This window comes from Helianthus annuus, chromosome 1 (assembly GCF_002127325.2).
Source record: "Helianthus annuus cultivar XRQ/B chromosome 1, HanXRQr2.0-SUNRISE, whole genome shotgun sequence".
Classification (NCBI taxonomy): domain Eukaryota; kingdom Viridiplantae; phylum Streptophyta; class Magnoliopsida; order Asterales; family Asteraceae; genus Helianthus; species Helianthus annuus.
This window is the reverse complement of record NC_035433.2, coordinates 73736128-73880306: the sequence shown is the minus strand read 5'-3', so window position 1 is coordinate 73880306 and position 144179 is coordinate 73736128. Positions and strand designations below refer to the sequence as shown.

At 38.3% G+C, this 144179-nt stretch overlaps 8 protein-coding genes, 3 long non-coding RNA genes and 2 other non-coding genes across 14 annotated transcripts; 8 read left to right on the top strand and 5 right to left on the bottom strand.

Annotated features, from left to right (window-relative positions):
- Positions 1-5882: 5882 nt before the first annotated feature.
- On the bottom strand, positions 5883-6323 carry LOC110912080. Its single transcript, XM_022156780.1, has one exon. The coding sequence runs from the start codon at positions 6321-6323 to the stop codon at positions 5883-5885; it is 441 nt and encodes a 146-aa protein (XP_022012472.1).
- Positions 6324-8404: 2081 nt separating this feature from the next.
- LOC110912247 lies at positions 8405-9259 on the bottom strand. The gene has a single exon (XM_022156955.1). The coding sequence runs from the start codon at positions 9257-9259 to the stop codon at positions 8405-8407; it is 855 nt and encodes a 284-aa protein (XP_022012647.1).
- Positions 9260-14824: 5565 nt separating this feature from the next.
- Positions 14825-16488, top strand: LOC110937232 (chloroplastic import inner membrane translocase subunit HP30-2). The gene is made up of 5 exons (XM_022179629.2): positions 14825-14948; positions 15049-15270; positions 15411-15517; positions 16044-16158; positions 16271-16488. Exons 2-5 carry the CDS (start codon positions 15061-15063, stop codon positions 16298-16300), a joined length of 462 nt encoding a protein of 153 aa, XP_022035321.1. The 5' UTR covers positions 14825-14948; positions 15049-15060; the 3' UTR covers positions 16301-16488.
- An 18914-nt stretch (positions 16489-35402) lies between these two features.
- On the top strand, positions 35403-37779 carry LOC110869287 (probable NAD(P)H dehydrogenase (quinone) FQR1-like 1). Its single transcript, XM_022118591.2, has 2 exons — positions 35403-36069; positions 37298-37779. Exons 1-2 carry the CDS (start codon positions 35555-35557, stop codon positions 37530-37532), a joined length of 750 nt encoding a protein of 249 aa, XP_021974283.1. The 5' UTR covers positions 35403-35554; the 3' UTR covers positions 37533-37779.
- Positions 37780-41398: 3619 nt separating this feature from the next.
- On the top strand, positions 41399-44254 carry LOC118481903. Its single transcript, XR_004866321.1, has 4 exons — positions 41399-41815; positions 41897-41950; positions 42985-43445; positions 43624-44254. It is a non-coding gene; the product is annotated as an uncharacterized LOC118481903 (long non-coding RNA).
- A 36258-nt stretch (positions 44255-80512) lies between these two features.
- LOC118482986 lies at positions 80513-80619 on the top strand. The gene has a single exon (XR_004869423.1). It is a non-coding gene; the product is annotated as a small nucleolar RNA R71 (small nucleolar RNA).
- An 11076-nt stretch (positions 80620-91695) lies between these two features.
- LOC110868978 (cytochrome c biogenesis protein CCS1, chloroplastic) lies at positions 91696-96595 on the top strand. Its single transcript, XM_022118266.2, has 8 exons — positions 91696-92178; positions 92752-92971; positions 93806-93917; positions 94001-94273; positions 95022-95287; positions 95932-96088; positions 96177-96260; positions 96350-96595. The coding sequence occupies exons 1-8, from the start codon at positions 91830-91832 to the stop codon at positions 96488-96490; spliced, it is 1602 nt and encodes a 533-aa protein (XP_021973958.1). The 5' UTR covers positions 91696-91829; the 3' UTR covers positions 96491-96595.
- Positions 96596-96604: 9 nt separating this feature from the next.
- TRNAR-CCU lies at positions 96605-96677 on the bottom strand. Its single transcript has one exon. It is a non-coding gene; the product is annotated as a tRNA-Arg (tRNA).
- Positions 96678-100841: 4164 nt separating this feature from the next.
- Positions 100842-102037, top strand: LOC110868988 (uncharacterized protein At5g39865). Its single transcript, XM_022118276.2, has one exon. The coding sequence runs from the start codon at positions 101003-101005 to the stop codon at positions 101807-101809; it is 807 nt and encodes a 268-aa protein (XP_021973968.1). The 5' UTR covers positions 100842-101002; the 3' UTR covers positions 101810-102037.
- A 2309-nt stretch (positions 102038-104346) lies between these two features.
- LOC110937007 (serine/threonine-protein kinase STY13-like) lies at positions 104347-106231 on the bottom strand. 2 transcript variants are annotated; one of them, XR_004866302.1, is made up of 5 exons: positions 106093-106231; positions 105320-106019; positions 104952-105043; positions 104643-104723; positions 104347-104558 (listed from the first exon to the last, which is right to left on the bottom strand). XR_004866302.1 is itself a non-coding variant. In XM_035977224.1 (5 exons), the coding sequence occupies exons 1-5, from the start codon at positions 106150-106152 to the stop codon at positions 104535-104537; spliced, it is 426 nt and encodes a 141-aa protein (XP_035833117.1). In that variant the 5' UTR covers positions 106153-106231; the 3' UTR covers positions 104347-104534. The 2 variants fall into 2 exon arrangements, 1 of the variants encoding a protein (XP_035833117.1); XM_035977224.1 differs by having other exon boundaries at positions 105851-106019.
- An 8621-nt stretch (positions 106232-114852) lies between these two features.
- Positions 114853-115218, bottom strand: LOC110908783 (uncharacterized mitochondrial protein AtMg00810-like). Its single transcript, XM_022153796.1, has one exon. It carries the CDS (start codon positions 115216-115218, stop codon positions 114853-114855), a length of 366 nt encoding a protein of 121 aa, XP_022009488.1.
- Positions 115219-116415: 1197 nt separating this feature from the next.
- Positions 116416-118112, top strand: LOC110937019. The gene is made up of 3 exons (XR_002590500.2): positions 116416-116549; positions 117053-117121; positions 117881-118112. It is a non-coding gene; the product is annotated as an uncharacterized LOC110937019 (long non-coding RNA).
- A 5829-nt stretch (positions 118113-123941) lies between these two features.
- On the top strand, positions 123942-130397 carry LOC118481896. Its single transcript, XR_004866276.1, has 3 exons — positions 123942-124102; positions 129338-129406; positions 130166-130397. It is a non-coding gene; the product is annotated as an uncharacterized LOC118481896 (long non-coding RNA).
- Positions 130398-144179: the final 13782 nt, after the last annotated feature.

Sequence of the window (144179 nt, the reverse complement as noted above, 5' to 3'; positions counted from 1 at the left end):
CTTGGATCCCGAGACGACTCACACACTCTACGATGGACAATGGATGATGGTGGTGGATGACGGTGTTATGGTGGTGGTGGGTGGTGGATGAAGTGTGAGAGAGGTGGTGTGCCAAGGGATGGATTGGAATGAAACCAAGCACTCCTATTTATAGGCTGAACAGAAGGCTGGGCACGGCCCCGTGTCCGCTGGACACGCCCCCGTGCCCGTCTGACACTCTCTCTCTCTTCATTAATTGTAATTCGCAATTACAATTAATGCGCCTGCTGTACTTTCGCCACGCCCCCGTGCTCACTGGACACGGCCCCGTGGTGGGCAATAGAAGCTTCTACAGGTTTGTCTTTTCTGCAGCTTCTTGGGCACGGCCCCGTGCTGGCTGAGCACGGGGCGTGTTCAGGCTTCTGTTTTCTCTTCTTTGCTTGGGAGGATGCCGTTGAGGGTTCGGGCAGTCTACTTTTATTCCTTTTCTTGTATTTATGTTAGAATTAGCTGTCTTTTTGCTTCTTTTGTGAATTTGAGCTCATTTCATCCTGAAAATACAAAAGGAAGACAAAAACACTCTTTTTCCAACATTAGTACTTAAAAAGGGTTAGTTTTATGCCTTATTTGATGTAATTTATATGTTGCATTTTACACACATCACATACCCCCACACTTGAACTTTTGCTTGTCCTCAAGCAAAACTCTTTAAATGTGGCTTACACTCCCAAATGGAATGGGTAGAAGAGAAGGTTTTTGGCTTGTCATAGAGTGTCGGGAATCCAAGATCTTTTTGGGTTTTATTTTTGTTTATTTACAATCCTATTCGTTATGATTTATTTAGAACGTTTCATAGGACAAATTACTTATTTGGGCATAACATGCCTTTTTTTTAAAATTTCATTTATATACAAGTTCACATACCTCACGGGAGAAATCACTCAACACTCGGCCGGAGGTGTAATTTTTTTTTTTTTTTTTGTGAATCACTCGAGAGCGGCATGGAGCTTACGCCTTCCATAGACTTGCCAAGCAATCAATCCTCCTCCTTTTTAACTCTATACCTTTGTAAATATCAAGAGGACTTTTTGGGTGAAGGGTTAGGCTTGGGCTAACGGTGGGTGGTTGGGTTATTGGTTAGTAAAAGGGCGAAAAGCGTAAAAAGCGTCGGTTTTCGTAACACACTTTTGTTTTTAGTGACTTTTTATTTTGAAGTATTTCTCCGAACAAGCTTTTGTTTGTATAGCTTTGTTTGTCTTTAACTTCATCATCAAAAATTTTTTTTTTTAGTCACATAAAAGAACGAGCTTGCGAAAAACCGAGCTTGTTACTAAAATAAAGGGTGAAAAAAAATAAAAGGGTTTTTGGTGGGTAAAAAAAAGTTTAGGGTAAAGAAACGAAAGGTTTAGGCTCAAAGGGGTTAACTAGGGGGATTTTGGGTAGGTGGTAAAAAAAATTGAAAAATAATGGTATAGAAAGAAAAATGATTAGTCCTAATGCCTCCATCATTTACTTACTTGGGTTTAAGTTGGTAAGGACTGGGAATGAATTGTCGTGGCAAGTTCTAGAGTTGTAAGAACCAAGCGGCTATTCACACAAGAAACGAAAAATGAGCATTTAGTCTAAAGATGTAAATTTGTATGCTCAATAAAGGCTCAAAACTCACTTTTGTGGGAATGGGTTTTAATGTGATCAAGCATATATAATCAAATTTTAACTAGACTTGTTATGCCGTTTCATAATTTTCTTATGTTGGTTCTTGTTATCACGACGCTTTCGGTTGTAAATTTTATAAAAATATAACTTTATTAATCTTGGGATTTCCTAACTTAAACTTTAGACAAGTAAAAAAAATGATTTTTTTTTTTGTAAAAAAATTGGGGTGTTTAGCGGTTCCAATAGAGTTTTGTGTAAGGCTTGTTGTTAGGACTTGCAAAATTTCAAAGTGTTAGCTCCCCCCCCCCCCACACTTAAATTACACATTGTCCTCAATGTGTCCCAAAAATAAATTTTTAGGTTGATTGGATGTGTAATGTGGTGTTAAAAAGCAAAGATTTATATTACTGGCATTCTGGACACGGCCCCGTGGGGACCGGACACGGCCCCGTGTTCAGGTGCCAGTAACAGAAATTAAAGAAATGAGACAGAAGCCTGGACACGGGGGCGTGTCTGGTGAACACGGCCCGTGTCCAGTTACCTGAACTGGGCGATTTTTCTGCAGGTGGTTCAGCACGGGGCCGTGTTGGTTGATCACGGCCCGTGTTGAGCCTTCTGTAATGGAGATTTGTGTCGGGTTGCTTCGTTCTTTGTGCATGGGGCCATTTTTCTCGTTCCCTTTTTCATCCCTTACCACCACGAGTGTGTTTTATTCCTGCAAATTAAAACTAAAAGATTAAACTAAACTAAGGATAGTTCCGCGGAATGCCTCCGTGGTGCGCCACGTTTATAAGGGTCCTTGGCTAGACCCAATGTGAGGTTATATTTTCTGAGTGGGATGCTTGGCGTCCCATGTCACAGCGTCGGAGAGCAGCATCCAAGCTTGAATCAATAACCTTCATGTAGTTGACCGGGTCGTCGTCCTCTATTCTCTTCCCAAGCATGTTGGGCTTCGCGGATAAGGGTTTCAAGATGATGCTGGGCGGGAATATTACGAGCGCTATGCAAATAGCTTCGTCGGCTTAAGGCGTCGGCAACGACATTTGCTTCGCCTGGATGATAACGAATCTCACAGTCGTAATGTTGAGAAGTTCTACCCACCAGCGTTGACGCATATTTAGCTCTTTCTGGTCAAAGATATGTTGTAGGCTCCTTGATCGGTGAAGATCGTACACTTGGTACCATGCAGGTAGTGTCGCCAAATCTTTAACGCAAAAACAACTGCGCCTAGCTCGAGGTCGTGGGTTGTATAGTTCTTCTCGTGGATTTTGAGCTGACGAGACGCGTAAGCACTAACCTTGTCCCATTGCATGAGAACACAACCAAGACCAAGGTTCGAGGCATCACAATAGACGATAAAGTCGTCGTTTCCGTCAGGTAAGGTGAGGACGGGAGCATTGCAGAGCATATGCTTGAGGGTGTGGAAAGCAGACTCTTGTTCAGTTCCCCAAACAAAAGGCTTTTCTTTATGCGTGATGGAAGTAAGCGGCACAATGATTTTAGAGAATCCTTCGATAAAAATCGGCGATAATAGCCCGCTAATCCGAGAAAAGAACGGACTTCAGACGGGTTCTTCAGTGTAACCCAACTCTTAACAGCTTCGATCTTCGCGGGGTCGACATGAATACCTTGACTATTGATAATATGACCGAGGAATTGAACCTCCTCCAGCCAAAATTCGCACTTGGAGAACTTGGCATAGAGTCGATTCCCTTGGAGCAGTTCGAGAACCAAACGTAGATGTTGCGCGTGTTCAGTTTTCGACATGGAATAGATCAGGATATCATCGATGAACACGATGACGAAGCGGTCAAGAAATGGTTTACACACGCGATTCATCAGATCCATGAAAACCGCGTGTGCGTTGGTTAAACCAAAAGGCATAACAACGAACTCATAGTGGCCGTATCGAGTGCGAAAGGCGGTTTTGGGTATATCCTCCTCTTAGATGCGTAGTTGGTGATTACCTGAGCGTAGATCGATCTTCGAGAAACACGTAGCACCTTGTAGCTGGTCAAACAAATCATCGATTCGAGGCTGGGGATAGCGATTCTTGATTGTCAGCTTATTCAACTCCCGATAGTCGATGCACATCCGGAACGACCCATCCTTCTTTTTGATGAAAAGGATCGGTGCGCCCCAAGGAGAGGTGCTAGGGCGAATAAAGCCTTTATCAAGTAATTCCTGGAGCTGACTCAATAGTTCGCACATTTCAGATGGAGTGAGTCGATAAGGAGCTCTAGCAACAGGATTTGCTCCAAGAATGAGCTCGATACGAAAGTCGATATCACGACTTGGAGGGAGTCCGGGGAGATCATCAGGGAACACTTGAGGAAATTCACACCCCACGGGGACATCATTCACTCCCGGATTACCTTTCTTTTCCTTCTCTGTTACTACAATGTTAGCCGAGAAAGCTCTGTATTCCTTGCGGAGATACTTGCTAGCTTGGACACAAGACATGAGTTTAAGACCTTTCGAGGGAGTTTCGCCGTACACACACAGTTGGTCTCCATTCGCGAGCGAGAATCGAATCATCTTATCAACGCACACAACTTCAGCATGGTTTTCGCGAAGAAAGTCTATGCCTACTATGATGTCAAAACTACCGAGCTGCATCAGGATAAGGTCGATAGGGAAGATGTGATTGTTGAGTTCAAGAGTACAATCACGAAGAACAGAATTGACAGCGACGGTTCTTCCGGTGGCAACTTCAACATCGAACGTCGAGGGGAGGTGGGAGCGCTTACGATTAAGAAGCTTCTCGAATTCAAACGACACAAAACAGTTATCGGCTCCAGTATCAAACAAACACGAAGCACAAATACCATTCACAAGGAACGTACCATTGACCACGTTGTTGTCAGCTTGGGCCTGGCGTACATTAATGTTGAAAGTTTGGGCGCGAGCTGCTTGCTGTTATTGCTGCTGAGGCTGTTGCTGCTGCTGCTAGGGTTGCTGCTATTGTGACTCTTGCTTCACAACTCGGTTTGGGCACATATTTGCGAAGTGGTTGGGATCACCACACACAAAGCAAACTCTAGCATTGATCGCGGGTGCCTGAGCCGCTTGCTGGCCTTGAGGAGCGGGAAGTAGAGCTTGATGAGCAGTAGCTGGAGCTGGTGCTTGTCGAGAACATGTATGGCAGTTAGCGGTGAAGTAGCCGTACATGTTGCAATGCACATAAAATCAGCAGGCGATTCCCACTAGATGATGATAAGTACATGTCGGGCAAGCAGGGTGAGGACCAGTGTAAGCACGCTTTGTAGGCGGTGCTTGGGTAACTGGTGTTGCAATTGATCGGTGCTGAGGCTGCTGCGGAGCTGGTACAGCTTGAAGTGGGGTTGCTGCTGCGGAGCTGGGTCGAGTGAAAGCTGTCACATCAAGTGATGTGACATATGAGGGGTATTTATAGGGTTTCCATAAAAGGAAAGTGGGGAAAGTGGCTGGTCGATCGGGTGGCAACTCGATCGGGTGGCAACTCGATCGGTCGGCCACTCGATCGGCTGGTCACTCGATTCGAGTGTTCGGCACGACGAGTTTTGCTGTTTCGATTCGTGTGTTGAGCGTTGCGATGCGATAGTGTTCCCTTTTATATTACTTTTAATCCCAACTACTATATCTAACATACAATCATCATAATTAACTTGCGTTTAGTGTCTGCGATTCGATTGCGATAGCGTTGTGATTGCGTTTCGATTGATCACCACAACATAAAAATAAATAAACATGCACAAGTAACACACAAAAGCACACACACCTAAAACCATATCCAGAACGCATAATTTGAGTTGCGAGTGCGATTGCGGTAAGCGATAAAGCGATAATACATGCGATAAATATCGATCAAACCTCGATTATTAACAAGTACTCCACATAATACAACTAACGTAAAAGCACAAATAGACTATCTACAAGTCAAAGAAGTCAAAACAGGAACTGAGCAAGGAGTGACAGATCATAATTAGCAATCTTTTCTCCTTTTGACTTCAATGTTGACTTTGACTTTGACTTTTGAAAACACGGGGTGTTACATTAGGGTCCGTGTAATCATTTATTTGTGTATATGTGTGTGAGTTTCCGAATTGGTTTTAGTTTATAATAAAGAGTTGATCGATTGTTTTGTGAAATATCTTTTTTTTGAACGGCCGACAAAAAATTTATTATTTGTAGCAAGAAGCTACCCGCCAAACTTACATGTGTTTTTGACCACCAAAACAACAAAATATAACTACATACAGAAATTACTATGCACCAATTTCAAACCAACACCAATTCTCCCATGTTAATGCCACCATCTTTGATCGATTCTTAACCCATAAGTATGCCATAGCTTTAATCTCATCCAATATCTTTGTAATATTCGGGATTGCTTGTTTGAAAACCGACTCGTTTCTCATCTTCCCTAGGCTCCAAAAAGTCACTAGTATCACGGCGTGTACCGCTTTCCTTTTCTTTCTTGTATTTGTAGAGACACCGGTTGGGTTCAGTAAGTCGCTAACTCCGAATGCAAATATAGGAGGGATCTTGCACCAAGCCGCTACATTTTGCCAAACAATTTGAGCAACCTGGCAAGTAACAAAAATATGTTCGCATGTTTCCGCAATTTCGCCACAGAAAACACAAAGATCATTCTGAACCGCAATGTTTCGGCGAATCAACGCACACTTCGATGGAAGTCTATCCATTTCTGCCCTCCAAGCAACAATTGCCACCTTTTTCGGGACCCAATTATTCTACTCGAACGCTCTTGCCGGAATTTCTCGGTCATTCGATCCCAAAAGTTTTTTAATATAGGCAACATTAAAAGAACCACTTGATTCATATTTCCATTTCCAACAATCCATACCTGGGCCAATATTCACCCCACATAGTATATTAATAAGTTGTTGTAGCTGGACATATTCACTCCCACTTAGAACTGGGCGAACCCAGGCCCAAGAAAAAACCGGCCCAGATCCATCAAACTCCAACCGATCCGCCACCAAACAGTCCTTGATCCTCTCAACTTTGAACAGGTCCGGAAATTTAATATATAATGGCTCTGAATCAGCCAATAAGTCTAGCCAAAAGTGGGTGTTTTTTCCATTTACCACTGGCGCACAAGCAGCATCCTTCAGGTCTATTCCAGCATTTAACAAGGGCTGCCGAATACTAATAATGCTCTTCCATGGCCCAGAAATAGACACTTTAGCCGGTATGTCGTTCCATGCTCTAGAATTATGGTGTATTGCCCAAATTACCCTCCGCCACAAACTATCCTTTTCCGTTTTAAACCTCCACCACCATTTTGCCAACATAGCTAAATTGGCATCTCTAATAGACCCGAATCCCAACCCCCCGTATTCAACCGGAGCAATTGTTTTATCCCACGCCACCCAATTCATTTTAGCTTTCTCTTCCGACCCTCCCCAAAAAAATACTCTCCTAATCTTATCAAGTGCATCCAATACTTTAACCGGAGCTTTAAAATGCGATAGGAAGTATGTTGGAAGAGCATTTAATACCGACTTGATTAAGGTAATTCTACCACCATACGAAAGGGTTTTAGCTTTCCATAAGGAAAGCCGATTTTTAAATAATTCCACCACCGACTTCCAATTTCGGGCTAGGTTCATATTGGCCCCAACAAGCAAACCTAGATGCATAAAAGGGAACGTACCTTGCTTACATCTCAAGAGGTTCGCCATTTGTGAAACTTCCTGTTCGTTCGGTCCAATCCCATAAATGCTGCACTTTGCCAAATTCACTTTAAGACCAGAAACTAGATAGAAGCATCTCAGCATACGTCTCAGGTTATTAATATTTGATGTAGACCACTCCCCCAAAAACATTACATCATCCGCATACATCAAGTGAGACAGAGCCTTACCACCATCTATGATATCTATACCCCTAAACAGCCCGACAGACACAGCCTTTCTCATAATACATGACAGGGCTTCCATTACTATAACAAACAGAAATGGTGATAGTGGATCACCTTGCCTAAGACCACGAGAACAGTCAAATTCTCGAGTAGGCGAGCCATTAACCAGGACAGAAGCTTTGGCAGAGTACAAGGTAGCCATAATCCAAGATCTCCATTTGCATGGGAACCCCATCTGAGCCATAACCGAGTCCAGGAAAGACCAATTGACATAGTCATATGCTTTATTTATATCAACTTTGAAGAACATCCCTTTCCGCTTATTTTTTCTTAGCCAACTCAATACTTCATTAAGAATCAAAGGACCATCCATAATGTTCCTTCCAGCTAGGAAGGCCGATTGATGCTCCGAAATCAGATTTCCTAACACCTTTTTGAGACGATTAACAAGAACTTTGGAAATAACTTTATTGATAACCCCAATCAAACTAATGGGTCGGAAATTTGCTGGGCTAACAGGATCTTTGACTTTCGGGATTAAGGCAATAAAAGAGGAGGTGCAGCACTTATTAAGGGACCCATCCACATAAAATTTATTGAACAATTTGATAATATCGACCCGAAGACCAGCCCAACATCTCTTAATGAACTTGAAATTAAACCCATCAGGCCCAGGGGCCCGATCACCTTCACATTCCCAAACAGCCGCTTTAATTTCCTCCTTAGTGAATGGGCATTCCAACATTACCGCCTCAGAATCCAATATAGTAGCAATATCAGGGCAAACCATCCCCGGTCTATGGGACATAGGCTCCGAAAATTGGTGCTTAAAAAATTCAAACATGGCCTCTTTAATGGCAAGGGGGTTTGTTATCCACACACCATCTATCATCAAACCATTTAGTCTATTAGTACTAATATTGGAGTTATTACAAAGTGAAAGAAACCTGAATTTTCATCCCCGTCGATGGCCCATTTTGACCTGGATTTTTGGCGAAGATCCAGATTTTTAACCCTGTCAAACTCAGCCAGATAATTCCTACAATCCGCTCTCTCCGCCAACTCCTCTTCCGCAAGACTCCTTTCCTCCGCCAATTCTTCAATGAAAGCCAACCTCGCCTTTTTACCACTATACATCCCCTCCCTTCTCTCCTTCTCAATTTTCAGCCATGCCTTAATGTTATCCTTCAACCACCTCAGTTTTATCGCGAGCGCTAAGTCTTCCGGTCCCGAGAAATAAAAAGCCCCACACTTTTGCAAAACAAAATCCAGGAATCCCGGATATTCAAACCATGAGTTGAAGAAGCGAAAAGGGATATGACCAAAATCCGATTGGGTGGTGGAAAGAACTATGGGCCAATGATCAGAGACCTCCCTAGCCAGCGCAACAACAGTAGCATTTGGCCATCTCTCCCTAAATCCCAAGCACACGAGGAACCGATCAAGTTTACTTAGTTTCCTACCATTGTCTGTTATGTAGGTAAAGTTCCCACCCCCCATGTTATATTCCACCAAACCGGCAGATAGAATGAACTGATTAAAAGCATCCGCATTGGAAGCATTGAACTTAGAATTCATCCGCTCACTGGCATCCCGCACCTCATTAAAATCCCCCATCAAAACCCATAACCCCTGCAATGAATTCCTAAAGCCCAGTAACTCTGACCAAATAGCGCTTCTGCCAAGCGCGTCGTTTGGGGCATACACATTAACCAAGTTTAACCTACACTTTTGTGAAATATCTTGTTTGCCCATTTGTGTTTGACTCGATCTAGGCCATAAGCCATTAGTACCTTGCTGACATAAATGTTACCAAAAGGATACATTATATTTAATAAATTAGATTACTGAAAAAGGTTATGAATATTTTTTTTAATAATGGAACCACCACGATTCGTTTTCAACCGGTTTTGACTCGACCTAGCGCAGGTATTGGAGAAATTCAAGGGCAGGAAGAAGCTGGAGAATTGCTTCTTAACATTGGAATCAACTTTTGTTACTTGTTATTGAAAATGCCTTGTGTTTGGTAGAATTAGGATGAATTGTTGTTGAACCTATGATTCCCAAAACCAAGAGTAATTGCCAAGCTATGAATATTATGCCCCTTAATTACAGCTTATAATCGGTCGTTACTCGTTTTGATAGTAGTTAAGAATGGGTTTTCAGACCGCCCCGTGGCCTCCATCAGGGTTTGTGACAACATAGATTGTGGGTTTCATCCTAATTTTGGGGTAAAATGGTTTAATGGATTGTGTGGAAGATAGAATGTTGAGTCATCAATTAGGCCAGCCTGTTACGGTTATCCATGAGCCTTTGGATAACATGTTATTGAGGCTATTTTAAGATCCAAAAAGAAAACAACCACTTCCCTTTTGGTCATCCGCATAATGGTCACCGATTAAATGGTTTATCAAGAAACATGTAAACAGGAGATGTCGTCCATCGTCTGATAAAGTATTAAAGTATCTATCATAGTGCGAGCAACAAAGCGTGTGGACTTTCGAGAAACATTGCATATTTTTATGTTTCTTTTAACGGCGTATGGTTAAGATGTCGCTAACCAGGTTAATAGTTAGTATGTTAGTATCACTAAATTTGTATTAAAATTCTTCCTTAGCTGGATTTGAACCCAGGATCTCTAAGAGAAATAAAATTTTTATGTTGTCCAAATATTTTCTTAATATTCCTTTGGGAAAATAATATAACAAAGTATTATTTAAACCCAAATTGATGTCCCTCTCTCAGAAACATTATTCAATTCATTTGTACCAAGTTGATTTGTACAGTTGTACCCTCTCCTTCACTAATGATACCGTATCTTTTAACTTTTATTTTCTTCCCCTAGACAGTTCTAGAATCTAGCTTTTCATTTTCTTCCCCTAAAGTATAATAAATTTTATTATTTTCCCTTAAAAGTATTACAAAAAATATAATATAATGGTTTAGTTTAAATTTTAATATACTCTATATTTGTTAAGTTAATTTAACTATTATTATAAGTATTAATTACCAAAATTTGTTGTACTCACATGTTTACTATTAGAGTATTGATAAAAGTAAAAAATAGCCCTTGTGTTTACTTTTAGTTTTCATTAAACTCTATAGTTAATAAATTTATTCAATTATTATTACTATAATGTTAATTAAAACCCGTTTTAATGATGTATATTAACGTTTCGACTTAGTTTTTTTTTCTGCGATAATGTTTTACATTTTTGTTTAAATTTTCCGAGCTAACAACCTAACACGCCGCAACGCACGTGTGCAGTTAAATGTTTTTAAGTCTATTTTTTTTTTTGTTCAGTTTAACGATCCTGTTACAAAGCGTCATTCTAAAAGTTAGTTTATATATGTTTACAAGCTACAGTAACAAGATAAAGAAAATAAGGTAATTACTTCTCTTGTATTATGATTTATGTGTGATAACTTTTTAATAAGAAGATTAAAAATGTTATCTAATTAATCATTAACATTGAATCACTCTAGAAATTTAACAAACATACTATCTTATATTTTGATATTTTATAGAATCTTTTAAAGAATCATCTCAATTTAAATCAAACTGAATGTGGTAATTAACATACCAAATTTTAAAGAGTTAATAGCCAAAATGGTCCCTGAGGTTTACTCACTTTTGTCACTTTAGTCCAAAATCCAAAATTTTTAAATCTGGGTCCTTGAGGTTTGCATTTTGTTACCATTTTAGTCCAAATTTCAAAAACCCCCCTTTTTGACTGTTGCAACCAGCCTATTTTGTTCTTTTCGCAAGGGTATTCTGGGTTCTTGATCTGAGTTTGTTATAATAACTCATAAAAATGACCAAAATACTCCTGCACAAAAGGACAAAATAGGCTGGTTGCAACAGTCAAAAAAGGAAGTTTTTGAAATTTGGACTAAAATGGCAACAAAATGCAAACCTCAGGGACCCAGATTTAAAAATTTTGGATTTTGGACTAAAGTGGCAAAAGTGAGCAAACCTCAGGGACCATTTTGGCTATTAACTCAATTTTAAATTCTATGCTATAGGAAGGGGAACGAAAAAGAATTCTCCTATATATTAAAAATTAATTAAAATTAAAATTAAAATTAAAATTAAAAATTAAAAATTGTATAAAAATTGTATGTTTTGAACAGTAGTCCTATATATTAAAAATTCAATGTTTTGATAGAAAAGTAGAAAAAGTTATAATAATATATATGGTTTTTTAATAGTTTTATTATCTTCTTTACTTTTAAGTTAGATAAGTTTTTGTCAACCGGTACTGGTATCGAAAATATCAGTACGGTTATCGGTACATAAAAATAAAAATCGACACCAGCCTGGTATAGAAAACACCAAAAGTCGGCATCGAATTGATTTTGAAAATCTTTTAGTTCGGGAGATTCGGTACTGCCACCCGGTACCATTTGCTCATCCCTGATCACGAGTGTCGTATGAACAACAACGGTATCGTGCAACTTTTTTTGTTGATTTCTTCAACTTTAATGATTTCTTTTTTTAGTTTCAGGGTAGGGATGAGCTCCGTGTCAACCAATACCGAATCGGCACTGATACCGAAAATACCAATTTAAGGTACCTGTATATGAAGGTAAAAAACGGTAGCGAACCGGTACCAGGAACACCAAAAGTCGTACTGAATTGGCACTTAAGATCTTTCGGCTCGGGAAATTCGGTACCGGTACCCAGTATCATTTACTCAAATCTGACTACAGGTTTCATACGAACAACATTATTACCATACAACTTTTTTTGTTAATTTTCTTTTGGTTATCTTTTAGTGTTTTATTATATATTTTCTTTTTATTTTTGTCAGCGGTTTCCGTGCGCAACGCGCTCGTAGGGATTTCAAAACACATGTAAACACACACTAAACAACAAAAGACGTCCGCCGCAACACGACGATAGTAAAAACCTAGTTGAATTAAAATCTAGTAAAATGTTTATGGTCAAATAGAAAGACAAGCAACAAAAAGTAATAAAATACATAATTGTGTTAGAAGTGTCGTCTTGTCATCTCTTGTTAGATTTTCTTATGATTTAAAAAGATGTATAAACTTGTTATTTAAGATACTGAAGATATGTTATAACAATGGAGAAACAATATTTATAAATATAACTTAATGTATCCATGCATGTAACGTTAAGCTTACTTACAAACGAAGTAAAAATATATTAGAGAGTAATTAAACAGGTTGCAGGCAAAAGACGTTCTATCAAAACGGGGCGTCCTTATGTAGTCTCTGTGATGCTTGGGGCTGTAAACGAATCAAACGTTTAGCAAACAGTTCGTGAATTGTTCGGCGGGAAGTTCGTTTATGTTCGTTCGATTAGATTAACGAACGAACGCGAACAAAAAATTTCATTCGGTTAGCTTAGCGAACGAACACGAACACAGGTCTCGTTCGTTCGACTACGTTCGTGAACGTTGGTAATATGTTCGGTTACGTTCGTTCATATTCGTTCTTTACGTTCGTTCGTGTTCGTTAGATTATATTTAAACATATTGAAAACTTGAAATCCTATTTTTTCTAAGTTAGCTAAAATTTGGACATTCGAAGACATTTTTTGGGATAATGATGTCTATGTTAGTTAAACTTGATTCATCGTTTGGTGGTATAGTTGACTTCTTGTGTTTTGATTTATTATTTGATGATTGTATTTAACTACTTATATCCAATGTTTAAGGATAACAATGTTTTTATTTTTTATTTTCAAGTTAAATGTTTGGTTGCGTTCGTTTTTATTTGCTTGTGTTTGTTTGTATTTGAGACCAGTGTTCACAAACTGTTCTTGAACAACTAAATTTCCTTAACGAACGAACACGAATATAAACTTATGTTCGATATGCGTTCGTGAACAGTTCGCGAACATGTTAATTTCCTTAACGAACGAACACGAACATAGCCTTGTTCGTGTTCGTTCGGTTCGTTTACAGCCCTAGATGTTTGTTATGAGTGGGTGGATCATATTTTCACCAAACCGAACCAACCTAAGTCATGTTCATGTTCATTTGTTTAGCATTGAACTTATTTGCGAACAATTCACAAACATTAACCGGACGGAATTTCATGTTCATGTTTGTACAATAAGAAAATAGATATTTGTTTGTATTCGTTTGCATTCGATTGCTAACTTTCTAAACAAAAACAAACAAGTAATCGTGGGCACAAATACAAATTAACACAAACAAATAGAAATGAACGTAAATAAACATAAATGAAACTCGTGAAAATAAAAAACAACATGGTTAACCACAAATGAACCGTAATAAAGTAATTGTGGAATGGAAATATGGAAGGTTGTAGTTATGGAGGTCGACTGTCGAGCAGTCAATGTGAATAATAAGGAAGAACTGGAAACAATGGTAAAACAAGGTGAGAATAATTTAATTTTTAGAAAAGTATAAAAAAAAAATAAGAAAACCCGAACTAAGAACATAAATGAATAAACATAAACATACGTAAACGAATGAACGCTCATGAACACAATTGAATGAATGGGAGCTCTGTGCATGCTCATTCATTTAAGTAATTATTTAATTAACCGAACAATTTTTTTTTGTGTTTGTTCATTTTATTATACGAAAGAACGTAAATGAACTCCCCACTAGATAATTTACCGACTGTTTGCTAGACATTGGATTCTTTTACGGTCCTGTCGTTTTTTAGTACAAACTTACAAATTAGATACTGTTTGACCACAAAAATAAAGAATTTTACAAATTCATATAAAACTAGTAGCAAAGTTACTAACTAAAAGAACAAACTAAGGCCAGAGGGTGTGGCTTGGTAACCCCCGCCTCCGTTAAAGGGGGCGCCATCACTGGCTTCCGCCAAAGGAGAAGCGCGCACGAGAGATGAAATCAAGGGGCCCCACCTAATGTAAATCAATCAGAATTTTTTATTTATCTTTTTTCTTTTAAAATAGTTAAAAAGGGGCTTTATAAGGGGTGTTATTCCCTACTGTATAAGTTAGCGATAAAACTCCCTACTTATGTGTCGTTTATGTGGCGTAATAAAGCCTCTAGGACTTTAAATCACACCCTTTAGCCTAATTTGTGTTGCTGGCCATACCTCTTTGGCTAGTGTCGTGAAATAGTTAAGACATAAACATATAAACGATACTTTTTTTTTTTTACAAAAGTCGTGATTTACTAAAACAACCACACTTATTTTTATTATTAGCTCATTTGTATACTTCATCTATTTTCTACGGTCTTGATTCTCGAATCATGAATTTATATTTCTTTTAATAAACGATTGTTTAAAGAATAATTCCAAAATGAAACATTCGAGTCCGTACGTAGAGTCATAAACCCTAAATAGCAGGTTTTTGTCGTTTACGTAACGGCAATATCACTGACGGCGTTATTCGTCTTGTCTATAAATCTTTTCATCGTTGATTGAATGAAGTTTTGCTTTTCAAAAAAAATCATAACAATAGGTGAACATTTGAAAGAATTCGAATATAAATCTTTTCATCTTAATGTTCATCGTTTATTGATAACGACTTTGTTTGACTTCATCTCTTCATATTATTGCAGAAAAAAGAACTCATGACTAACGGCAAGAAAAATGGGTTTTCAACGGCGGTTAAAGAACTGGAAACACTCTGCAAGAACTGGGTTGAACAACCGCCGTTAGTGGTTGAGGCAGCCGTCGTCACCATCGTTAACGGCGTCCAAGGAGCCCTCATTAGAAAGATTTTCGATACCATTGGTTTTCGCATCGCCTCAGCTTACTCCGTTACTCCATCACAACTCAAGGTTTGTTTAATTAATGTTTACCATAACCCATTTCATTTATCATTTATTATACCAGAAGCCTGTTCATTTATGATTTTTTATTACTAGCTCAATAAATGACATGATTTTGAAAATAATTCTGTTGTGTCTAAACTCTAAAGCCACCACATTGGATCAATGCACGTAACACGGGTGTTTTAATTGGAGCTAAAATGGGTATAAAATGTGTGATGAAAAAAGTACGAGGAAAAGAAGATTCTCAAACTAGGTAATGGTGATATATATGTTTTTAACTTTTTGAGTAAAGTGCAAAAATGGTCCCTGATTTTTCAGTTTTGTCAAAAATTCAAAACTTTTAATCTAGGTCTTATGGTTTTAATTTTGTTGCTATTTTCTTCAAAATTAAAATCTGATCAGATTTTTCAGTTAATATCCAATTTTTTTTTGTCTTTTTCTTCCTTTTTAATGAATTCCTTTTTAATGAAGTGCAAAATGATCAGATTTTTTTAATTTGTTATAATAAAACGTTAAAAACCTTTTTGTCATTTGTTAAAAGGGAGAAAAAAGACAAAAAAAAAAGCTGAATGTTAGCTGAAAAATCTGACTAAAATTTGATTTTGGATGAAAATGACAACAAAATTGAAACCATAGGGACTCAGATTCAAAAGGCTTGAGTTTTGGAATAAATTGACAAAAGTAACGAAACATCAGGGACCATTTTGGCAGTTTACTCTAACTTTTTATATATATATTTTTGAGTTTGATTTGGTAATTGTGTGTGTGTATTTTTGCAGGATGATTGCGGGGTTTGGTGCCGGGGTGTTGTTCTCGTTGGTTTGTGGTGATCCACCGGCTGTTGTGATCATGTCTGGTGTTATGTTTGCGCTTGTGGGAGAGGGATATTTTAAGGTGATCATGTTGTTTATTGATAGTACAGTTTTTTTTATATAATTATATTTAACATATTTATAAAAAAGAAAGTTATGGTAAATTGATAATTAAATTCTGTTTTGAGTTGCAGGTGAAGGAGAAATTGACAGCAAGAAATTGAAGGAGGTGAAGAAAGGAAAGATAAGGATGGAGATGTGGTTTTTGTCATCTGGAAAAAAAAAGTTTTATTGATTTCTGATTTAGTATGTTTTAAGGTTAAGTAAGTATTTCATTTTGGATTGTTATGAATCTTTATGCAATTGGTATGGTTATATGATTTTGAGACAAAATCTAAATTTGTGGGTTTCATTCCTAATTTTGAAAAAAATGGTATTGTGAAGTAATGGATTCTGTGGATAAAATATTCTATGTTGAGTCATTGACCCATTATTTGGGCTGGCCTGTTAAAATTATTCACCTTTGATTGATCAGTTTTTGGATCTCTTGTTGTTGGGCCTATCGCAAGACCCTAATTCGTGGGTCCAAAATCCAAATGGTTTCAGTTAGTTGACCCATTCTATCAACGGTATGATGTTTTGTATGTTCTTAAGAAAGCAATGTATTATCAACATATACATTATCAAGTTTGGCTTACGTCACGTAATAGTTTTGCTAGGTGATTGGTCACTTTGGGCGGCTTGACTTTTGGTTTTTTTTTTTTTTTTTTTTCATATAATAGTTATTTATAGGTGATGTCAAATTACAATTTTATCTCAGGTATAAAATTACGATTTCGCCCTCGATTTAAAATAAATAAAATTTTGCTTTTACCCCTTCCGTAAATTTACGAGTTTACCCTCAGTTAAAAAATACAATTTTGCCCTCAGTGCAAAATAAAAATATGGTTTTACCCTCAACTAGAGTCCTGCCAAATTACGATTTTGTTCCCAGTTTAATATTACGATTTTGCCCCTAGCTAAAAATTACGGTTTTGCCCGCAGCTAAAATATTACGATTTTGCCCCCATTTCAAAATAAAAAAATGGTTTTGCCCTCAGTTCAAAATATTATTTTACCTCAATTTTAAAATTACGATTTTACCTCAGCTAAAAATTGCAATCTTGTCATCGTTATTTTTCCTTTGGCAAAACCATGGTAGTGTTTTATTCTACTTTGTTGACTTAATTTTGTTTTTATTCATGCCAAACAGCTTTCTAGCATTCGCTAATTGGTCCTGAGAAATTATTGTTTTGCCCCCAACTCTAAGTTACACGCTTGTCATCGTTTTAGTTAATTTTTTTATCATAACTATGGTACTGTTTTTCTTTAATTGGTTAACTTGATGTGACTTTTTTTGATATCGTGTTATACGTAGCATGTATAACTAAACGACATAAAGGCGTACATGTTATTACCCTAAGAAATACTCTGTTTAGCGCCCCGCAACGCGGGCGACGCATAACTCTAGCTGCCTAACACTGGCTCATTAGTGCTGAAAAATTACAGTTTTGCCCTGAGCCCAAAATTACGGTCTTATCATCGTTTTTTTTTTCATAGCAAAGTTATAGTAGTCTTTTTTTTAATTGATTGAGAATTATTCAGCCATTGCCCCGCAACGCGGGCGGGGCATCTTGTCACACCCCCAATTTCCACGTGTCACCGGTGGGCCCGGTGTGGGGTACAGTGACGTAGTTGGCATCGTCATAGACAATCAACACAATATAATAATGCACAGCGGAAGCAGAATAGAAACATTTCAACTTTTAAATAAAGTGTAATAATAAATATCACAGTAGTTGAAATGGATCCACAGGCGGATCAATAAAAATAGAAATAAATAGTTCAACAGATAAATGTCGTCCGAGTTTGCGAGACTATTGTGGACGCTCTCTAGGAAACAGCCAGCCTATTTCCGTATAGTACCTGCACTTAATCTTTTGGGAAAAATACGTCAGTTTACACTGGTAAATACAAATCGACTGACTCATTTTGAAAATGATTGAAAATTGATTTAAATGCACAAGGCATAAATATTTTTATTAACTTGGGATATTTATATAATATAAACTTGTGAACGAATTACATGCACTTATATCTCTGGTGGCCCGGGATCTACTGTCCGGGCTAGAGATTTAATTGACACACCACATCAAAGAGTTATACACGACGGGTGTACGCCTACACCCCGTGCTCTGGTCGTGGCCATCTCGTAAGAAAATGCCAAGGATATCCGGGACACGGTCAAAAACCCCCCAAAGCCTTTAAGTAAGACAAAACTGTTTAAACGAAGTCGCACAAGCTATTCAAGACTGAACACCTATAAGGAGCAGGACTTGTGCGCCCGATCAAGCGGTATTTTAAATACCGTACCCCAAGCCCGTATAGGGAAAATAAGTCAAAATGTATTTACCTGAGCAAGTATAAGTCACAAACGACAAGTGTTGGTAGCTTTTACCGGGCTTCCTAATCTGGAACAAAGGTTTATAATTAACCTATTAGATTCCTAACGGCCTTTTATTTTAAGCCTAAGCTTTGACCGGTTAGTTTTAGGAGTGATACGGTTTACGCACGATTAAGCGAAAGACCGGATAGAATGTGATTTAGACCCGACAAGTTTGAATACTTGTATAATATGGGTATACTAAATACATTCTGGATTTTGAAGTAAAAACGATATCGTTTGACCCGTTTCGGTCAATTTACGCAAACTAGTTACGTAAACCGAACCGAACGCGATAAGGGCGATACGGGTAGCCAAAAGATTCAAATGCAAGTTCCCTGAGATAATATGCTTAAAATATGATTTTATATCAGTAAGTTATGTTCTATATTGCCCGGGATAATTTTAAACCCAATTTATGCCTTAGAAGGGCATTTTGGTCATTTAAAAGATAATAAAAGGGTAAAATTAGAAATCTGAGTTTCGGGTCTGGTTCATACAGTAAATATACTTAATATAACATATTATATCAGTAGGGTATGACCCATATACCAAATATATCATTTAAAACCAAACTATGCACCGTAGGGGTAATTTAGTAATTTCACAAGGGCTAAAAATGCCAAAATTGGAAATCTGAGTTCATATACTTATACTTACTGTTTTTATATGAAAATATGCTAAACACATCAGTGGGTATAGGTCTTATATATTTAAAACAAGTATAACGCTTTACTATGCGTTAAAACGCTAAAAATACGATTTAAGGGCGTTTTCGGGTTTTCACAGTAAATCTGAGATTTTTATATTTCCAGAATACTTAAAATAATTTATTCATCATATAAAATCAGTAGAAAAAGGTTTCGGGTCAAAAGGATGTGTAAAACTCATTTTATGGCTAAAACGGTCAAAACCGACATAAGCCGAAATGACTAGGTGATCTAGGATCCGTTCAGCCAAAAATTACTTAAAAATCATCAAAATTCCCAGAATATTATATATAATCAGTTGGTAAAAAGTTTTGTACCAAAACGTGGCCAGAAACGGGTTCTACGCGAAAAGGACCGTTTATGTAAATTTATAATATAGTTTTACGCTAATGGCCATAACTCACAATCTGGACCACCAACTGATCCGAAACTTTCGGTGCAAGTTTATATAATAAAAATAAAGATCTCTACTCTTTTACTTTTCCAAAAATCCCGTTTTAAATCAAAAAGGGCAAAATAGTCAACTTTATGCATAAACCGGAAACAAGCATTCGAATAGGCTAAGCATAGACTCAATCAAAGAAAATTCCAGAAAGTTTAACTAAAATAAAAATAGTCAAAAATATTTTCCAATACAGATCTTGATCATGCATGTACGAATCCGAATCGATAGTCTACGAAATAATCGTTTTACAAGACTTTCGGTTCCGGTCCGTGGCTATACTATAGATTGTCGAGTTGATGATGATTAAAACACATTCTTATATGTATTACAAGTTATTTTCAATGATCAACCAGGTTGCATGTCATCTATATCATTAATCATGTCATTTTTCACAAAAATCACTTCTGTTGACTTTTTAGAAATAGGTTTGACTCGACATTAAGCATGCATGTAGTGGGAATCAGTTAGTAACCTTTAGAGGGTTTGTTTCCCACATAAATACCAATCTATAACAAGTTTCAATTCGAGAAATTACTGAAAGAAATCCGTTTAATCAGAAAGTCAAAGGTTATGAACACCCAGTTTGACTTTTACTAATAATCAAAGCAAAAACGGATTAAAGAACGAATTGAAGGCTTACAATGGTCCTAAAGATGTTTAGTGAACACTAGGAGTCAGCCTTGTTGCTCAGATTTCCTCCAGAAAGCTTGCTTGAAGTTCTTGAATATTGAGAGCACTTGGTTACAATGAAAAATGATCAAGAAATGATCAATAATCTGATTTAAACCAGAATTTTCGAGGCCACTGTAGTTGTAGGCATGCATGGCATGTTATTGGGTGATTTGGAGGCAAGTTACAACTGTATCCAACTCAAATTCGGACTCAAATAGACCCAAAAACGATTTCTGGTCGCTGGCAGTCCCACGCGGCCCGCCTGGGCATGTCCAGGCGGGTCGCCTGACCCTCCTGATCAGCCAACAACTTTCATATATTGACAGAAATGGTCCCTGAGCTTGTACGTGATGTTTCGGCCACTTTTCTCGACCCGTAAACCCCCAAACTTGGTTTTTAAGAACCTTAGGACTTTAACCAACATGGTAATGTCCTCGGATAACTTTGCGCTCAACCGAAAAGCCCTGAATTCGACGTTGACGCTTTTAGTCCCTTAAATACGGTTTTGGCCATAACTTTCTCATACGTTGACGAAACTTCATGAAATTTTTACCACATATTCTAGTGAGTATATTTTAGCTATACAAAGCTTCGGGTCTGCCAAAAGTTCACTCAGAGGTATAAATTAAACATGTTGACACTTTTGGCCCCTATAGTTTACAATACTTCACTTTTGTGCAATTTCCGCGTCGTATGATCCACGAACCATCCGTTAAAGGTTATAAACATTATGTGGGGTTATCATAGAGTCTATTTATCCATTGTTGACACTTTGGACCCTTACGTTCCATAGTTTTCACTGTTTGTCACTTTTAGTCCCTCTAAAGTATGTTTTCACATAACGGAACCTTATGACACGTGTCAAGACATTATTGGACGAAATTTTTCGAGGTGTTACATCCTCACCCCCTTAAAAGAAATCTCGACCCCGAGATTTATTCAAACAAATGGGGATATTTATCTTTCATCGTGGATTCCACTTCCCACGTGTATTCGGGACCTCTACGGGCATCCCATTTGACCTTTACAATAGGCACTTGCTTCCTTCGAAGCTTCTTTACCTGTCGATCCTCAATCGACAAAGGTTTTTCAACAAATTTTAGACTTTCGTCTATGTGTATATCTGTATGCGGTATAACCAGTGAATCGTCAGCGAAACACTTCTTCAAATTACAGATGTGGAACACGTTATGAATGGCACTAAGCTCTTCAGGCAAGTTTAACTTGTAAGCGACTGCCCCGACACGTTCGATTATCTCGAAAGGTCCTATATATCTCGGGCTTAGCTTGCCTTTCTTTCCAAATCGCATTACACCTTTCCAAGGTGATACCTTAAGCAACACTTTTTCACCCACATCGAAGTGAAAATCCTTGCGCTTAGGATCCGCATAACTTTTCTGCCTATCCCTGGCAGCTTTCAAACGATCACGGATCTGAACGATCTTGTCTGTCGTCTCAAAGACGATATCTGGTCCAGACAACTGGACATCTCCAACTTCTGCCCAACAAATGGGCGATCTACACTTTCTACCGTATAGGGCCTCAAAAGGCGCAGCCTTTATGCTGGAATGGTAGCTATTGTTGTAGGAGAATTCAATCAGTGGTAGGTGCTTATCCCAACTACCACCTAAGTCGATCGCACATGCACGAAGCATGTCTTCCAAAGTTTGGATAGTACGCTCACTCTGACCATCAGTCTGAGGATGATAGGCCGTACTAAAATTCAAACGAGTGCCCAACGACTGTTGGAAACTTTTCCAAAAATGCGACGTATATCTAGTATCTCTATCCGAGATAATAGATATAGGTATACCATGTAGCGCTACTATCTTATCGACGTATAATTGAGCTAACATATCTGAGCTATACGTCTCTTTGATGGGTAGAAAATGAGCTGACTTAGTCAGTCTGTCAACTATGACCCATATGGTATCATTTCCCTTTTTCGTCTTCGGCAACTTGGTGATGAAATCCATTGTCACCATTTCCCATTTCCACTTGGGAATTTCAGGTTGCTGAAGCAAACCTGACGGCTTCTGATGCTCAGCCTTGACTTGCGCACAAGTCAAACATTTGGCCACATACTCGGCCACGGACTTTTTCAAACCAATCCACCAGTAGTTTGATTTCAAATTCTGGTACATCTTATCAGCTCCAGGATGAACGGAATATTTAGAGCTGTGGGCTTCCTGGAGGATAACATCCCGAAGTCCTCCATATACTGGAACCCATATTCGTCCGTTTAGGCGTAGCATTCCATCTTTGCCGTGGGATAACTGCTCCTCAGTTACTCCCAACTCTTCTGCAGGATAGTTAGCTTCCAGCACAGCTTCCTTCTGTGCAGCTAACACCCTTTCATTCAAACTATTCCTTATCTCAATGCGCTTGGCATTGATTCTGATTGGCTTCACCCTTTCCTTTCTACTTAAGGCGTCGGCAACCACATTTGCCTTGCCTGGATGGTATCTTATCTCACAGTCATAATCATTTAGAGTTTCCATCCATCGCCTTTGACGCATGTTCAATTCCTTCTGATTGAACAGATGCTGAAGACTCTTGTGATCCGAATAAATGATACACTTGGTTCCATACAAGTAATGTCTCCATAGCTTCAGTGCAAATACAACCGCACCCAATTCCAAATCGTGGGTGGTGTAGTTCTTCTCGTGCACCTTTAGCTGGCGAGAAGCGTAGGCAATGACTTTGCCTTTCTGCATGAGTACACAACCCATGCCCGTATGCGATGCATCACAATACACCACAAATTCATCTATACCATCGGGCAATGTCAACACTGGCGCATTGCTCAGCTTCTGCTTCAGAATGTCAAAGGATTCCTGCTGCTTAGGGCCCCAATCAAACTTAATCTTCTTACGGGTCAATGAGGTTAGGGGCGCAGCAATCCTTGAGAAGTTCTCGATGAATCTCCTATAATATCCTGCCAATCCGAGGAAACTGCGAATCTCGGTAGGAGTCTTCGGCTCCTGCCAATTCATGACTGCTTCTACTTTAGCGGGATCCACTTGGATACCACGCTCGCTTACAACATGTCCAAGGAATTGGACTTCTCGAAGCCAGAATTCACACTTCGAAAATTTGGCATAAAGCTTCTCTTGATACAAGAGTTTGAGAATACAACGAAGGTGTTTCTCATGATCAGCTTGGCTCTTCGAGTAGATAAGAATGTCATCAATGAAGACAATGACGAACTTATCTAAATAAGGTTTGCAGACGCGATTCATGAGATCCATGAATGCGGCTGGTGCGTTAGTGAGTCCAAACGGCATCACTAGGAACTCGTAATGTCCATAACGAGTCCTAAACGCGGTCTTGTGTACGTCTTCCTCCTTGACCTTCAACTGATGATAACCTGACCTCAGGTCAATCTTGGAGAAATAACTTGCTCCTTGCAACTGATCGAATAGATCGTCGATCCTGGGTAACGGATACCGATTCTTGATAGTGACCTTGTTAAGCTCACGATAATCGATGCACAGGCGCATCGAACCATCCTTCTTTTTAACGAACAAGATTGGCGCTCCCCAAGGAGATGAGCTAGGTCTGATAAAACCCTTAGCTAATAGATCATCCAACTGCGTCCTCAACTCCTTCATCTCCGTTGGTGCCAATCTGTATGGTGCTCTTGCTACAGGCGCAGTGCCTGGAATGATATCTATCCGAAACTCTACTTGTCTATTCGGTGGCAATCCGGGTAGTTCTTCAGGAAACACTTCAGGATATTCCGAGATAACAGGAATATCTTCAATCTTCGGCTTCGGCTCATCTATGGTAACTTGTGCCATATAAATGACACATCCCTTCTGCATGCACCTGGATGCCTTGAGCATGGACACTTGCTCCGGCAATCCATGCTGGGTATCTCCTTGAATAGTAAGTGACTCGCCAGACGGAGTCTTAACTATTACTTGCTTTCTATTGCACAGAATCTGGGCTTGGTTACTCGACAACCAATCCATGCCTATCACTATGTCGAATCCAGCTAACTTAAAGGGAAGCAAGGATAACGGGAAGGAATGATTCCTAATGGATATAACACATCCATCTAGAACAGTTGAGGCGGTTTCTATGGTTCCATCGGCTAATTCCACCTCATATTTCACACTTAAGGTTTTAACAGGAAGGTTCAACAGTTTACAAAACTTATTATCTACAAACGACTTATCAGCCCCCGAATCAAACAAAACTCTAGCAAAAATATCGTTTACAAGAAACGTACCGGTAATGATGTTATCGTCAAGGACTGCTTCCTTTACATCCATTTTGAAGACTCTCGCATTAGTCTTCTTCCCTTCCTCGGCCTTCTTTGCAAACTTTGGGCAGTTGGGCCGAATGTGACCTTTTTCGTTGCAACCAAAACACGTTGCATCCTTCATTTTCTTGCAATCCACAGCCTTATGATCTGTGGACTTGCAGATTCCACATCTTTTCTCCGAAGACTGGGATTTTGTTTCAAACCGACACCTCCCAAAGTGGTGTCTCCTACAAATCTTGCATCTGGGTTTCTCACCCGACTGATGATCACTTTTCCTAGACCCCGACCCTTTCCTGTGGTCGTTGTTCCCTCTATGTCGCTTTTCAGATCTTCGTGAGGTGTCATCCTCACGTTTTCGTTTGTTCTCCTCAGAGCTCTTCATGGCTCTCAATCTAACCACGTCTTGAGTGAGGGAGAGGGATAGATCCGCTACGGATCGAAATGTTGTAGGTCTTGAAGCTTTAACGCTCGCCTTTATTTCCGGTGCCAGACCCCCGATAAATCGAGCAATCCTACGCGGCTCCGGGGTCACCAAGTAAGGCACTAGACGAGACAGCGTGTTGAACGTAGTAAGATACGCTTGACAGTCGAGGTTCTTCATGACTAAGGATACAAAATCCGATTCAATTCGCTCGACCTCGTGCTGCGGACAGAAGTTTTCTTTAATCAGGGCCACAAACTGTTCCCATGACAAACCGTACAGTGTGGCCTTACCGGCAGCTTGTAGGAGTGACTTCCACCATGCTAACGCATCTCCTTTGAATGACTGGGACACGTACTTCACGACGTCCCTATCAGCACACCCGCTGATATCAACTACAGTGTCCATCTCGTCGATCCACGTCATACAATCGACGGCTCCCTTTTCCCCAGTGAAATCTCTGGGCTTGCAGGATACAAAATACTTGTACGTACAGGACCTGCTGTACGTGTCATGCTTCAGCTCAATCTCCTGCTTTGGGACGCTACTGTGGTTGGAGGAATGATTATCATCCTCAGCTTTCTTCGGCTCACTCTTTTTAGACGGCGGCTTACTATGAGCCCCAGAATGAGTCTTAGCCTTGACATGCGTCACTGAGCGGGTTCTACTCTGAGTACCACTAGATTCTTTGAACTGCCTATCCATAGCCTTGGCGACAGCATTATCAATCAGTGCTTGCAATTCTGCACCGGTAACGTGAATCTTTGCATTATCTGAGTGTTCCCCAGAATGACTGTTGGTTTCTTCCGATTTGGCCATCGTAGCTTTAAGCTACAATAAAGGACAAGGTCTAATTTAGAACCTAACAGTATTATCGTCCTAGACGATTTATTAACCATGGTATCAAAAACCTTAGCAGTTAATTTAATAAATTTCATTCAGGCTCTTATTAGCAATCAAGGAATGAAAATATATATATTGGCACCATAGGCCTAGTCACAAGGACAATCACTAAATTATAAATTTAGATTTTTATAGGACTATAAATTGTATAATTAAACAAATAATCCTTTACTAGACAGAGAGTCATAAACCACAACTGTCATTATATAACATAGTTATAACCCGTAGGTATCAAGCCATTAATAGACTTGTGTACAGATAAAATCTGTAGATATTTCTTTACTAGGCAGGGAGTCATAAACCACAACTGCCACTATATGACATAGTCACAACCCGTAGGTATCAAGTCATTAATAGACTTGTATACAGATAAAATCTGTAGATATTTCTTTACTAGGCAGGGAGTCATAAACCACAACTGCCACTATATGACCTAGTCATAACCCGTAGGTATCAAGCCATTAATAGACTTGTATACAGATAAAATCTGTAGATAACCTTTTACTAGGCAGGGAGTCATAGACCACAACTGCCACTATATGACATAGTCATAACCCGTAGGTATCAAGTCATTAATAGACTTGTATACAGATATAATCTGTAGATAATTTATAAAAAAAAGTGGGTCGTGTGATTCTACAGATCACGCTTAGCCCAGAATGTTAACATGTTCTCAGATGTTAACAGGGAGTTGAATCTTTTCAACCAGGTTTTACCATCAGGGCCAGGCCTGTTAATAAGGCATTCAGGCTAGGTTATACCTTACTAAGATTCTTATAAAATGGCAAATCAAATAAAAACTGATATTTTCCATTATTTTAATATTATTCATGCATACAAATAAAATGATAAATTCAAATTAACCATTTAAATTTCCAACAGAATACCAGTACATAATTGCCCTAAACGGGACTTTGAAATAACATAACTAGCATGAATAACATGCCCGCGCAGGGGCTAAACAAGTACAACAATAACAAAATAAAATAAAACAAACCCACGCAGGGGTTAACAGGACAACATACCCACACAGGGGTAGAGAAAGATAGATATACCCACGCAGGGGTAGAGTACTGGAATAAATGTCCACGCAGGGACATGAGTACATGAAATGATAATCGAAGGATTCAACGATCCTTCTTGCTCTTACCCTTGAGCAAATCAAATACCTTCTTAAACATGCCACTGGTGCGTCGGCGATCCTCTCGCATATTGTGCTGAAACTCGCGTCGCATGCTATCAATCCCCAGCAGGATCTCCTGAACCTGCGGCGGCGACATCATAGGCGCCGGTGGTGGTGGCTGGAAGTACTGCGGCTGCGGCGGCTGGTAAGGCTGCGGCTGCGGTGGCTGCTGGTAACCCGGAGGGTAACCAAAGGTAGACTGCCCAGCAGTCCAAGTGTCTCCCAATGGACCACTAGGAGGGAGTGAGCTGTAGTTCACAGCTTGCCAATAAGGGTCTCCCGTGTAATCATAACCCTGAGGGAATACCTGCTCGAACGGGTTGAACTGAGCGGCACTAGCATAAGCCGGAATCGCCTCTCCAAAATTCTGCGGCGGCAGAGGCGGGATTGGAACAGAAGTAACCTCCGATACGGGATGCTGAGACTCCCCTGTCTCGGACTCCCCGGGTAGAGACGTGTAGCGGCTGCTACTAACACGTGGAGGGGTGCCTATGCGAATCCCTCCGCGCGTAGACATGCGCGCATTCCTCCTCGGCCTCTGAGGTGGAGGAGGTAAAACTGGCGGCGGCGGTGGTGACGGAGTGATCACGTCACGCCACAGGGCCTCAGATAGGTCCTGCGGTAGAGGCGGCTGCTGCTGGAGCTGCTGCTGCTGCAAGTGGTGCTGTGAGTGCACCGGCGAACCATGGAGCGATTGGAGCATCGGAGTACCATGGAGTGATTGAAGCATCGGAGAGTTGTGGCTAGGGGTGAAGTACCAATCATGCTGCTTAAACCTCTCCTGGAAGCTGTCCCCACCATTATAGGGTGATCCCCTAAATGGCGACCCATCCGATATCTCAATCGGATGGTTAGGCGTACCTGATGGAGGTAACGAGGGGTCCGTATCCTCGTCGACGTCCATCTCATGACCACCAGAAAAGTGGTCCTCCGGTCCAAGTGGGTTATGGCCCACTGGCTCCTCCACATAAGCATTATGGTTATACAAACCCTGGTAGGCTGGCGCTGGATGCTGGTGCGGTGACTGGTGCAACGGTATGTATGATCCAAGCGAATCATGGGGCCCGTTCTCCGAATGGGGCCCAAACGAGTGGGGTAATGACGGAGAAGTGCTCGCGGAAACCGAATGCCTAGCAGGCTCGGCAAAAGACCTCCAAAGGTCGTTGGCGGCTGTGTTGTGTGTAGCGGATGGAGCCCGCCTATGCGAGGGGCCAGCCTCATGATCGTGCGATGTAGGAAATCCTCCACGACCTCTCATCCTTGGCGGCATCCTGATCCTGTCAAAAATCAAACAAGTTGCACAACAATATATGTAAGACAATGCAATAATAAAAATTAAACGAAATGTTGAACATTTCCTAAGTTCTTTGTCTAGACTCGAAAATCGAGGAATGTGCAATTGTGTAACTGAGATTAAACACATTAGGATAGTGTTTAATTCACTCAGCGTTGGCTCTGATACCAACCTGTCACACCCCCAATTTCCACGTGTCACCGGTGGGCCCGGTGTGGGGTACAGTGACGTAGTTGGCATCGTCATAGACAATCAACACAATATAATAATGCACAGCGGAAGCAGAATAGAAACATTTCAACTTTTAAATAAAGTGTAATAATAAATATCACAGTAGTTGAAATGGATCCACAGGCGGATCAATAAAAATAGAAATAAATAGTTCAACAGATAAATGTCGTCCGAGTTTGCGAGACTATTGTGGACGCTCTCTAGGAAACAGCCAGCCTATTTCCGTATAGTACCTGCACTTAATCTTTTGGGAAAAATACGTCAGTTTACACTGGTAAATACAAATCGACTGACTCATTTTGAAAATGATTGAAAATTGATTTAAATGCACAAGGCATAAATATTTTTATTAACTTGGGATATTTATATAATATAAACTTGTGAACGAATTACATGCACTTATATCTCTGGTGGCCCGGGATCTACTGTCCGGGCTAGAGATTTAATTGACACACCACATCAAAGAGTTATACACGACGGGTGTACGCCTACACCCCGTGCTCTGGTCGTGGCCATCTCGTAAGAAAATGCCAAGGATATCCGGGACACGGTCAAAAACCCCCCAAAGCCTTTAAGTAAGACAAAACTGTTTAAACGAAGTCGCACAAGCTATTCAAGACTGAACACCTATAAGGAGCAGGACTTGTGCGCCCGATCAAGCGGTATTTTAAATACCGTACCCCAAGCCCGTATAGGGAAAATAAGTCAAAATGTATTTACCTGAGCAAGTATAAGTCACAAACGACAAGTGTTGGTAGCTTTTACCGGGCTTCCTAATCTGGAACAAAGGTTTACAATTAACCTATTAGATTCCTAACGGCCTTTTATTTTAAGCCTAAGCTTTGACCGGTTAGTTTTAGGAGTGATACGGTTTACGCACGATTAAGCGAAAGACCGGATAGAATGTGATTTAGACCCGACAAGTTTGAATACTTGTATAATATGGGTATACTAAATACATTCTGGATTTTGAAGTAAAAACGATATCGTTTGACCCGTTTCGGTCAATTTACGCAAACTAGTTACGTAAACCGAACCGAACGCGATAAGGGCGATACGGGTAGCCAAAAGATTCAAATGCAAGTTCCCTGAGATAATATGCTTAAAATATGATTTTATATCAGTAAGTTATGTTCTATATTGCCCGGGATAATTTTAAACCCAATTTATGCCTTAGAAGGGCATTTTGGTCATTTAAAAGATAATAAAAGGGTAAAATTAGAAATCTGAGTTTCGGGTCTGGTTCATACAGTAAATATACTTAATATAACATATTATATCAGTAGGGTATGACCCATATACCAAATATATCATTTAAAACCAAACTATGCACCGTAGGGGTAATTTAGTAATTTCACAAGGGCTAAAAATGCCAAAATTGGAAATCTGAGTTCATATACTTATACTTACTGTTTTTATATGAAAATATGCTAAACACATCAGTGGGTATAGGTCTTATATATTTAAAACAAGTATAACGCTTTACTATGCGTTAAAACGCTAAAAATACGATTTAAGGGCGTTTTCGGGTTTTCACAGTAAATCTGAGATTTTTATATTTCCAGAATACTTAAAATAATTTATTCATCATATAAAATCAGTAGAAAAAGGTTTCGGGTCAAAAGGATGTGTAAAACTCATTTTATGGCTAAAACGGTCAAAACCGACATAAGCCGAAATGACTAGGTGATCTAGGATCCGTTCAGCCAAAAATTACTTAAAAATCATCAAAATTCCCAGAATATTATATATAATCAGTTGGTAAAAAGTTTTGTACCAAAACGTGGCCAGAAACGGGTTCTACGCGAAAAGGACCGTTTATGTAAATTTATAATATAGTTTTACGCTAATGGCCATAACTCACAATCTGGACCACCAACTGATCCGAAACTTTCGGTGCAAGTTTATATAATAAAAATAAAGATCTCTACTCTTTTACTTTTCCAAAAATCCCGTTTTAAATCAAAAAGGGCAAAATAGTCAACTTTATGCATAAACCGGAAACAAGCATTCGAATAGGCTAAGCATAGACTCAATCAAAGAAAATTCCAGAAAGTTTAACTAAAATAAAAATAGTCAAAAATATTTTCCAATACAGATCTTGATCATGCATGTACGAATCCGAATCGATAGTCTACGAAATAATCGTTTTACAAGACTTTCGGTTCCGGTCCGTGGCTATACTATAGATTGTCGAGTTGATGATGATTAAAACACATTCTTATATGTATTACAAGTTATTTTCAATGATCAACCAGGTTGCATGTCATCTATATCATTAATCATGTCATTTTTCACAAAAATCACTTCTGTTGACTTTTTAGAAATAGGTTTGACTCGACATTAAGCATGCATGTAGTGGGAATCAGTTAGTAACCTTTAGAGGGTTTGTTTCCCACATAAATACCAATCTATAACAAGTTTCAATTCGAGAAATTACTGAAAGAAATCCGTTTAATCAGAAAGTCAAAGGTTATGAACACCCAGTTTGACTTTTACTAATAATCAAAGCAAAAACGGATTAAAGAACGAATTGAAGGCTTACAATGGTCCTAAAGATGTTTAGTGAACACTAGGAGTCAGCCTTGTTGCTCAGATTTCCTCCAGAAAGCTTGCTTGAAGTTCTTGAATATTGAGAGCACTTGGTTACAATGAAAAATGATCAAGAAATGATCAATAATCTGATTTAAACCAGAATTTTCGAGGCCACTGTAGTTGTAGGCATGCATGGCATGTTATTGGGTGATTTGGAGGCAAGTTACAACTGTATCCAACTCAAATTCGGACTCAAATAGACCCAAAAACGATTTCTGGTCGCTGGCAGTCCCACGCGGCCCGCCTGGGCATGTCCAGGCGGGTCGCCTGACCCTCCTGATCAGCCAACAACTTTCATATATTGACAGAAATGGTCCCTGAGCTTGTACGTGATGTTTCGGCCACTTTTCTCGACCCGTAAACCCCCAAACTTGGTTTTTAAGAACCTTAGGACTTTTACCAACATGGTAATGTCCTCGGATAACTTTGCGCTCAACCGAAAAGCCCTGAATTCGACGTTGACGCTTTTAGTCCCTTAAATACGGTTTTGGCCATAACTTTCTCATACGTTGACGAAACTTCATGAAATTTTTACCACATATTCTAGTGAGTATATTTTAGCTATACAAAGCTTCGGGTCTGCCAAAAGTTCACTCAGAGGTATAAATTAAACATGTTGACACTTTTGGCCCCTATAGTTTACAATACTTCACTTTTGTGCAATTTCCGCGTCGTATGATCCACGAACCATCCGTTAAAGGTTATAAACATTATGTGGGGTTATCATAGAGTCTATTTATCCATTGTTGACACTTTGGACCCTTACGTTCCATAGTTTTCACTGTTTGTCACTTTTAGTCCCTCTAAAGTATGTTTTCACATAACGGAACCTTATGACACGTGTCAAGACATTATTGGACGAAATTTTTCGAGGTGTTACACATCTACTAGTTAACAAACAATGGTGAGTTTCTAATTCGGAAGAGTGGCGGATCTAGAAATTATTTTCTGGGGTGCGAATGAGGGCTTTAACTAAACTTTCAAGGGGTGTGAGCGGGATTTTTGCCTATAAAATACGCTAAAAAATTTTGTTCAAGGGGTGGCCTCACCTACCCACCCACCACAACACCTAAGTCCACCCTTGATTCGGAATTAATTACTCACAGATGGTTCCTAAGACCGTGGGGTATGGTGGGGCGGGGGTTGGGGTTTGGGTTGGACATTTGGTGACACGTGTCCGCGGAGCCAGGCCACTGCCGGGTTACGTGTCCGCGTGGTATGGCGGGGCGTGGGTTGGGCTTGGGTTGGGTGCACCGCGTGGCATAAATGTTTTTTTAAAAAAAATTACAAAAAAATTATAAAAAATCACACAACATTTATAAAAAAACCTACAACTTCATTAAAATTTTAAAAATTACATAATTCTAAAAATTACATAATTTCTAAAAATTACAAAATAAAAAAACCTAGAGCATTAAAAAAATTTCAAAAAGGTCGATCTTGTCGAACGCCTTGTTTTCCTTGCCTCGAAACTCTATGTTCGCCACCGCCACCCGGTCCTCGTGGCTTAACTCCCCACCGGGAACCGCATCGTAGTAAGCCTTGCAACGCTCGAGCTTGGGCCGTAGCTCGCGCCATTTATGTTGGCACGCGTTGAGGTTGTGGCGGTCGTTACCGACGTTTTGTCGGTAGGCCGCGAATGCTTCCGCCCAATATTTTGTTTGGCTCGGTGGCCGCCCCTTCATAGCGTCCACGACGCTAGTGACGAGTGCCATTTCTTCTTGACGGGTCCAGGATGCCATTTCTTCTTGGGTTCGTGGGATGGGGGGGACCAGCGGAGTAGCGGGTTCAAGACAGTTGGTGTAGCCGGTGGGGTTTTTGGTTCGTGGGATGGGGGACCGGTGGGGTTGGGGTTGCAATATATAGGGCCTTTGGGTGACCCGGGTGGCGGTTATAGAAGATGGGGGGATGAGGGGACCAGTTTGAATTTTAAATTTCAAAATTTAAAACACCCGCCTGACGTGGCGGCCTGACGTGGCGGGTGACCCAATGAGAAATGGCCAGCTCGCTTCGCCATACCGCCCCACGCCCGGCTTGAAAGCCAAGCCCCAAGGGGCCACGCCACAACCCAAGCCCACCCGGGGTGGTGACTTGGGCGTTTTCCCCCAACCCACGCCCAAACTCCCGACCCATACCCACGGCCTAATATCTTAACCTCTTACCACATAATGGAGTGAATGTATTTAAGGCTTAGGGTTTTCTTTAGTTTTAACCGGGTTTAGCATATGGTTGTTTGAAGATGATTGCGCATGTTTGAATCAATTGTTAAGGGTGAAGGGTTAGATGGCTCACAATGCTTGGTTGTAACAACGGCGTACATGGCCGTTTGTGGTAATGATGAGGTGTTGGTGACCGGCGGTTACATGAAAATTTTTACTGAGGTCATAACTTTTCGATCTAAAATTTTACAGATCTCCAAGTTTTGTCTACTGTGTCAACCAACTTAATTAAAGGAATGCAAGGTCATTGTTTAACCATTTCACTAATTGTTACCTTTAATTTGTTTACTATCAAATATTTATATTTGGTCATTGTTTAGAAAGTATAGAGAATCAAATATTAACTTGTACATAACATATAAATTTTTAAAATTGTATGGATTTGACCCAAGGTGTGCCTTAGTGGGTCTGTCCCTAGATGCTGCTACGGGTAGTGCAAATTATTATGGTAGAAGTTGGTTAGATGGTGATTTACAATTGACAGTTAATTTTATGTTTTCACATCTTTAATAATTGATTTTCAGTAACAAAACATAAAGGATAGAATATTCATTTTCATACAAGTAACCTATATAACAAAACATAAGGGAAACACGCTTGTGTAGATCTAACTGGAGTCTCCCCCCTTGTCGGACTCAAGGACAAGGGCTTTGTCGTAGGGCAAGCGGTGCTCAAGGCAGAGGCGAGCAAAGTGGCAAAACATGACAAAGTTTGCCGGGAGAATCAACATGTGTTTGTCCCGTTTGCGTTTGATACCTTTGGTGGTCTCGCTCCTGACGCTGTACGACTCTTGAATCGGGTTCAAAAAGTCGTTAATAGTAATTCTTCGTCGCTAAAGATTTCAAACTTTGTATTTAGTAGAATTGGTTTTTCTATTCAAAAGGGGGTGGCGGCGCAACTTGTTGCCCGACTACCTGCCATTGCTTTGTAATTGCCCTTTTTCATGTGGAATGATATAAAAGAAGTCTACTTAAAAAAAAAAAAAAAAAAAAAAAAAGAAGATCAACTATAATTTTTATTGCTTTTTTTAAAGGATAGAATATACCTATATAATATTATATATCGACTATAATTTTTATTGCTTCTTTTTGTAATTTGTGGACGGATGCTATCTCACTTGTTCAACGTATGATCATTGTGAGTTGTCATACACTTTAAACAAGTATAAAATCCCAAATATGTAAATGGATATAAAATATCATTATAACGTGTCTATAATTGACCGACATAACTAAATAATATATGATCATTTTTTTTGTAATACTATTAGTTGTACATTTTAACCTAACATTACAAATTATGCACATATATTTTCAAAATAAACATGAATGATTCAATACCACAAATTATCTTTGGGATAAAGATTTGCTTTAAATAGACCATTTATTAACAATCTAATATATTTCACTTCAACTCAATTCCATTTTATCAAAACCCGTTTTTATCCTAATCGAATTCACTTTTTTAAACATCCCATTTCAAGTTTTGACACAAACTCATTTAACTCCGAACCTGACCCAAACCCATATTACCCCATTAGGCCATTACCGACAGACCCGTCTAATTTACTCAACTTAGCAATTGGATAACTTCAAAGCAAGTATGCAAACCAAATAACCATTTTCTATTTATACCAAAAGTTTTAAATACCCAACTAAATTTAGAACTTTTCGTTTTACAAAAAAACTTATCAACAACATTATTTATTGGATTGGATTCCTACATGGGGTTTTTCTCATATTTATTGGGTTTCCTTCTGAATTGGTGTATATGTATTATTATGCGTAGTTGAGATATATATGATCTGGTGGTTCCGCTAGTGACACGATTATACTCCAGTGACCCGTCAGTAATCCAAATTTGTCGTTAAAAAAAAACATTATTTTATTTATTTTGGCCAGCGAAGTCTCCACGATAACATTATTCCAATTAACTCATCAATTCCATCCTCACCACCATCACAAAACCCTCCCTCCAGTCAAACTCCCAAAACACAACTTCAATCCCAATTGTTGTATATGATAATCCTCCATTCGATCAACAATTCATAATGGGCAAAGGAGCCGGGTGTTGCCCGAGCAAAAACAGAGCACCCTCTGTTATTCAATCAGAACCTGATCCAATTCAAACTCCAGAAACCCATTCCGATCACTCAATTCCAATCGAACCGGTTGTCGAACCCCGAAAACTGAGAATATTCATAGTGTTTTATTCAATGTACGGGCATGTTGAGAGTCTAGCAAGGAATATAAAGACAGGAGTTGAGGAAATTGATGGGGTTGAAGGGGTGTTATTTCGGGTGCCGGAAACGTTGTCGTTTGAGACTTTGACGGCGATGAAGGTTCCGGTGAAAGGTGATGATGTGCCGGAGATATTGCCGGAGGAATTGGTGGAGGCTGATGGGTTGTTGTTTGGGTTTCCGACGAGGTTCGGGTGTATGTCGAGTCAAATGAAGGCGTTTTTCGATTCGACTGGTGGGTTGTGGCGGGAGCAGAAGCTTGCCGGAGTTCCGGCCGGTTTTTTTGTTAGTACCGGGACGCAAGGAGGTGGTCAAGAAACTACGGCGTAAGTTAGCTTCTTTTTTGGACCTTTGGTTGATTCACAAGTTTCATGTTTTCATGATTAAAAAGTGGTGTGTAGGGATGAACATAGTATCGACACCAATAGTATTGAACCGAGACTGATATTGAAAATACTGTTATTGAAAATCATTAAAATTGGATATCGATACTAAAAATGTTCAGTACAGTATAGTACCGGTATTTGAAAATAAAAATCGATATTTTACCGGTATCGAAAAAATTCGGTACGAGAATTTCGTTACCGGTATTCAGTACCAAATGCTCATCCCTAATGGGGTGAGTTTGTTTTTACAAATTATTTCGTTTTTTTTTTTTTTTTTTTTTTTTTTTTTGCATATTTGTAGTCACTTTGAAGGTAAAAATCGGTATTTTACCTGTACCAAAAAAATTTAATATCGGTATCCAGTACCAAATGTTCATCCCTAATGGTGTGTGTGTGTTTTTACAAATTAATTCGTTTTTTTTTTTTTTTTTCATGTTTGTATAGTCGTTTAATGTTTCTTTGCTTCTGAAGTAACTATTAGAGTTTTAATAGGTTATAAGTAATGTAGTTTTGATTAAATATTATGCTCTTATTTAGAGGTGAAAACTTATAAAATCACATTGTTCTAGTTGTCTAACATTTATTATGTCATTTTTGTAAAAACTTCGAAAATTAATTTTCCCAATATGGGAAATATTGTGATAGAAAGAAATTTTGACGTGAAGAGGAAAACTAGGAAAATTATGTATTTAACGAGAATGACGTAGTTTTGATGTAAATTAAACAATTTGAAGAGGTTTTACATGTGTGACAATACATATTCATTATCCTTGATTGTTGGTTAATGTGTAAATAATAATAAAAATGGACAACTATTTTAGGATATATTAAGACACAAAATAACAATTAGTTTCAAATTTTTTTTCTAAAAAAAAATAGGGAAGCACATTGTTATATTTCTTAAATAATGAGCATATTATTACTTTGAGCTATTGATTGCTTAAAGTAAAGAAGATAAAACAAAAATGTTGTCTTGGGGAAAAATAGATATGGGAGTCAGGAAAATAAGTGGTTACATGTCTTTTTCTTTATTAATTGTGTAACCTAGTTTTTTTAAGTTCTGTCTTATAAAAAAACATTCTTCTCATATCTAATCATTGTTTGATGATTCTTATTAAACCATTTATAATACTGTTTTTAAATCGGATACCGGTTGATTTGGTTGCAGATGGACGGCGATTACACAATTAGCGCACCACGGGATGCTATATGTTCCAATCGGGTATACATTTGGGGCCGGAATGTTCAAAATGGACTCGATCCGAGGTGGTTCCCCGTACGGCGCTGGAGTATATTCGGGGGACGGGACTAGAGAGCCGAGTCAAAGAGAACTTGAACTTGCGCAACACCAGGGTAAATATATGGCCATGATCGTCAAAAGATTTGGGTCTCACCCAACATAATGAAGAAAAGACTAATATGGAAAATGTACATCTTTTAGTACACAAGATATAAGTTTTACTACAAATATTTAATTATTGTTTTGGAAAACGGGTTAGTGATGTAAAAGTAAAACCCTTTCCAATTGCCATTTATTTGTCACCCAATTTGTTGATTTTGTGTGTGTGTTGATAAGAACATTCCATAAAATAGAAGAGTCGTATCATGTATTTTTTATTTTTTTTCTTTTATTATACTTGTAATTTTTTATATTGTTTTGCAATAAATACTAATTAAAATTACGTAATAGAAAACTTAACATTCAATGGCAAATTTACTACGATTACTATAATAGGTGGGTAAAATAAATAGAAAAACTAGTTAAGAAATTTAAACAAAACAATATTTTTATCTTATATAATTAGTATAGTTATTACTTATTAGTTCGACACATCAAATGCTAATATATGCTATATTGACGAAATAATGCATGTTTAAAAGAATATGGCCAACATGCCACATGCTGCTAAAATCATTATAAAATTGAAGATTGATAACAAACAAGCGTAATGTTGAAAATAACTTCTGCTTTTTTAAAATTATGCTTAAACAATTAAAAAAAATGAAATACTAAATCGTAATACTTCAAGAAGTAGTAAGGTGGTTATCAAATCATTACTTAGATAAAATTTACTTTTTAACCACTAGTCACCTATGAAAAAAAGTAAGTTAAAAAAAACTTTGTTTTTTCAATTGTAATAATTTCATGGTTGTTAGATGGAAGATTGGAAGGTATGGAATGTCACATGGGTTTAGGTTGTGTAACAAGTTTAAATAATCGGTTTCTAAAAGAAAGTCAAATAGAATGGGTCATAGCGGGTCCATTTGCTATATATATCTTAATCATAACCTAGACAGCGATAAGTGACGAAAGTGGTGAGACGACAACACTGATGGTCATGGTTGTGGTGGCAATGGAGGTGATGACAAGAAAGACGGTGGTGGCATTGACAATGACTAGGATGTGGTGATAGCATATGTACACTTTGGTCGTGAGAAAAATATGTTCGACCCTATTTTGTTTAAAAATCATGGAAGACTTCAACGGTTCAGTTAGACTAACCAAACTTCTAGATTGTGGGGGTGTGCAAAAAAAACGAAAACCAACCGTATCTGTAACTGAAAAAACCAAGCTGAAGTGCGAATTCGGTTTTTGGTTTGGTTCCTAACTGTATCTGAATTATGACTTTGTTTTTGGTTTCACAAATCTTGCTTATTCGAATAGTTGAACTGCAACCGAATTATTCGGTTCTCAACAAACTGAATAACAAATAGTTTAACTGGATAACTTAACCAAATAAAATGGTTAAGTTCAATTCGGTTAGACATATTTCTAATTCGTAATCGATTCGGTTAGGCTAAAAAACTTAAAACCGAATAAAACCATATTCAAACTGATGAACACCCCTACCAGATTGTTTCATTGAAGTAACAAAGTTTTTTTATTGTTCTAAAGTAACTCAAGTTATCCTATATATTGTTTTTTATAAATATTTAAGCTTTTCAAAATTTAAGTGAGACAAATGTTCGAATAAGTGATAGTTTTTTATGTAATAGTGTAAAAAAAACTTACTAAATAATAGCTGATTTTTTTTTTGTCATTGTTGAATTTAAGTCAAATTAAAAAGAAAAAAAATCACTAAATAGTAATCAAAACTCACATATAGTTCATTTGTCTCATGCAATTTTTTTTAATCAATCTAATATTACCATATCATAAATTAGGAAGATATTTGTGCTTTGTGGAATGTACTCCAAGCTTAGGGAGTATTTCAAAAAAAATTCTTGATTTTTCACTTCTAACTTAAAGGTTTTCATTTTTTTGCATTTTAACCTTTTTGACTTTTTTTTACTTTTAACCCAAAACTATTCATCTTTGGCGATTTAACCCCAACACATTTTTTATTTTCAACTTTGATCCACGTATCTTTCACCTTTTTCAATTTTTTCGTCTTACGTTTCGTTCTAATTTTGCGAGTAAACACGTCGTAACGTACGTGTGGGATTCAAAGTTTTTTTACTATTTTTTCCCGTTTGAAAGGACCGTCACAACGCGTCTATTTTCCATGTTTGAGAGGTTCGTTGAAACGCGCGTGGTCTTAGATCGACTTAGTTATTCTTTTCTATTTTTGCATTTCATTCTAATTTCTTCGCATTAACATGTCGCAACTGGCATACGTGGTTCAACGATTTTACGTATCCTTTTCGTTCGGTGTTATTTTTCATTTTTATTTATTTTGTTTTTACGAGCTTTTCCGGTATTATTGGTCGATGGTAGCATTAGTGTTACTTGGCACAGTCTATGACCCCGCCACAACACGGGGGCCCTCAATACTAGTTTATAAAAAAGTTACATAGAATCATAATATGTATTACTATATAAAACATCTCTTTATGACATAAACTAGATATAACACCCGCGCGCGTTGCGGCGCGGCGCGGTACATCGCAAATATCGAATGGATTAGTCCAAACGTTATGTGATGCGTTAACCATATGAAAACACACGTTTCGACGTATCTGATTGAACTCAATGTAACATATATATGCATTGCAATTGGATCAAATATAAAGTAAATCAAATTTATACCGTACAATCGTAACGTATTATATATGACCCGAGTCATACATAGAAAATATAACGCGTATAATGGAAAAGCTGACACGTATAATCAAAAGAGATGAATTAGAGCTTTTGAAAAAATGGAAAAAAGAAACCACAATTTGACTCCACTCGGTTTGAAACAAAATTTACAAAATGTCACCTGACTCGTTTCCTAAAAAAGTTTACGTCGAAACATACACCAACTCATAACCGAAACGTACATAAAAATATGCACGTAAAAAATGTTTTTTTTAAACGAAAAGTATTATATTTGACCTAACTCGTTTCCAGAAAAATTGTATGTCGACATATAGAGCAAATCAAATTTATACTGGTACGTACATAAAAATAAATATATATGAAAAAATTGTTTTTCTTAAGTAAAGCAGGTATAACGGTAAACTCGAAACAAATTATTAGTAACAAACTTAATAGGTTAAATACGTTCGTAAAATTGTGCCAAGTGGCACTAATGCCAAACCACTGCCAGCGAATACCAACATCAGAAGAGCTTGTAAAAATAAATTAACTAAAAAAGTAAAACATAACACCGAACAAAAAACATACGTAAAATCGTTGAACCACGCACGTCCGTTGTGGCGTGTTAATGCGAAACAATTAGACAAAAACGTAAAACGTAGAAAAGAATAACTAAGTCAATCTAGGATCCGCGCGTTGCGACGAACTTGTCAAACAGAGAAAAATAGTTGTGTTGCGACTTGCCTATGAAACGGGAAAAAATAGGCAAAAAAATGTTGAACCTCACACGCATGTTGCTGCATGTTGACTCGCAAAATTTAGAACGAAACGTAAAACAAAAACTTGCGAAAGATGAAAAGTATGGGGAGACCAAAGTTGAAAATAAAAAAGTAGGGTTAAATTGAAAAGTTGAAAAGTTTTGGGTTAAATTTAAAAAAGCTAAAGGGGTTAAACTACAAAACAATTGGATTGAAAGTGAAAAATAGAATTTTTTTTTTTGAAAGACTCCCAATGCACATGTTACAAGTATATAATGCAAAAACATGTTTCTAATTTATAGTTTGGAAATATTAAAAGAAATTTATTAAATAAATATAAATAAAATTTATGAGGTTGAAGGAGAGAATGTCATGTGATATTATTTGGAGTCTTTTATTATAAGTTAGATTAGATGTAATTTTGTCCTACTTTTAAGATGCTCATTTGAAATGTTATCGCTATTTTCCCAGACTTTTACCCCTTGCTTCCAAATATGTCCTCTCTTCAATTAGGTTTCAAAGATTTCTTACATTTCTTGGAGTTCAATGTGGTAAATTGAATCATGAAATCAATTGTTTCATCTGTTATGGCAATGAAACCTCGTGGGAGCATTTAATGATTGAAAGCGAAGATTGAATGCTGGCAGCAAATTGAAGACGCAAATGAAACCTGGTAGGGGCAATTAATTGTGAAATCATTTGAATTATGATTTCGTCGTTGATGATTGATGATCAAATGAAACATGGTAAGAGCAATTAATGAACGAAACTAAAGATTGAATGTTGGCAGCAAATTGAAGACACGAATTAAATTTTCCCCGTCGTTTCTAGACCCACAATTCTTTAAGAGGGAACCGATGATTGAATTGTGGGGTCATTTGCGAGTTCAATTCCCTATTATTAGGTTTGGATTATCAATTATTATTCAACAAATCCTTCCTGTCATTCGACTACAAACATTCTAACTTTGTCAATTGTGAACCAGGTCCACACGGCTGCTTAATTACACACATCTGCGACCGGAATCCGCGTTTCTAAGGTGCCAATTATGTACTCCTCTTTTGGTAGTCTATGAGTTTGTGACTTAATTTTGGTATTTGATGAGTTTGGTATCCTATAGGTTGGTGACTTAAATTATTACTCATACTTGGATGCCTTCTTGTTAGTTTATATTAAATTCTCATAGGTTTTGGATTGTTTACTACACAACATAAGTGTTATCCTGAAGAGCCACAATAATAGACTTTGGTAGATTTTAGTGATTGTTTACTGCACAACATAAGTGTGGTTTTAATGATTGTTTACTACACAACATGAGTGTTATTAAGAAGAACCACAATATGGATTTAGGGGTATCTTTAGAATTGCTGATAAATAGCTATGGTCTCTTGAGTGTGTGTGATACACATAATGTGTCAGTTGATTAATTGTGTTGATGATATGTCTTATTTGTATTTATTCATATTGAAGAAAAGTTCTTGTACAATAAAGAAGCAATAGTGACACATCTTGCTAGTGGAAAAAAAATCTAAACTGACTGAATACTTGAGCTGGAGAATCATACTTTAAAGATGGAAAGCAAGGAATAATTTAAAAATAAAGCTGAAAAAAAAGCAATTTACATGAAATGAAATTGATTACTTGTAGGTGGCTTAACGATTCTGTTAACTTTCTTTGCTTCTTGAATATCGCCAATGTAAATGATAAGTATCTTCTCTAGGTTTTCCACAGTCTTCAAAAATGTATTAAGTTGTTCTGTCATATTTTTATTACATATTTGACTGCATCTTTCACCTTAGTTACAAACTCATCATTCCTCAATAGAGTTTTCGATATCAATCTGCAGCCTGTTTACAAGAAACTAGATCCTACATGTACCCTTGATTGTTGAATAACTCACCACTTGCATGAAACTGATCACTTCATTTTGCCCTTCTGTACCATTATTCATGTAGTACTTTGATTTAATTAAAAAAATATTTGTTTCTGGGTATAGTTTGTATAATAATTTGAGTCGTTTTATGTCATTTTACCATTAGTTTTGTATATTACTGTGTCTTATGTGCTTTGTAGGGTTGCGGAAGAAAAAACGAGCTGAAACATTAAAGAAATGAGCACACAGGAGGAGGTTTAGGCTTAGTCTTAGTGAAGGATTCTCATGAAATGGAAATGGATATTTAAGGATGTGAGAAGATAGAGAATTGAATTGAATTACAAATCCATAGACGAAAGCGGTGAAGAAAACAGAGTTGAAACAAAGAAGTTATGGACGAAACGGTTTTCTCAATTCGCATGTCGGACACGTCACGCGGCCAGAGAGAATCAGCTGCCCGCGCGACGCGGAGTGTGCCCTGATTAGCGCGTAAAACTTCACTACAAGTCCTATTGAAGCCCATGTTTAAGCCTAATCATAACCAGAAAACCCTAGACGAATTGGGAACCCCACAATATGAATTAAGAAGCTGAAAATGAAGATTTTGAAGATCAAAAGAGCTCGGGAGTGAAGAATTGAAGCGTGGGATCAAATCTGTCAGGTGTTAATCATCTTATTACTCAGTTCTTTCGTATATATTCTTTCGTTTAAATATGTAGAAGATCATGATGAAGAACAATACTAGTTAATTCATCTGATATACGTTAAATTATACATGTTTTTATATACCCCAAAACACTTCCGTTTTAAGCGTTTTTAACCGAAAACACGACGGTTAGGTACCAAAATTGGTACTTTTGTATTTTCAGGTCTTAAACAGAGCATAAAGGAAAATTATGATGAAAACGGACAAATTCTGATGCATTTCTGATAAAACGGACAAAAATCTGATGACTGCCAAGTGTCGCACGGCCGTGCATCCAACCGCACTACCGTGCGAGACCTCCGACCTCGGAAGCACTGCCAGTGCGACTCATGGTGCCGCTGATTTCTCGAACCGCACCCCCTGCGAGTCAACCGCACCCCCTGCAAGCCAACCGCACCCCCTGCGAGCCAACCGCACCCCTATGCACCACCTGGACCATACTTTCTGATCACGATTATGATGGCGTCGCACTACCATGCGACCAGTCGCATGACCGTGCCAATCTGATGACCTAGACAAGTTGTCCACTAGTCCACTTGGCTGACCCGGGATCGCTGAAACTAACGTCACCCGACAAGGCCTGACCGCACGGCCGTGCGACCAGTCGCATGCCCGTGCGAAACTGAAAATTGCCTATAAATAGCGGCATTCGCTACTGATCAAAATGTTGGGTTTTTCTCCATGTTTCTGGGCGATTTCTGGGTTTCGAAGCAGTCCTGATCAGACCCATTTGAAGCTTAAAGATCGAGTGGAAGCATAACCGATCCAACCCATCAATTCCTTGCTTGTTTATGGTTCGATTCCTTGTTCTTGAACATGTATTCTGATCATTTTGCAAGTTATGAACTGATGTTAGTTTATGTTTAATGTAGTTTATGTAATAGTAGTTATAAACTTGTTTCTTGAATAATCGTTACATTGTAATCTTATTTGTATGAAGCTTTAGTACTTTTTCTTGTTGAATCTTCATGATTATATAATGAACGTTTCATTGATGTTGAGTTCCTGATTATGTTTGATTATCTTGGATAATGAATCTGTGGTTAGTGGGATGGTAACTATTTCTTGATTAATCACTTATTTGTAGACCTTGTTTACACCATGAAACCAGACCAGGGTATTGGTTTTATACAAGATATATCTTATTGTGATTAGGAATACCTTCTTGCACGTAAGGGTTCTAACGAATTATATGGTGTTGATTACATGTTCTTGCATTCGGTTTATGATCCTTGTTTAGTAGTTTTGGTCTGAAATTGCTGACATGGTAGATTTGTGTTCAAGACTTGTAAAGATGAAATTGTTTGTTATATGATCTACATAATTGCTTATCCTCGTGGCTGTATTGTGACCATCGGTATTGCTTTCTTTGATAAGTGAGGTTAGGAATCCAGACCCGGTAAATAACCTATCTTTAAGATTCGCATGAATAAATATCAATATCTCGCTAATGAATGATTTTAGGTGGTTAACGTGTGACCATCGCGTTAACTTTCCGAAGAATCATAATGCTAGAAATCCAGACCCGGTAACTAGCTGTCTCGAAATTGGAAAATTGATTAAGTGCTTTTGTGACATATCTGATAGATAACATGTTTAGGTTGTTTATGAAACAAGATAATAGTATATTTATGTGTTAGTTGTAATTTAGATAACTTAGTTAAACAACCATTCACTTATCTTTTGATCTGGTAATCTAATGACAAAGATTTAGTACATTATAACGCCCGTGTTCCATGGATCGATATCTGGCTCTTACCAATACTTTGCTGCATATATGACGGGATACACTTGTCCTTTGTTGTGTGTGTTTTAATGTTAAGGTATAAACCATTTTTATAAATATAAAACGCATTTCATCGCATGTGAACATACCGTAAATAAATATGTGTGTTCGCTGGGCGCGTGAAGATACTGTAAATAAATGTATATAACCGCCCACGTCAAGTTTTTGGCGCCGTTGCCGGGGACCACGGTGAATTTTCGGAACAATCCGAGTCATTATTTTACCGGTGTATAAACTGTGAATACTTGTGATACTTGTACATTTTTGTATTTATTTATTTTCTTTTATTATTTTTTTTTCTAACATGTGAATACCTAGCCTGGTACGCCCACTAGGACTAACTTTTGACTAACTTTTCTTTTCTGTTTTACTAACCAATTAAGTACTAACTTTACTAACTTACTAACCGCTAACTCACTAACATATTAACTTTTTATTTTATTGTTCGACTAACTTTTTTTTATTTATTTATTTAATTCAGTTAAATGTTCGGGATCGAACCATTCATTCATTTATTTCATTTATTTATTCCATTTCAGTATTTCTAATTCAGTATTTCAGTTATTTTAATTCAGTCATTTCATTTCTGTACATCATTCATTTATATATTTATTTCATTCCAGTACAGTTATTTCAGTATTTTATTTATTTCAATTCAGTTATTTCATTCCTGTTTATTTTTATACTTATGCCCGTGTTCGGAATCGAACTGCTTATATGTTTATTTATTTATTTCATTTATTCTTTTATTTCAGTTACATTTATTCATTTATTCTTTTCTATCAATTTACTTATTTAATTAACTACTTTTTATTCACTTATTTGTACTCAATTGTTTATTTATTTACTCCACGAAAATAAAAGTTTCTGATAAAATCATCAGATTTTCTGGTAAATTCTGATGAATTTATCAGATTTTCTGATGGATTCTGATAAACCCATTTGATTTTCTGAGACAAAAATTTTCACTTCTGATGAATTTACCGGATTTTCTGGTAAATTCAGATGGATTTATCAGAAATTCTGATGGAAAGAAAATTTTCATCAGATTTTTATCAGATCTTATCAGATTTTCTAATATATAAAAAAAGAGAAAAGACTTTCTAATTAAATCATCAGATTTCTGATGAAGTTATCAGAATTTCAAGTAAAATATAAACATTTCAAGATTTTCAATGAGATAACCAGATTTCATCAGATTTTTATCAGATCTCATCAAATTTTCTGAAACAAAAAAAAAGTTTTCGGATGTAAATAAGTAAGTAAATAGTTATATAGTTATGTATAATAAATTGTATATATATGTATATAATATAATAGTATTATTACTTATAGTTATATTACTTATATTATTATTATGTTATTTTTTTTCCGTATAATGCATTCCTTTATACTTGCAGGTTAATGTCCACAACCCCTGTACTCGCTATTGCCGAGCTAGCCAACGAACCTGAAAATAATCTAAGAAGAAGTAGGCGGCTTCGCGAAAGATCACTCGTTGTAGCACAAAGGATTGCGGCCGCAATCGACGAACCAGTGATACTTTCTGACAGCGAGAGTTCAGAGGACGATACAGGAAGCATTATGGAAGAAGACGACCAGCCTCTGAATGAGACCGGTCGTCCAGGAGGAGAGGGCTTGCTACCGAGCATCGCCCGACCTACGATAGCAGCACCGAGTTTTGAAATTAAATCTAGTATAATTAACATGTTACAAAATTCTGTCCAGTTCGATGGGAAGGATCACGAAGATCCAGGTCGGCACATCGCTTCATTTCTCGAGGTGTGTTCGACTTTCAAAATACGAGACGTTTTTGAAGACGCAATCCGTTTGCGGCTATTTCCATTTTCTTTGCGAGATAAAGCCCGATCTTGGCTTTTGTCACTTCCAGCAGGGTCCATCACGACTTGGAACGAGATGGCAGATCTTTTATGCAAAAATACTTCCCTCTGGAAAAGACAGCTAAGCTAAAGAACCGTATCATGACATTCAAACAGGATGAAGGAGAATCTCTACACGCAGCTTGGGAAAGGTTCAAAGATCTTCTGATCGATGTTCCACATCATGGGTTGTCCAAAAGACAACTTGTGTTGAACTTTTACCAAGGACTCAACTACGACTCACAAGAACGCATATACGTATATGCAGGAGGCGATCTTGGAACTAAAACACCAACGGAAGCCTACGCAATTATAGAAAAAGCTACCTTGAAGTCGAGTTCGCGCCACAGTGGAGTGCGAAATAAAGCACCATCTATTCCTGGAGTTCATCAAGTGGATACATATACGGCTCTTGCAGCACAGATCGGAGCTTTGGCAGCAAGGTTTGATCAAGCTCAGAACGTTTCGAAGGTACAATCATCATGTGAGCAGTGTGGAGTGTCACACGAGCCAGGTACTTGTGAGAAGGGCGTTATGTTTACTGGCCACGAAGAAGTGGACTATCTGGGCAATCAAACCAGGCCCCAAAATAACCCCTACAGCAACACGTACAATCCGGGGTGGAAGAATCATCCAAACTTTTGGTGAAAATCCGGTTCTGGAAACCAAAACCCACTCGGATACGCTCAGCGTGCTCCCGCGCCACAGCAGCCCCAGGTACAGCCTTACCAGTCTCAAGGTCAGTCCTTCCAGCCACAATACCATCATCAAAGCTCCGGGAATAGTTCCCAGCCTCATGCCTCTCAGAGTAACTCTAAACTAGAGGAGATGATGACACAGCTGTTAGGAAACTTCAATTGTGCTAATCAGATAGCTGAGAACCGCTACCAACAACACAAGGAACGATTCATGTCCCAAGAAGGGGAGATGCGGAGTCAGAAAGCTTCTATACAAACCATTGAGAATCAGGTTAGACAGTTGGCTAAAATGTTGTCTGAGAGACCCCCGGGTGGTCTTCCAGGTAACACAGAGCCAAATCAGAGAGGGCATGTCAATGCCCCACACACGTAACAAGTGTGGGGGAGAAGGAGTCTAGCTATCGACTCGCTGACAAATTTAGCGAGCGTGTTTTCACAGGCTAAGGGTATTTTCTGTAAATATTAAATTTATTGCATTTATTTCCTTATTCGTTAACTTTTCCTGTTTTCAGTAGGATTGAACAAGATTGATTCATGTCTTCGGAAGTTTTGAAGTTAGTTTTAAAGTTAAAACATGTAAAACCTTGCAAAAAATGGTAAAATCTATTGAGAAAAAGTAGTTGAAGAGCATTCTGTTGCTTCTGTCTACAGAATGTACAGATGACACACGGTCATGCACCTGATCCACACGACTGTGCACTTGATAATCACATCTGAGCAAGAACAACGTGCATAAGGTGGTCGTCGGACACGCAATACCGTGTGAACCGATTACACTACCGTGCACAGCGGCACAACGTTGGGAACCACTGTACACAGGTTGATGCGCACGTCAGTGTACGACTTTTTAGCAACAATAATTTTTCAGGGTATAAAAACGACTTTTCTTCAAAAAAAAATAATAATAATAATAAAACCCTTCAAAATTACTAACCCTGGCCGCACACCCGTTCTTGGCTCTCCCACTCCTAAAAACAACCAATTTTTGCAAGGATTTAACTCAAATCTTCAATCAAGGTATGATTCCTTACTTGTTTTTAGTGTGTGTTTAATTTTGTTTGAATAATGGATTTGGTTTTACTCATCTAACGGTTTGATCAATAGTAGTGTTTGTTGTTTTAGTTAAGTGACATACTTGGCAGGTTTGTAAGGAATGCACACAGAGTTGAGATGACTTATATTCAAAGTCTATTCATACAAGTCTACTCCAACTCTGAGGGAGTATCTTTATCCTTTTTCACATTATTAGTTTAGCTCTTCATAATCGCTTAACTAATACGTGTTTCACATTGGGGACAATGTGAAGTTCAAGTGTGGGGAGGGGTTAAGGTTAACTTTGTTTGTCCTTTCGTTAAAAAAAAAAAAAAACTGTAAAAAGATACAAAAACGGTCAGTTGTGTTCTTTAGAAACCATCAGATTTGATCAAAACCGACAAGCCAAATCGATTTTTGAAAAAGATAACTAAAAGTGTGACGAAACAGAAGAAAGACTAGCATGTTTACTTTTATATTTATACCCATTCTTTCTGTTTACGTGAGCATATTTTTGAGCCTTTACTGCTTTCTTCAATGCTTCTTTGTTTTTGCGGAAAATGAGTGAGCCGGATGTTTCATGTAATTTAGAACTTGTCATTTGTATACTTTTCAAGATCACGAATATGTGAAATTGCATGAAAATGACGGAGGCAGTTAGGATACCCTTTTGTGTTAGCCTTTTTCTTTGTTTATATCCCACACCCAACATTATCCATTAGTCCGCCATGTTGAGCCTATTTTCCATATTTTTCCAATTATACCCAACTACTTAGCCTACTTAACTAAATTTAGCCTTTTTATTTTTAAACCTTTGTGTTAAAACTCGGTCAAAGTTATTATCTAAATAGCTTGTTCGTAATTATTTAGTTTGAAAAAAAAAAGAAAAAAAATAAAAAAAATAAAAGAAGAAAATAGAGATCGAAAAAAAAAAGATTAAAGACGATCAGATTAGAGCAATTTTAAGCACTGAATAGTACAAATATGTTGTTTAGCTCGAAAAGGGTAAAAATCGTCTTTAAATGCGCTACTTATGTATAGTTGTTGATTCATTTACGCTTGTTAGAAATAACCACCGAGTTTTAACCGTTTAGCCACTTTTAAATATCCATTCCACACCCTTAACCTTAGCCTATCATTACAACCCATCAAAGACCTCTTGATTTATGTTTTTCACATATTAATTGGTGGAGATTAGATCTTTTGACAAGCTTATGATATTGCATGATTCATTAACTAGGCATCGAGTGTTTAACATACACATTATATGTATGATTCAGAAATTTAACTGAGTGTGTGTGAACATTGTGAGAAATATAGAGATTTGCATGCTAAGTCAATCGAACGTTGAATCATTGCTTTATAATTATCCTTTCATACATCTAACAAAGCTTGTTTGTTTTAAATCTTTGATGATGACTTTTTGAAAACCAATTTGACCACCAAACAAATTAGTAACTTTGTAAATATTCAGAATTGATTCTGTATTTTATTTTAAGTTTGCTTGAGGACAAGCAAAGTTCAAGTGTGGGGATGTTTGATATACGTTAAATTATACATGTTTTTATATACCCCAAAACACTTCCGTTTTAAGCGTTTTTAACCGAAAACACGACGGTTAGGTACCAAAATTGGTACTTTTGTATTTTCAGGTCTTAAACAGAGCATAAAGGAAAATTATGATGAAAACGGACAAATTCTGATGCATTTCTGATAAAACGGACAAAAATCTGATGACTGCCAAGTGTCGCACGGCCGTGCATCCAACCGCACTACCGTGCGAGACCTCCGACCTCGGAAGCACTGCCAGTGCGACTCATGGTGCCGCTGATTTCTCGAACCGCACCCCCTGCGAGTCAACCGCACCCCCTGCAAGCCAACCGCACCCCCTGCGAGCCAACCGCACCCCCATGCACCACCTGGACCATACTTTCTGATCACGATTCTGATGGCGTCGCACTACCATGCGACCAGTCGCATGACCGTGCCAATCTGATGACCTAGACAAGTTGTCCACTAGTCCACTTGGCTGACCCGGGATCGCTGAAACTAACGTCACCCGACAAGGCCTGACCGCACGGCCGTGCGACCAGTCGCCTGCCCGTGCGAAACTGAAAATTGCCTATAAATAGCGGCATTCGCTACTGATAAAAATGTTGGGTTTTTCTCCATGTTTCTGGGCGATTTCTGGGTTTCGAAGCAGTCCTGATCAGACCCATTTGAAGCTTAAAGATCGAGTGGAAGCATAACCGATCCAACCCATCAATTCCTTGCTTGTTTATGGTTCGATTCCTTGTTCTTGAACATGTATTCTGATCATTTTGCAAGTTATGAACTGATGTTAGTTTATGTTTAATGTAGTTTATGTAATAGTAGTTATAAACTTGTTTCTTGAATAATCGTTACATTGTAATCTTATTTGTATGAAGCTTTAGTACTTTTTCTTGTTGAATCTTCATGATTATATAATGAACGTTTCATTGATGTTGAGTTCCTGATTATGTTTGATTATCTTGGATAATGAATCTGTGGTTAGTGGGATGGTAACTATTTCTTGATTAATCACTTATTTGTAGACCTTGTTTACACCATGAAACCAGACCAGGGTATTGGTTTTATACAAGATATATCTTATTGTGATTAGGAATACCTTCTTGCACGTAAGGGTTCTAACGAATTATATGGTGTTGATTACATGTTCTTGCATTCGGTTTATGATCCTTGTTTAGTAGTTTTGGTCTGAAATTGCTGACATGGTAGATTTGTGTTCAAGACTTGTAAAGATGAAATTGTTTGTTATATGATCTACATAATTGCTTATCCTCGTGGCTGTATTGTGACCATCGGTATTGCTTTCTTTGATAAGTGAGGTTAGGAATCCAGACCCGGTAAATAACCTATCTTTAAGATTCGCATGAATAAATATCAATATCTCGCTAATGAATGATTTTAGGTGGTTAACGTGTGACCATCGCGTTAACTTTCCGAAGAATCATAATGCTAGAAATCCAGACCCGGTAACTAGCTGTCTCGAAATTGGAAAATTGATTAAGTGCTTTTGTGACATATCTGATAGATAACATGTTTAGGTTGTTTATGAAACAAGATAATAGTATATTTATGTGTTAGTTGTAATTTAGATAACTTAGTTAAACAACCATTCACTTATCTTTTGATCTGGTAATCTAATGACAAAGATTTAGTACATTATAACGCCCGTGTTCCATGGATCGATATCTGGCTCTTACCAATACTTTGCTGCATATATGACGGGATACACTTGTCCTTTGTTGTGTGTGTTTTAATGTTAAGGTATAAACCATTTTTATAAATATAAAACGCATTTCATCGCATGTGAACATACTGTAAATAAATATGTGTGTTCGCTGGGCGCGTGAAGATACTGTAAATAAATGTATATAACCGCCCACGTCAAGTTTTTGGCGCCGTTGCCGGGGACCACGGTGAATTTTCGAAACAATCCGAGTCATTATTTTACCGGTGTATAAACTGTGAATACTTGTGATACTTGTACATTTTTGTATTTATTTATTTTCTTTTATTATTTTTTTTCTAACATGTGAATACCTAGCCTGGTACGCCCACTAGGACTAACTTTTGACTAACTTTTCTTTTCTGTTTTACTAACCAATTAAGTACTAACTTTACTAACTTACTAACCGCTAACTCACTAACATATTAACTTTTTATTTTATTGTTCGACTAACTTTTTTTTATTTATTTATTTAATTCAGTTAAATGTTCGGGATCGAACCATTCATTCATTTATTTCATTTATTTATTCCATTTCAGTATTTCTAATTCAGTATTTCAGTTATTTTAATTCAGTCATTTCATTTCTGTACATCATTCATTTATATATTTATTTCATTCCAGTACAGTTATTTCAGTATTTTATTTATTTCAATTCAGTTATTTCATTCCTGTTTATTTTTATACTTATGCCCGTGTTCGGAATCGAACTGCTTATATGTTTATTTATTTATTTCATTTATTCTTTTATTTCAGTTACATTTATTCATTTATTCTTTTCTATCAATTTACTTATTTAATTAACTACTTTTTATTCACTTATTTGTACTCAATTGTTTATTTATTTACTCCACGAAAATAAAAGTTTCTGATAAAATCATCAGATTTTCTGGTAAATTCTGATGAATTTATCAGATTTTCTGATGGATTCTGATAAACCCATTTGATTTTCTGAGACAAAAATTTTCACTTCTGATGAATTTACCGGATTTTCTGGTAAATTCAGATGGATTTATCAGAAATTCTGATGGAAAGAAAATTTTCATCAGATTTTTATCAGATCTTATCAGATTTTCTAATATATAAAAAAAAGAGAAAAGACTTTCTAATTAAATCATCAGATTTCTGATGAAGTTATCAGAATTTCAAGTAAAATATAAACATTTCAAGATTTTCAATGAGATAACCAGATTTCATCAGATTTTTATCAGATCTCATCAAATTTTCTGAAACAAAAAAAAAAGTTTTCGGATGTAAATAAGTAAGTAAATAGTTATAAGTAAGTAAATAGTTATAACCGAAAACATGACGGTTAGGTACCAAAATCGGTACTTTTGTATTTTCAGGTCTTAAATAGAGCATAAAGGAAAATTCTGATGAAAACGGACAAATTCTGATGCATTTATGATAAAACGGACAAAAATCTGATGACTGCCAGGTGTCGCACGGCCGTGCATCCAACGGCACTACCGTGTGAGACCTCCGACCTCGGAAGCACTGCCAGTGCGACTCATGGTGCCGCTGATTTCTCGAACCGCACCCCCTGCGAGCCAACCGCACCCCTTGCGAGCCAACCGCACCCCCATGCACCACCTGGACCATACTTTCTGATCACGATTCTGATGGCGTCGCACTACAATGCGACCAGTCGCATGACAGTGCCAATCTGGTGACCTAGGCAAGTTGTCTACTAGTCCACTTGGCTGACCCGGGATCGCTGAAACTGACGTCACCCAACAAGGCCTGACCGCACGGCCGTGCGACCAGTCGCATGCCCGTGCGAAACTGAAAATTGCCTATAAATAGCAGCATTCGCTACTGATCAAAATGTTGGGTTTTTCTCCATGTTTCTGGGCGATTTCTGGGTTCCGAAGCAGTCCTGATCAGACCCATTTGAAGCTTAAAGATCGAGTGGAAGCATAACCGATCCAACCCATCAATTCCTTGCTTGTTTATGGTTCGATTCCTTGTTCTTGAACATGTATTCTGATCATTTTGCAAGTTATGAACTGATGTTAGTTTATGTTTAATGTAGTTTATGTAATAGTAGTTATAAACTTGTTTCTTGAATAATCGTTACATTGTAATCTTATTTGTATGAAGCTTTAGTACTTTTTCTTGTTGAATCTTCATGATTATATAATGAACGTTTCATTGATGTTGAGTTCCTGATTATGTTTGATTATCTTGGATAATGAATCTGTGGTTAGTGGGATGGTAACTATTTCTTGATTAATCACTTATTTGTAGACCTTGTTTACACCATGAAACCAGACCAGGGTATTGGTTTTATACAAGATATATCTTATTGTGATTAGGAATACCTTCTTGCACGTAAGGGTTCTAACGAATTATATGGTGTTGATTACATGTTCTTGCATTCGGTTTATGATCCTTGTTTAGTAGTTTTGGTCTGAAATTGCTGACATGGTAGATTTGTGTTCAAGACTTGTAAAGATGAAATTGTTTGTTATATGATCTACATAATTGCTTATCCTCGTGGCTGTATTGTGACCATCGGTATTGCTTTCTTTGATAAGTGAGGTTAGGAATCCAGACCCGGTAAATAACCTATCTTTAAGATTCGCATGAATAAATATCAATATCTCGCTAATGGATGATTTTAGGTGGTTAACGTGTGACCATCGCGTTAACTTTCCGAAGAATCATAATGCTAGAAATCCAGACCCGGTAACTAGCTGTCTCGAAATTGGAAAATTGATTAAGTGCTTTTGTGACATATCTGATAGATAACATGTTTAGGTTGTTTATGAAACAAGATAATAGTATATTTATGTGTTAGTTGTAATTTAGATAACTTAGTTAAACAACCATTCACTTATCTTTTGATCTGGTAATCTAATGACAAAGATTTAGTACATTATAACGCCCGTGTTTCATGGATCGATAATTGGCTCTTACCAATACTTTGCTGCATATATGACGGGATACACTTGTCCTTTGTTGTGTGTGTTTTAATGTTAAGGTATAAACCATTTTTATAAATATAAAACGCATTTCGTCGCATGTGAACATACTGTAAATAAATACGTGTGTTCGTTGGGCGCGTGAAGATATTGTAAATAAATGTATATAACCGCCCACGGCATCATCCATGGCCAAACGACAATCAATAGAAGCAGTCGACCACAACTTGTAGGACATCACGGGAATCTGGATCCCATTCGAGGGAAAGATAGTGGTAATTGGAGGAGACTTCAGACAAGTACTACCAGTTGTCAAATGTGTGACAGTAGCATCGCACCTTGTAGGACATCATGGGAATCTGGCTCCTATTCAAGGGAAAGATAGTGGTAATGGGAGGAGACTTCAGACAAGTACTACCAGTTGTCAAATGTGCGACATGAGCATATATTGTCTACACTAGCCTCCACATGTCGCTCCTTTGGTCAGTCACTAAGCAGATGCGTTTATCCATAAACATGAGGGTGTTAAACGATCAACGGTTCTCAGAGTTCTTATTATGAGTATGTGACAGAGCTCAAACATCTATGGACGGAACATTCATATGCACCCCACAAGACATGACAATCCCATTTACCACCAACGATAACTCCATCAAAGAACTAATTAATGCTATCTACCCATCCCTACCTACAAACACCGAATATGCTGAATACATTACCTCGCACGCAATCTTAACTACTAAAAATGAGAGTGTGGACGAGATTAATAATCACATGATCGATGTCTTCCAAGGCAAGGAAATAACACACTACAATTTTGATACGACAGAGGATGACTAATGGAATCTATATCCAACAGAGTTCCTAAACTCACTAACAGTTAGCGGGTTGTCACCCCACAAACTTCGTCTCAAAACTGGATGCCCCATTATATTGCTACAAAACATCAACTCGTCAAACGGCCTACGCAATAGAACAAGACTCATCTGTAAATCATTCCAATGTAACGACATCAATGCGGAAACAACAAGTAGTGAACATCAAGGGAAGATAGTATTCCTACCAAGAATCCCATTTTGCCTCTCTAAAGAGGACATGTTCCCCTTCAAGCTAACAAAAGTAATTCCCGATTCAACTTAACTTCTCATTGACAATTAATAAATCACAGGGTCAAATAATACCCTACGTTGATATTTACCTCCCATGATCCGTCTTCTCGCATGGCCAACTATACGTGGCATTGTCAATAGACACATCACATGAAAACATAAAATCCTGATTCACCTGGCAAAGATGTTTTTTTTTTTTTTTTTTTTTTTTTGCAGAACCCAGGGTTTACACCTTGAATGTCGTATATCGCGAAGTTTTACAAGCCTATTTCCCCAAACCTATGAAACCAAAAAATGTAAGGTACATAAATAGGTCCACTATTTACACATCCAAACACGTTTAGACGAACGATGTCACATGCGTTTAGAGTCACTATTCAACCATAAAAACAGGAAAACCTAACTTAACCCATAACACACTATATCACCGACACCACTAACATAGTACTAAAACTAAAATACTGTATTTCAGGGGCTACAGATCAATAAAGGAGAGAACAACAAAACAACCAAAGCCAACAAATATTGGTACGTGAACAACACCCACTATGCTTCAAAACAAATATGTACACAAATCATTTGTATTGTTGGATTTAACGTTGGTAATACGCAAGTGCCGATGAAACAACAACTCCACCACCAATCAAGCATCATAAAAAAGGAAAAGTATTGCTTCCACAAAACCCTCCTTCAGTGATTGTGACCCACCAAAGGATTCACCAACGAAACGAAATAAAAACACCCCACTTAGTACACCCACAACAACTTTCACTATTCATATCATTTACCTATACATTGTCCACATCCTTTTTATTAACAAAAAAACATGGTTCTCAGCAACGTCCACGCCCACAGGCAATGCAATGAAAGAAATAGAGAAGATCCATAAAAGTATCGTACGAAGTCCACAATAGTAAACACCCCAGTTGACCGACAAACTAACAAAGACGGTCGGGACGATGAATGGTGGTCGGCCATTATAAAAGACATCAACGGGGCATGCAAACCTTATGACACCAACTGATCATGGTCTACACTGATTATAGCCCAGTACTATATCACTATCTAACTCGACATGGTTATTGTGATAGCCCAGTTTAAAAAGATTTGTCAGTTACTTTAATGCGACCGTTTGTTTTTTACTTTCAGACTATTGGTGCATTTTTTAGGTAGAATTCGAAGGATGACTTCTTATAAAAATAATCGAAAAGTTCACATTAAAAATATAAAACAAGGCCTACGGCTAAATTAGTTAAAACAAATTAATAACTATAGGAACAAAAACATGATATGCAATTTTGTAATGATTTTCAGTTGCATAATCTCGCTTACCATCTGTTACATCCCAGTTTTTATGCCAATTATATAGTTTATACTCAATTGTTCTTCCTAAATTAATATACTACAGTAATAATAATAAGATTAAATTACAAGTTTTGTCCTTTATGTTTACATCAAATTTCAGGCGCTGTCCTTTAGCGCAAAAGTTGACAGGCGGTGTCCTTTATCTTTCAAAATCTTGCACGTTTTGTCCTTTAGGCCAAACCCAGTTAGATTTTTTGGTTAAATCTGGTCATGTGCCTTGCACATGAGGGCACTCTTGTCATTTTACATCCTCGGGGACTATTGTATAAAAACTTATAGCAAGGGACTGTTGTGTAAAAAAGGAAAAAGATTTACAAATAAACAAAAACCCTGCACACATCTCTCTCTCTCTAAATTTCATCTCTCTCTAAATTTCCTCTCTCTCTCCACCCTCAAGTTGACGGCAGAGGTGGTGGTTTCAGAATTGAACTAGCTGAGACAAGTTGCTAAAAGAATAAGCCCTCTTTTCACCTACTTCATCTCCCCAGATCCCTATTTGCAATCCCCATCTGCAATATTCACTTCACCCACAAATTATGTCAAATTCAGAAGATTCAAACCCTCTTTTATCAAATTAACCTCAAATCAACAACGATACAACCACCACCGACCAACAAATTCATCACCAAAAACCTGTCGACCAACGAAGCAATCTCCACCTCTGATTTAGTAATATATTATAGGTTAAATACTTTGTTTTCTTCAAAAAAACATGGTAACTTCAATAAAGCTGTTTTTATTTTTGCACAATTTGAAAATGAAAGTTGCCTGTTGATGTCACGATCTTTGAATATCTGGAGTTGATTAAACCTTGAAGAAGGCTACTCAGAGAGATTTAGCAAGATAAACCATTGGGTGGTGTGGTAGAATTGGTGGTGTTCAGTAGGTGGGGCTGGTGGCGGTGAAGGTTGTGGGGTGGTGGGAGGTGGTGGTGGTGGGTAAAGTCTGAGAGAGAGAGAGAGAGTGAACGGTGGGGATATGTTGGTGGTGTGTCGGTGTAGCGATGGTGTGTGGAGGCTGATGGTGGCGATGGGAAAAAGGGAGAGAGGGGTGGTGTTGGTGGTCTATGGTGGATGATGGCCAACCAGTTGTTAGAGAGAGAAAAGAGAGAGGGAGGGACTCAGATCAAGAGAGAAAGAGAGAGAGAGAGAGAGAGAGTTTTTATATATTTTTTATTTTTAAGTTTAATATAGAATAGCCCCTTGATATAATTTATCTTACAAAATAGTCCTTGGAAGGTGAAATTATAATAGTACCCTCATGTGCCTTGCACATGACTAGATTTAACTAAAAAGTCTAACAGTGTTTGGCCTAAAGGACAAAACGTGCAATATTTTGAAAGATAAAGGACACCGCCTGTCAACTTTTGCGCTAAAGGACAGCGCCTGAAATTTGATGTAAACATAAAGGACAAAACTTGTAATTTACTCTAATAATAATCATCATCAGTATCATACTCAGTAAATCCTATCAATATCAAAGCTAAGATTGAGTCTGATGAGGGTAAGATGTAGACAACCTTACCTCTACCCTGTAAGAATAGAGAGGTTGCTTCCAGTAAAACCCCCGGCTCGGTAAATACCTGCGATAATGCACGAACATTCCAACTAGTCTCAAACAAAATAAAGTTGAGTCACTTTAGAAAGAAAACAAATAACTTTAAGGGTGGAGATACAATAGGAAGTTTATTTGGCTAAGAAGGCTAGGAAGTGATCTTGACCATCCAGTTAGTTAATCAAGGGCTAAGATTAAATGATGGAAATTGAAGGGAAGAAAAGAGGCGCGTGATTTTGTTTAGGGGGTATTCTAGTCAATGCAAGGCAATAGTTTCTCTCTCCTCCAATTCCCCCCCCCCCTTTTTAAACGTTAATATGTAGGATCGTGTACGGACCCGAAACGAGTCGATCAAAGGCGTTCTATACAATATGAAAGGTGGAAACAGACATATTGTGTGTGATTCAGCAAGATATTCACATATAACTGTCTTGTTTATTGATCTGGTAACAATTTACAGCACGGAGACACTTCGACAGAGCTTCGCTGTCAGAAAACACGTAGATAATTCCGTTCCAAATGAAACGGACTAACTCCTATTTATAGACATGGTAATTCCGCTTGAACAAAACTCATGCGGAATTACCTGTTCACACGGAATTATAATACAAACGAGATTACAAGTTCAAACGAAAATTCATTGTAATTCCGTGCGGAATTACTTGATGACATCTTCAAGCGGAATTAACCATTTGACATGATTTCTCGATCTTCGTGCCATGTCAATTCAAGACTCGATACAAGACGAAGTCGACAGACGTATGCACCAACAGACTCCCCCTCGGATGTTGGCGAGTCTTAAGTGTCGAGTCTTCAATGTCTTCAGTCTTTATCAGTCTGACTGCTCTTTTCGATGTATCTAACAGTGTAAAACTTCCATCTTTTCTCCTCTCTTTTCATCAGCACCAACACACTCCCCCTCGAATGAATCCTTTTCTCGGATGTCTTCAGACTCCCCCTTTCGATGTGCTGGGATCGTAGCCTGGCTTTCACAGGATCAGAATCACGACCTGGTTCTATACTCAGACACAGAATACAGGTTATCCTGCACATCCTCTACCTCACAATAAATTTCACAAATTTAACATTTGACAGATTTATATATCAAGACTTCCTCTCAAAATTATCCAGAATGATTTATCATTTAAAAACTTCTGAACACCACTTGTAAGCAAAAACACAAACTCCCCATCATAAAATAATCATCATGTTTAGCACTTGGAATTTTGAAAATCAGCTCTTCAATCAACAGTTGTCGAAAATCTTTTTGAATTTTATTATAAAGAAATGCAGTAAAGAAATATTTTCAGACAATATTTTTGTGAGTTTGTGTAAGAGGATCATATCAGTTAATAAGACAAATCACTAACACCATTAAGCTTTAAACATTTTAAGTTCTAAACAATTCACCTAGATTGTCAGTATACTGATCCACTTAAATTTTCACACAAAGTTCAACTGTTTCGAGATACGAATTAGTGTCTTAAGCACTTAAACTTACTCGCGTATCCCACCACTTGAATATACTCCCATATCCAGATCCCAATATTCAGTCTTACAGGTGAATATACCTAGATGATATCTGTAAAGGGTTAAATGCGAAACCGTGAGAGCTCAGGTCAGAACTTCCGTTCAGCAGAGAGATGACGGCTCGTCTTTTGGTATGTTCCCTTTAGAGAATCTTTTCTTCAACAGCACATGATTAGCATTTTGCAATGTTTCATCATTTTTTGTACTGAGGGCAGTGCTATATTTCAAGCAAATGCAAAGTATTATACGGGGACTAGGCCATTGCTTCCGCAAAATCAGAAGTCTCGGAATAATACCCCAGATATCACTGAGTATAAAGACCTAGTATCTCAGAAAGAGGGACCTTTTAAACAAGATTTCGGGGATTACCCATATATCCAAGAAATGTTCCCCACGAGATAAGCAAGTTTGCAATTTATGTTTATATCTCGAAAACACTCTACTAAATGTGTAAAAACCTACTGGCACATCCACAGTGAGATTGTTTATCACATTTGACTTTTCAATTCTTTAGCATGTTATGATGGTCCACTGATGTACTATCATTTCCTCTTATCTCAACAAAACTCGTTTTTGTTTTATCATCTTTTTGGCTTTTCAAATTTTCTAATGTTTTTGGATTTTCTAAAATTTTTACTCCCCCTAAAATTCAAAAACATTTAAAGAAATTGAAAACAAACTGTACAAGTAACATGACATCTGTTGTGAATCGCTTCAATTCGCCATCCACTTGGGATAAACAATCAGAACTCCCCCTTACAACAAACTATTTTCCCATTATGATTTCAAAACACTTAAGTTTGTTTTAATCAAAATGGTTTTTCCGGAAAATAAGTTTTGTTGATTTTACCATTTGTAGGTTGGGGATTCATTTATCACTTTGCTCTTTCAACCACTATTAAAGTTTAACGGTTTTAAAAACTATCAACAAATATCACTTGTAGGAAATCAAGTACAATTTAATGTCCCTGATTTACCACTTGTAAAACAAACTAATCAAACCTGATACAAAGAATAATGCCGATTCCTGCTCCACTCTTACCAACCTGGGAGCTCCGGCAAGTCAGGATTTTACTTGTGAAAAACTGCCATCCAAGCCTGACCAAACTTGGATGTTTCCTCCTCAACTTCACTTGGGTAATAAGTTGTTTCTTTGTTTCATAAAAGTCCTTTACCCCTTTAGCCTTTCCCTCAACCATTTTCTCAAAAATCTTTTTAACATTTCCATTAAATGCTTTTTCAACATCAAATTCTTTCTTTTCAGAATATAATTGATTTGAGATTTCAACCTTCCCAACATTTTGTTTAAAATTTTCAGCTCGCAATGGTGGAAAGTTCTCATCATCCATTGGCGGAACTGAGTTTTCTTCTTTAACCACAACCTGTGGCTCTTCTGACTTTGTGGAATCAGATTCATCGCCAAATTTCACATCAAACTTCTTAACAACCCACATTTGGTTGTCATTCTTAGCTCTCTTTTTATAAAATCTTGTCTTTGAACACTCACCAACTTCATATGTTGAATTTTCAAAAAATTTGAATTTCTTAGTTGGTGGTTCATTTTTCTCAACAACTTTTTCTTTGAATTTTTTAGAGACTTCCCGTTATGTTTTTGTTGCTTGAGAACAATTCCATGCAATGTGACCAACTTCATTGCATTTGAAACATGTTCTTGTCTCCTTTCTTTGATAAACTTCATTCTTCACTTTCTCTTGCTTCTTGGCAAGGAATTCTCTGTTTGACTGCTTCCAGAAAGAGCTTTTTGATTCCTCTTCACAGCTTGTACCTGGAACAAATTTTGTATTTGTTTTAGAAGTTTTTTCATGTTTATAATTTTCAGGTGGAATAAAACCTAATCCTTTCTTTTTGAAATTACCGTTATGGTTTGGTTTCTTTTGAAAACCAGAACCAGAACTGTAATCTTTTTTCTTGTTTAATCTTTGTTGAACTCTTGAGGTGTAAGGTCTTGGTTTTTCATTAAGATTTACATCTTTTATTTCAGAAATATTAATTTCTGTTAGTTTAAAAACCTTTTTGATCATTTCAGGTTTAACACCTCTTATTGGAAATTCCTCATCAGAATATAACTTGTCAGAATCATTCAAAGTATATGTCACTTTAAATGTTTCATCACTCAAATTAGATTTTGATAACAGGAATTCTTTATTGTAAACTCGTTTAACCGACGACTTTTGACAGCCAACTGATGATAATCCTGGACTTTCACACTCAGACTTTGACTCCAACTCCTCATCTGTTTTCAACACTTGATCGACCACCTTTTTTATAACTCAGACTCATGATCAGTGTCAGATGATGTGAACGTGACGTCAATGTTTTCTGGTAACTCATCAGTTGTTTCTGATTTTAACTTTATATTGACAGCATTATTGACTTGCTCCTCATTTGGTTTTCTAGGAGAATACCCTTCCCAAATCGGAGGCGGACACTTGTTATAACTAAGGGGCTGTTTGGTAGCCTCTTAGTGACCATTCAGATGCTACCTCTTAATGGTTTAAAACCTCTGAATGAATAAGAGGTAACCTCAAGTCTGAATGGTTAAGAGGTAACCTCTGAATGATAAATCATCACATGTCAAATTCTTCTACGTTCTCATTGGTAAAATTTTTAATGGTTCCATTAAGATGTAGCCTCTTAATGACCATTTAGAGGCTACCAAACAGCCCCTAACACTCTATTTCTTACCAGTATCCTTCTTCTTTGGCTTTTCATCTTGAAATGCTTCAAGATCTGCAACAGTTGGATAAATTCGGTCAATAAGATAATCAGAACTAGAATAACTTTGTAATAATCATCTGATTCTCTCATTCTCTATCTTTTCAGTTTCCAACTCTTGTTTCCACTTTGCACTTTCTTCAATGTAGAAATTAATGGCTTTCTACTTCGACATCAACACAACATTCAACATTGTCAGCGCATCTTCTCTTTCAGAATTTATCTTTTGTAGACCTGTTACTGTTCTGTTTAACACATCGTATGATTCTTTCACATAGTTGAGATCAAACAATAACTTCTCTTTCATCTTTTCTTGCTCACTCAGTTTCTCATCCTTTTCTGCACACTGCTTGCAAGATTCTAAGCATTTTAAGCAAGGCTTGATGACTTCCACAATCTTTTCTATTTCAATAACTTTCTCAGCTTCAACCATCTTTTCAGCGATTTTAACTTCTTCACATTTTTCATTATTCTTTGTCTCTGTAACATCTTCAACTTTCACCTTTTTCAACTCTTTTGCTGCTCGTTTCTTCCTCAACTTCTCCAAGCGATCTGCAAAATAAAATTGAAAACTTTCAGGAGATAAAGAAGTTTTTGCAATATTAATATGCCTTTCTTCCTCATCATCACTACTGTCATCAGTTGGTGATTGATCAAAATCTATTGTCTTTTCTGAACTATCATCTGAAGAACCAGAATCAGATGGTGTTTGATCAAATACAGTTACTCTTTCTGAACTCTCATCGGATGAAACAGACTCCTCTTCTTGACTTGAATCATTACTATCAAATATTTTCATCCATTCTGTAAACAAATCAGGCTTTTGAACTATTTCTGCAATCATAGCTACAACTTTTGAATCAGGTGGAATATACTTATCCCAGCTGAAACCTTCGGCCACTTTTTCATCATCTTGATCGATGATACCATAATAAGCTTTTATATTTGCATCTTCGATCATTCTGGCATGTGCAGTTTGTGGTTCCTTTTGTTGATGCGGTTGATGAGCAACCTGTTGATATATGGCTTTTCGATAGTAATCATCTTTTCCAAAAGGATTCTTTGCTCCACTAGCTTCCTGATTTTTACATTCTCTTTTGAAATAACCTTTCTCCCTGCATAGAAAACAAGTAACTTTAGATTTATCAAAACCCAAAGTAGAAACATGTGCATCCAAAAAATCATTTCTTCCTGTATTCATTTTGAACTTTTCAGCTCTTCTCAAGACACTAGCTAGACACCATTTGATGTCCATGAGCTCCATTTCTTCAGCATCGATCTGATCGTAATCCTCTTTCGTCAGTATAGGATTTCCGATCCTTCCTGCAACCAATCCCTCATAGGATTCCAGAACTGTAGCAAGTAATGTCATGTGATCTTTGGCAACTTCTTCAGAAAAACTTTGACCATTCGGGAGATTCAAAGCAATGTTGCACTGTATCACACAAGCATTTCCACTTTTTGAACTTTGAAAATGAAAGCTTGAAGTTGAACCCTTTGGATTAACACTCGGATTTGAAGAAACTCCACTGCTACTGTTTGAACTTTGATCAATATTTCCAGATGAGTTCCCAGCACTAAACGCAGTTTGGATCTTTTTAACATCTTGTTGACTACTCGGATTATTCATCCTTGCAATCTTTTGCTGTTCAAGATCTTGACCTTCAATCTTTTCAATGAACTGAGAAATCGTTAGGCCATCATATTCTCCGGTGTTCTTTAAGATCATAAAAAATGTACCCCACTCTTTCTGAGGTAATGCATCAGCTAACTTGTCGATCCATTCATCTTGAGGTTTTTCAATTCCTAGCAAAGACATAGATCGCACCAAGTGATAATATCTTTCAATCAACTTCATTGACAATTCTCCTGCTAAACTTGAAAACAGATCAAACTCTTTCTTAAGTGTAACACCTCTAAATTTTGCGTCGAATAATGTATTGACACGTGTCATAGGTTTACACGTGGTAATAAATACTAAAGAAGGACTAAAGTTGACAAGCATTGAAAGTATGTGAATCCGAGGGTTCAAAATGTCAACGAGGGATAATTATGCTGTACAGTAACCCTAAATAATGCTCGTACCTTCAAACGAATAAATCATGGATCGTACGGAATGAAATGTGGAAGAAAGTGAGAGATTACAAACTACAGGGGTTAAATGTGCCAACATGTTTAAGTTATACCTCTGAGTGACCCTTTAACAAACCCAGACTTTGTAACAGTAAATTACGCTCACTAGAATATACGGTATAAGTTTCGCAAGGTTCCGTTTTAAAACGAGAAAGTTATGATCAAATTCGTATGCGAGGGGTTAAAAGCGTCAACCTTGAAAGTTAGGACTTTTCGGGTAATAATAAGTTAACCGAGGATTTAACGGCGAGGGTAAAAGTCACGAGGCCCTTATACGTAAATTAACGAGGCCCAAAACGCAAAGTTACCCCTTCGAATCGCCAAATGCCAACAGTAATAATTGAAAAGATTTGAAAAATCTTACTTCTAGGTCTCAGGCGGGCCGCGTAAAGGTTACAAAGGACCTTACGCGGGCCGCATTGACAGTAGAAGATATGAGCTTGTCAGAAGGATTCTGGCGGGCCGCGTAAAGGTTGAGTGATCCTTTACGCGGGCCGCGTCAATGCCCCGGATGCAGAAAAGTCGGACAGAAGCACTGTTGAGTGTTTTAACCGACTTATTGAGCAATAATGAGAGCATGGGCGCCCCCTAAACGTCCCCTAGCACTCAGGGACAGTTGTTGATCATCCAAGAACACTTGTAGGCATTGTTGTCAAAGATCTAAGGTGCCTAAACTAGTATAAAAGGACCTTATGTAGCAACATTGTTCTTCACACCTTCAAACTGCTTTCTTGATCACTTCTGGAGCTCAAGAACTCTCACTACTCATCCCTGGTCGTGCGTAGGACTCTTGTAAGTGTGCTCCACCCTTCTTGGTTAAGTTTTTGCTTAGATTTAGCTTAAAAGTCAATCCGTCGTAACTAACGATTGACTTAACGATAAATCACAAATGGTCCAGTGATTTGTCGAATCAAAGGTAGTTATATGTTGGTAATTATGTGGGCTTTAAACCCCTAAAAGGGCACCCTCTGATTCCCACTCTAACTAGTCCAAATGTCGGGTCAAAGTTGCTTAGAAAATGTCAACAGAATGCTAACTTTCGATTTTATGCATAATCAGTAATGTAAAAGGCGTGTAACCTTTTTTGACACTCATACAACATGATAATAAGTATTATAAGTGGTCTAAGCTTGTTTGATCCGACCATTTACTATTTTGACCCGGTTCGGAACCGAAAGTCGCAAAACTTTGACTTTTGCTTTGACTTCAGTTCTGACCCGTTATGGTATGATTTAGATATGCCTTAGGACTCTCCTAGGACCAGGTTACATGATGGGATGAACCTCTGTGACCGGTTCGTTGTTTGTCCGAGTCGTTTGCACATTTCCGTTATATGCTTAAATATTGACCATAACGCCCTTTTAACTTTAAAACGAGAATTTTGGACATATGAAAGGACAATAAACTTAGTTACTGATTTCTAAGCATGTCCCTAAAATTTCATGTCAAACCGAGGTCTAGAATAGGAGTTATGCTAAATAGCGCAATTACGGAAACTTTAGTAATTAAACGGCGCATTTAGCGTAAAGCCTATCTAAACCCAAGTTTCGACACCAAACCTTTTACACACTGATGTAAGATAATATTTTGGGATTTTTAAAGATTTTTAATTATTTTTAACATGCTCATAACCTGCGGTTATGGCATCGATTCGATAAATACCGAATATACCCTTTTCGGACATAACTTGAGTTCTACATGGTATTTTGACCCGATTCCAGTTGCTACTGATTTTAAATAATAAATAAGGTATTTTGAACTTTATAAACTGTTCGGAAAACTCAGATTTCCTGTAGAACTCGGAAACCTCTTTTATAACCTTTAAAATGACCAAAATACCCCTACGGGGCGTATATTGGGGTTAAACTCGTTATGGGAATAATGGAAGGTATTCTACTGATACCACAACCTCTTTAGAGCATATTAACTTAGGAAACCTGTGTAGGACTCTTACGGTTACCCGTTACGCCTTTTGCGTGTACGGGTGGGTTTTTGTAACTAGTTTACATAAACTAGCCGAAACGGGTCAAACCTTATCATTTTCACTTCGAACTCCAGAGTGTGGTTATATTACCCATATAAAACCAATCTTCAAACTTGTTGGGTCCAAACCACATTCCATTCCCGGTTTTCGCCTTTCACGCGATTAAACCGTAATTATCCTTTGAAACTGACCGGTCTAAGCTAAGGCTAAATTAAAGACCCGTTAGGATTCTAATAGGTTGTTATAAACCTTCGTTCCAGAATAGGAGACCAGTAAAAGATACTTGCATTTGTTTGATTGAGGTTGTTACTTGCTCAGGTAAATACTTTTAACTTATTTTCCGTTATACGGGCTTGGGTTACGCTATATAAAAATACCGCTTGGTCGGGCAATTGACCCCAACTCATTAGTAGTTGGGTATTATCAATGTGACCCGTTTAAAAATTTGTTTTGTTGGCTTTACGCCTTTGGGAGCTTAATGACCATGTCCCGGATATCTTTGGCATCGTTTTACGAAATGGCCACGACCTCGACACGCGGGTGTAGGCGTACACCCGACAATGTGTCTATAATTATAAAGGTATAACCGTTGGTTTTCCCGCCACGGCTTTATGATTTGTGGCGTGTCTATTAACCTTAAACCCGGCACGACCCGGGCGACTGAACGCATAGTGAACATGTAATTCTTTTACAAGATTCAATCGATTAATTATCCCAAGTTATAAAGAGTTTGTGCCTTGTGCATTCAAATTAATTTTATTAAACCATTTACAAAAGTGTCGGTTGAATGTATTTACCAGTGTAAACTGACGTATTTTCCCCAAAAAGATTAAATGCAGGTTCTACGCGAAATAGGCTGGCCACTCCTTAGCATCGTTAGAGTCTCGCAAGCTTGGGATGCCCTTATCTGTTGAACAATATTACTATTTTATTTTGATCCCCTGTGGATTTATTTCGACTACTTGTGATACTTGGATATTACATTCGATTGTTGAAATATATCTATCTTTATGCTTCCGCTGTGCATTTAAATATTGTGTGGTTTGACTATATTTTTGCCAACTATGTCACGGTAATCCCCCACCGGGCCCACCGGTGAAACGTGTGGAAATCGGGGTGTGACAGGTTGGTATCAGAGCCAACATTGAGTGAATTAAACACTATCCTTATGTGTTTAATCTCATTGACACAATTGCACGTACTCAAGTCTAGACAAGAACATAGGACAAATTCGAATTGTTGTTCTAGTTTGTCTTTTATTGTTTGTTGTTGGTTTAAAAATTTGTTTATGCAGGAAATATGCCACCAGCAATTAGAAGAGGAGGAAGAGGCAAAGGGCCGATCACTACTCATAGTGATCACGAGGCCGGACCTTCACATATGCGAGCTCCTTCCAGCACAACAAGTGAAGAACCTCAGAGGCGTAGGAGGAACCTCTTTGAGCCCGCAAGACGGTTTACCTCACACAGTTCGACACCTTCATACCGTCACTCTTTCGGACCAAATTCGGAGAACGAGCCCAGTAACCCTCAACCTTCGTTTATACCTCTCCAGCGTTCTGTTTCGCACCGTTCCTATGGCGATCCCACTCCTTTCTTCCAAGGCCAGTTCAACCCGGCTGATTATGTCCAAGAACCAATGGGTTATAACCCTTTAGGACCCGAAGACCATTTCTCCGAAGATAATGCGGTAGATATGGACGAAGACACGGATCCCATCGAACCTGCAAGAGGTACTCCCAACCATCCTATCGAGATCTCTGATGGGTCATCCTTTCATGGAACACCCTATCAGGGTCCAGACAGTTACCAGGCGAGGTTTAACCAGTGCGAGTGGTACGTTACACCCTCCCACCATTCATCACCTCACCAGCAGCAACAGTAGCAGGATCCTTCCGAGGATTCGCGTTTCGTGGCAGTTACGCCACTGCCTCCACCGCCACCAGTTCATCAAGCACCTCCAGATCCACCAAGGAGTAGGAGATCAGGCGCGCGGATGTCCACCCGAGGAGGGGAATTTCACTTTAGCACCCCTCGCCACTCGAGTGCAAGTCATTTTCCGCCATTGCCTGAAGAACCACAAATGGGTGAACCTTCGAGCCACCCTGCAGAGGTGAATTCTGCACCAGTTGCACCACCTCCGCCACCATTCGGCTATGATAACCCGATACCAGCATACGCCGGATCCACAGCATATAACCCGTTTGAGTTGCCGACTCACACTCACTATAATTATGCTGACGCCGACCCATATTTGGTAGCGGCCAATTACAACGTCCTCCATCCCGAAGGACCTTATGGAAATCCTTGGGGATTAGGATACGCAGCTCATGGGTATCCAGCACCTACTAGACCTCCGGTTCAACAACCGTCGCAGCAGCCACGTTTTTCCCCACCGGAGCAGGAAGAAATCCTTCACTGTTTAAATAGGGTAGAACGAGACTTTGAGCAAGAACGTAAGAACAATCGTGGATTCCTTAAAGGCCTAGCAAACCTGTTAAAAGGGAAGAAGAAGCGAGATCATTAGTCTCTAGATGTACTATTGTATTTCCTATTTTAATCAAGTCCCTGTGTGGACATTTATTTGTTTTAGTCCCTGTGTGGACCATTGCCTTTCAGTCCCTGTGTGGACTTATCTTTTTGTCCCTGTGCGGACATCTATCCTTGTATCTGGTCCCTGTGTGGACTTGTTTTCTGTAAACCTCTGCGTGGGTATTTGTCTATTGAAAGTCCCGTTTAGGGCAGTGTGAAATCATTATTATGATTAATGGAATGTTAAGTTTATAAATTTCATTTTTGTTATTTTAGTACATTATTATATGAAATAAATTAAAAATCATTCCTTTTAAATAAGTCTGCCTAAATAAAGAATCTTAAATGGTGAGACCTAGCCTGGTGTCATAATAAGACCCGGCCAAGATGGTGAGACCTGAGTAAAAGATTCAGATTCCTGTTAACCTCTGTAAACATGTTAACATTCTTGGCAGATGTGATTCGTTAAAATCACACGCGTCATTCTTATAAGAATCTTTCGAAGGATTCCAAGACCTAAATTAATGATTTAAGAATCATGGGTTAAATCATCAATTAAGATGATCACTTATCAGACATCCATTAGTGATGTAGTGCCTACGGGCCATACTTATTGTCATATAAGGCAAAAGACAGTTGTAGTCTATGACTCCCTGTCAGGAAAAGGGTAAAAGAACTATGGTTCAAACCTTCATGCCTTGATTCTCTGAAATCCTGGCTAATAATATATAAAACGTCCCTGTGACTAGGCTTTTGTGCCACTAGCAATATTGTTTGTAATTAGGATAAGTTATATTCAAATTCTAAATAAAAGTGAGTAACAAATTAACCAAATATGGTCTATGTTTACCATGGTTAATGAATTGCCATAAAAGACAATTCCATAATAAACTCCTAAATAAAATTCTGTCATATTCCTTGTAGCAGATCAAGATCTCAATGGCTGACCCAAATGGAGTTAATAGTCAATCAAAGGAGGATGACAATGATAACGCCCAAATTAGTATAACGGGCGCGGAATTAAAAGCTTTAGTAGACGACGCTGTCAAGACGGCCTTAGATCGGCAGTACGAAGAGTATAGCGAGTCTCGAAGCCGGACCCGATCTGCACCACACTCAAAACCAAGAACCCATTCTGAACATCACAGCAAACCACCCTCGACCCAGTCTTAGCCTAAGAAGGACGACGATCGGCACTCATCGAACGAGAATAGTGTCCGTCCTAAGAATAAAGTGTTCGATAATGCACCTCGCGCCAAGGGTTGCACATATAAGTATTTCGTTTCTTGCAAGCCCCGAGATTTTACTGGGGAAATGGGCGCTGTGGATTGCATGACCTGGCTGGACGAAATGGACACAGTGGTGGACATTAGTGGTTGTGCTGTGAGGGATGTGGTGAAGTTTGTATCGCAATCATTTAAGGGTGAAGCCCTAGCGTGGTGGAGATCATTGGTTCAAGCCTCTGGGAAGGTTGCTTTGTATAGCATGTCATGGGAGGAATTTATTGCTCTCATCAAAGAAAACTACTTCCCTCAGCACGAGGTTGAAAAGATAGAATCTGATTTCATATCATTGGTCATGAAGAACCTGGATTGCCAGGCATACCTCACAAGTTTCAATACCTTGTCAAGATTGGTTCCGTACCTTGTGACCCCGGAACCTAAACGGATCGCGCGTTTCATTAGGGGTTTGGCCCCAGAGATAAAGGCTAGCGTGAAGGCTTCTAGGCCTGCTACCTTTAGATCCGTGGCAGATATATCCCTGTCTCTTACGCTGGATGCAGTAAGACAGAGATCTCTGAGAAATGCTGACGGTGAGAAGAGGAAACGTGAAGATGATGATTCACGTAGGTCAAGTAAGAAGCATCGGGGAATCGTGACCACAAGAAGGGATCAGAGACCAAGAAGAATGACCGACAGTCGGGTGATAGGCCCAAGTGCAATGTTTGCAAGAAGCACCACTTCGGAAAGTGCAGATATGAACAGAAATCCCAGCCGAAAGCATGTGGGATTTGCAAGTCCTCTGAACATAGGACTCTTGAATGCAAGAAACTCAAGGATGCAACTTGTTATAGTTGCAACGAAAAAGGGCACATCAAGACTAACTGCCCGAAGATAGTGAAGAAGGCTGAAGAAGGGAAAAAGACCAATGCCAGGGTCTTTCAGATGAATGTTCAAGAGGCTATCCAGAACGACAACGTTATAACCGGTACGTTTCTTATCAATGATGTATTCGCAAGAGTATTATTTGATTCTGGAGCAGATAAATCCTTTGTGGATGATAAGTTTTGTGAGTTGTTAAAATTGCCTGTTAAAACCTTGAATGTGAAATATGAATTAGAACTAGCTGATGGGACTATGGGAACAGTCTCCATTGTTTTAGATGGATGTGTCATATCCATTAGGAACCACTCATTTCCTTTATCCATGTTACCCTTTAAACTAGCTGGTTTCGACGTAGTATTGGGTATGGATTGGTTATCGCATAACCAAGCCCAAATTGTGTGCAACAAGAAGCAAGTGGTAATCAAGACTCCGTCTGGAGAACCACTTACCATTCAGGGAGATACTCGACATGGATTGCCTGCGCAAGTGTCTATGCTAAAGGCATCCAGATGTTTGAAGAAAGGATGTGTCATTTATATGGCACAGGTGACTATTGGTGAGGAGAAACCCAAGATTGAAGATATCCCAGTCATCTCTGACTATCCTGAAGTTTTCCCGGAAGAACTGCCTGGTTTGCCACCAGACAGGTAAGTGGAATTCAGTATCGACATCATTCCAGGAGCAGCGCCTATTGCAAGAGCACCTTATAGGTTCGCACCCACGGAAATGAAAGAATTGAGAACGCAGCTAGATGATCTGCTAGCCAAAGGTTTTGTTAGACCCAGTTCGTCTCCGTGGGGAGCACCAATCTTGTTCGTCAAGAAGAAAGATGGTTTGATGCGTCTATGCATCGATTACCGTGAGCTGAATAAGGTTACAATCAAGAATAGGTATCCTTTGCCCAGGATCGACGATCTGTTCGATCAGTTGCAAGGAGCAAGCTACTTTTCCAAGATTGATCTAAGGTCAGGCTACCATCAATTGAAGGTTAAAGACGAAGATGTGCACAAGACTGCATTCAGGACTCGTTATGGTCATTTCGAGTTCCTAGTGATGCCTTTTGGGCTCACTAATGCACCTGCCGCATTCATGGATCTCATGAATCGCATCTGCAAGCCGTATTTGGATAAATTTGTCATTGTCTTCATCGATGACATCCTCATCTATTCAAAAAGTCAAACTGACCACGAGAAGCATCTTCAATGTATTCTTAAACTGCTTCATCAAGAAAAGCTTTACGCCAAATTCTCTAAATGTGAATTTTGGCTACGAGAAGTCCAATTCCTTGGACATGTAGTCAGTGAGCGTGGTATCCAAGTGGATCCCGCCAAGGTTGAAGTCGTCATGAATTGGCAGGAGCCGAAGACGCCTACGGAGATTCGCAGTTTCCTAGGTCTAGCAGGATACTACAGACGCTTCATCGAAAATTTCTCAAGGAGTGCTGCACCCCTAACTTCTTTAACTAGAAAGAATATAAAGTTTAATTGGGGCCCTAAGCAGCAAGAAGCTTTTGATATCCTCAAACAAAAGCTAAGCAATGCTCCTGTGTTAACATTACCGGAAGGAATGGAAGAATTTGTAGTGTATTGTGACGCATCGCACACCGGGATGGGTTGTGTGCTTATGCAGAAGGGCAAGGTGATTGCCTATGCTTCGCGACAATTGAAAGTGCATGAAAAGAATTACACCACCCATGACTTGGAGTTGGGTGCCGTTGTATTTGCACTAAAGCTTTGGAGGCATTACTTATATGGCATTAAATTTGTGATCTATTCTGATCACAAAAGCCTTCAGCATCTGTTCAATCAGAAAGATTTGAATATGAGGCAGCGACGTTGGATGGAAACTCTGAACGACTATGACTGTGAAATAAGATACCATCCAGGCAAGGCCAACGTAGTCGCAGATGCCTTGAGCAGAAAAGAAAGAATGAAACCAATTAGGATCAATGCCAAGAGCATTGAAATCAAGAACAGTCTGAATGAAAGATTGTTAGCTGCACAGAAAGAAGCTGTGTCAGAAGCTAACTATCCTAACGAAAAGCTAGGAGTAACTGAAGAGCAGTTATCCTATGGCAAAGACGGAATTCTGAGATTGAATGGAAGGATATGGGTTCCTGTTTATGGAGGTCTTCGTGACGTTATCCTTCAGGAAGCCCACAGTTCCCGATATTCCGTTCATCCTGGAGCTGATAAAATGTACCAGGACTTGAAGGCAAACTTTTGGTGGATAGGCTTGAAAAAGTCTATAGCCACCTACGCAGCAAAGTGTTTGACTTGTGCGCAAGTAAAAGCTGAACATCAAAAGCCGTCAGGCTTGCTACAACAGCCTGAACTTCCCGAGTGGAAATGGGAAATGGTGACGATGGATTTCATCACCAAGTTGCCAAAGACAAAGAAGGGAAACGATACAATATGGGTAATAGTTGATAGACTGACCAAGTCAGCACATTTCCTACCCATAAAGGAGACTCATAGCTCCGATATGTTAGCCCAGTTGTTTGTAGATAAGATTGTAGCCCTTCATGGCGTGCCTGTGTCTATTATCTCAGACAGAGATACCAGATACACGTCACACTTTTGGAAAAGTTTCCAACAATCTTTGGGCTCACGTTTGAACTTTAGTACGGCTTACCACCCTCAGACGGATGGACAGAGTGAGCGTACAATCCAAACATTGGAAGACATGCTTCGTGCATGTGCAATCGACTTAGGTGGCAGTTGGGATAACCACCTACCATTAGTCGAATTCTCCTATAACAACAGCTACCATACAAGCATTAAGGCTGCACCTTTTGAAGCGTTATATGGTAGAAAGTGTAGAACGCCCGTTTGTTGGGCAGAAGTTGGAGATGTCCATATGACAGGACCAGATATAATATTTGAAACAACGGACAAGATTGTCCAAATTCGTGATCGATTGAAAGCTGCCCGAGACAGGCAGAAAAGCTACGCAGATTTGAAGCGTAAGCCTTTCAATTTTGAAGTAGGCGACAAGGTATTGCTTAAGGTATCACCCTGGAAGGGGGTGATGCGATTCGGTAAGAAAGGCAAGTTAAGCCCGAGATATATTGGACCCTTCGAGGTAATCGAACTTGTCGGGTCGGTTGCCTACAAATTAAACTTACCGGAAGAGCTCAGTGGTATCCACAATGTGTTCCACATCTGTAACCTGAAGAAGTGTTTCGCTGATGAATCACTAGTTATACCGCATACAGATGTACACATCGATGAGAGCTTAAAGTTTGTTGAAAAACCTGTGTCAATCGAGGATCGACAGGTGATGCGTGTCAGTGTGTAAATAATTTTGATGAGTATTTAAGCCCCTTTTTACACTTTTAGCCAAGTTTTAAATTTATAAAACACGATATTCACTAACACTAAACACACATATGGGCAAGTGCACCCATCGTGGACGTAGTATAGTGTTGGTAAGATACCGAGGTCGTCCAAGGACACAAGAGCTTTTAATACCGGTTTATCCTCAACGTCTAATCAAATCAAAAAGTGAGAAAAATGTTTTAAACTAAGAAAAATAAAAACTAACTAAATGCTGAAAAATAAAATAAAATAAAAACAGATAGACAAGATGAATCACTTGGATCCGACACGTGTGTTAGTATAACCTTTGATTATTTTCGCACTTTTGCACTTGTTTAAGAGATTATCTTAGTTATTGTAGTAGGCCCCTCTTTTGAAGGCGACGTTACCCTCAACCCAGTAGTTTGAGTCAGCAAGGATACAATCCTAAAGGGTCGGATTATTGAAAGATAATGAATTAAGTTATTAATGCAAATTGTGGTAGGCCCCGATTTTGGCGGTGACGTTACCCTCGGCTAAGTAGTCTGAGTCAGCAGGGATACAGTCCTAAATAGCCGGGTTATAGTATTAATAGTAGTTAACTTATGAGGGGGTCCAAGAGTTTGGATCCCCGCCATCCAATACCTATGGGCATTGAAGGAGATCCTACTAAATTTGACCCAGGTCCCAAGCAGGACCTCTAAACGCTGAACAAGGGCAAGACCCTTACCAAACCGTTCCCTTAACCCCCGACCAGGTAGCCAACATACCTCCATATAGACCGTGGAGATATGAATGGTGAAAATCTTTTATTTTATATAGACAGTAAAATAATGCCAAGACACCACGGACAAACGATAAGGAAAGATCACCTTCAACATAAGTAACTAGTTATTAAAGTCATTAATACAAAACCAAATAAAAAGTGCAAAAGATTAAAAATAAAAAGTATTATACTAAACACTTGTCTTCACCAAGTGATGTAAGAGACTTAGGCAAACATGGCCTTGATTGTCAAGAACTCTTTCGATCAATCTTGGATCCCGAGACGACTCACACACTCTATGATGGACAATGGATGATGGTGGTGGATGATGGTGTTATGGTGGTGGTGGGTGGTGGATGAAGTGTGAGAGAGGTGGTGTGCCAAGGGATGAGATGGAATGAAACCAAGCACCCCTATTTATAGGCTGAACAGAAGGCTGGGCACGGCCCCGTGTCCGCTGGACACGGCCCCGTGCCCGTCTGACATTCTCTCTCTTCATTAATTGTAATTCGCAATTACAATTAATGCGCCTGCTGTACTTTCACCACGCCCCGTGTCCGCTGGACACGGCCCGGTGGTGGGCAATGGAAGCTTCTACTGGTTTTTCTTTTCTGCTGCTTCCTGGGCACGGCCCCGTGTTCGCTGGACACGGGGCGTGTTCAGTCTTCTGTTTTCTCTTCTTTGCCTTGGGAGGTGCCGTTGAGGGTTTGGGTAGTCTACTTTTATTCCTTTTCTTGTATTTATGCTAGAATTAGTTGTCTTTTTTGCTTCTTTTGTGATTTTGAGCTCATTTCATCCTGAAAATACAAAAGGAAGACAAAAACACTTTTTTTCCAACATTAGTACTTAAAAAGGGTTAGTTTTATGCCTTAATTGATGTGATTTATATGTTGCATTTTACACACATCAAATACCCCCACACTTGAACTTTTGCTTGTCCTCAAGCAAAACTCTTTAAATGTTGCTTACACTCCCAAATGGAATAGGTAGAAGAGAAAGTTTTTTAGCTTGTCCTAGAGTGTCGGGAATCCAAGGTCTTTGTAAGTTTTATTTTTATTTATTTACAATCCTATTCGTTATGATTTATTTTGAACGTTTCATAAGATAAATTACTTATTTGGGCATAGCATGCCTTATTAAAATTCCATTTATATACAAGTTCACATACCTCGCGGGGGATCACTCAACACTCGGCCGAAGGTCTAATTTTTAGTGAATCACTCGAGAGCGGCATGGAACTTACGCCTTCCATAGGCTTGCCAAGCAATCAATCCTCCTCCTTTTTAACTTTTTACCTTTGTAAATATCAAGAGGACTTTTTGGGTGAAGGGTTAGGCTTGGGTTAAAGGTGGATGGTTTGGGTTAGTTGTTAGTAAAAAGGGCGAAAATCGTAAAAAGCGTCGGGTTTCGTGACATACCTTGTTTTTAGTGATTTTTTTTTTATTTTGAAGTATTTCTCCAAACAAGCTTTTATATAGCTTTTGTTTGTTTTTGACTTCATCATTGTTTTTTTTTTTCATCACATAAAAAGGCGAGTTTACGAAAAACCGAGCTTGTTACTAAAATAAAAGGGTGAAAAATAAAAAGGGTTTTTGGTGGGTAAAAAGGGTTTTGGGGTAATGAAATGAAAGGTTTAGGCTCAAAGGGGCTATCTAGGGGGATTTTGGGTAGGTGGTAAAAAAAATGAAAAATAATGGTTTAAAAAGAAAAAATACGGTTAGTCCTAATGCCTCCATCACTTACTTACTTGGGTTTAAGTTGGTAAGGACCGGGAATGTATCGTCGTGGCAAGTTCTAGAGTTGTAAGAACCAAGCGGCTATTCACACAAGAAACGAAAAATGAGCATTTAGTCTAAATATGTATATCTTTATGCTCAATAAAGGCTCAAAACTCACTTTTGTGGGAATGGGTTTTTAATGTGATCAAGTATATATAATCGAACCGTTTCATAATTTTCTTATGTTGGTTCTTTGTTATCACGACGCTATCGGTTGTAAATTTATAAAAATATAACCTTTTTAGAACTTGTTATTCCCAACTTAAACTAAGACAAGTAAATGATAAAAAAAATGAAAAAGTTTTTGAAAAAATTTGGGGTGTTTAGCGGTTCCAAAAGAGTTTTGTGTAAGGCTTGTATTTAGGATTTGCAAAATTCAAGGTTTTAGCATCCCCCCACACTTAAATTACACATTGTCCTCAATGTGTCCAAAAATAAGGTTTTTGGTTGATTAGGATGTGTAAAAGTAAGTTAAAAAGCAAAGATTTATGTTACTGGCATCCTGGACACGGCCCCGTGGTGACCGGGCACGGCCCCGTGGTCAAGTGCCAGTAACAAAAATTAAAGAATTGAAACAGAAGCCTGGACACGGGGCGTGTCCGCTGAACACGGCCCGTGTCCAGTTACCTGAACTGGGTGTTTTTCTGCAGGTGGCTCAGCACGGGGGCGTGTTGGTTGGGCACGGCCCGTGTTGAGCCTTCTGTGATGGAGATTTGTGTCGGGTTGCTCTGTTCTTCGTGCATGGGTCCATTTTTCTCGTTCCCTTTTTCATCCATTACCACCATGAGTGTGTTTTATTCTGCAAAATAAAACTAAAAGATTAAACTAAACTAAGGATAGTTCCGCGGAATGCCTCCGTGGTGCGCCACGTTTATAAGGGTCCTTGGCTAGACCCGATTCGAGGTTATATATTTTCTGAGTGGGATGCTTGACGTCCCATGTTACACCGTCGGGGAGCAGCATCCAAGCTCGAATCAATAACCTTCATGTAATTGACCGGGTCGTCATCTTCTATTCTCTTCCCAACTCCGAATTTCACTTCATCATCCCCATACCTCAAGGTGAGTGTCCCGTCATTCATATCCACCACTGCTTGGGCTGTGGCAAGGAAGGGTCTCCCTAGTATAAGGGGGACCTCGGTGTCTTCCTCCATATCGAGTATGACAAAGTCAGCTGGATAAACGAATCTGCTTACCTTTACCAAGACATTCTCGATGACACCTTGTGGGAATTTGACGGATCGATCAGCGAGTTGTATGCTCATTTTTGTAGGGCTCGTGGTTCCCAAGCCGAGCCTTTTGAACATTGACGAGGGCATGAGGTTAATGCTAGCCCCTAGGTCGGCTAAGGCATTGCGAACGGGCGATTCCCCTATTGAGCATGGAATCGTGAAGCTTCCGGGATCGATTTTCTTTTGGGGAAGTTTATTGAGCACGAGGGCAGAGCATTCTTCGCCTAAATTAACTAATTGCAAATTTTCAATTTTCCTCTTATGCGTAAGGAAGTCCCTCATGAATTTAGAGTATTTGGGCATTTGGGTTAGGACTTCGATAAAAGGAATATTGACGTGCAATTGTTTTAACAGACTTTCGAATTTTGTGAATTGCTCATTTGTCTTTTGACGAATTAACCTACCGGGGTACGGAACTCGAGGAGCCTTGGTTGGCTCTGGTGATGGAGGAGAGTTCTTCTCCTGCAGAGGTGTCGGTACTGTTTCTTCCGTTGGCGGTGGCACTTCTGCAGGTCCTACGGTGCGGTTTCGTTGTGTGATGAGGTGAACTTGCGCCTTTGGGTTTGTTTCGGATTGCTAGGTAATGCGCCTTGCGGTCTCTCGGAAAAATTTTGAGCTATTTGATTTAATTGTTTTTCTATGTTTTGAATGCTAGCTTGTTGATTTCTAAAATTAGATTCTAATTGTAGAAATCTTTCCGAGTTTTTCTTATCAGTGTCAGAGACGAGGCGAGATATAGTATCTTCGAGCCTTTCTCGTCCACCTTGTTGTTGAGTGAAATTTTGTGACTCATTTCTTGGTTGCTGAAAGTTTGTTCGTTGGGTTTGTTGGTTACTACTATTGCCGGGTTCCCTCCAACCAAGGTTTGGGTGGTTTCGCCATCCTTGGTTGTAAGTTCCCGTTGGGGGACCCGACGGCCTAGGTCTATTATCAATGTAGTTTACCATTTCTTGTTGATCGTCTATTTCTTTCATGCAACTCCAATTTTCATGTGACCTACCACACCCTTCACAAGCCATAACCGAGACTGTTTTTGTCATTTCCAATTTTTTTATCTTTGAAGAAAGGGCCTCGATTTGGGCTTGTAAAGAAGTGCTTTCATCGACCTTATGGGCGCCCGGGGCGATAGACTTATTTCCCCGGGGGGTGTGCCATTGAAAATTGGTTTGAGAAATTTCCTCAATTTGATTATATATTTCGTGTGGGCGTCGATTACCTAAAAGTCCCCCGGAGCTAGAATCAAGTGTCTGCCTAGTGTGTGGCAACAATCCATTATAGAAAGTGGATACTTGTTGCCATGTTGCGAGGCCGTGATGGGGACACTTGCGTAATAGCTCCTTGAACCTTTCCCAAGTTTCATATAAGGATTCCCCGTCCTCTTGTGAATATGTATTAATTTCAGCCATTAACTTAGCAGTTTTAGCAGGAGGGAAATACTTATATAGAAATTTTTGGGCTAGTTCATCCCAGGTGTTTACCGATCCAGCTGGGAGGGCGTTGAGCCAAGCTTTCGCTCGGTCTTTTAGTGAGAAGGGAAACATACGGAGGCGGATGGCGTCGTTTGATGCTCCATTGATCCGAAAGGTATCACATATTTCCAAGAAATTAGTTATATGTAGATGGGGATCCTCGTCCGCAAGCCCGTGGAAGGTCGCGGAGTTTTGGAGCATTTGTATCAAATGCGGCCGAAGTTCGAAGTTATTGGCTTCGACATTCGGAGCATTGATAGCGGCGCCTAGATTACCTACGGTGGGTCGTAGATAATCCATAAGGGTACGTTGGTCCGCCATTGGAGGTGGATCACCCGAAACCTTCTCTTGGTTTTTGGCTTTTAACCTTTTTCTGAGAAAGCGTTCGGGTTCTTCTAGTGGTTCTTTTATGTCTTTATTGGAACTGGAGCTCATACACTACGTGAGGTTGGCGTCGGGTTCCAAGTCCTGCAATAAAAACAGAAAAGAATGTTGGTCAGAAGGTTCACCACGGCCCCGTGTTGAGCGAACACGGCCCGTGGTCGGAATTTCAGTGATTGTTTTCCAGATCCCAGTTACTGGAAGTTGGACACGGCCCCGTGTTGCACCGGCACGGCCCCGTGGTCAGCCTTCTGTAACTTGGAAAACAAAAAACTGCCAGTGACGATGCTGAGCACGGCCCGTGTCCGACCAGGCACGGCCCCGTGCTGAGCTCTGCAGAAGCTGAAAATCTACGAAAAATCCTAAAAATAAAAGAAAAATAAAAATATGATTAGGCCGTTGATTCCTAACTTTCTTAAAATCCTTGTGTCCCCGGCAACGGCGCCAAAAACTTGGTGCGTGTCAGTGTGTATATAATTTTGATGAGTATTTAAGCCCCTTTTTACACTTTTAGCCAAGTTTTAAATTTATAAAACACGATATTCACTAACACTAAACACACATATGGGCAAGTGCACCCATCGTGGACGTAGTATAGTGTTGGTAAGATACCGAGGTCGTCCAAGGACACAAGAGCTTTTAATACCGGTTTATCCTCAACGTCTAATCAAATCAAAAAGTGAGAAAAATGTTTTAAACTAAGAAAAATAAAAACTAACTAAATGCTGAAAAATAAAATAAAATAAAAACAGATAGACAAGATGAATCACTTGGATCCGACACGTGTGTTAGTATAACCTTTGATTATTTTCGCACTTTTGCACTTGTTTAAGAGATTATCTTAGTTATTGTAGTAGGCCCCTCTTTTGAAGGCGACGTTACCCTCAACCCAGTAGTTTGAGTCAGCAAGGATACAATCCTAAAGGGTCGGATTATTGAAAGATAATGAATTAAGTTATTAATGCAAATTGTGGTAGGCCCCGCTTTTGGCGGTGACGTTACCCTCGGCTAAGTAGTCTGAGTCAGCAGGGATACAGTCCTAAATAGCCGGGTTATAGTATTAATAGTAGTTAACTTATGAGGGGGGTCAAAGAGTTTGGATCCCCGCCATCCAATACCTATGGGCATTGAAGGAGATCCTACTAAATTTGACCCAGGTCCCAAGCAGGACCTCTAAACGCTGAACAAGAGCAAGACCCTTACCAAACCGTTCCCTTAACCCCCGACCAGGTAGCCAACATACCTCCATATAGACCGTGGAGATATGAATGGTGAAAATCTTTTATTTTATATAGACAGTAAAATAATGCCAAGACACCACGGACAAACGATAAGGAAAGATCACCTTCAACATAAGTAACTAGTTATTAAAGTCATTAATACAAAACCAAATAAAAAGTGCAAAAGATTAAAAATAAAAAGTATTATACTAAACACTTGTCTTCACCAAGTGATGTAAGAGACTTAGGCAAACATGGCCTTGATTGTCAAGAACTCTTACGATCAATCTTGGATCCCGAGACGACTCACACACTCTATGATGGACAATGGATGATGGTGGTGGATGATGGTGTTATGGTGGTGGTGGGTGGTGGATGAAGTGTGAGAGAGGTGGTGTGCCAAGGGATGAGATGGAATGAAACCAAGCACCCCTATTTATAGGCTGAACAGAAGGCTGGGCACGGCCCCGTGTCCACTGGACACGGCCCCGTGCCCGTCTGACATTCTCTCTATTCATTAATTGTAATTCGCAATTACAATTAATGCGCCTGCTGTACTTTCACCACGCCCCCGTGTCCGCTGGACACGGCCCCGTGGTGGGCAATGGAAGCTTCTACTGGTTTGTCTTTTCTGCTGCTTCCTGGGCACAGCCCCGTGTTCGTTGGACACGGGGCGTGTTCAGTCTTCTGTTTTCTCTTCTTTGCCTTGGGAGGTGCCGTTGAGGGTTTGGGCAGTCTACTTTTATTCCTTTTCTTGTATTTATGCTAGAATTAGTTGTCTTTTTGCTTCTTTTGTGATTTTGAGCTCATTTCATCCTGAAAATACAAAAGGAAGACAAAAACACTCTTTTTCCAACATTAGTACTTAAAAAGGGTTAGTTTTATGCCTTAATTGATGTGATTTATATGTTGCATTTTACACACATCAACAGGTTAAGAAGCTTCGCAGGAAGTATATACCGATTGTGAAGGTAAAATGGGATGCCCGTAGAGGTCCCGAGTACACGTGGGAGGTAGAGTCCACGATGAAAGAAAAGTACCCTCATTTATTTCAATAAATCTCGAGGTCGAGATTTCTTTTAAGGGGGTGAGGATGTAACACCTCGAAATTTTGCGTCCAATAATGTATTGACACGTGTCATAGGTTTACACGTGGTAATAAATACTAAAGAAGGACTAAAGTTGACAAGCATTGAAAGTATGTGAATCCGAGGGTTCAAAATGTCAACGAGGGATAATTATGCTGTACAGTAACCCTAAATAATGCTCGTACCTTCAAACGAATAAATCATGGATCGTACGGAATGAAATGTGGAAGAAAGTGAGAGATTACAAACTACAAGGGTTAAATGTGCCAACATGTTTAAGTTATACCTCTGAGTGACCCTTTAACAAACCCGAGACTTTGTAACAGTAAATTACGCTCACAAGAATATACGATATAAGTTTCGCAAGGTTCCGCTTTAAAACGAGAAAGTTATGATCAAATTCGTATGCGAGGGGTTAAAAGCGTCAACCTTGAAAGTTAGGACTTTTCGGGTAATAATAAGTTAACCGAGGATTTAACGGCGAGGGTAAAAGTCACGAGGCCCTTATACATAAATTAACGAGGCCCAAAACGCAAAGTTACCCCTTCGAATCGCCAAAGGCCAACAGTAATAATTGAAAAGATTTGAAAAATCTTACTTTTAGGTCTCAGGCGGGTCGCGTAAAGGTTACAAAGGACCTTACGCGGGCCGCATTGACAGTAGAAGATATGGGCTTGTCAGAAGGATTCTGGCAGGCTGCGTAAAGGTTGAGTGATCCTTTACGCGGGTCGCGTCAATGCCCCAGATGCAGAAAAGTCGGACAGAAGCACTGTTGAGTGTTTTAACCGACTTATTGAGCAATAATGAGAGCATGGGCGCCCCCTAAACGTCCCCTAGCACTCAGGGACAGTTGTTGATCATCCAAGAACACTTGTAGGCATTGTTGTCAAAGATCTAAGGTGCCTAAACTAGTATAAAAGGACCTTATGTAGCAACATTGTTCTTCACACCTTCAAACTGCTTTCTTGATCACTTCTGGAGCTCAAGAACTCTCACTACTCATCCCTGGTCGTGCATAGGACTCTTGTAAGTGTGCTCCACCCTTCTTGGTTAAGTTTTTGCTTAGATTTAGCTTAAAAGTCAATCTGTCGTAACTAACGATTGACTTAACGATAAATCACAAATAGTCCAGTGATTTGTCGAATCAAAGGTTATATGTTGGTAATTATGTGGGCTTTAAACCCCTAAAAGGGCACCCTCTGATTCCCACTCTAACTAGTCCAAATGTCGGGTCAAAGTTGCTTAGAAAAAGTCAACAGAATGCTAACTTTCGATTTTATGCATAATCAGTAATGTAAATGGCGTGTAACCTATTTTGACACTCATACAACATGATAATAAGTATTATAAGTGGTCTAAGCTTGTTTGATCCGACCATTTACTATTTTGACCCGGTTCGGAACCGAAAGTCGCAAAACTTTGACTTTTGCTTTGACTTCAGTTCTGACCCGTTATGGTATGATTTAGATATGCCTTAGGACTCTCCTAGGACCAGGTTACATGATGGGATGAATCTCTGTGACCGGTTCGTTGTTTGTCCGAGTCGTTTGCACATTTCCGTTATATGCTTAAATATTGACCATAACGCCCTTTTAACTTTAAAACGAGAATTTTGGACATATGAAAGGACAATAACCTTAGTTACTGATTTCTAAGCATGTCCCTAAAATTTCATGTCAAACCGAGGTCTAGAATAGGAGTTATGCTAAATAGCGCAATTACGGAAACTTTAGTAATTAAACGGCGCATTTAGCGTAAAACCTATCTAAACCCAAGTTTCGACACCAAACCTTTTACACACTGATGTAAGATAATATTTTGGGATTTTTAAAGATTTTTAATTATTTTTAACCTGCTCATAACCTGCGGTTATAGCATCGATTCGGTAAATACCGAATATACCCTTTTCGGACATAACTTGAGTTCTACATGGTATTTTGACCCGATTCCAGTTGCTACTGATTTTAAATAATAAATAAGGTATTTTGAACTTTATAAACTGTTCGGAAAACTCAGATTTCCTGTAGAACTCGGAAACCTCTTTTATAACCTTTAAAATGACCAAAATACCCCTACGGAGCGTATATTGGGGTTAAACTCGTTATGGGCATAATGGAAGGTATCCTACTGATACCACAACCTCTATAGAGAGTATTAACTTAGGAAACCTGTGTAGGACTCTTACGGTTACCCGTTACGCCTTTTGCGCGCACGGTTGGGTTTATGTAACTAGTTTACATAAACTAGCCGAAACGGGTCAAACCTTATCATTTTCACTTCGAACTCCAGAGTGTGGTTATATTACCCATATAAAACCAGTCTTCAAACTTGTTGGGTCCAAACCACATTCCATTCCCGGTTTTCGCCTTTCACGCGATTAAACCGTAATTATCCTTTGAAACTGACCGGTCTAAGCTAAGGCTAAATTAAAGACCCGTTAGGATTCTAATAGGTTGTTATAAACCTTCGTTCCAGAATAGGAGACCAGTAAAAGATACTTGCATTTGTTTGATTGAGGTTATTACTTGCTCAGGTAAATACTTTTAACTTATTTTCCGTTATACGGGCTTGGGTTACGCTATATAAAAATACCGCTTGGTCGGGCAATTGACCCCAACTCATTAGTAGTTAGGTATTATCAATGTGACCCGTTTAAAAATTTGTTTTGTTGGCTTTACGCCTTTGGGAGCTTAATGACCATGTCCCGGATATCCTTGGCATCGTTTTACGAAATGGCCACGACCTCGACACGCGGGTGTAGGCGTACACCCGACAATGTGTCTATAATTATAAAGGTATAACCGTTGGTTTTCCCGCCACGGCTTTATGCTTTGTGGCGTGTCTATTAACCTTAAACCCAGCACGACCCGGGCGACTGAACGCATAGTGAACATGTAATTCTTTTACAAGATTCAATCGATTAATTATCCCAAGTTATAAAGAGTTTGTGCCTTGTGCATTCAAATCAATTTTATTAAACCTTTTACAAAAGTGTCGGTTGAATGTATTTACCAGTGTAAACTGACGTATTTTCCCCAAAAAGATTAAATGCAGGTTCTACGCAAAATAGGCTGGCCACTCCTTAGCATCGTTAGAGTCTCGCAAGCTTGGGATGCCCTTATCTGTTGAACAATATTACTATTTTATTTTGATCCCCTGTGGATTTATTTCGACTACTTGTGATACTTGGATATTACATTCGATGGTTGAAATATATCTATCTTCATGCTTCCGCTGTGCATTTAAATATTGTGTGGTTTGACTATATTGTTGCCAACTACGTCACGGTAATCCCCCACCGGGCCCACCGGTGAAACGTGTGGAAATCGGGGTGTGACATTAAGTAATGCTTTCTTGCTTCTGGTCATTTTCTCACTACCTTCAAACTTCACCTTAAGTGCATCCCATATCGATCGTGATGTACCATCATGTTGAAGCAGAATGAAAATGTCTTCTTTTATCCCTTGCTGAAGTAGAGTAATCATCATCTTTTCAGCTGTGTACATATCTCTCTCTTTATCATTTAGTTCAGATATCGTTTTGATAACTTGCAAATCAGTACGTGGTTTAATATATTTTTTCTCGATGCATTCCCAAGATCTCAAATGATTGGCTTGGACCCAGTTTTCGAAACGGTCTTTCCACCCATAAAACTCCTCTATTCCCATGAGTTTTGGTGGTTTTTGCAAAGTTCCAGTTTCGTTTTCCATGTTCATGTTTTGAGCAATGGAAGCTGGACTAGTCGGAGATGTAGCAAATGCATTGTAGAACTCTTCTTCCATGATTCGGTAAAACGATTATCAAGACAAACACTTTTCAAGCGAAATTAATTTCTTCAAATGAAATCACCCAAGCGAAATTAGCCTTCAAAACGAGATTAACCTGAAACAACAACTTTAAATGGAATTAAAAATTCAAGCGAAATTACACTCTTCAAACGAGATTACCTAATTTCGTTTGAATTGATCAAACGAAATTTAATTTCGCGTGGAATAAGGAACCAGTTTCAAGCGAAATTATAATTTTCAACGGAACTATGATTTCGTTCGAAAACTTTCAAGCGGAATTACTAATTCCGTGCGGAATTAGCTGAACTTTCAAATGAGATTACTCAAATGAGATAATTTCGTGCGGAATTAAAGTGCAATCAAATGAAATTAAGATGATGTCAGCATATTCGATCTTATGTTCAAGCGACATTATCAATTTTATCAGAAATAATTCGAATTAAGGTCCAGTTTTCTCAAGGATTTGTTAATACACTATTTCGCTTATGATATGAGAAGTTCAGATCATTTTGACCGTTAAAACTTGTTCAATTGATAAAAGAAAGTGTAGAAGATAGAAAACGAGATGAAATCAAGCTGAAATCTGCAAAACTCCTCCTCCTGAGCTCTGATACCACTTGTAGGATCGTGTACGGACCCAAAACGAGTCGATCAGAGGCGTTCTATACAATATGAAAGGCGGAAACAGACATATTGTGTGTGATTCAGCAAGATATTCACATATAACTGTCTTGTTTATTGATCTGGTAACAATTTACAGCACGGAGACACTTCGACAGAGCTTCGCCGTTGGAAAACACCTAGATAATTCCGTTCCAAATGAAAAGGACTAACTCCTATTTATAGACATGGTAATTCCGCTTGAACAAAACTTATGCGGAATTACCTTTTCACACGGAATTATAATACAAACGGGATTACAAGTTCAAACGAAAATACATTGTAATTCCGTGCGGAATTACTTGATGACATCTTCAAGCGGAATTAACCATTTGACTTGATTTCTCGATCTTCGTGCCATGTCAATTCAAGACTCGATACAAGACGAAGTCGACAGACGTATGCACCAACATAATAACTCTTTCATACGACATTATTTTTTTTATAAAAATTGCACCAAAAAACGAGCGTTTTTTATCTTTAAAACGAGTATACTATTGCTATATTTAAAAAAAGAAAATTTAAAAACCCAGTTGCGTAAAACGCAATAGAAAAACCCCCAGTTACGTAAAACGCAATGAAAAAAACCTAAAAAATGACATTTTTCTAAAACGCAATGCACCAAAAACACAAAGAAATTGTCTTATTTGTAAAACGCAATGGCCAGAAAACACAAAGAAATGTCTTATTTCTAAAACGCAATAGCCTAAAAACTCAAAAGAAAATGTACTTTCTAAAACGCAATGGACTAAAAACACATAAAAATGTGTTTTACCTAAAACGCAATGCACCAAAAACACATACAAATGTCTAATTTCTAAAACGCAATGGCTAGAAAACACTTAAAATGTCTGTTTTCTAAAACGCAATGGACTGAAAACACATAAAAAAGTGTTTTACCTAAAACGCAATACACCAAAAACACAAAAAAATGTCTTATTTGTAAAACGCAAAGGCCATAAAACACTTAAAAATGACTCTTCTAAAACGCAATTGACTAAAAAACAAAAGAAAGTGTTCTCTGTAAAACGCAATGGACTGAAAACACCTAAAAAAGTGTTTTACCTAAAATGCAATGCACCAAAAACACTTCAAGAATGTGTTTTTCTAAAACGCAATGGCCAGAAAACACATAAAAATGTTTTAGTTCTAAAACGCAATTGCCTAAAAACACCAAAAAAGTGTTCTCTCTAAAACGCATTGAACCATGATAATAGTTTTGTCTGTGCTGTGAATTGTCTGTGCTGTGAACTGTCTGAACCAATGCAGTTTACGAATGCAGTTTCCAGAGGCAATTTACAGAAAATTAATTGTTCTGATGCATTTTTATTACAGCAATTTAATCGAAAAAAAATTTTTCGAGCTGACCTGGGATCCCCTACCTGGGGCGCTGCCCCGGGACCCCCGCCAAGATCGTAAAACGCAATGACTAAATCAAAAACCCAGATCGTAAAAATGAAATTAAAGAATTTCTTATATGGATCGAAGTGATTTCTTGCCGCCCCTGGGACCCCGCTACCAGGGGCGCTGCCCCCGGACCCCCGCCAATATCGTAAAACGCAATGACTAAATCAAAAACCCAGATCGTAAAAATGAAATTAAAGAATTTCTTACATGGATCGAAGTGATTTCTTCAACAATTGACGAATTTTGAATGATTGAAACACTTATCAGCGCTCAAATCGAACGGATCGAGTGATTATCTTCAAAATCACCGGAAAAAACGAGATTTTGTATGAAATTAAACTGCATTTTCTTCAAAAAAGCTGAAGAACATGTTGATCGGGTGTTTGAATCATTGATTGGTGATTAAAATCGCACTATAATGTAGTGATTATTGAGATAGAAAGTGAAGAAATGGTTGAAGATGGTGGGTTTTGAAAATGGTGGGTTTTGAAGTTACTCGGCTTTGAAAAGGAAGAAGAAAGGGTTGGATTGACTAAAATACCCTTTTTCTTTATTTTAAATGTGAGAAAAGATCAAATAGGAAGTTTATTTTGGCTAGGAAGGATAGGAAGCAATAGGATTATGACATGTGGCAAATTTTAAAATAAAGTTAAAGGGTATTTTAGTCAATCCCATCCTTTCTTCTTCCTTCTTCTCCCCAGTTACTTCAAAACCCACCATTTTCAAAACCCACCATCTCCAACCTTTTCTTCACTTACTATCTCAATAATCACTACATTATAGTGCGATTTTCGTCATCAATCAATGATTCAAAACCTGATCAACGTGTTCTTCAGCTTTTTTTTTTTGAAGAAAACCCTGTTTAATTTCATTCAAAATCTCGTTCCCCGTGATTTTGAAGATAATTACTTGATCCGGTCGATTCAATCGCTGATAAATGTTTCTATCATTCAAAAATCGTCAATCGATGAAGGAATCGGCTTCGATCCATGTAAGAAATTCTTTAATTTCATTTTCACGATCTGGGTTTATGATTTAGTCATTGTGTTTTATGATCTTGGCGGGGGTCCGGGGGCGGCAGCCCCTGGCGGGGTCCAAGGGGCAAAGCCCCTGGCTGGGGTTGAGAAATTTTTTTTTCGATTAAATTGATTTAATAAAAATGCATGAGAAAAAATAATTTTCTATAAATTTGTCTCTGGAAAACTGCATTCGTAGACAGTTTTATGCCATTGCGTTTTAGAACTGCATTCTTGGTTCAGACAATTCACAGACAACTATTGTCCTGGTTCAATGCGTTTTAGAGAGAACACTTTCTTTGGTGTTTTTATGTCATTGCGTTTTAAAACTAAGACATTTTTATGCGTTTTCTGGTCATTGCGTTTTAGAAAAACACATTTTTGAAGTGTTTTTAGTAATTGCGTTTTAGGTAAAACACATTTTTAGGTGTTTTCAGTCAATTGCGTTTTACAGAGAACACTTTCTTTTGTTTTTTTAGGCCATTGCGTTTTAGAAATGAGACATTTTAAGTGTTTTCTGGCCATTGCGTTTTATAAATAAGACATTTCTTTGTGTTTTTGGTGCATTGCGTTTTAGGTAAAATACATTTTTATGTGTTTTCAGTCCATTGTGTTTTAGAAAACAGACATTTTATGTGTTTTCTGGCCATTGCGTTTTAGAAATAAGACATGTGTTTGTGTTTTTTGTGCATTGCGTTTTAGGTAAAACACATTTTTATGTGTTTTCAGTCCATTGCGTTTTAGAAACTACACTTTCTTTTGAGTTTTTAGGCTATTGCGTTTTAGAAATAACACATTTCTTTGTGTTTTCTAGCCATTGCGTTTTACAAATAAGACATTTATTTGTGTTTTTGGTGCATTGCGTTTTAGAAAAATGTCATCTTTTAGGTTTTTTTTCCATTGCGTTTTATGCAACTGGGTTTTTTCCATTGCGTTTTATGCAACTGGTTTTTTTTTCGAAAATATAGCAATAGTATACTCGTTTTAAAGATAAAAAAACGCTCGTTTTTTTGGTGCAATTTTTATAAAAAAGTAATGTCGTATGAAAGAGTTATTAACGTTTAAAAAATGGAGGGGAATTGGAGGAGAGAGAAACTATTGCATTGGATTGACTAGAATGCCTCTAAACAAACTCACGCGCCTCTTTTCTTTCGTTCAATTTCCATCATTTAATCTTAGCTTGATTAACTAAATGGATGGTTAAGATCACTTTCTAGCTTTCTTAGCCAAATAAACTTTCTATTGTATTTCCACCCTTTAAATGTTGCCACATATCTTAAATCTATTGTTTCTTACACTTCTTAGCCAAAATAAACTTTCTATTTGATCCTTCCACTTTGAGCTTTATTAAGATATTTTTGAAATTTGGTTTAAAACTATAAAGTACGGTTAAAAAAAACATTTTTTTTTAAATTTAGTTTAAAACTATAAAGTATGGTTAAAGTGTATGGGTTTTACCGGAATTAAAAACATCGAACATTCGTGTGGCCACCATCTCCCCGCGAAAAGTAATCGACATAACAGAAAAAATCTCCATTTTGGATAATAAAAACTAACCCTTTATGCATATAGAAATTTCTCCATTCATCAACAATGGAGACTCTTCTTCTAACCCTCAACCCACTAAAACCCCAACCCTATCTCTTCAAATTCCCCAATTCTCGAACTCCATTCACCAACAACTGCAGAGGTTTCTTCTCCCCGATTTCTTGCAAGCTCTCATCACAGCCGTCTAAAGACACGACAAAGAACAAGGTTGTGGTCCCTGGTGCAGCTCCGTCGTTGTCGGAGGAGAATGAACCTCCGGCAAAGGTGGATTCCCGGCCGAAGAAGTCCGGTGGGGCGGTTGTGAAAAGGTTGACCAAAAGGGGTTTGTCAGTTCTTGCTAATTTGCCTCTGGCTATTGGTGAAATGTTCACCATTGCTGGTTTGATGGCTTTGGGTATGTGCTCTTTTTAACTAAATTATATTTTGTGGATTTATTATGGATAAATAATGATGCAATTTGACCTTGCTAAGTCAAACAAAAGACTGTTTGACTTTGTATCTAACAATGCAATGTATGTGTATTTGAATTAGTATGAAGTTTTCATTAGAAACATATAATGATTGACGCCATACAAGTGAAAATGTGAACTTGATAAAAAAAAAAAAGATAGCTATAGAGGGAACGGAACGTTATGGGTTTAAACGTGTTGTAAGTCGCACAAAGCCTATTTTTTAAACGGACTGAAAGTTGTGCAAAGTCTATTTTTAGTGCACACAACCTCCTAATCAATTTATTCAACTATTTGGATAGTTAATATACTTAAAAACACTTTTGTAATCACAATTACACATAAGTTACTTGTAGAAGTTCTCTGAACTGTTTGCGGGTCGACCCATTTCGCCTATACTAAAATGCGACTCATTTCAACCTGAATCTGTTTTGACATTTTACCCAACGATCTCGGCCGTCCATTTTTATCACCTCTTTTGAGTTAGCCTTATAACCTTTATGCAATTGTTTATGCAGGTACTGCAATAGATCAAGGTGAGAATCCGGAATACTATTTCCAAAAATATCCGGAGGATAATCCAATTCTAGGATTCTTCACATGGAGATGGATACTTACCCTAGGGTTTGATCATATGTTTTCATCCCCGGTTTTTCTTGGAACTTTAGTTCTACTAGCAGCATCTCTTATGGCTTGCACATACACCACACAAATCCCCATGGTCAAAGTAGCAAGAAGGTAAATGTTATGTTTTGATGCTATTAATTATACAAACTTACTTCCATTTGGTTTTACAATATATTCCTACTATCAAAATATCAATATCAATCTCAAATCTAGATATAGTGGGATTGTTTCTATGATACTATTTTATGTAATTGCTAAATTGTTGACACGTGACCGAAACACATAATTTGATAGGAAAAAAAAATACTTTTACAATACTTCTTAGGCTGGAGGGTGTGGGAGGGGCTTTATCAACGCCACGTCACATAGGGGCTTTAAGGCCTCTCCCCTTAACTTGAAGGGTGTGGGATAAAGCCCCTTCAAGCTATAACGCCCCCCATTTAACCCTTCAAACTGGCGCTACCATGTTGAAGCCACAACAATGGCGCCCCCTTCTTGAATCGCAGGGTGTGGAGGTATGGCGCCGGGTGGCGCTATAGAGGGTGAGGTGGCCTTAGTGGCGCCTCCATACCCTCCGGCCTTATAGGCATACATTAAGGTCCTTTATGGTATATATAATATTTTCTTTAGAATATAAGAGTAAAATGCCATTTTCATCCCTGAGGTTTGGCCAATTTTGCGACTTTCGTCCAAAGGTTTGTTTTTCTGCATCTGGATCCAAAAGATTTGAAATCTTGCCATTTTCATCCAGCTCGTTAAATCCATCCATTTTTCTCCGTTAAGTCAGGGGTATTTCCGTCTTTTTTTGCAAAAATCTCATTACTCTTAAGAAAAAGTCGAATTCGTTGGCCCAAAAGTTGGGCCACTTTAACGAAATGTTTTTGTGATTTGGCTTAAATCCACAGGCTCTTTTTTACTGGTTGTTTAACATGAACAATTTTACAGATGGTCTTTCTTAAATTCGGCTAACACAATTCGAAAGCTGGAATTCTCAGATTCTCTACCCAAAGCCTCAATTCAGGATTTAGGTGTTATTTTATCCGGAGCGGGATATGAGGTATACAAAGGGATGTTTAAATTTGCATTTTGTAACTACTTTATTTCATAAAAATCAATATTTAATTAGACATTTCTTGTTAGGTTTTTCTGAAAGGACCATCTTTATACGCCTTCAAAGGGCTAGCGGGCCGGTTCGCCCCAATCGGTGTGCACATAGCTTTACTCTTGATAATGAGCGGTGGGACCTATAGCGCTGTTGGAAGTTTCAAAGGTTCCGTAACAGTCCCACAGGGCTTGAATTTTGTTATGGGAGATGTATTAGGCCCAAACGGGTTCCTTTCTACACCTACCGAAGCTTTTAACACCGAGGTTCATGTTAACCGGTTCTACATGGATTACTATGATAGTGGAGAGGTAAGAAGCATTGTTTTTACTGATGGAAAATTGGGTCGGCGGGGTAATAGATCAAAACGGGTTGTGTCCAAACTTGTAATACGAGTTAAACTGTTTTTGTTCAACTGTAATGGGTCAAACGGGTAAAAGAGAGAAAAACATGGTTAGCTTAAAAGGAAACGGGTCAAATGAGTTGGAAGTAGTCCAAAGTGTATTTCTAATGCATCGCATTTTCTAAATAGTCTTCTTATAGAAGTTAGATTTTTTATTGCATAAATATAATTTTGAGTAAAATGCCATTTTTGTCCCTGAGGTTTGGCCAGTTTTGTAATTTTCACACACATCCAAAAAGTTTGAAATATTGCCATTTTCATCAAAAATACCCCTGACTGAACGGAGAAAAATGGATGGAGTTAACGACCGAATGAAAATGGCAAGATTTCAACCTTTTGGATCCAGATGTGGAAAAATAAACCTTTGGAGGAAAGTCGCAAAACTGGCCAAACCTCAGGGACGAAAATGGCATTCTACTCTATAATTTTTAATAATCATATTTGAAACATTACTTATTAATAGAATAAAGATAAATATGTTTTGGGCCAAGCCAAACCATACCAAAAATTACATCTTTGACCGGGCTTCATTTTGACTCGTTAACCGATCTGCCAGACCCACCAAGATTGCCACCTCTTCTCTTAGTTTTCAGACTTAAAGCACGTTAACAATCAAATGGAGCGTTAACATGTCATGTTTCGTTATTATGGTATAGGTTTCACAATTTCACACGGATCTTTCTTTATTTGATATCGATGGGAAGGAAGTAATGAGGAAAACAATAAGTGTAAATGATCCGTTAAGATATGAAGGAGTTACGATATATCAAACCGATTGGAGCATTTCTGCCCTGCAAATAGTGAAAGATGAAGAAGGCCCGTATAACCTAGCTGTTGCACCTTTGACCGTTAATGGAGATAAGAAGCTTTATGGAAGCTTTTTGCCTGTTGGAAATGCCGATTCTACAAATGTCAAAGGAATGTAAGACTTATCCTTTCTTCTTCTTCTTCTTTTTCTTTAAATGAATTAAAGCTTATTCTTTATAGTAGGTGTCACAAAATGGGCAGGTTGGGTAACGGGCCAAAACAGATTCAAATCAAAACAGGTGTATTTAATGGATGCGAGTACTAGGGATGTGAACAAAGAGCAGTTCGTGAACCATTCGTCAGGAAGTTTGTTTGTGTTCGTTCGTTTAATAAATGAACGAATACGAACAAGAAATTCCGTTCGTTTAGTTAAATGAACAAAGGCCGTGTTCGTTCATTTATGTTCGATAGTTCATTAGTGTTTTTAATTTTTATATTTTATTTAAATACATCAAAATTCCGACAAATAAAATATTTAATAAGTATTAGTGTATTATATACTATGTTCATGAACACTAGTTTGTGTTCATTACCTAAATTAACAAACGAACACGAACACGTTCATTTCCTTGACAAACGAACACGAACATAAAATCTCGTTCGGTAAGCGTTCGTGAACACATATATTTCTTAACAAACGTACACGAACACTCATTACCATTTTGATGAAACAATAGAACTTTTGACCTTTTAACCTGTTTGCGCATTCGACCTGTTTAAGATTTAGCTAATATTACACCTTTGACTTTGTTGAACCAGATCAATGCTTCTTCGTGATCTTCAGTCGGTTGTGTTATATGATCAAGATGGGAAATTTGCTGGGGTCCGCAGGCCTAACTCTAAACTTCCGATTGAAATTAATGGTACAAAGATCGAAATTGTGGATGCAATTGGCAGTAGTGGACTTGATATGAAGGTAATAATGCTGTTTTAGTTTTGACCCGTTTGACCCATTTCTTCTAGAGCTTTGACCCGTTTAGTGAGACTAAATTGCATCTGTGCAGACTGATCCTGGAGTGCCGATTGTATATGCGGGATTTGGTGCATTAATGCTTACAACTTGCGTTAGTTATCTATCACACACACAGGTATGAAATCAGAAAGCGGGTCAAACAAAGTACAAAATACATTTCATATTTTACTTCTGAAAGTCAAACTAAACATTTTGTTTTGACAGATATGGGCTTTACAAGATGGAACAACTGTAGTAGTTGGAGGGAAAACTAACCGAGCCAAGGTTGAGTTCCCTGATGAGATGAACCGCGTGCTAGATCGGGTCCCCGAGATAAACGAGCCATCTGATGTTATTTTGGGCTAAGAAACAAGAAAATGAGGATTCTTTTGTAGAGATTTTATTTATCCAAATACAGAAGTGTATATATATACATATTAAATCTATAACAGTTTTGATCCAAAAGATTTAGGAAAAATACGCGCCAGGTAGGGGTCGAACCTACGACTTTCTGCTTAGGAAACAGACGCTCTATCCACTGAGCTACAGGCGCTTGCTTGTTTACTTACAGTCGACGAGACTTAAAACTTAGACATAAACAATTGTCATTTAAACCCTATTAAATAAACTAATTATTCTTAAATATATGTTCACTAACCAATATTTAGAAACGCTATTATATAAATGTACATTGTAGTCTTGATATTAATTTTCTTCTATTATATATATTTAGATATAATTTAAAAATCACTATAGAAACTAATATTAACAAGAAATTGTTTGGTGTAGGTTCGCATTGTTAGAGTACCGACACTCGCAATAACAACTAAAAGAGTACCTAAAAACTAAAGTCGTAATGCGCTCAAAAAAATATCGACACGTATTTCCGTTAACCGAAAACCACATAAACGAATATGGGTTCCAATAATACCAATACTGTTACTAATACTCTTTCAAAACAGGTTCGATTCAACATAATAAAATCTTATTTAACAAAACTATTACCGGAATTAATAAAACAAAAAAAAAGCAGTTATATTTTAAAACTCCCATCTCTCGGTACCCAATCAAAATGAGTAGGTGTGAAAGAAATACGAGAACACAAACCAAGTCTTGAGAACACAAACTAAGTCTGGGCTAAAATGAAGAAATGTGAAAAGTTTGGTATCCAAATCAAGAAATAAATAATATCACTATTTTTCAATGTGTTATGAATTAATATATGTATATAAACTAGTAGATGCCCCGCCCGTGTTGCGGGGTAATGACCGAATAATTCTCAATCAATTAAAAAAAGATTACTATAATTTTGCTATGAAAAAAAAAACGATGATAAGACTGTAATTTTGGGCTCAGGGCAAAACTGTAATTTTTCAGGACTAATGAGCCAGTGTTAGGCAGCTAGAGTTATGCGCCGCCCGCGTTGCGGGGCGCTAAACCGAGTATTTCTTATGTTAATAACATCTACGCCTTTATGTCGGTTAGTTATACATGCTACCTATAACACGATATAAAAAAAGATACATCAAGTTAACCAACTAAAGAAAAACAGTACCATAGTTATGATAAAAAAAAATTAATTAAAACGATGACAAGCGTGTAATTTAGAGTTGGGGGCAAAACAATAATTTGTCAGGACCAATTAGCGAGTGCTAGGCAGCTGTTTGGCATGAATAAAAACAAAATTAAGTCAACAAAGTAAAATAAAACACTACCATGGTTTTGTCAAAGAAAAAAACGATGGCAAGATTACGATTTTTAGCGGAGGTAGAATCGTAATTTTAAAATGGAGGTAAAATAATATATTGAACTGAGGGCAAAACCATTTTTTTATTTTGAAATAGGGGCAAAATCATAATATTTTAGCTGCCGGTAAAATCGTAATTTTTAGCTGGGGCAAAATCGTAATTTTAAACTGGGAACCAAATCATAATTTGGCAGGACTCTAGCTGAGGGCAAAACCATAATTTTATTTTGAACTGGGACAAAATTGTATTTTTTTACTGAGGGCAAAATCGTAAATTTAAGCAAGGGACAAAAGCAATTTTTTATTTTGAATCGAGGGCGAAATCGTAATTTTACACCTGGGATAAAATTGTAATTTGACATCACCTATAAATAACTAGAGTAAATTACGTTTTTGGCCCATGTGATTATATAAAAAAAACAAAAGTCAAAAGTGGCCGCCAAAAGTGGCCAACCACTTAACAAAACTATTCCCCCATGACGTCATCAACTTATAAATGTATATGTTGAAAATTTAACAAAAGTCACACGCGTAATAACATACGCTATCCTTAGCCATCCAAAGCGATGCGGTTCGAGTTCATCACACACAATAGGAAAAAACACTTGTATAAAATATTTGAAATGTATATAAAACCCAACAAAATCAACCTTGGTGATTTTAATCTTCTAAAATGATAACGATTTAATGAGTACCTCTACTTTTTGTTTGATTGAGCATTGACACTTGATTTGAATTTGGAAAAACCACCCAATCTATTGTAAAGTAGGGATAGATACACATAGAAGCTTTTCAGAAACCACCACCACCAACTATTGTCTAAATTCCATAAGTAGTTTGCTTTTGGCTTGTTGAACGGTCCCCCATTTACATAATTATTTGCCTATTTGGAATCTTGGTACTATAATTGCTATCTCACTAATAATGTTGTTATTGTGTTGCCTATTTTTATTGGGGGGAGTTGAGAATTATGTAATTCTGTGTAAACGGTTGAAAGGCTTGTTAAAATCATAGTATAACATTTCTAGTGAAGTTATAAAATGGATTTTCACGCACAATGGGGTATAGATAACATTTATACGCAATCTGATAGACAGAAGGTAAAGGTAGCATGTACCAACTTACAAGTTTCAAATTCAAAATCTAACCACTATCTCGTTCACATGTAGGGCTAGCAAACAACCTCCGTCTCATCAGCTATCACGTCTCAAAATGGGTATGGTAAACCCTATGAGTCTGTGACAAACCTGATGCTCACCTCGCAACAACATGAAAGGTTGGGAGATTGACCTACAGTCTGTATTGACTATCAGGAAAGTAAATAAGAGAAAATGTCAAGTCTAACAAAATATTCACAAACTTGCACCACATTGGACTTCGAGGGACATGATGAGGTAACTATCACCCAACATTTATAGGTTCAAACTTATACGAAATGTATTGACAGAACTCATATATCATCAACTTCTACTCATCACTTTTCTGGTAACCAGCATGATCAACTTTAGGAAGTCAGCGTTAGAAAGAAATAAAATCCACGTCTGGAATGTCAGTACTATCTGAAAGACGACAAAATGGCCTAGAAACGCCAACCACCGTGCCAAGGCGTACAACAATATGCTATTCATACATTACAATAAACAATGGTAAAGATATCAAAACAATGAAGATATCCATTGCCTATAAATTCTCTACTTCGAAAGGAAGATAAATTCACTTGCCACAACATGCCAAGTTCTTTGTATTGCAACATGATATATGTTATGCAAGAATTATTAAATATGATACATGTTATGTAAGAATTATTACAATGGAAGGTGTAAATAATAAGTTTTATACCACTTGTCGGAATAACTACACTTCTAGAACCATACAATAAGGTATAAAAAATGTCGTTAACTTTAGTAAATATGCCCGCTTGCGGACGGTTATCATGCATCATGTGGTTGCGTTGATAGCCGAAACACAAATGTATACATGCACTAATCGGCATTTTTCCCAATTGTTGAGTGTTATGTGCCTTATGTTCAAGGCTTGATGCAAAACTATTATCGAGTCGGGGGTCTCACTGGAAGCTAGCAGCCTCTCTATTCCTATGGGGGTAGATGTAATGTTGTCTACATCTTATACACAAAGATCCTATCTTAACTTTGTTTTGCCATTGATGGAATTAGGGGTGCAAACGAGCTGAGCCGAGCCCGAGCTCGGCCAGGCTCAAGCTCGATTAACTTATGAGAGCTCGAGCTCGATTAACTTATGAGAGCTCGGGCTCGAGCTCGGCTCGATTCAAGCTGTGTTTTCAAAGCTCGAGCTCGGCTCGTTTGTATTTTATCAAGCTCGAGCTCGGCTCGGGCTTGACTCGTTTATTATCTATTAATTAGTATATTAAATAAAAATAATATAAATAATAGACTTTTTAGGCTTGCGAGCTCGATAAGTAAAGCTCGGGCTCGGGCTCGTTTACTAAATATGCTTATTTTTAGGTTCGAGGTCGGCTTGTAAATAAGTTTAAATAAGCTCGGCTCGTTTACATTAAGGCTCGATAAGGCTCGACGAGCCTAACGAGCTTCACTTGTGAGGCTCGAGCTCGGGCTCGATAAACAAACGAGCGGCTCAAGCTCGGCTCGGGCTCGATAAGGCTCGGCTTGTTTCGAGCTTTTTCTCGAGCCGATCTCGAGTAGCTCGCGAGCCGCTCGGCTCGTTTGCACCCTTAGATGGAATTATTAAGTATGATAATGATGATGAATATTGGCTCTCGTCAATCGTCATTAATTTAAGCCCATCAAAAATACTTTTAAGTAAATACAACATTGCCTCTCGTTAACTTTACATAAATGTTCTTTTAACCATAACGACCTACCAAAACATTTCAAATCACCCCCTCAAAAACTTTCAATCTCCTTTTCAACCCCCTCCTTTCTTTTATATCCTTAAAACCAATCAATCAAAAATCAAAACACAAAAAAAGCTTCCTCTTCCTCTGCATCTTCCCCAATTCTCTCCATCATTTCAATCATAATATTTCAAATAAACACAAATAAATAAATTAACAACCCCTCTATTTCCCCAATCTCCACAATCGTTCTTCAATACTTAATTTTTCCGGTTAATTCCTCACGTCAAAAACTGAAATGTGGTCATACCGACGAAAAAACGACAACGACAACAACAACGACAACAACGATTACAGCCCAAAATCACGTAGACCACCTTCCAGCCCCAATTTCAAACGCCGAACCTTCAAAGACATCGAAACCTTAACTCATGACAACGACATGATCGAACAACAACAACAACAACAAACCTCTTCCTCCACACAAAACACCTCCACCAATGCCACCACCACCCGACCCACCGTCTTCCACCGCGTCCACCTCGCCAACCGCTTCACCCGCGCTTTTGCCGCCAAACCCAAACCCGAACCCGGTTCAGTCAAACCAAAAAAACTAGAAAAACTCGTACCCGGGTCGGATAAACGGGTAGTAGTCTACCTAACAAGTCTGAGAGCCGTGAGATCAACGTTCGAAGCATGCCGGACCGTCCGATCAATCCTGCACGGGTTCCGGGTGCCAATCGACGAGCGAGATCTGTTAATGGACTCGTCGTTTTTCGACGAAATACGGAAGATTATGGCGCAAATTGGGCAGGGTAGGAGTGACGATAAAAGGGTGTCATTGCCGAAAGTTTTTATTGGCGGGAGATATATTGGTGGGGCTGATGAGATTGTGGAGCTGCATGAGATCGGAGAGTTGAAGAAGTTTATGTCCGGTTTACCGGCGGTGGCTCCCGGTGTATGTGAGATTTGTGGTGGGTTCCGGTTTACTTTGTGTGAAGAATGTAATGGGAGCCATAAGTGTCCGTTGGAAGATGGTGGGTTTACGACTTGTGTTGAGTGTAATGAAAATGGTCTCATTAGGTGCACATCTTGTTTGAGCTGATAATAAAAGTTTAAAATTGAGCCACACGTTATTATCGATTATCAGAGTGGGTCTTTGAGCGGTGAGTTTTGTTTGAAATGGTGGCAGGCCGGATAACGAACGTTGTCTGCTTTCGCAAGCGTTGATGGCCTGGGTAATCGAGCTTTTGTTGTAAAAGAATTTATTTAGAGGAGGTATTGGGTATTTATGTATTTATCACAAGTTTTGATATATATATTTTTTGTTATATATGTAGTTTGTTTTGTTGGTAAAATTGGAATAGAAATTTAACCATAGTTTATACCAAATAAGGACATTCGGGGTGGAGACCTTTTTGTGCGTGATGAAACTTGTTCACGCGTGAACAATTGCAAAACACCACCGCCACCCCCTTGCCATCACGCGTCAACCTTAAGTCCCGTTATATTTTTGACGCGTTATGTTTTGATTGATGTGAGAGAAATTGTTGGTTGGAGGGAAACTGTTGGGTGTGCTTGTGAGTGATGAGCATTTCCACTAAAAAAAGTTGTGAGTGATGGAATTTGTACAAGTGATGACCACCCCTACCGTAGGGGTGATCATCACTTGTTCAAGTTCCGCCATGTCATCAACTATTATTCCATCACTCACAACTTTTTTAGTGGAAATGTCCATCACTCACCACCACACCCAACAATTTCCTCCCAACCAACAATTTCCCTCACAACAATCAAAACATCACGCGTTAAAAATAACACGCGTTATAAATTTTACGCGTGATAAAGTGATATGGCGGTGGTGTTTTGTTGTTTTCTACGCGTGATAAAATTTCATAACGGGGATATTCCCCTCCACCCCGGGTCCCCTAAGAATGAGATATTTATTCTTTCATGTTGAATGTGACTTTAAGAAATTGTACAAATCATTTGTTATAGCCTTCACATGTCTCTATTCATGCGATGAGGATGTTTATGTAAAAGTTTTTTTTTTTTTTTTTTTTTTTTTTTTTTTTTTTTTTTTAAACAAATCACAAACTATTATATATTGTTCTTCTTTGTTTTGTGTTAGCTCTTGAATGAAGAATATGAGATTTGTATCTATGTAATTTAATGTTAAAATTGTCTTCTTTGTTTTGTGTTAGCTCTTGAATGAAGAATATGAGATTTGTATCTATGTAATTTAATGTTGGTCTATTGATTTTACAGTTTGTTCTAGCAGAGACAAATGTTATAATGAAACGAATACGAATATAAAAGCATGCATGCATGTGACTTTTAACTTGTCTAATTGTAAGTCGTAACGGCTGTATTTACAAATAAAATATTAAACCACTCTATCAAAAGTCACTAATTTGATTGATGATATTGTAATCATCTCAAATAATCATGTTGTTATCACTAATCGTTTGCTAAAGTTGATTTTGGTGATAAATTTTAACCAACTTCACGTGGTTAGTGGGAAATAAACCAACTACCAAACACGATTTCACTATGATGCAAGGGGAGGGGGTGGTCACTAGTGATATAATTCTATCACTCACAAACACCAATCAAGTTCCGCTATGTCATCAACCATTTTTCCATCACTCACAACCTTTTTTAGTTGGGGTGGTTATCACTCACCACCACACCCAACAATTCCCCCCCCCCCCAACCAACAACTACCCTCACAAAATAATATCATCACGGCGTTGAAAAAATCACGGAAACGTGTTTTCGTTAATGTATCACGCGTTGATGTTTATAGTGGCGGTGGGAAATAACGCGTTGAACATTGTTTCCGTGATGGTATAACGCACGGCCCCCTCCCCCTAAGACGTTTTTAGTCATTCATGGCTGTTTAAGGCCTTTAAACGACACCTCTATTTCTAGTCTTAATTTAAGACTTACTTTGTTTGTTTCCTTCAAAATCATAATTATCTATTGGATGAAATTTGTCTTCGTTTAGAGGATATCGTCTAACGTTAGGTTAAATTAAATCATATTAAATAGTTCCATGTATAGGTACTCAATAGTTTTTGGTTCAGAGTTTAGGGTTCGGGTTCAGAGTTATCATTCTTGTCAATACGTTTTCGTTAGGGAATTCGTTTTCACCTTTAACTCTGCCTAGTTTTTATTTTGTTTTGTGGGAGCTAGAGTTCTATGCTAATGGGAAATTAAGTGTCATTTTCCTTTAGGTTATCTACTTATCTTCATAGGTTGTGATATTAAAGAGGAAGCAATCACTACTACAAAACATAGCTTTAGACGGGGTGATATGGAACACCGTCTTAATGTACACCGGTTTAAAATCAAGTCTTTTTAGACGGTGTTCAATTTGAACACCGGCTTAAACTTGATGAACACCGTCTTTTGGTGTTCAATTTGAACACCGGCTTAAACTTGATGAACACCGTCTTTTGATATTATGTTATAAATCGTCGCTGTTATCCTGTCGTCGCAATCGTCACTATTTCCCTGACGTCGTTGATGCTTAAAAAACGTTTTTTTTTGTTTTTCTTGTTTTTTCAATACAAACCTGCCAATTTCCGGTTCACGACACACAAAAACAAAATAAACATAAACTAATAAGCATAAATGGTTGCCTTTAAAAAAAAACATAAGCATAAACGTTACAATCCGGGTTTGTTTTAAGTCACAATTCACAAACACGTCATAAAACTACCTAACATATAAAATGTAATAATTGTACATCATATCCGTGTCACCATCCGCTTCTTCATCAGATACTTAGTCAAATACTTTCCAAACAGCTGCCTGGAGGGGGGTTAAGTACTCATATGCAATGCAAGCTGGACAAAAAAAATATATTTATCAACTTTAACATAAATAATAATAACCCAAACAAATGATCCATTGCAAAAATATATATATACCTTCCCAGTTAGTAACTCCCATAACACAACCCCAAAACTGAAAACATCAGCCTTATGATCATAGGGTTTGTGTTCAATAATCTTCAAAAAAAAAAGTAAATTATTAAAATAAAATCAAAGGCAAAAGACAAACATTGATTTAAAAAATGGAACTTCATAATACAATCAGTTTTGTTAAACGGTTTGTCGGCGGCAATTTGATCCAATTACTCTCTTGTAGGTAAACTGGGTCAAACAGGCATACATGCCCGTATCATAATTTTAGTACAACTATTACTTTTTTCTGGATTTTTTATATAAAAGACGTACCTCAGGAGCCATCCATCGATATGTCCCCGTTTCGGCTGTCATGACACCAGTCTGGGCCTTTACTCTCGCAACACCAAAATCTACCTTAACAACTTGAAACCAAAGTGCCATGTAAGATTTTGGGATTAGAATCATGGTAAAGAACTAAAAAATATCTTAAAAATCACATCGATCGATATATGTACTGATGTCAATAACAAAGTTATCCACGCGCATTGAAGGGGAGACTTGTAAATATAGATAACAAAAGGTTTTATGTACACTATTTAAATACATTTACATAGTTGACAATGATTTACACATTGGTATCATACAAAATTTAGAGCAAGTAAGGTCATATTATTGACGGAAAAGAATTCTAAAATTACCATGGAGGTAGCGCATAACAATAAAAAGTAGCTTCCTTAACGACAGTAGTTGATGAGTATAATGGTAGACAGTTTAATTCTTTAAATTTTACCATGGAGGTAGCGCATAACAATAAAAAGTTGCTTCCTTAACGGAATGTGCGCCGGAACCATCACCTAGAGAATTAAAGCGCAATTGCCTCACCTCGCCTGAAAAAATGTGCCTAAGCGCAAGAAGCGATGACTTTTAATTTAACAACTATGTATGAGAAGCAGAACAAGGTCTTGATATGTAATATGATTAAAGAAACAAAGATGGCTCCGGGGATCATATTCAACACTTCCAAGCTCTACTTTTTGCCTTATCCAAAGAAGTTCTTGCAAGTTGTTGCAAGAGGCTAAATTGTCTCCCTCAGTCCTCAACCAGATTCTTTGTAGAAGATTCATAACCACCCAATTAACATAAACAGATGGTGTCCGTCAAAAGCTACACAGATTTCTAGAACTGTAATAAAAATTGTCAGCTCTATCCAATCTGAATTAAGAACATACCAGTAAGAGACTGAAAGCAATGGAGATCAAATGTATCTGTTTCAAGAAGTTCAATACCAGAGCATCCCTGAATGGGGGAGATTTGCTGAGAGATTGCGTGCATTGAATGCCACAAACTGGCCAATCTCAAGCTATCATTCGTGTCCATTCTTCCTTGCAATCCATAATCCTATTCCAATTTCTGATTTGATTATTATTCAAGATCCTAATAATAAATCTAATCAGGAATTATTGGGAATTACCTTGTAGAAGATGAGACCCCCTGATTTGTTGATGATGTACAGGCTGTAAATTGCTGCCATAGACCAAATAAAGGACCATTCATATAACTTATTTCCATAGTTTACCCTTTTACTAGAACAAGCAAAAAGCTATTTTTATAGGGAGACTTGTCAACTTTTCATGAAGAGAGTGGGAAAGTAAGTTGACCATTATACTCATCAACTGTTAAAAATCACTATTTTTAAAGTTCATTTAGACCGTGGGGTATGGTGGGGCGTGGGTTGGGGGCATGGTGCGACACGTGGAGTATGGGGCACGCAAGACCAAAAGTCAATTTAGTGTAGCATAGTGATTGATCATAGTGCATCTTTTGTCCATTTTTCTTGATCACTTTTTCAACAATTTAATAGTTTTGGACATTCATGATAATGATTGGTGAATATAAAATATGGACATAAGAATAAATATATTTTTACTGTAGCACTGCAAACGAACTGAACGAACATGAACAAAATCTTGTTCGTGTCCGTTTGTTAAGAAATATATTTGTTCACGAATGGTTCATGAACACTTGCCGAACGAGATTTTATGTTTGTATTCTTTGTTAAGGAAATGAACTTGTTCGTGTTCGTTTGTGTTTGTTTGATAATTTCAAGCAACGAACGTTGATGAACACAAACTAAAGTTAATGAACGCAAATGAAAACAAACGAACACTGATGTGTGTAAAATGCAACATATAAAACACATCAATTAAGGCATAAAACTAACCCTTTTTAAGTACTAATGTTGGAAAAAGAGTGTTTTTGTCTTCCTTTTGTATTTTCAGGATGAAATGAGCTCAAAATCACAAAAGAAGCAAAAAGACTACTAAATCTACCATAAATACAAGAAAAGGAACAAAAGTGAACTGCCCGGACCCTCAACGGCACCTCCCAAGACAAAGAGAAGAGAAACAGAGCCTGAACACGCCCCGTGTCCAGTGAACACGGGGGCGTGCCCAGGAAGCAGCAGAAAAGACAAACCAGTAGAAGCTTCCATTGCTCACCACGGGGCCGTGCCCAGCGGACACGGGGGCGTGTTGAAAGTACAGCAGGCGCATTAATTGTAATTCGCAATTACAATTAATGAAGAGAGAGAATGTCAGACGGGCACGGGGCCGTGTTCAGCGAACACGGGGCCGTGTCCAGCGTTCTGTTCAGCCTATAAATAGAGGAGCTTGGCTTCATTCTCTCTCATCCCTTGGCACACCACCTCTCTCACACTTCATCCACCACCCACCACCACCATAACACCATCATCCACCACCATCATCCATTGTCCATCATAGAGTGTGTGAGTCGTCTCGGGATCCAAGATTGATCGTAAGAGTTCTTGACAATCAAGGCCATGTTTGCCTAAGTCTCTTACATCACTTGGTGAAGACAAGTGTTTAGTATAATACTTTTTATTTTTAATCTTTTGCACTTTTTATTTGGTTTTGTATTAATGACTTTAATAACTAGTTACTTATGTTGAAGGTGATCTTTCCTTATCGTTTGTCCGTGGTGTCTTGGCATTATTTTACTGTCTATATAAAATAAAAGATTTTCACCATTCATATCTCCACGGTCTATATGGAGGTATGTTGGCTACCTGGTCGGGGGTTAAGGGAACGGTTTGGTAAAGGTCTTGCCCTTGTTCAGCGTTTAGAGGTCCTGCTTGGGACCTGGGTCAAATTTAGTAGGATCTCCTTCAATGCCCATAGGTATTGGATGGCGGGGATCCAAACTCTTTGACCCCCTCATAAGCTAACTACTATTAATACTATAACCCGGCTATTTAGGACTGTATCCCTGCTGACTCAGACTACTTAGCCGAGGGTAACGTCACCGCCAAAAGCGGGGCCTACCATAATTTGCATTAATAACTTAATTCATTATCTTTCAATAATCCAACCCTTTAGGATTGTATCCTTGCTGACTCAAACTACTGGGTTGAGGGTAACGTCACCTCCGAAAAAGGGGCCTACTACAATAACTAAGATAATCTCTTAAACAAGTGCAAAAGTGCAAAAATAATCAAAGGTTATACTAATACACGTGTCGGATCCAAGTGATTCATCTTGTCTATCTGTTTTTATTTTATTTTCTTTTTCAGCATTTAGTTAGTTTTTATTTTTCTTAGTTTAAAACATTTTTCTAACTTTTTGATTTGATTAGACGTTGAGGATAAACCGGTATTAAAAGCTCTTGTGTCCTTGGACGACCTCGGTATCTTACCAACACTATACTACGTCCACGATGGGTGCACTTGCCCATATGTGTGTTTAGTGTTAGTAAATATCGTGTTTTATAAATTTAAAACTTGGCTAAAAGTGTAAAAAGGGCTTAAATATATATCAAAAAATATATACACACCGACACACATCAAGTTTTTGGCGCCGCTGCCGGGGACACAAGGATTTTAAGAAAGTTAGGAATCAACGGCCTAATCATCTTTTTATTTTTCTTTAATTTGTTAGGATTTTTTTTAGATTTTTCAGCTTCTGCAGAGCTCAGCACGGGGCCGTGCCCGCTGAACACGCCCCCGTGCCCAATCATTGGAACTGGCAATCCTGTTTTATATCAGACAGTAGGCTGAACACGGGGCCGTGTCCACTCAACACGCCCCCGTGCCCAAGATTCAGTTGCTGAAAACAGAACCGTTTGATCCCGGCGGTTGGTAACTTCTGATACAAACATGAGTAATAGTGATTCTTTTTACTTTCGGCACTCTTATGGTTTGTGGTGTCAAATATGTGGAGGCGAACACGAGGAATTAAAATGTTTCTTCCTCACTTATAGGCCACACTATATAGACCCACCAATTCCTTGTAGCCTTAAGAGGGGCGAAAGTAAAAATAAACACTATTTCTCCCTCGAATGCGCCCAACCGGATATTCTAGGAGATATGCTCCTTGACGAGCTATTTCAACTAGAAGAACTACTTCTAAATTGGTCAAAAGAACTTAGGAAGGATTTCTTAGATCCATCCCAAGACGATGACCATGAGGAAATGTTGGAACCGCATTCTGACAACCTCGTTGCTCCCGAAAATACCTTTCTTCCTAGACAAGACGTGGACGATAGTCGTCCCTGTGCCGATTGTGCCGTGAAGGACTCCCCATCGACCTCGTTCGGTGCATACATAGACCTGAGCGATTCGGCATACACCTTCTTTAACGAGAGCCCGGGAAAGGGTTGGACTTGTCCACCTAGAATGAAAATAGGAATTACCCTCACCGACAACCTCTTGCGTTCTCGCCTTAGTATAGGACAATTAAGGTATCTTAGGCACTTTGGGGTTGTTCCAACAAGTCAGGAGCCACCCGATATAAGTAAGCGCCTTAGAAAAGACAAAACTCCACGAGACAGCCCTCCGACACGGGGCCGTGTCCGGTCACCACGACCCCGTGTTCGCTCAGAAGATTTTCTGCTGATTCTGTCAGAATACGGACAAAATGTGTCAGGATTTTCTCTGCACACGGGGCCGTGTCCGGCGGACACGGGGCCGTGTTCAGTGTGCTGTCGTTTTCTTTAAATGCAGCCTGAATCCTGCTCATTTTTGACCACTCCACCAAGCAGAGATCCCTGGAATCTTCACATATACCATCCTAGGTAAGTACCAAAAGAAGGTTCCTAAGGACCATCTTATCTTTTCCACTTTTGTTCATTTCCTCTTCTTCCAAAAATTTTTCAAACCCTACCTCCATGGAAGCTTGGAAACCCATGATTCCAACCTTCTATGCAAGGTTTGTAGGAATTTTCGCTATGGATTCTTGTCTAAAGTTAGTTCCATAACTGTGTTTTTAAATTATCTAAGCTCATAACACGACAAAAGTATATGGAAATAATTTAAAAACCTAGAACCATTAGACAAAAAATTCCTGCAGACAGTGAACACGGGGCCGTGCTCACTGAGCACGGGGCCGTGTTCAAGGTACTGTTTTGCAAAAATTTAGCTCCTCGGCTTATTTCGCAGAAAATGGCCAGCCGGAACAGCGGAGCATCTTCAAGGAATAACCGAAATGGAAGGAGATCGTCCACCGCAGAGGATTCCCTAGTAAACTACGTTTACGCTTTAAGGGAAGCCGTGGACGAATTGACAAGTGTAGAAGAAGCTTTGGTGGATCGCGTTAATCATCTAACGATAAGTTTGGAGGGCTGCCTGCAAGAAGTAAACCTTCTGCACCAAAGGATAAACCTTCTTGCTTCCCCGCCTTTGGTTCCGGTGATTACACACAGGGCGTGGAATGTGGTACCCGAGGTTATCATCCCAGCAGAATGGCACGCCTTGCACCAAGTATCGCAACCAAGGGTAGTGCAAGGAGTCCCGGTAAGCGCTCCTCCTCAAGATACCGACGAGAATGAAGCTACCTTCTACCTCCCAAGGGAGATAGAAGAATGGCTTTGAGTGAGAACCTAGGAGCCATGGGCTGAAGAATGTTTCTACATCGGGAAGCTATTCCCGAAATTTTCCTAAATAAGTAGAACCTTTATGATAACCTTACGTACCCCTTAGTTAATTAACTATATTTATGTAATCTCTCTATTAGCAATGTTATGATGGTTTTTATGATTTATGGACTCATGGTGGTAATGGATGAAAAAGGGAACGAGAAAAAATGGAACCATGCAGAAGAACAGAACAAACCGACAAAAATCTCCATAACAGAAGGCTCCACACGGGCCGTGCCCAACCAACACGGCCCCGTGCTGAGCCCCCTGCAGGAAATCACCCAGTTCAGGTAACTGGACACGGGCCGTGTTCAGCGAACACGCCCCCGTGTCCAGGCTTCTGTTTCAATTTTATAATTTTTGTTACTGGCACTTGACCACGGGGCCGTGCCCGGTCAACACGGGGCCGTGTCCAGAGTGCCAGTAACACAAATCTTTGTTTTTAAACACACTTTTACATATTCTAATCAACCAAAAACTCTATTTTTGGACACATTGAGGACAATGTGTAATTTAAGTGTGGGGGGGATGCTAAAACCTTGGAATTTTGCAAAATCCTAAAACAAGCCTTACACAAAACTCTATTGGAACCGCTAAACACCCCAAATTTTTTCAAAAACTTTTTCAATTTTTTTTATTTACTTGTCTTAGTTTAAGTTGGGAATAACAAGTTATAAAAGGGTTATATTTTTACAAACTTACAACCGATAGCGTCGTGATAAAAAGAACTAACATAAGAAAATTATGAAACGGTATAACAAGTCTAGCTAAAATTCGATTATATATGCTTGGTCACATAAAAAACCCATTCCCACAAAAAGTGAGTTTTGAGCCTTTATTGAGCATAAAAATACACATATTTAGATTAAATGCTCATTTTTCGTTTCTTGTGTGAATAGCCGCTCGGTCTTTACAAATCTAGAACTTGCCACGACGATACATTCCCGGTCCTTACCAACTTAAACCCAAGTAAGTAAATGATGGAGGCATTAGGACTAACTATTTTTCTTTCAAAACCATTATTTTTCATTTTTTTTTTTACCCAAAATCCCCCTAGAAAACCCCTTTGAGCCTAAACCTTTCATTTCATTACCCCCAAAACAATTTTCTACCCACCAAAAACCTTTTTCATTTTTTTCACCTTTATTTTAGTGACAAACTCGGTTTTTCATAAACATACCTTTACGTGATCAAAAAAAAAAAAAAAAAAAAAAAAAAAAAATGATGAAGTCAAAAACAAACGTAAGCTACAAAAAGCTTGTTTGGAGAAATACTTCAAAAATAAATGTCACCAAAAATAAGGTATTTTACGAAAACCGACACTTGTTACGATTTTCGCCCTTTTTACTAACCACTAACCAACCACCCACCTTTAAACCCAAGCCTTCACCCCAAAAGACCTCTTGATATTTACAAAGGTAAAAGTTAAAAAGGAGGAGGATTGATCGCTTGGCAAGCATATGGAAAATGTAAATCCGTGCAGCTCTCGAGCGATTCACTTAAATATACACCTTCGGCCGAGTGATTGAGTGATCTCCCGTGAGGTATGTGAACTTGTATATAAATGGAATTTTAATAAGGCATGCTATGCCAAATTAAGTAGTTTATCTTATGAAAAAGTTCAAAATAAACCATGACGAATAAGATTGTAAATAAAATAAAAAATAGAACCTATACAAACCTTGGATTCCCGACACTCTAGGACAAGTTGAAAAACTTCTCTTCTACCTATTCCATTTGGGAGTGTAAGCCACATTAAAAGAGTTTTGCTTGAGGACAAGCAAAAGTTCAAGTGTGGGGGTATTTGATGTGTGTAAAATGCAACATATAAAACACATCAATTAAGGCATAAAACTAACCCTTTTTAAGTACTAATGTTGGAAAAAGAGTGTTTTTGTCTTCCTTTTGTATTTTCAGGATGAAATGAGCTCAAAATCACAAAAGAAGCAAAAAGACTACTAAATCTACCATAAATACAAGAAAAGGAACAAAAGTGAACTGCCCGGACCCTCAACGGCACCTCCCAAGACAAAGAGAAGAGAAACAGAGCCTGAACACGCCCCGTGTCCAGTGAACACGGGGGCGTGCCCAGGAAGCAGCAGAAAAGACAAACCAGTAGAAGCTTCCATTGCTCACCACGGGGCCGTGCCCAGCGGACACGGGGGCGTGTTGAAAGTACAGCAGGCGCATTAATTGTAATTCGCAATTACAATTAATGAAGAGAGAGAATGTCAGACGGGCACGGGGCCGTGTTCAGCGAACACGGGGCCGTGTCCAGCGTTCTGTTCAGCCTATAAATAGAGGAGCTTGGCTTCATTCTCTCTCATCCCTTGGCACACCACCTCTCTCACACTTCATCCACCACCCACCACCACCATAACACCATCATCCACCACCATCATCCATTGTCCATCATAGAGTGTGTGAGTCGTCTCGGGATCCAAGATTGATCGTAAGAGTTCTTGACAATCAAGGCCATGTTTGCCTAAGTCTCTTACATCACTTGGTGAAGACAAGTGTTTAGTATAATACTTTTTATTTTTAATCTTTTGCACTTTTTATTTGGTTTTGTATTAATGACTTTAATAACTAGTTACTTATGTTGAAGGTGATCTTTCCTTATCGTTTGTCCGTGGTGTCTTGGCATTATTTTACTGTCTATATAAAATAAAAGATTTTCACCATTCATATCTCCACGGTCTATATGGAGGTATGTTGGCTACCTGGTCGGGGGTTAAGGGAACGGTTTGGTAAAGGTCTTGCCCTTGTTCAGCGTTTAGAGGTCCTGCTTGGGACCTGGGTCAAATTTAGTAGGATCTCCTTCAATGCCCATAGGTATTGGATGGCGGGGATCCAAACTCTTTGACCCCCTCATAAGCTAACTACTATTAATACTATAACCCGGCTATTTAGGACTGTATCCCTGCTGACTCAGACTACTTAGCCGAGGGTAACGTCACCGCCAAAAGCGGGGCCTACCATAATTTGCATTAATAACTTAATTCATTATCTTTCAATAATCCAACCCTTTAGGATTGTATCCTTGCTGACTCAAACTACTGGGTTGAGGGTAACGTCACCTCCGAAAAAGGGGCCTACTACAATAACTAAGATAATCTCTTAAACAAGTGCAAAAGTGCAAAAATAATCAAAGGTTATACTAATACACGTGTCGGATCCAAGTGATTCATCTTGTCTATCTGTTTTTATTTTATTTTCTTTTTCAGCATTTAGTTAGTTTTTATTTTTCTTAGTTTAAAACATTTTTCTAACTTTTTGATTTGATTAGACGTTGAGGATAAACCGGTATTAAAAGCTCTTGTGTCCTTGGACGACCTCGGTATCTTACCAACACTATACTACGTCCACGATGGGTGCACTTGCCCATATGTGTGTTTAGTGTTAGTAAATATCGTGTTTTATAAATTTAAAACTTGGCTAAAAGTGTAAAAAGGGCTTAAATATATATCAAAAAATATATACACACCGACACACATCAAACACAAACAAGCGTTCATGAACAGAATATTTTATTTGTCGTAATTTTGAAGTATTTAAATAAGATATAAAAACTAAAAACACTAATGAACTATCGAATACAAACGAACACGTTCACAAACATAAATACCGAACACATCCTCTGTTCATGCTCGTTCATTCAACTAAACAAACGAAATTTCTTGTTTGTGTTCGTTTGTTTAATAAACAAACGAACTTCCCACCGAACTGTTCACGAACTGTTCGTCGAACGTTTGATACATTTGCAGCCCTACCTTGTTGTCTAGTAAGAGAACAAACACAGTAATTGGGGGTTGAATTGTATTGAGATTGTATTGTACTAAAAATTAGGGTTATACAAAGATGGTGTTTATATAGTCCACCATATTACACACTAGCCCCTATACTATTTGTTTCCTTCTTTCTGACACTCCCCCTCAAGTTGAGTAGTGGGATCTCCAATATTTAACTTGCTCAAACAGCTACTAAACGCATTTCCGTTGACTGCTTTTGTGAGAATATCTGCGAGTTGATCTTTTGATGATATATACGGAAGCTCTATGATCCTTTCCTCCAGTTTCTCCTTGATGAAATGTCGATCTACCTCCACGTGTTTTGTTCGATCATGCTGAACTGGATTTTCTGAGATTTGTATTGCAGCTGTATTGACGCACATAATTTTATTCGGTGCTGCCCTTTAAGAGAAACAAATGTCTTATAGAAGTTTCCTGATCCAAAGAACTTCGCTTAACCCTCGAGCAATGCCTCTGAACTCTGCTTCTGCACTCGACAGAGCGACCACCTTCTATTTCTTACTCCTCCAGGTAACAAGGTTTCCACCAACCAAGGAAAAGTACCCTGATGTAGACCTTCGATTTCCCTTATCTCCTGCCCAGTCGGCGTCAGTGTAAAGCTCAACATTTAAATGTCCATTTGCTTTGAACAACACTCCATGGCATGCAGTTCCCTTTAGATACCTTAGAATTCTTTGAGCAGCTTCCATGTGAGCCACTTGCGGTTGGTGCATAAACTGACTCACCACTCCAACAGCATAAGCTATATCCGGGCGAGTGTGGGAGAGATAAATTAACTTGCCCACGAGTCGTTGATACCTCTCTTTGTCTGCAAGCTCCCCATTAAGTTCCATGTGAAGGTTGTGGTTCACCACCATTGGCGTTTCTGCTGGTTTACAATCAATCAAACCAGTTTCCACTCGGAGATCAAGGACATACTTCTTTTGGCAGATGAAAATCCCTCAAGGTCTTTGATTTCAAACTTTGAAAACAAATTCTTTTCCAGCCATGCTATCTCTTCCACATCATTTCCGGTGATAATCATGTCGTCTACATATATGATCAGGCAAGTTACAAGGCTGTTTCTTCTTTTGAGGAACAGGGTATGATCAGCGTTACTTTAGTAATACCTGTATTCTTTCATGGCCAAGGTGAACTTTCCAAACCAGGCCCGAGGTGACTGTTTTAGCCCGTATAGAGACTTTTTCAATCGACAAACCTCCCCATATTTAAAATCCCCTGAAAAACCTGGAGATGCTTCCATGTAGACATCTTCCACTAGGTCTCCACGGAGAAATGCATTTGTAACATCAAACTGATGTAGAGGCCAATTCTCATTTGCTGCCACGGAGAAAAGGACTCTGATGGTGTCCATTTTTGAAACCGGAGAAAACGTCTCAGAGTAATCGATCCCATACGTCTGAGTGTACCCTTTTGCAACAAGCCGAGCTTTGTATCTTCCAATAGAACCATCTGGTTTATACTTAATTGAATACACCCAACGGCAACCAACTGTTTTCTTTCCTTTTGGGAGAATGCACTTTTCCCACGTATAAGAGCTTGCATCTCTGTTTCCATTGTTTCTTTCCAGTTCTTCTTACCTTGTGCTTCCTTTACAAAGCCAGGTATTTGTTCGGAGTATAGAGAGGTGACAAATGCTTTCGCACTGTTAGATAAGTTCCCATTAACTACATTAGCTACAGGATACCTTGAGGTTCTGGTTTCCCTCTCTGGCGAGTACCGTTTTGGAGGGACCCCACTATTGGCTCTAGGAGGGAGGGGGTATCTTCCGGTTGTCTCTGCTGCAACTGATTTGTTACACCCCTAAATTTATTAAACTATATATATTGTTATACATGTATAAGTTGGAATATTAATCATAAAATAATGAGAATCGAAACTAGGAATAATTAACCTAGTTAAATTCTTAATTTAAAAGATGGGGAAATCAAAGAATTATAACCATTGTATTAACTTGGAAACTTGAGGGACTAATTGTGTAAATTTTGAAAGATATTTTGTTCAAAATCTGGATAAACACTAAAGACACACACTTTGTGTGTGTCTAGAACGATCAGAAACCCAGGGACGAACTCTCATTCTTTCAAAACCCTAACTCCTCTAAATTCACTCAAAATCCAAGAAATAAAACCCAATTGAAGGTGAATCAAGGCTGAATTTGTGATCCTTATACTTAGTAGGTCACAAGGTATGTTAAATTTTTAGATATAATGATGTTGGCAAGATTTTGAATTCTCATAACAGAAATTAGTGGCAAGTTAATGGATGTTATGGGTAAATTTTGATGAATACAAGTCTAGGAAGGAGTATTAGACTATGAATTGATTTATTCATGTCATAATTCAAGAGTTTCATTACTTGTCATATAAGGGTATATGGGTTTTTGTGAAGAATTCATGTAGTCTTGTGATATTGGATGTTGATTGATGGTTATGATGCAAATTATAGTGTGATTATAGTTTTCTTGATATATGAATCAAATAACTATGCCTAAACTAGGTTAAAGTTATTAATCATGAACATGACAATGTTAGAATACTAAGTATGCACACTAGATGTTCGATAAAATGCTTGAATGAATTGAAATACTTGAAAAGTATGAAATAATAGTTTAATTGATTAAACAAGAGTATGAGATATCGAATATTGAACCATGAGTTCTAAACAATATATTCGAATCAAATTTTATAGGTGATTTGGGTGGATCCTCAAGTGGACAAGGCGGGTCGGATAACCGCTTAAAAGGAAAGCTTTGAAAAGGTACGCAGCTATTCGCTTCGTAATATCTTGTTTTAGTACTTTTATGCTTAGTTGTGGAATGATAATTAAATCGTTATAAAGTTGGATAATACTAAAAACGAAGGATTTCGTTTGTAGTATCCAAACACGAAAAAGTAGAAATGTCGAGAAAATAGAAATGAAGAAAGTGGTGGATTCCACTTAAAAGTTCACCGGGTTAAATTGACTCGGATACTATATGCTTGATTCAAAAAGGGCGATGGATTCGCTAGTGAAATCAAACGGGTCAAAATCACCAAAGTATTAAACTTTGGTAAGTTAAAGTGATAAATGTTCCTAATTAAGTTAAAACGGAAAAAATTAGGATATATGTACCTTATTATCGGCACTTGAGTTTTAGTTTAATGTGTTGTATTGTAAACGGATGATAAGATGTGGTTCTTATGGAAGTTTTGAGCTTATTAATACATTTTATACCTCATTAATGTAAACGGGTCGAATAATTTGGAACACTCCTACTGTACAGTGAACACTTCTAATGTACAGTGAAACTCCTACTATTCAGTGAAAACCCCTACTGTTCAGTGAACACTACTACTGTACAGTGAAAACTCCTATTATTCAGTTATACCCCTACTGTACAGTGAACACTCCTACTGTACAGCGAACACTACATAGAGCTGGAAAAATGTTGTTCTTTTATGTGTTTTGACTTTAGTACTTGTTAATACACATTATAAACATCAATGACTAATGTTTTGAAAAATTTCTGGATTATAGGTGATGGTAGCGAATTGCGGATGATAATCAAGTACCCGAAAGGATCGAACACACAAATGTCAAAGCTTCCGCAATTATAATAGTCCTTTTGAAACGAAACTTATGTGTAATAAGTAGAAGTAGTTTTGTTGAAAATATTTAAAATCCATGTAAATTATCGTTTTGTGGATATTTGGTAAAAGATACTTATAAAGTGATATATGTTTCAAGTAAATTACCCAATGTTTTTAAAGGTCTTACAAGTTGGTAATCAGAGCCTCGTTAAGACAAATTGTGTTCGGTTCAAAGCTTGATCAAGACATCCGGTAAGAGTTATTTATAAATAAGTCTAGATTTATAGAATTAGATAATGAAAAATATATGAAAGGTGTATTGGAGGAGTGTATGAATACGCTCGAACCCGGGGAAATACACTAAGTAAGAAAGGTAAGGCAAGATATGTACTTGACCGAACCTAAAAAGAAATACACATTACTTGTGATTAAGTATGTGTAATATAAATTTTCATGTAATAAGGTGAAATAAATTAAATAGTTATTGATTAACTGTTGTGAATATTTCAGTCAAAGAAATGGCCGGTGAAACCGGAAAGGAATCAACATCACGTGTAATTGAAGAGATGAAAGCTACTATTTCCGAGGAAGTCGGAAAAGCTTTAGAAGCTAGTCTACCGCAGTTCATTGATATATTAGACTATAGGCCCAGGGGCTCAGTTAGGTTTCTAGGGTTACAAGTAATCCCTATATATTGTAACCTATCCATTCAATAATGATCATTTAGTCTTTCATAATCTTACATGGTATCAGAGCCAGCCTAGGCTCTATACCGCTTCCGCCGTGCCACACACAAATAACCAAACCCTAGCCGTCACCACTTGAGAAAAACCCTAGACAGGGCGGTGTGCCGTCACTGCCACCGCCGCCCTGTCCAGCCGCTGTTCGTTTTCCGTTTCCCGTTTCCGGTTCTTCTTTTTTTTTTTCCCAGTTTCATGTTCAAATAAAGTTTCGTTTTTTGGTTCTAGATTCACCAGTGTTCTTACAGTCTCTTACCACAAAGATGATGCTACGGCTCATCCTGTTGATTTCGCATCTCCGTCAAGTCGCCCTTTGCCGCCGTGCTACCGCCGCTCATCAGACTACGGTCTTCCGCCGCGCCGCCTGCAGGATTACGATCCGCCGCCGCGCTGCTAACAGCCGCCGCTGCACTACCGTATTGGTTGCCTCTTATAGGATTACGAGATCATTCAAAATTGTGGATCGAAGAATATGGATTGAAGATTGCAAGATTATGGAATTTTGACCGAAATTGAAGACAGATTTTTTAGGGTTTATTATTGTTTTTTGTTTTCAGTCTAAGCTTCTAGTTCCATCCGCTACGTCTGCGGGGGAATATTAGACTATAGTCCCACGAGCTTAGTTAGGTTTCTAGGGTTATGAGTAATCCCTATATATTGTAACCTATCCATTCAATAATGATCATTCAGTCTTTCATAATCTTACATGATAGACTACAAACTACGCTTTTAGCGGTAATAGACGATAAGATGAATGAAAAGAAAGATGCGGGTAAATCGAAAGCGTGCTCATATAATAAATTTATGGCATGCAAACCCCCGTTATATCATGGTGAAGTTGATCCGATCGTTTGTTAATGATGGATTAGCGACACTGAAGGGGTATTTGAAAGGACCCATTGTGATGGGACTTATTTCGTGGCATACGAAAGTGGTCAGTTAAGAGGCCAAGCCAAGGATTGGTGGGATAATCTAAAGAAGGAACATCGAATTGAGGCCACGAGAATTATGACATGGGAAGAATTCAAAACACCGTTCCTTAGGCATCATAGCCCAAAAGCTGTAATCAATAGGATTAAAGAAGAGTTTATTCAGCTAAGGCATAATGGTGAGTTGATAGAGAAGATTACAGGAATCTTTCTCGATAAGCTCAGGTTTTGCGATGAGTTGGTTCAGACTGAAGAACAGAAAATATATTACTACTACAACATGCTGAGCGGAGTATCGGGAGTTTATGACTCCTTCAAAATACGGGCATCTTACAGAGATAGTGAATGCCGCACGTGAAAGGGAAATTGAGCTAAAAAAGCGGATTGAAAGGGGTGAGCGAAGGGTGTTTGATAAAAACCCAATCCCGCAAAGAAACAAAAGCTAAATGAAGCTCCAAAGAAAGGAGTTAACAAAGGGGGGATACCTCCATGCAAAATTTGTGGAAAGAATCATAAGGGCGAATGCTATTTAAAAAACAAACCATGTCCTACTTGTGGCAAAATGGGACATGTGGTTGCAAATTGCCCGGGAAAGGTGTCGGTATGTTTTAAATGTTACAAACCGGGACACAAAAAGTTTGAGTGCCCGGAGTTAGAGGGAACCAAAGACACCACTGATACAAAGCCTGATGCTCAGAAAGCAAGGGCAAGGTCTTTCAACATGACAGCCGCTGAAGCTAAAACTGAACCTGATGTTGTTTCAGGTATATTTCTTGTAAATTCAATTCCAGTACAAATTTTATTTGATACGAGTTCAAATAGATCTTTTATATCACATCTATTTGTTCAACACCCTACATTCACGTTAACAAAATTACCTATACCACTTGAAGTAGAAATAGGTGATAATAAAAGTTTTATTGTTTGTGATATGTGTTGGAATTGTAAACTGAGCATTGACGATGAAGAGTATTTTGTTGACTTAATTCCCATGTCAATGGGAGAATTTCAAGTGGTAATCGGGATGGATTGGCTAGCTCGATATCACGCGAAAGTAATATGCAACCGTAAAGAGATACAACTAATGTCTCCAAGCGGAAAACATGTTACTATTTATGGGGAGAAAAGCTGCAGCCCTATAATCTGTTCTTTCATCAAAGCTTGCAAGCTGGTTCGACATGGATGTAAGGCGTATATGGCTTACATACATGATTCGACAAAAGAGGCTCCAGAAATCAAAGATGTACCAGTTGTACGAGAATTTGAAGATGTTTTTCTGAAAGATCTACCGGGGTTACCACCAGAGCGTGAGGTGGAGTTTGGTATTGAATTAGTCATGGGCGCGAAACCGGTAGCCAAGGCTCTTTATCGATTAGCGCCGTCGGAACTACAAGAGTTGATGTCGTAATTACAAGACCTTTTAGACAAAGGATTTATTCGACCGAGCGTTTCTCCGTGGGGAGCGCCAGTATTATTTGTGAAGAAGAAAGACGGAAGTATGAGAATGTGCATTGATTACCGGGAGTTGAATAAACTCATGGTAAAGAATCGATACCCGCTTCCTAGGATCGACGACTTGTTCGATCAATTACAAGGCACAAGTTGGTTTTCGAAGATTGACTTAAGGTCGGGTTATCATCAGTTGAAAATAAAAGAAGAAGATATACCGAAAACAACATTACGAATGCGTTATGGGCATTACGAGTTTTTAGTAATGTCTTTCGGATTAACTAATGCACCTGCGGCTTTTATGGATCTTATGAACCGCGTCTGCAAACCAATGCTAGACAGGTCGATGATTGTTTTTATTGACGATATTCTTGTATATTCAAGAACGAAGTGGATCATGAATGTCACTTGCATGAAGTGCTTGAAACGCTTAGGCGTGAGAGACTTTACGCAAAGTTTTCAAAATATGCCTTTTGGCTGCGTGAGGTACAGTTTCTAGGACATGTTATTAATACCGAGGGGGTGTCGGTAGATCCGTCTAAAATAGAAGCTGTGACTAAATGGAAACCTCCAAAGAATCCATCAGAGATTAGGAGTATTCTAGGTCTTGCGGGTTATTATCGGAGATTTATACAAGATTTCTCCAAAATTGCAACTCCATTAACTAAGTTGACCCGTAAAGATGAGAAATTTGTATGGGATAGTGCACAAGAAGATGCCTTCCGTACCCTTAAAAAAATTTACCAGTGCCCCTGTGCTAACGTTACCAGATGTGACTGAAGATATGGTTATTTATTCAGATGCATCCCAGCTTGGTCTCGGATGTGTACATATGCAGCGAGGAAAGGTGTTCGCGTATGCTTTAAGACAATTAAAGATTCACGAAAAGAAATATCCGACACACGATCTGGAATTGGCGGCAGTAGTCTTTGCCTTAAAAATATGGAGGCATTATTTATATGGTGTGAAATGTACTATTTTCACTGACCATAAAAGTCTCAAGTACTTCTTTGATCAAAAGGAGTTAAATATGAGACAACGACGTTGGTTAGAGACGGTGAAGGATTATGACTGTGAAATTCATTATCATCCCAGAAAAGCCAACATAGTTGCAGATGCACTAAGTAGGAAATAAGAATATTCACATATTCGGGTACAGTCGATGCAGTTAATAGTGACCTCAGGGTTACTTGAACGAATCAAGGAGGCGCAAACTGAAGCTATAAAAGAAGAAAATGTGAAAAAGGAAAGAATAGTGGGTCAGCTCAAAGACTTGCAGGATAATAGTAATGGATTGAAAACCCGTTTTGATCGAATCTGGGTTCCAAACACTTGCAGTGTTAAAATTCTTCTTCTTGATGAAGCCCATAAGTCCCGCTATTCTATTCATCCGGGAGCTACCAAGATGTACAAAGACTTGAAACAAAATTATTGGTGGCATAGAATGAAACGAGACATCACGAAGTATGTGGAAAATGCTTAACTTGTTTACAAGTAAAAACAGAACACCAGAAGCCCTACGGTAAACTTCAACCGTTAGACATTCCGGTGTGGAAGTGGGAACACGTTACTATGGATCTGTTAACTAAATTACCAAGAACATCACGTGGATTTGATGCTATATGGGTAGTAGTTGACAGATTGACCAAGAGTGCTCATTTTATTACAATTAGAGAAGCATACACTTCTGAGAAGATTTCGGAAGTATACACAAATGAAATCATATCTCGGCATGGAGTACCGGTGTCTATTGTATCAGATAGAGATACGCGCTTTACTTCAAGCTTTTGGCGCGATTTTCAAGAAGAAATGGGTACTAAATTATTCATTAGTACCGCATATTGTCCGCAAACCGATGGGCAGAGTGAAAGAACTATTCAGACGCTCGAAGATATGCTGCGTGCGTGTATTATCGACCTTGGTGGTAGTTGGGATGTTTATCTACCACTAACAGAGTTTTCATATAACAATAGTTATCATTCTAGTATTGGAATGGCCCCGTATAAAATGCTCTACGGTAGAAAGTGTCGAACCCTGGTGTGTTGGGGTGAAGTGGGTCCGCGAGAATTAGCCCATAAAGATGTAGTCAGGATTACTAATGAAAATATTGAAGTGATCCGGGCTCATTTAAAAGCTGCTCAAGATCGACAAAAGTCCTACGCAGATAAAAGACTAAGACCAATCGAGTTTCAGGTTGGTGATATGATTATGCTTAAAGTATCTTCGTGGAAAGGGGTTATCTGATTTTGAAAACGGGGAAAATTGAGTCCAAGATTTATTGGACCATTCAAAATCGTGGAACGGGTAGGTAAGGTTGCATACCGACTCGAATTGCCGTAAGAATTGAGTAGTATACACAACACTTTCCATGTTTCACACTTACGAAAGTGCTTAGCTAATGAAACAGCTTATGTAAGCTATGACGACATTGAAGTTGATGATAAATTGAATTATGTCGTAAAGCCTATCGAAATTCTTGATCGCAAGGTCAAAAGCTTAAGGCATAAAGAAATTAATCAAGTTAAAGTCAAATGGGAACACCGGAAGGGATCAGACACCACTTGGGAGTCCGAAGAAGAAATGAAACGCTTATACCCTCCCTTATTCGGTACGTATTCCGATTTCGAGGACGAAATCCTTTTAAGGAGGGTAGATCTGTAACACCCCTAAATTTATTAAACTATATATATTGTTATACATGCATAAGTTGGAATATTAATCATAAAATAATGAGAATCGAAACTAGGAATAATTAACCTAGTTAAATTCTTAATTTAAAAGATGGGGAAATCAAAGAATTATAACCATTGTATTAACTTGGAAATTTGAGGGACTAATTGTGTAAATTTTGAAAGATATTTTGTTCAAAATCTGGATAAAAATCAAAGACACACACTTTGTGTGTGTCTAGAACGATCAGAAACCCAGGGACGAACTCTCATTCTTTCAAAACCCTAACTCCTCTAAATTCACTCAAAATTCAAGAAATAAAACCCAATTGAAGGTGAATCAAGGCTGAATTTGTGATCCTCATACTTAGTAGGTCACAAGGTATGTTAAATTTTTAGATATAATGAAGATTTCTAGAGATCAAAGGAACTTTAGGGTTTTGTTTATTATTTTCGTATATCGAAAGAGAGAACAAACAAGAGAATAAATAGAAAACCTATCAAACTAAACATGGTAACAAAATAATGATAGGCTAATAATCAGGAGGAAAATATTCTGGGAATATCTTATGGTCCAATACTCCCCCTCAAGATGGAGCATATAGATCCTTAATGCCCATCTTGTTAAGAAGTGAATTGAGTTGTTGAGTACCGAGCCCCTTAGTGAGTAAATCTGCGATCTGTAGTTTACTATCAATTTGCATAGGAACAATTTCCTGCGAATCCACACGTTCACGAACAAAGTAACAGTCCATTTCAACATGCTTTGTACGCTCATGAAAAACAGGATTGTTTGCAATGTGACGAGCAGCTTGGTTGTCACAAAACAAAGGTGTAGCAGCCGTAATATTGACTTGGAAATCTTTGAGAAGCCATCTCACCCAAAGGATTTCACTAACCGTGGAAGCCATGGCTCTGTATTCCGCTTCAGCTGAGGAGCGGGAGACAACCGATTGTTTCTTTGTTTTCCAAGAAATAGCACCACCACCTAAGAGAAGCAAATACCCGGTTCTTGAACGTCTTGTGTACGGGCACCCAAGCCAATCAGAGTCACAATAAGCGGTCAAAGTTAAAGGTCCTTCACGAGGGAGAAGGATGCCTTGACCCGGTGTGCCTTTCAAATACTGAAGAACTCGATTGGCAGCTTCCATGTGATTGCGTCTTGGGTCCGCAACAAACTGGCTTAGAACATTAACTGAATATGTGATATCGGGTCTAGTGGCTTGTAAGTACAACAGCCTCCCTACTAGGCGCCGATATTGAGTGGCATCTATACGAGCCTCCTCTTCACCTTTGTCGAGCTTAGTGCCTTGATCAAAAGGAAAAGTGCTAGGTCGACATCCCAACATTCCACTATCCTTTAGAATGTCTAACGTGTACTTTCGTTGACTCAAGATCAAGCCATCCGAGGTTTTTGCAACCTCAATTCCAAGGAAATACTTCAAGGGGCCAAGATCCTTGATGCTAAATTCTTCGTCCAGTTGCGTCTTTGTTCTTTGAATATGTTCAAAATTATTTCCAACGATAATTACATCGTCTACATAAATGAGAATGGCACTAAAAATACCTCCATCTTGGAATGTAAACAACGAACGATCAGCCTTAGATTGGCAAAAATTTAACTTGAGAAGGAACTTTGTGAACTTATGGTACCAATTTCTGGAGGCCTGTTTAAGGCCATAAAGAGATTTGCGGAGACGGCACACACGTGTTTCATTTTCCTTCGAAAAACCTTTTGGAATCTTCATATAAACTTCCTCGTCAAGATCTCCATGTAGAAAAGCATTATTCACGTCCAATTGATGAATAATCCAATCCTTCTTTGTTGCAACTGCAAGCAATGTTCAAACAGTCACAAGTTTGGCCACCGGAGCAAACGTCTCATGATAGTCTACCCCTTCCATTTGTGTGAAACCCTTGGCTACGAGCCTAGCCTTGAATCTCTCAATCTCCCCATTGGATTTATATTTTGTTTTATAGATCCATTTTGAATCAATAGCTCGTTTCCCTTGTGGCAGCTCTTCTAAGGTCCAAGTCCCATTCCTTTCAAGGGCCTTGATCTCTTCCTGCACAGCCTTCTTCCACCGTTCATCCTGTGCAGCTTGCTCAAAACAACTTGGCTCATCATTAGAATCAATAGCCGACAAGAAGGCTTTATGAGAACTTGAGAATTTATTATATGAAACAAAATGTGAAATAGGGTGTACCGTAGAGGCTGCTTGATCGGATGCGGATTGTGAATGGTCGACCGAAGGGGGAAGCTTCACTATGTAATCATTGAAGCGTGTAGGTTGAGATCGGTTTCTCTTGGCTCGAGGCTCAGTTCCATCAGACGGATCGGAAGCATCGGGGATGTTTGATTCAGTCACATTATCAAAATTGGGAATTGGTTCAGTGTCAGTGGGTTGGGCCGAATCTGTGGCAACAGTGGGCTCGAAGTTTTCTTGCGGGCTTGTTGGGCCTTCCATCTCAAAATTATCTTCTTGAGCTTCATTGACTATTTGGGCTTTAGTGGGCATGTCATAGCTTAACCCACTTAAGATTTTTATGGGCTCGTCATCAACAGTGGCCTCATTTTGCTTCACAGCCTTGAAAGGAAAGTAGTTTTCACAGAAAAATACGTCTCTACTAATGACGATCTTTTTGCTCTCAAGATCATAGATTTTGTACCCCTTTGTCCCTCCAGGATACCCTAGAAATACCCCAGGTCTCCCCCTCACTTCAAACTTATCTCCCTTGGTGTTATTGTTTATGTGATAGGCTAAACAACCAAAAACCCTTAAATTCTTGTACTTGGGCTTTTGGTTCCAAACCAATTCATAAGGGGTCTTGTTTTTGATAACCTTGGAAGGGAGACGGTTTATTAAGTACGCAGCGGTTAGTATACATTCTCCCCAAAACCTTTTTGGAACATTGGCTTCAAATCTTAGGGCTCGTGCCGTCTCGAGGAGATGTCTATGCTTCCTTTCCACAACCCCATTTTGCTGAGGGGTGTGTGGACAAGTGGTTTCTAAAATAATTCCATTTTTGTTATAAAAATCAATCATGAAATTAGATGTGAATTCCCCACCATTGTCACACCTAATCCTTTTTATGCTTTTCTCAAATTGAACTTGAATCATTTTATGAAAATTTACCAAACATTCGCTGGCATCACTTTTGTGCTTTATGAGGAAAACCCACACGGATCTACTGAAATCATCAACTATGGTAAGGAAAAATTTTGCCCGTGTGTATGATGGTATCTGATAACCTCCCCAAATGTCACAATGAATAAGCTCAAAACAATGAGTAGTTTTAATGGAACTAGAAGGAAATGATGTTCGGGCGTGTTTTGCCTTAGCACAAGAATCACAAAAATCACTACTAAGTTTAATGGAATTACTTTTCAAAAAATCGACATTAGAGAGTTTCCCTTCTGAAGCATGACCCAGTCTTTTATGCCAAGTATCTGCCGTTACCATCATCGCTCTTCTATTTTCTTTGGTCATCTTCAAGTGATACAATCCCCCTCGGCATTCACCCGCTCCAATCAAGCTCCTCGTTTGTAACCCCTGCATGACAAAAAAGTCAGGAAAAAAGGTTATAGCGCATTTAAGATCCTTGCACAAGCGGCTAACCGAAAGAAGATTATATTTAAAATTTGGTATGTAAAGGGCTCCTCTTAGTTTCACTCCCCCTGGAAGTGACAGATCGCCCCTTCCCTCAACCGGAATGGCGCTGCCATTTGGTATGGTAACCAGCGTCTCATTAGGAGTCCTTTTCTTATTCAAGAGAAGAGCGAGCAGATGGGTTATGTATTCGGTGCAACCCGAGTCCACGATAAAGGTATCGCTCCCATTACCTGCCATGTTTGCTTCCGGCTTTGTCTCGTCAGTATCGTTGGTTCCAGAACCTGAAAAAAACTTCAGAAACGTTTGATATTGCTCATCGCTCATCCCGGGTATGGGGCTGCATTTTGTTTCAACGCAAGCAGCCTTCGGTTTAGCCTTTTCTTCTTTCTTTCCGGGCCACCAGTCCGGATATCCAATCAGCTTAAAACACCCTTCACGTTTGTGTCCATTCCTTTCACAAAAGGTGCAATAATCGTTCTCCTTGCTCTCTTTTCTCTGCCTGTTGTTTTGCTTGTCTTTCGGTTGGCCAGAAGTCCCTTCACGCCTCTAAAAGGCCTTGAAGGCAGCTGATTCAGGGGCTGCTCGGTTCTCATTACTTATGGCCCTTTGCCTCTCATCTTCGGCTACCATGTGGTAGGCAACCCCCAAGGTGGGTGTTGGTTTAGTAGCCAAGATTTGAGTCTTTATAACAGCAAATTCACTATCGAGCCCCATAAGAAATTCATACAACCTCTCCTTTTCAATATGTTCAACAATTTTCTTACCGACTTCGCATGTGCACGTGTTGCAGGTGCAACGGGGAAAAAACTGACCCGCTTCATCCCACAAAGATCGGAGTTTCGTGTAGTACGTAGAAACCGTGGCCCCGTCTTGCCTGGTTGCTGCTATCTTTTGTTTCAATTCATAGCCTCTCGGTGCACTTTCTTTTCCGAATCTCTCCTGCAGATCTGACCAAATCTCGGCTGAAGTGCTAGCATATTTCACACTATCACGTATGTTCTTCTCCATGGCCGCAGAAAGCCATCCTTTTATCATAGCATCGCATCGCATCCATGGCTTGTATTCGGGCGCTGTGGTTTCTGGTTTCTTGAGGGTTCCATCAACAAAATCTATTTTGCTTTTGGCGAACAGAAAATTGGTCATCTCCTGTGACCAATCGGTGTAATTGTTGTCCGTGAGGACATCGTTTACGTGGAGCTGTTTTGGGAAATCGAAGGGATGGAGATAATAAGGTGAGTTGTGATCGGTTGCGGTACCAGCATTGCCTTCGGTACCCTTTTGTTTGTCTTCTCCAGCCATTGTAGGTTAGCCGTATCGAGGGTTTTACAACCGCTCTGATACCATGAAGATTTCTAGAGATCAAAGGAACTTTAGGGTTTTGTTTATTATTTTCGTATATTGAAAGAGAGAACAAACAAGAGAATAAATAGAAAACCTATCAAACTAAACATGGTAACAAAATAATGATAGGCTAATAATCAGGAGGAAAATATTCTGGGAATATCTTATGGTCCAATATATAATGATGTTGGGATGATTTTGAATTCTCATAACAGAAATTAGTGGTAAATTAATGGATGTTATGGGTAAATTTTGATGAATACAAGTCTAGGAAGAAGTATTAGACTATGAATTAATTTATTCGTCTCATAATTCAAGAGTTTCATTACTTGTCATATAAGGGTATATGGGTTTTTGTGAAGAATTCATGTAGTCTTGTGATATTGGTTGTTGATTGATGGTTATGATGCAAATTATAGTGTGATTATAGTGTTCTTGATATATGAATCGAATAACTATGCCTAAACAAGGTTAAAGTTATTAATCATGAACATGACAATGTTAGAATACTAAGTATGCACACTAGATGTTCGATAAAATGCTTGAATGAATTGAAATATTTGAAAAGTATGAAATAATCGTTTAATTGATTAAACAAGAGTATGAGATATCGAATATTGAACCATGAGTTCTAAACAATATATTCGAATCAAATTTTATAGGTGATTTGGGTGGATCATCAAGTGGACAAGGCGGGTCGGATAACCGCTTAAAAGGAAAGCTTTGAAAAGGTACGCAGCTATTCGCTTCGTAATATCTTGTTTTAGTACTTTTATGCTTAGTTGTGGAATGATAATTAAATCGTTATAAAGTTGGATCATAGTAAAAACGAAGGATTTCGTTTGTAGTATCCAAACACGAAAAAGTAGAAATGTCGAGAAAATAGAAATGAAGAAAGTGGTGGATTCCACTTAAAAGTTCGCCGGGTTAAATTGACTCGGATACTATATGTTTGATTCAAAAAGGGCGATGGATTCGCTAGTGAAATCAAAAGGGTCAAAATCACCAAAGTATTAAACTTTGGTAAGTTAAAGTGATAAATGTTCCTAATTAAGTTAAAACGGAAAAAATTAGGATATATGTACCTTATTATCGGCACTTGAGTTTTAGTTTAATGTGTCGTATTGTAAACGGATGATAAGATGTGGTTCTTATGGAAGTTTTGAGCTTATTAATACATTTTATACCTCATTAATGTAAACGGGTCGAATAATTTGGAACACTCCTACTCTACGGTGAACACTTCTAATGTACAGTGAAACTCCTACTATTCAGGGAAAACCCCTACTGTTCAGTGAACACTACTACTGTACAGTGAAAACTCCTATTATTCAGTGAAACCCCTACTGTACAGTGAACACTCCTATTGTACAGTGAACACTACATAGAGCTGGAAAAATGTTGTTCGTTTATGTGTTTTGACTTTTGTACTTGTTAATACACATTATAAACATCAATGACTAATGTTTTGAAAAATTTCTGAATTATAGGTGATGGTAGCGAATCGCGAATGATGATCAAGTACCCGAAAGGATCGAACACACAAATGTCAAAGCTTCCGCAATTATAATAGTCCTTTTGAAACGAAACTTATGTGTAATAAGTAGAAGTAGTTTTGTTGAAAATATTTAAAATCCATGTAAATTATCGTTTTGTGGATATTTGGTAAAAGATACTTATAAAGTGATATATGTTTCAAGTAAATTACCCAATGTTTTTAAAGGTCTTACATGATTCCACATGTTCCACGACTTGTTCAACCTCTTCCAAGTCTGGTTCGCCCTGTTCCACATCTGGTTCAGCCTGTGGAGTAGGTTCTGTTGTTGTCGGTTCTATGTGTTCCCCTATTGTCTCATGGTTATAAAATGTAAAACCTCCAGGTCCTTAGTATTTCTTACCTCAGGAATCACGTTGGATGGACTTTCTTCAGTGGTGCTGTGCTCCGCAAATTGTGTGGCTGTGTTTGAAGGACCCGCAGTATTGTGATGATTTTCTATTGTTACTTCTTCAGATGAGGGAAGTTGAGTTAGCCAACTCAGGGTGTGTATACATTCATTCTCCCCCTGACCACTAAGTTGGGTGTCATAAAAGTATTTTGTTTCAAGAAAGTCAACGTTCATTGTGGTGAACATTTGATGAGTTTTTAGATTATAAACACCGGTAACCTATTTGGTCGATCCCATAGCCGACAAATACACATTTCTCAGCACATGGGACAAGCTTGTTCCGGTTTATTTTGGGTATGTGGACAAATGCCGTACACCCGAAGATTCGAGGTTCAAGTGTAAGAGGATGGGGAATACTGGCAGACTTAGACAGACAATCTAAGGGAGTTTTAAATTTAAGAGCTTTTGTGGGAAGCCGATTCAGGAGACACACTGAGGTTGCAACTGCCTCCAGCCAGAAAGATTTAGGAACCTGGGATTCGATTAAAAGGGCTCGACTCATTTCAAGAATAATACGATTTTTCCGCTCGGAAACACCGTTTTGTTCAGGGGTACGAGAACAATTTAGACATACGCTCAGAAAGTAGGATGCATTAGTACGATGCAATTTAACTCTTTGGAAATATGGCTAATTGAGAGCAGTTTGTGCGATAATGATGGAACATAAAGACAATTTGATAATTTCATAGTTGGTGAAATCTCAATTGTTCCTCCTCCTTTCACTTGCATCGTTTCGTTGTTTGTAGTATGGATTTAGGTTTTTTGAGGATTGGACATTGACCGTATGTCTAACAGTTCAAATGTCATGGTGTCAGTGGCACCAGAATCGAATATCCAAGAACTGTTTTTTCCATGGTTGATTTCCATTTTTTCCTTTTTTTAAGGAACCGAGGAACACCTAGCCGAGGAACCAACTCTATGAAAGGTTAATAGGATTCGAATCAGTCAAGCTGCACTATAACAATAGCCGCGACCAATATCAGACCTACTAAGCAATCGAGAAGAGGAACCGGCTAGCAACAGATCCAAAGGGCCGAACAGAACCGAATCCCAGAAGCGAATGGAAGGATCGAAAGATCGACTTAGGGCGAGAGGTCAAGCCGGGAGAGATAGCGACCTCGCACACTAAGCCTGTCTTCTCCTCTTCGTCGAGCCATCGGCGACCGGAGAAAGGAATGTTCGTGGGAATGAATGTTCGTGGGAAGAATCAAAAATTCGTGGGCGACGAAGACTAGATGTTCGTGTTGGGGTTTTGTTTGAAGGTTCGTGAAGAATGGTTCGGAGAAGGTTCAAGGTTCTTGAAAAGGTTCACCGAGAGGTTTGGTTTAAAATTTTTTTGAGCTATGATTTTTTTGAGCTTTGATTTGTTTGAGCTTTGTTTTTTGAGCTTCGATTTTTTTTTGAGAGGAAAGTATGCTTGGTTTTTTTAGCTATATGATTTTTTGAGATTTTTTTTTAAAAGGAACTGGATGTGACGAAGAATGAGGGTTCGTGGGAACTGGATGTGACGAAGAATGAATGAGGGTTCGTGGGAACTGGATGTGACGAAGATTGAGTCTTCGTGGAGTGAGAGGGTTCGTTAGGAACAATTGTTTGGAAAGAGTTCGTGGTGAGGGGTTTGGAAAGGGTTCGTGGTGAAAGGATTTGTGAGTTCGGGGTTTGAGGCGGCTGCTGAATCTTGAGCCTATGAAATGGGAAGGTTGTGTGGTTTGTGGTGTGTGGTGGATTGATGGTGGTTTGTGGTGCGGCTGGTGTCTCGTATAGTGGATCGATGGTGACTCCGACAGTGTTGTATGTCGGAATTTTCTGAAGCTATTGAACATGATAGTTTTTTTGAGAGTTTGATTTTGGTTTTGGTTTGAGATTGGATTTGTTGGGATAGATTGTAGATGATGAGCAAAGTGTTTTAAAGGATTAGAAACACTGCTCTGATACCATGTTGTCTAGTAAGAGAACAAACACAGTAATTGTGGGTTGAATTGTATTGAGATTGTCTTGTACTAAAAATTAGGGTTATACAAAGATGGTGTTTATATAGTCCACCATATTACACACTAGCCCCTATACTATTCGTTTCCTTCTTTCCGACATACCTATGTGTACATACGTTGATATATTTTTTGTTATTAGAATAAAGAACACATTTTACAATGTGTAACCATCTTTGTCCCAACAATCTTGTTTAGAAGGCATAAACATCCTAAGAATGGTCTACTACTTAGTCCAATCTTTGGATTGTCAAAAGAGTTGTATAGTGTATGAGCCTTTGATGAATTATAAAACTACTATCTATGCATCTTTATAAATTTCATGAGATGGAAAGTTCATCAACTTTTCAGCTATTTCTGATTCTGATAATTCTAAGTTCCATACCTAAGATGCAGGCAATATTCCTATCTTAAATTCGATATGGATGAATGCATGCAATGGGCGCCATTGATCGAGTAGTTTGGACAAATAAGTTATACAAATACGATGAAATTAACCCCCATATAGTGGCCAAAAGAAGAAGATGCAATGTTGAGTTCCCATTTCGTGGTATTTAGAAGGTCGTATAACTTAGAACCTTTGCAACACGCTAATTACTCTTTCGCAAAGTTAAGAGTAGAAAGATATGGATGAATCCAACAATATATAAATATTAAAAGGTGAACATGACTTTTTTAGTTTTTAGCTTCTAGCTTCGTGACTCATATGCGGACACAAACCATAAAACCACTAATCTTTTACAAATCATATAAGGTTCTCACTTATTTTTTTCCAAATTGAGTGCGTTGGGTACTCACAAAACAGGGTTGGATCCTGCCTCTCGATAGAAAGATAATGAAATGTGGTGATATTGTGTCATTTATTGAAAATAACTATAGTAAATTTCCTTAGTTAAGGGTATCTGTGATAGTTATGTGAATGTGAAACAACCCTGCTTTCACCAACGATTTTCTCATCAGAGGTTTAAGAAATGGTTCCTCTCTTGCACTCACTAAAGATGTGTATCAATTTAATGAGGGGCGAGTGAAAATGGTGAGTTGTAACAAAAAAAAAAAAAAAAAAATAGAAATAGTGCATTGTCATCATCTTATTGGACAAGGCATTAAAAAATGAAACAAGCTGGTACTCTCACGCTCATTGCCCGGCTCATGACAGGAAGAACCATGTGTTGCTCATGAAACCACGACACAGTTTCCCTGGGTGTGGTGCTGATGTGGTCGAGCGCATTTCATGCTCACATATCCATTAGACATGGTCTAAGCATGATATGCAAAGCAGTGTCCAAACATATATTTGTGTCTCCATCTTCTAGAGTTTTTTCTTGTTTCAAGAAGTGGGAAGGAAATGAGAGTAGATAGGAAATAGGAAGTAGGTTTAATAAACAATGTAAACCCAAGTAACATAATATTTACCATTATCCCCAAATTTACCAGGATTCAAAATTCCTAGTTAACTATAGACGTACCCGACATGAATAAAAGAAATTTGCCGTTGAAAAAAAAAACTATAGACGTACCAATGTACCCTCATTAACTTTGGGCCTTAATTATAGATAAGAAGTGGATTAGGTGAAATCCACCACACCATATGATGATATGATCCAAGCAAATGCACTGTACTTGCAATTTTGCAAATAATATTGGGCCCAATCGAAAATACTGCAAATCTTCATTGGTTTTGAGGAAAAGAAATCTTGCCCACCAAACAAATTTAATATTAGGATTTGTTTTCCATGATCTAGCTAATGACCATTATGATTAAAAAATTAGATTATAAACTTTAATTTATTATAATTCATATATCTATTTATATTAAGAACATAATGTGATAGTACATTTATGATTTTGTATAACTAAGTTACTTGATATTTTCTTTGAATAATCAACAACATATCTATAACCAGGTTTGTATGTTTGACATTGTCTTGAGATGATTTAAAATGATCAAATTTACTACTAATAGATCACATATAACTATTAAAGATATGGGTAATAATATTTAGAATATGTGACTACTAAATAGTTGTAACGAATAATACAACTTAATTTGATGTCTCAACCTTGGGAAATTAATGACATTTTGTATTTTGTGTTGTGTTGTGGATTGGATAAGAATAGTGTTATATCATCAATAAGTTCTCTGTGAAGTTGAGTTTTGTTTTTTTTTAAAGAATTTGTTTTCCATGTCTTTTTGTTGCATCACCTAAAACCTGAGTATGAAAGTTGTGCTTTTAATTTAGAATTCAAAAAAATCTGAGATATCTTGAATAAGAAAGAACTAATAACTGTAAATATATTGATAAGCATAAATATCATAAGCTTAACTAATAAATATACATCATAATATTGGAAATTAAGAAAAATAATGATTAAAAAAATCTCATGTGTAGGGTATCAATACTCTATCATATCAGGTTGACGGATTAAATCATTCAATTCAAACATGGTCCACATGTTTATTTGTGTTCAAAACATCAACACAAACCTGCAAAATCTTAAAATCGGGTAATCTGAACATGATTCGTTCAACTCATTTATCTAAATGTCATGTTTAACGGGCTGATAGATTGGTTGGGTAATAATCAAGTTGTAAATGAGTTAAATGGTAATAAAAGAGTTAGTGGGGTGACGTGTTTAATTAAACGGATTAAACACGTCAAACCGAAGATCACCTATTTATTAAACATGTTAAATATAACAAATAACAACTCAAAAGCTGATTATCTTTATACTATGTTTTGGATCTACGAAAATAGAGACAGTTTATGAAAAAGCTCCCAACCACTAAAGCAAGCTTTTGTTTGTAGCAAAGCTTTATTATATATTTAATTAATAATTAATAATATGCTAAATATCATTATTCACTAACACGTTTTCTCTGAAAATTAATCTAAGGAGAATAAGAGACTAAAAGGTGCTTAGCTTTATAGAAAAATTAATTAATCTAAGGAGAATAAGAGACTAAAAGGTGCTTAGCTTTATAGAATTATAGCTCCAAGTGAGTTATACAATCTTTAGCTTGGAATTTATATTATGTTTTGATGTACTTTCAACCTTTAATTGGTAGTATATATTTAAGTCGACAGTCATGTATAATTTTTATTATTTGGCCCATTTTCTATAAGAAGATTAAATCATAAGTAGTTTTGTCACTAATTATGATACAGTACAAATGTACAAGAACCAAAATACATAAAATAGAAACTTACATTTTCTAGATAAAATAAAATTAAATTTAAGCTATATACTGGTTGAGTTTTGAAGCAGCTATGAAAATTAGAAAAAGGATTGAGTTCACCTTTGTATATATGAGGTTTTGGACGTCATAAGAGTAAAGAGGTTGGAAAATCAGCTAAAAAGTTATTTTATAACTTTAAATAAATAATTACTTTGTATAAAACATATCATTAACAATTAATGGATTTACTTCGTCATGATTAAAATTATTTAATCTTGCTAATAGAGTTTGCTTTTTTTTAACACTGTTTTGCTAAAAAAACTTGCCAAGTTATAATACATTAAAATGAAGCTAAGGCGAATAAACTAAAAAGAGAGACATGCTAATCAACGGAGTTGCATGTGCTAGTGATCTATGTTGATCAACTTTGAGTTGAATTATCGTTTATATTGAACTGTTTGTTGTGTTGATCATGTCTGGTCATAACAATTGTCGTTAAAGAAAATATATGTTTCTTTAACTGTTAGCAAACAATTTTACTGTATATTAAAAACAACTATTAGCTAGGACAAAGATCCGTTAGGAACCACCCCTTATTGCGAGAACCGCGAGAACCAGTGTGAACACAAACAGTAATTCCTAAAAAAATCTAAAAAACACCCAAAATTTTTTTTTTTATTTTTTTACTATTTTTTTTTTGAAAAAATCGCTATATTTTGTTAATAAAAAAAATTAAAAAAAATTTCAAAAAAAAAAAAAAAAAACTCGAGTAACAGTTATCCATGCACATGTGCATATGTATCGTTTCTTTGTCAAATTCCGTAATTCATTACAAATAATAGTCAATTGCACTTTCATTTACACTACTACGTGTAATACATTATCTTTTACATTACCAATGTTAGAAATGCACATGTGCATCTATATGTATCAACAGGAAATAAGGTGTTTTGGTACACTACTTTCTCTTTCATTTATCATTCCATCCGTAATACACAAGCATGCACATGTGCATTTCTGTCATTTCTTTGACAAATTCCGTAATTCATCACATATATTAGACAATTGCACTTTCATTTACACTACCATATGTAATACACTACTTTTTACATTACCAATATTAGAAATGCACATGTGCATTATATGTATCAACATGAAATAAGGTGTTTTGGTACACCACTTTGAATACACTTTCCCTTTCATCTATCATACCATCCATAATACACTACCATTACCTCCTACCATCCATAATACAATACCATTACCTCCTACCATCCATAATACAATACCATTAACAATATTTTCACTTTATTACATGTATGTAAACACCATTTATACCATCCAATCAACATAGTACATAAAAAATTGACAACTATAACCAAACCATCAACCACTAGATATAACTAACCAAAAAACATGCATATGGGTCTACTTCTCCATTCAAAATCACAAACTTTTTGTACCAAAACACGTTATATCATGGTTATACCTAATTATGCACATGTGCATTTTGAATATTGGTAATGTAAAAAGTAGTGTATTACTAATGGTATTGTAAATTAAAGTGCAATTGTCTATTCCTGATAATGTATTACCGAATTTGTTGAAGTAATGATACATATGCACATGTGCATGGATAACTGTTACTCGAAAAAAAAAGTTTTTTTTTTTCTTTTTTTTTTTATGGAACGAAATATAGCGATTTTTTGTTAAAAAATATTAAAAAAAATAAAAAAAAAATTTTGAGTGCTTTTTTGATTTTTTTTAGATTTTATTTTGTGTTCACATTGGTTATCGCGGTTCTCGCAATAAGGGTGGTTCTCGCATGAACCTTACCCCTATTAGCTATTATTAAAGATAATATAGGTTTCTTTAACCAGGGCCGGCCCTGAGAATTCGTGTACCCTATTCGAGCTTCAGAAAACGTGCCCTTAGGCCTTAACGAAATTGAGTATTGGGCTCAATAAAGGTGTAAACCTAATGTCAATGGGCTAATAACTAATCTAAAGCATAAGAATAGTTTTGTAAGTGGGCCTATATTAGTTTTTTTCTAAAAATAGTGTGCCCTCCGAAAATCGGGCCATGGCCGGTGGTCCTCCCCGCCCACCCCTAGGGCCGGCCCTGTCTTTAACTGATAGCAAACAATTTAAGTGTATATTAAAAACAACTTTCAGCTATAAAATGAGTCGCTGATTTATTTTATACACTTCTATTTTATAAAACAAGAGTTTGATGTGACGAGCCACATGTTTAAGGATAGTATCTACTTGGTAATATGTTTAAACTCGTGTGGTTTCTTGGTCACCCTTGCATATCATTCGGGGTGCCTCGATAACCAAAAAGATGTGTGCTAGAAGGGCCACTACCCTAATGATTGCTCGTCGAGGATCCAATGAACTGTCACGTAGATTGTTGTATTTTGAAAGACATTCACGTATAATAGTGAACTCTATATCGGCTAATAGTGAACTCTATATCAGCTAACCGTACATGTCACATAGCCTAAACCAATCCAATCCCTACTTCAGGATATTGAGGTTTGCATTCTGTTATATATATGTCGTATGTATTGTATACATTTTCTTGTAATTAGTTATGTAAATTTTGTTCAGAAAGAGTGAAAGGTAAAAGAGTTTTATTTAACTTTATTATGAAGGAAAAATAGACGAATCTTCTTACATAAACAACATAAAAACACTTATTGTTTATTAAAAGATTATTAACAATTGTTTATTAAAAGATTATTAACTATTGTTTATTAAAAGATTATTATTAAATAAGAAAGTAGGTTACCTTACATGCTCATTTTTCATCAAACAACGGTTATGTTAGGTTAATTAATAACGATAAATTTTCCCTAATTAATTGCAACCTAATAAAGTTTCACTTAATGATATGAACAGATGCAATTGGTCCATCAAAGTTTCACTTCAAAGAAAATGAGATGATGATGCTATTGTGAGTGATATAAGATGGTCACTCCACATCTCTAAGTTGGAGAGATCTTAGCCTACAAGACATGTAACATGATACCACCCCACATACTGGGACTACTCAATCTCCCAAGCTGCAACACACCATTTTCATAATTAATAATGCCCCACATGCAATTGATACATGAAGGTACAAATCACCCATCACAAACCAAAAGCAAGTGCTTTTGGTACCAAGTGTCCATCAATAAACCATGACTTCCATATCACAATTCTACATTTCTAGTTATCATAGTCATTCTCTCTCATGGAATCACGAAAATATAAATATTATGTAACTAATAAACAAGTCAAATGTACCGCGCAAACTAAATGGATTAAAGGTCATCCAAGGTGTATGCAAATGCGTATTACCTCTTAACTTTTCTAGAAAAATAAATAAATTAGTGTTATGTAAATTCTTTTTTTAAAAAAATTATATGTAAATGATAAAGAATAGACGAAAAGTGATTGTGGTTTGATTGATTTGATTATACTCGACCTATTTTAACATACCCAAATGCTATTGGACAAATTTTTTCTCTAATCATCTAACGGGTTATCTTAAGTACAAAATCACCGTCGACCTTTCAATTTAAGATAGCTTGTAAGTCAATTCCTTTGATGTTTGAACTGATGTTGAGGGATGTTATGGACTTCTAGGAGGTTGCTCAAAATCGTATTTATGGCTCTCATAAGAAACTTGTGTATATCATATTTAAGATTATTGAAGTTTCCAAGATTTTTTTAAAGGTTACTCAACTATTAAGAAGTACCAAAAAAATAATGCTACAAACATTTTAATTACATGTTATTTATATTGATATAAAAGTCATAGATACTTTTGCTATTGAAGGATGTTAAATGCGCCGTGTTTACTGGATGACAAATCAACCCCAAACACGAAATGGATTTGAAAATCGTGTCACATGAACCTCAACACAAAACAAGTTTTCGTTTTAACCCAATCTTTTATTTTCTTTTCTTTTATTTATATACATTCTAATACTCTATATTACAAATTTACAACAACAATATACAAATGTTTAGGTAAAAAAGTACGCTTAAACTATGATACCTTATGCTTATTTTTTGTGTTTTTTAATTGACGTAAATACCCAATCATTTTTAGTTATAAAAACAAACGGGTTAAACATGATAAACTACGAACCCACCCACAGTACCAACAAAGTGTCAAAAATTGTCACCTTATTTAGAAGATGTAAAAAGATCAAATGTCATGGAAAGAAAATTTGTTCGGAAAACGTCAATAGTCACAACCAAAACAATCCACTATGATATTGTAATCAAAGTAATTATTTAAATTTTACTAAAAGAAAATGTCAAAATACACTCACTATAAGGAGAATTGTAATCAAAGTAATTATTTAAATTTTACAATAAGAAAATGTCAAAATGCATGTAAGTAGAAACAGTTTATTATTAGTATTAAATCTGCAGGCGGCCAACTAACATTACTACTAATGACTTGTTCAAGTAAACATTAAACAAACGTGAGTCGATCTTCTTTTGAGTACTTTTGTCTTACATTTGACGAGTCGTGTTTAGCAGACTAGTATAGACTTCCTTAACCTTTCAATATATATGGTCAAAGAAAGGGGTTTATGGTTGAAGAGGTATGGTTCCAATTCCCTGCCCACATGGCAGGGACCACACCACTTTTCGATCATACATGGCGCCTACATCAGCAAAAGCAATCCAGAAGCTTCTAGAAACTTCTGAAAGACGTCAAGGTGGCACCAAAGATGCTCCATCCGACAAAAAGGACAACACGTGTCACCAGTTGCAGAACGCCACATAGGCCTGCGACAAATCAGGGGGCAGAGCTGACAACGCCAGTACAAGGTTTCCAGCATGGACAAACGTAAGCGCGCCACGTGTACCACTACACCGACTATGGCAGATGAGACCAAGAGGATATTCCCCTTGGTCGGACAGCTGGCGCGCAACCACAGCTGGCACAGCTGCTCCCCCCTTCTTCACCCCCCGGCTATAAATAGGACCCTTCATCATTCACGTTGATCATCTTGGCTCTCTATACTCACACACTCAACACACACTGTTTATTCTCCCTCAGAACAGTACCTATTCTCACGCCGGAGCCTGGTTAAGAGGGAAACCCCCATATTCCCCTCTTAATGAGACTAATGGTGTTGCTGTTTTGCAGGATCCAGGTCATTTCTGCGAGTAAGATAAGAGATTGAACCCACAGGAGAAACAACCCGGCAGATTAACCTTGGTGTTAACCTGTGTTTCATCATTGACGTCATCCGCTTTTTTGCAAAACCAATCTCATCTCTTTTCTTTTTGAAAAACACTCGTAAAAAATGGCAGAACAAAACCCTTCACACCAAGTGGATGGAGAAGTTTCTTCCTTTGAACTCGTTTCGGACACAGCACACGTCCAAAGGGGCCAAAGGAACGAAATCATCCAAGAAGGGCAGACAAACAATGATTTTCCTAGTATTTTTGGAAGTGCATCCAGGGTTGTTAGCCAAACCACAACTGGACCCATTTTCCAAGCCCCCACTAGGATAATCACCCAAACGAAAAACGGAGCCACCTTCCAACCTCCACCTTGGGATAGTCCAACAAACACCCCCACCAGTGCAAACACCAAGCCATGGAGCTGGTCCCTCAGCTCCATCGGAACAAGCACAGTTGAATTTCTCTACACTTTTAGGACTACCCGAAGGAAAAACTCTGGCCTCCTGGTATGCCGAGCAGATGGCATCTATAAACCTCGTTTATACACAACTCAGCGCACAACAAGCTTTGCTCCAATCACAAGCTAACCAGTCGGCATTCGTTACTCCACCACAACGGTCCCTGAGTACACACACAACTCAGCAGATCAATGCGTGGAATTTACGCCCAGAAAAAGGACCTGTGCCAAACATCAGAAAACCAAGCGCGCACGACACGCGCGACACTTATGGCGAAACAGAAAGCAATTATGTCCAAAACCCGCAAAGAAAGCCGATTCAAAGCCGTCTAGGCCCGCGCAATATGAACACCGAATGGGAAGACGAAGAAGAAGACCCAACGTATAAAGGGGAAAGTACAGTATTCAGCAGGCTACATCCAGAACACGAGTCGTACAAACCAGCTAAGCGCGCAGGATACAACCCAAAAGCAGAGCATGATTACACCTTGAGCTATCGTCCAGACGACATGGCCGAGAATTCAAAATTCATCAGAGAGATCGCTACAGCCGCTATTGACAAAACGAAACTGCCACACAACGTGGGCAAATACAACGGCTTGACAGACTCAGACGATCATCTCCAAGTTTTTAATGGCGCAGGAGCAATAGGGGGATGGAATTTGCCAACTTGGGGCCACCTGTTCGCTCAAACATTCGTTGGCGCAGTGCGCGTGTGGTTCGACAGCCTACCAGCAGAAAGAATCAAATCATGGATTGACTTCCGAGAGAAGTTCCTTGCACACTTCTCCCAGCAGCGAAGACACACCAGGGATCCTGCTGATTGTTTAAACATATGGTGCAAAGACCACGAAAGCGTGGAAGACTTTATCACGAGATATAACAAAGAGTGTTTAGAAATTGGAGACGTGGGCGAGAAGATGATGCGCGCGCATTTCATGAGGGCAGTCAAATGCGACGATCTAATCAAGAGAGTAAAAGGAAGAGACGGAGGACCCAAAGACTGGGAAACCTTCATTGAAACAGCCAAAACCATTGCGCAAACAGACAAACAGTTGACCGGTGATGATCACCGTCAACGCGGATATAACCACAATGACCGGCACAACAAGAAAGGCAGAAACGAACCATGGAAAGCATCCGGTCACAGAGAAAGAAGCCTAGCAAAGGAAGATGCGCGTCACACAATCAATCAGATAGCCCACCGGAAAGAGGTAAAAAGAGAAAACAGGGAAAAACAGTGGACTCCACTAACAAAAACCCCTTCCGAGGTCTTAGCCACTAAGAATCACCAGTTCAAACCACCCCTACAAATGCGAAACAAGAGGGGTCAAGATCCCAATCTCTTCTGCGAAATTTCACAAAGACATAGGCCACCTAACCGACGATTGTTTCAGTCTAAAGCAAGAAATCGAAAGGGCCTTGAGAGATGGAAAGCTCACTCATTTGGTGAAAGGCGGAAAGCGCGACTACCGCCAAATTCAAAGAAGAGAAGAAGGGCCAGATAACAAAAAGCTCCGGAAGTTAGAAACGCACATGGTTCAAGGGGGTCCGCGAAGGCCAAGAAAGAATTACAACAAGCGCACACAAGACGACTCGTGGCGCGAGAAGCAAGTTGTTTTCCCAATCGTAAGAGGTAGCCCGAGAGAAAAACGACCCATCATCATTTCTGGGGTAATTGGTCACTATCAGGCTGATTACATTTTCATCGACCCAGGGAGCACTGCGGATATCATCGACCAAGAAGATAAAGCGCGCTTGGAACCAGTTGATTATCCACTAACTGGTTTCTGCAACGAAGCCGTTTTTCCGCTTGGCCAAATATCATTCCCGGTGCTACTCTCAGACGGAAGAAACTCAAGAACAGAGGAGGTCACGTTCATGGTGCTGCCAGCACATTCAAGACATGACATCCTCTTAGGAAGGGAATCCCAAGGAGACTTCAGTATGATATGCTCTGCGCCACACTCAGCTGTTGGATTCCCAACAGAAACAGGCATAGCATTAATATACGCAAGCAAAGAGGTCTTAGCAACGGATGAGGTCAGACCCGCAAAGGCAAGTAAACTAGCACCGCGCGCAGAAGCAGAAAAATGGGTACTTAACAGTGCGCACCCAGAACAGACAGTTACCTTAGGACCTGCGATGTCCGATTTAACGCGCGCGACGCTCAAAAAGTTGTTACACGAAAATATGGACGTGTTTTCCTGGACACCAGCTGATATGGTGGGTGTTCCACGGCACATAGCAGAACACCGGTTAAATGTCTCAGAAGAAGCGAAACCAGTGGTACATGCCAAGCGCCACTTGGGCGATATAAAACACGATGCCATGAAAGAGCAGGTAATGGAGCTGTTGAATGCGGGCATCATTAGAGAAGTCAGATACCAAACATGGGTGGCAAGCCCGGTGATGGTGAAAAAACCAAACGGTAGCTGGAGAATGTGCGTGGATTACAAGGATCTAAACAAGGCATGTCCACGTGACTGTTACGCCTTACCAGATATCGACGAAAAGATCGACTCTCTAGCAAAATTCAGATGAAAGTGCTTCCTTGACTGCTACAAGGGGTACCACCAGGTCCAGAGGGCCGTTCAAGATGAAGACAAAACCGCATTCCGCACACCGACAGGGCTATACTGTTACACCAAGATGCCTTTCGGCCTAAAGAATGCAGGAGTGACCTATCAGAGACTGATGAACGAAACGTTCAGCGAAGCCATCGGCAAGTACA

Coding starts and splice junctions, on each gene's coding strand:
- LOC110908783 (XM_022153796.1), bottom strand. CDS start 115,218: ATGGTGGTGAACCACAACCTTCACATGGAACTTAATGGGGAGCTTGCA.
- LOC110912080 (XM_022156780.1), bottom strand. CDS start 6,323: ATGGATAGACTTCCATCGAAGTGTGCGTTGATTCGCCGAAACATTGCG.
- LOC110937232 (XM_022179629.2), top strand. CDS start 15,061: ATGACTAACGGCAAGAAAAATGGGTTTTCAACGGCGGTTAAAGAACTG. Junction 15,518..16,043: donor AAAGAAGATTCTCAAACTAG/GTAATGGTGATA, acceptor GTATTTTTGCAG/GATGATTGCGGGGTTTGGTG. Junction 16,159..16,270: donor TGGGAGAGGGATATTTTAAG/GTGATCATGTTG, acceptor TTTGAGTTGCAG/GTGAAGGAGAAATTGACAGC.
- LOC110868978 (XM_022118266.2), top strand. CDS start 91,830: ATGGAGACTCTTCTTCTAACCCTCAACCCACTAAAACCCCAACCCTAT. Junction 93,918..94,000: donor TATCCGGAGCGGGATATGAG/GTATACAAAGGG, acceptor ATTTCTTGTTAG/GTTTTTCTGAAAGGACCATC. Junction 95,288..95,931: donor TCTACAAATGTCAAAGGAAT/GTAAGACTTATC, acceptor TTGTTGAACCAG/ATCAATGCTTCTTCGTGATC.
- LOC110868988 (XM_022118276.2), top strand. CDS start 101,003: ATGTGGTCATACCGACGAAAAAACGACAACGACAACAACAACGACAAC.
- LOC110937007 (XM_035977224.1), bottom strand. CDS start 106,152: ATGGCAGCAATTTACAGCCTGTACATCATCAACAAATCAGGGGGTCTC. Junction 106,020..106,092: donor GGGGTCTCATCTTCTACAAG/GTAATTCCCAAT, acceptor AAATTGGAATAG/GATTATGGATTGCAAGGAAG. Junction 104,724..104,951: donor ATCGATGGATGGCTCCTGAG/GTACGTCTTTTA, acceptor TTTTTTTTGAAG/ATTATTGAACACAAACCCTA.
- LOC110869287 (XM_022118591.2), top strand. CDS start 35,555: ATGGGCAAAGGAGCCGGGTGTTGCCCGAGCAAAAACAGAGCACCCTCT. Junction 36,070..37,297: donor GGTGGTCAAGAAACTACGGC/GTAAGTTAGCTT, acceptor ATTTGGTTGCAG/ATGGACGGCGATTACACAAT.
- LOC110912247 (XM_022156955.1), bottom strand. CDS start 9,259: ATGGGCAAACAAGATATTTCACAAAAGTGTAGGTTAAACTTGGTTAAT.